The sequence below is a fragment of the Crotalus tigris genome, unplaced genomic scaffold, assembly GCF_016545835.1.
Source record: "Crotalus tigris isolate CLP2741 ecotype Arizona unplaced genomic scaffold, ASM1654583v1 scf7180000017551.9496454, whole genome shotgun sequence".
NCBI classification, from domain to species: Eukaryota; Metazoa; Chordata; class Lepidosauria; order Squamata; family Viperidae; genus Crotalus; species Crotalus tigris.
This window is the reverse complement of record NW_024096469.1, coordinates 3,170,973-3,315,151: the sequence shown is the minus strand read 5'-3', so window position 1 is coordinate 3,315,151 and position 144,179 is coordinate 3,170,973.

Sequence of the window (144,179 nt, the reverse complement as noted above, 5' to 3'; positions counted from 1 at the left end):
TAGAAGACCTCCAAGGTCCCTTCCAACTCTATTATTCTATTCTACATTAAGACGATTTTTAAGAAATCTAAAATACTTCTTCCAAACCATTTTCAAGTGTGTGTAACCCACTACATATACAGATACTGAGAACCCTCTTATGGAGTTCCTGTAATGGCCATGATGAGCTGATATTCTGCTGGCTAGCATTACAAAGACGATGAGGAAAGTCACACTTGGCTGCTGGATATTGGACCAGTCAACCTTCCAGAAGAAATAGAGATTGCTAAGATTATCCACAGGACTCTGATCTGCTACTTCTCATGAGTAAAGCACGCAAACTGCCATTTTACAGTTGGCTTATGAGTGGAGTGGCTGGGAGTTGAAATTTCATCAAGTTCATACTCCCAAAGCAGCCTTTTATGTACACTAAACCTCAGGCCCCATTTCTTAATCAATTTTTGCCTTTTTTGGGGGGGAGGGGCATATTAGAAAGAATAAGACATTTCAGACTGATAATGTACTGTTTTCATTGGTGAGTTCCGTCCTCATTAGAAAACGATGGCATAAATTTGATTCTAAAAATTTTGAAAAGACATGATTTCTTGGACTATGGAGCTTAGTGTATAGATTTCAGAAAGTTAAAAATGATTAAGGGGCCAGAGGGATTTGGAATTATAACCTTGAATTAATTAAGACATTTTCTTGTGAGAAAATAGTGATTGCCTTTGTATTTTTATGATAAGGAGACCCTGAAGATAGAATGCTAGAGGGAATTAGAGGATAAAGAAAGTGGAGCAGAAATCTTTATTACTTTTTTATTCTTTCACCAAGCTTCTTAACAAAATGGATGAATGTATTGACAAAATGAACAGAGCATGTTGTAGTATAGAAGAACAAATTGCATTGGATCCTGCTCTGAAGGAGGATTTAAACATAACACAAATGGAACTGATGGATCACTTACCAGATAGTCCTTGACTTATGACAACAACTGAGCCCAACATTTCTGTTGCTAAGCAAGACAGTTGTTAAGTCAGTTTTGCTCCATTTTATGACCTTTCTTGCCATATCTGTTAGTTGTTAAATTAATAACACAATTGTTAAGTGAATCTGGCTTCCCCATTGACTTTGCTTGTCAGAAGGTCACAAAAAGTGATAATGTCATAAATACATGCCAATTGCCAACCATCTGAATTTTGATCACATGATCATGAGGATACTGTAATGGTCATAAGTGTGAAAACCAGTCATAAACCAGTCACTAAATATAGATGATTTGAAAAGTGTTCTTTATTGAATGTGCAAAAGAACTCTGTTAAGGTTTTGAAAAACTGCATGAGAAGTGATATATGAAGGATTATTGGTCTTACAAAATATTTTCTTTTAAATATGAAGGACTTTTGTTTTGAAACCGATGAGCAGCAGCAAGCCACCTCTAGGGCAGGGGTGTCAAACTGCCGGCCCACAGGCCGGACACGTCATATGGAAGCTGCGCCCACCTCCTTGCCGGCAATGGCAAAACTCTCCCGATATGTTGTCGTGAGTTTGACATGTCTGATCTAGGATTTTTTGTTTGTTTGTTCTTTGAAGCAGTTAATCACTATCTTTAAAAATTCAGGGAAGACTTATAAATGTGGCTTATTTTATCAGATCTAAATGATATATTGGAGAGAGAGAGACAGGAGGGAGGGAGGGAGGGAGAGAGAGAGAGAGAGAGAGAGAGAGAGAGAGAGAACAACCTGCTATAATCATGCTGGAATGAAAGATTATGACAGCTCAGATTAGATTGCAGGATACTCTCCTCCTTGTGAGTCCTTTGGCTTTCAGAGGGTGATGAAGTGGGTTAGAGATGCCAAGAGAGTGACTGGAGGAAAATGATCAAGCACAATTAAAGTTCTTAAACTTTTCTTTGTAATATTGATAAAGGTGGTGAAACGTTTTTATGTCCATGTTAAATTCATGAAGAGCTGGCTGGCAGCCTGGTTTAAGGTGGTTCAAATCCCTCCTGGGTAAGGAGGGTCCAGAGAAATATTTATTCTGGTAAGGAATCTTTTCCAACTGTTAGGTTAATTTCAAACCTGTTGGCCCTGATAAAGTGGACAGAGTTCCTGAATTAGGCCATCTATGCTTTTAGATCCATGTCTCTCCTGAGTGGTCAAAGCATCCCAGGATGTGACATGTGGTTGGATCCCTCAGGAGAATAATGCTTCTTTGTGGGGCAGGTGTAGCCACCTTTTTAAAACAGGAAGTTGGCCACTTGTTTCTAAAGGATCTATTGAATAACCAAGTGAAAATAGACAGGTTAGCTACCTGCTAGCTAGCTTACAAAAGTGTACTCTGCATGGAGCTGTCCTTCCTATTAAACAGATGATGGGGTGACATTTCACTCAAGATCTGTTGGGAGAGCTTTCATAGACATCTCATTGACCACATTGGTGATATAGACTTCAACTGATCTTGTGAGTGTATTCTACTGTTCTTATGGCCTAAACACTTATCTCCCACCAAGCCTCATTTCAAAACTACTATGCTGATTTCAGCTTCTCTTGGGCATCTATTCTGGCTGCAGGATCATTAATTTTCTTTTCTTTTCTTCTTACATACCTACAACTTTGACATAGCTGATAGCAATGTGAATCCATTGTTTAGTGAACTGCATAACTATCCCAGCCCTGCTGGCTTCTTAATATAGCTTTTTCTCTTAGTTTCCTAGGAAAGTTGAATTGCAAGGGTCGTTATGTTCAACCAATAAACTTAACCTCCTTCTTTTAATTAATTTTGTTACAGTTTTCAAGGTAACAACATGTTCACTAGGTCCTTACCTTTCCTCATCTTGGAAAGAATACACTGCACACAATGGCACATTCCACACAATGAAGACAATAAATCCCACTGCTTGCCTTATTGAGACAAGGCCCATCTTCCTCTAATGGATCTCCCCTGAAAGGAATTGGCTTCTGTGGTCTTGATTTCAAGCTTCAGTAGAGGAACAGAAGCCTCCTTCAATATTCGGTACATCCCTACAGGGACAGTTGAGTTATCTGGGAACTGCCAAAACAAACTGAGCAGAAATTTTCTCCCAGTTCTTTTCCAGTAGGCAAAATGCCCACTGTAAGATTAAGAACGGAGCTTTGCAATTATTTCATTTTTTACATCAGTAATAAATACATCAATCCTATATTTAATTATTTATTAAATAGCTCAGCCACATTAGTGCCTCTTGCTTTTAATTAGATATTGAATCCAGAAAGAATGTTGTGCTGTTTGATTTAATAAAGCATAGCTAATCATCATATATGCTTATTTATGTTACCAGAATCTGTTATTGACCCAAGGCCAGTTTACATGGACATGAACTCAGGAATAATTTTGCCAAAAGTATATGAAGTATATGAATATGAAAGGTAAGGAAATTTTCCCATTTCAGAAATTTGGAAGAACAGGCAAATATAGTGCTAGCTGACCTAAAAAGAAATAAATACATTTTTAAAAAGTCATTAATATTAGTATAAGGAGTGAACATTCATTCTCTATTTCCAAGGATCAACAGAAATCCATTAAAATCATTGAAACTCAGTGTATACTGGAATGTTAATGCAAATATATTAAAGTCACTGATGCAAAGCATATGAATCCATAATTGTGATATAATGCAGATATAATGCATAAAATCTATGATGACATAGATATAGGAAAGCTGGAAGCATTAATTGCCTTTAAATTGTTATTGTTTAGAGAAAAAGAACTTTTTTGTTTTGTTGGTTTTTAAAGTTAGAAATCAAAGTAAAGGTCTTTTTAAGCTGATCAGACTATTGATGTACCCATCCTTGTACTTTTCTTGGCAGTGAAAATGAAGTGGATTGCCATTGTTTTCTTCTAGACTATTTAGTCAGTTTCCTAATCTAGCCTGCAGCCCTGGAATTCTCTAGAGGTCTCCCATCCAAATACCAAACAAGCCTCAGCCTGTTTAGCTTCTGAGCCCACTCAAGGTAAACCAACTGCTGCCTCCTGCAGAGATAAGTTGGGTACTAAGAATGTGTAAAGCATTTCAATGTAAACTTACTCTGCCCTTGGAAGAGTCATTCCAAATCTTCCCAGTTTGAAACAAAATATTTGTTCTGAGCTTTGTTTTGAGGTCAAAACAAAACGTGAAGAAATTTCATACTAGCTCCTCATTTAGTAATGATTATTATTTAATAATAATAGTAATACGTTAGTCATTATTGCTGACTAAAATCACACATTTAAATAAATCTAAGTGTCTAAACAGAGTCCTGCTTCTTTTTGAGTTTATATTTTAAAAATATTATCTTTACAAAAGGAAATCTAACCCAGAAGATAAAATCTTCTTTGCTGATATGAGTTGATGACAAGGATATTATTCTATGCCAATGCGACTTTAGTTTGACCTTTTAAAATGCTTGCAAATGGGTAATGAGCCCTTACTCTCAACTGCTGCACAACCTGATGATAACATTGTCTGACAGGTACCATGCAGCATAGATTTCCACTCCATGAGCATTTCTTCTACTGTCATTCCCAAAATTGATTTTTGTTTTAAATCACTGGTGGGTTTTTGCCAGTTTATATGAAGTAACGATCCATACTGAAACACTTAAAACAGTTTTCAAAGCTCACATACATACAAATTAGAATTCTGTGTGAAAGAATTTCTAGAAACATTAGAATGATAAAAAGAAAATCCACTGTGCATGTCACTAGTGGTAGGGATCCCATCAGCACCATAAAGTTGGTAGTATTAATCAAATCCCTCTCCTCTCCTCTCCTCTCCTCTCTTCAAACAATATTTGCTTTAATTTTAAACAACCTTTCAGTAATAATCTGGTAAAAGACCTTACTTGTAAATATCTTCCATGTAGCCTTGAGAAAGGATTAGTGAGAAGGCTGTGCATATGAGTGCACAACCTGTGTTCATTTCTCTCTGATTATGCTCAGTGAAAATGAAAATTCACATTTTATTCATCAATCATACCCATGACTCACTGTGTGTTACAGTGATGCGATTGATTTTTGGTCCCTATATCTACAGTCTGATCCCAGGAGGACATTCTAACAAAATAAGTACAAGTATGGCCCAAGGTGCAATTACTGGGAACAGTGTGACCATCCTGGTTGTCCGTGATCTCTCAGTTGCTTTCTGGATGGACTTTGGGGATTGATGTAAGAGACAAGATGGTGGGGTTGTTTGCATCCTCTCTCTCTGAATGGCTTCAGAAATAGAGTTTGAGCCAGAAGTTTGCCTTCTCTGCCTGCCCTTTGTATAGCCTTGAGATTTGGATAGCCAATCTTTTAGGCCTTCTATAAGACTTTAAAAACTTTTTTTCTCCCGGTATTAGAGAAGGATCTTGGAATGGCTTGCCTGGAAAATTGGTTGTGAATTTTGAATATGTTATGTTTGGCCTCTACGTGGGTTGTTTATATTGTGTTGTTTGGTTCTTTTAAGTTTATTTCTTACCTTTTTAAAAATCCTATGTTAGCTACCCAAAGTCAATTTTGCAAATTAGGGAACTATACAAAATCAATCAGTCAATCAATCAGTCACTGGCATAAATAAATAAACAGTTGCATTGTTTAAGGTTTACAAAGATAGTTGACCTGCTTCTTTTTCCAATTATTATTTTTTACTTTTGCTATCTTTTTTTTTAATTGAAAATTTTTAAAAGTTTTACAAATAAACAACAAAAGAAAACAAAACAACCCTCGCCCAATCCCTCCCAAGCCCACCCCTCCCTCCCCCTTCCCCGAGCTTCCCAGAACTGAATATAGGCCAATTTAAAAAATTTTTTTAAAAAACCTAAACAATTTTTCACAACTTATAAAATAATTAATAATAAAGTATTTATGATATAAGCATTAAAAAAAAGAGAGGAAAGAAAACAAAAGACGGAAAAAGAAAAAAATATAAAATATCAAAAAAAATTAATAAAAGTTATAAAAAAGCTAAATGGTATTTTTCCATATCCAAATTATATTGTATAAAATTTATCCATTTTTCCCATACAACAAAAAATTTCTCTTGAGATTGCTCCTTTAAAAAAGCCGAAATCTTTACCATTTCCGCCAAATAAGAAACTTTATAAAACCACTCTTGTAAGGTAGGCAGAGATTCCTTCTTCCAATATTGTCCTACTAACAGCCTTGCGGCTGTAATCAAATTTAACATCAATACAACTTCCTTAGCATCACAATCAATAACAATACCTAATAAAAATAATTGTGGGGGAGCTTCCGGTACGAGGCGACGGCGATGGCGGCTATCTTTTAGCCGTCCAGCTGGGGAAGTGTCAGAGCCGCGGAGCACAGCGTGCATCAGCTGGCCCACGGCTCGGAATTCCCTTCCCGGGCAAAGGGAAGGGACAGAGAACGCAGGAATAGAGGTAGAACCCCTAAACCCCCTCTGGATTTATTTCTAGAGGGGGTGAAAGGAGTGTTCCCTCGGAGCTCCTGCTGATCTCCGCCTCCCAGCTGTTTTTGCTTCCTAGGAAGCAAAAGAAACCGCCGCTTCTATCTCCGTGTTTATAGTATTTTGGTGAGTAATTTTTAAACGGACGGAGCAGTTTAAAGGATTTTTGTTATATACTTTAGGTGTTTATTTTTTTATTATTTGATTTTTACTATTTTTCCTCCTTTTCTTTGTTATATTAGTGAAAGGATTTAAGATGGCGTTTTGAAAGTGTCGGAGTTTTTTTTTCCTTTCCCTTTTGTTTTACTTTCCCTTTTTAAGGACTGGCTTTTGCTTTTGCTTTTGGCTTAGAATTTTTTCTTTTGAATTGTTTGCTCTTTTATCTTTTATTCTTTGGATTTTCTCTGGATTTTCAAGGACTATAGTTTGTCTCTTTTTAAATTCTTTTTCTTTTTCTTTCCTCCTCCCTTCTTGTGTGGAGGGGAAAGGGAAGTGAGAACTGCGCTTTTTAAAATGGCTTCAAAGAGACAGCAGCCTGCTTCAATACCTAAGGTTGTTTCTTCTCCTATAACTTCCACTGCACAATTACAACAACAATCTAAACATGTACCACCGGCTCAGCCACCACCCTCCCCCCCTCTGCCTGGACTTTCAGCACAAGAGGTCAGAGGCATAATGGGAGAGATTGTAGTTCAAATGAGAGAGGAAATGAAGCAATTTGCCTCACAGATTAAATCAGAAATTAAATCTGATCTTAAAGAAGAGATAACGGGGATAAAGACTAAATTGCAAGAAAATAATAATGATTTACGACAAGATATACTTGCAGCAGTTTCAGGCTTGGCTACTGTGGTGGTTAAGCTCGATGCAAGGCTTGAGGAAGTGGAAAACAAAGTTGATTCCTTTGATGATAAAATTCAAGATGTGGAAAGGAAGGTGGAGTCCTCACAAGAAGATATTTTGATGTTTCAGTACAGACAGATGGAGTATGCCCTGAGGATTAGAGGCCTCAAGGAAGATATGAATCAAGATTTGGTGGAGGTGGTCCTTACTGATCTGGCAGTGGCCTTGGATATGGATAAAGGAGAATTACATAGAGAAGTGGAAAAAATTTATAGACTTAACTCCTGGATTGCTAAGCAGAAGAATTTGCCTAGAGATGTGGTGATTTATTTTACAAAGAAGTCCCTGCGGAATGAGATTATACAAGCCTTTTACAACAAAAGATTTCAGATTGCTGCCCAAGATGTTATCATTCTAAAGGAAATCCCATCCAAAATTTTAAGAAGCAGGAAAGACTTCGCTTTTTTAACCAATGAGCTCAAAGCTAGATTGATGCCATTTAGATGGGAAATTCCGATGGGTATTGTTTTGAGCCATGCGGGGACACGCTACAGATTGAATACAGTTGACAAAGCTAGAGAGTTTTATACTTCGGTCCTGGGTGCAGGCTCAACTCCATCTGGTCAGAAATCTCCGAGTGGCAAGGAAGTCGAGCAGCAATCTGAGGCATTAGGTTTGGTTTCCGCTGGGATGATACAAGCTGAAAGGCAACGCCAGATGGAGGTTAAAGAGCAGAGAATGACTCGTGCAGCTTATAAGCGTAAAGAGAAGGAGCAACGTAAAAAAGAGCCTAAAGAGAATTCTTCTGGAAGTGCATCACCGCCGGTGGGAGGAGCAAGACCCAAGAGTTATGCAACACATGCAGCTCTTTCAGATCTTGATGGTGTCTTCTCCAGGCTGCGTGCCAAGGGAGATGGCAAAGTTTTTGACCTGGAATGTTAATGGATTGAATTCTCCTCAGAAACGGAAAAAAATCTTTTATTATTTGAAGCAACATACCAATGATGTTATTTGCTTACAGGAAACTCATATTTTACTTAAAGATCAGAAATATTTAGTCAATGCTCGTTTGGGATCTCATTTTATATCTTCTGCTCCTGGGAAGAAAGGGGGAGTTGTTATATATGTTAAACAAAACCTACCAGCTTGTCTGGTAGAATCAGATCCCCAGGGGAGATATGTGATGATTGAACTTGGTATATATGGTAAGAAAGTACTTATAGTGGGACTTTATGCTCCAAATCAACAACAGGAACAATTTTATAAGCAGTTACATCAAAAAATAACATTGCTTGACTATAGATCAGTGGTATTAATGGGTGATTGGAATGGTGTCTTAGATATACAAAGGGACAAGAAAGGTTCCTCTCCTTTTCTTAAACAAGCAAGGTTACCTAAAGCTTTTTTTGATATGAAGGAAGACTGGGAATTAAGGGATTATTGGCGGGAATGTAATCAAGAGGAGAGAGATTTTACTTTTTTTTCTGATAGACACCAATCTTTTTCAAGAATTGACTTTTTTTTGATTACTACGGATTTGTATAATAAAGTAAAGAATGTAAAGATTTTTCCTAGATCACTGACGGATCATAGCCCAGTTTGGATGGAGCTGACTCAAGAGAAAGAGGAAAGGAGATCCTGGAGAGTTAATGAAAATTTGTTCAGACAAGAGAAGAATGTTCAAAAGTTAAAGGAGTGTTTAAAGGACTATTTTGCTTTGAACATGTATAAGGGGACTTCAATGTCAATGGTATGGGATGCAGGTAAAGCATTTATGCGTGGTGTTTTGATAAAAATGAATAATTGTCATAAGCGGAAGCAGATTCAGAAACGTAGAGAACTTGAAGATGAAATCAAATCAAAAGAAAGGGCCTTGATTCTAAATCCTTCTGATGAAAGTATCAAAGAATCTGTAAAGTTACTAAGGTCACAATTTAATATGTTGATAGCAGATCAAGCGGCAACCAATTTATTGTTTATGAAACAAAATACATTTTGTAATGCTAATAAGCCTGGGAGATGGTTGGCTTATCAATTAAGAAAGAAACAGAGACAGAGAATAATTGAGAAAATAAATTACAAGGGTAAATTAGTTTCTCAGAAGGAATTGATTAAAAAATCTTTTTTGGATTATTATCAAAAGTTATACAAATCTACTAATGTGCAACTGCTAGATATAAATAAATATCTAGCTGAGGCAAGTTTTCCTAAATTGACTGAGGATCAGAAACATGAAATTAATGGCTTAATTACTAAGGAGGAAATTGCCTCAGCAATTCAACAATTGAAACTAGGGAAAGCACCGGGTACGGATGGGTTAACAGCTGTTTATTATAAAGCTTTAATGGAGGAGATGATCCAACCATTAAATGATCTTTTTAATGGTATCTTACAGGGTTTAGAGATTCCTCCTTCATGGCGTAGTGCTTTTATATCATTGATTCCAAAGGAGGATCAAGATCTTACTTTACCAAAAAATTATAGGCCTATATCTCTTTTAAATGTGGATTATAAGATATTTGTAAAAATCTTGGTAAATAGGCTTATGAGGGTGGCGCATCATCTTGTGCATAAAGATCAATCAGGGTTTATAACAGGAAGGTATATGAAAAATAATGTTAGAGAAATTATTAATCTATTAGAATATTTAGACAAGAACAACCAAGTTCCTGCAGGGCTCATATTTTTAGATGCTGAAAAAGCATTTGATCAATTGAATTGGCATTTTATGCTAAGAGTAATGGAAGAAATGAATTTTGGCGAAAAGATATTACAAGCTCTTACGGTAATATATCAAAAACAAATGGCACAACTTATTGTTAATGGAGGTTTGTCGGAGGTTTTTACAATAGAGAAAGGTACTAGACAGGGGTGTCCTTTATCGCCATTGTTGTTTGTTTTAACACTGGAAATATTATTGATCAAAATTCGAGAGTCTCAGGAAATTAAAGGAATAGAAGTTAACAAAAAAGAATATAAGTTGAGAGCTTTTGCGGATGACTTGGTTGTTACTTTGTCGCAACCTGATTATTCTGCAGTAAACTTATTACAGTTGATTCATCATTATGGTTTGGTTTCGGGTTTCAAGATTAATGTAAATAAGACTAAAATCTTACCTAAAAATATGTCTAGTCAGGAGAAGCAGATTTTGGCTAACTTGACGGGTTTTGAGATTGTTAATAAGGTAAAATATTTGGGGGTGATGTTGTCTGTTTCTAATGTAAAATTATTTAAAAATAATTATGAAAGGTTGTGGGTCAGGGTACAGAAGGACTTGAAGAATTGGGAGAAGTTGCAATTATCCCTCATGGGAAGAATTGCAGTGATAAAAATGAATATTCTACCCAAGTTTCTTTTTTTGTTTCAAATGTTACCGATTTTGAAAAATGAGATTAATTTAAGTGAGTGGCAGAAGGGTCTTAATAAATTTATTTGGGCAGGGAAAAAGCCAAGGGTTAAGTTTAAAATTATGCAAGACTTCCGTGAGAGGGGTGGACTTAAGGTACCAAATTTGAAATTATATTACGATGCGGTGGTCTTAACACTAATCAGTGATTGGGTAAATTTGACAAATCCTGAGATACTTCATTTAGAGGGATGGGATTTACTTTATGGGTGGCATGCCTATTTAATATTTAATAAAAAAATGGACTGGGTCTTTAAATCTCATATTTTAAGAATTTCTTTACTTAGGATTTGGAGAAAATATTATAAAAGTGATTTTAAAGTTCCATTATGGGCTATACCTTGGCATGCGATAGAAGGAATAAAAAGAGGAGTAAAAATGGACATGGTGTCTTATAGTCAGTTACTTAGATGGGATGGGCAAAACTGGCAGTTAAGATTACGGGAAGATTTAGCGCAAGAAAATATTATTTATTCTTGGTTTCAATATAGGCAACTAGTAGATAAATGGAAGGTGGATTGTAAATTGGGTTTTCTTAGAGAAGATGGAAATCTTATTAAGCAAGTCAAGGATCAAAGACAAACCCATATCAAGAGAATTTATGGGGTATTAGTTGAAATGGACTCAGAAACGGAATTAATTAAAGATTGTATGATTAGATGGGCGCAGAATTTTGGTGTCCCAGTCTCATTGGACATTTGGGAAACCATTTGGGTGAGAAATGTCAAATTTACACAAGCACAGAACCTTAGGGAGAATTTTTATAAAATGTTTTATAGATGGCACCTTGATCCACAAAAAATGTCTCTTATGTACCCTGACGTGCAACCCAAATGTTGGAGATGTGGTTATAAGGATGCTTCCTATTATCATATTTGGTGGTCATGCAGAGAGATAAAAGCATTTTGGATCAAAATATGGTGGAATATCCAGAGAATTTTTAGAAGGAGGGTAAAATTTACTCCGCAATTATTTTTGTTAGGCATTGTTACAGATTGTGATACAAAGGAGGTTGTATTGATGTTAAATTTGATTACAGCCGCTAGGCTGTTAGTAGGACAATATTGGAAGAAGGAATCTTTGCCTACATTGCAGGAATGGTTTCTTAAAGTAGCTTATCTGGCGGAAATGGCAAAGATTTCGGCTTTCTTAAAGCAACAAACGCAAGAGAAGTTGCTTGCTGTTTGGGACAAATGGATAAAATTTATACAATTTAGATTGGGTATACAAAAATATCACATAGCTTTTTTATAAGTTTTATTTTTATATATATATATATATAGATATTTTTTTTATATATATACATAAATATAGATTTTTTAATTTAATTTTTTATTTTTATTTCTTAATTTTTAATTAAGCCTATATTCTGCTCTGGGAAGCTCAGGGGGGGGAAGGGAGGGTTTTTGTGAGGGGTGGGGGATGGGTTTTTTTTTTATATATATATGTAATGTTTAGTTTCTTTTTTGTATATGTTGTCTTTTGTTTTGTCTTGTTTTTGTCTTTTTGTAAAATTTATAAAACTTTCAATAAAAAAAAAAAATAATAATAATTGTGGGGTAAATTTTACCCTCTTTCTAAAGATTCTTTGAATATTCCACCATATCTTAATCCAGAAAGCTTTTATATTTTTACACGATCACCAAATATGATAATAGGTAGCATCCAAACATCCACATCTCCAACATTTAGGCTGTAGATCAGGGTATACTTTTGGTATCTTTTGAAGCCTCCAGAAACTAAATCTATTGACTCATAGGGCTTTTTAAAGCACTAGTAGTGATCATTAGTATGCCGGGTTATAAACATTGCTGCAGGAAAGAAAGGTCACATTTAGGATTCCAGTCACTTAATTCTGTTCTACCTTAATTTCACTCTTCTGTCCCCAGAAAAAGGCACTTTGATTCCATGCTTGTTCAGTACCTTCAGCTCGTTTGGCTTCTTTAGATAGGATTATCTCTCTCCCTCCCTGCAAGAGTTTTCTTTCTTTCCAGACTGCTGATAGGTTTTATTCATGAGTCTGAAGGATATTCTTGAAGCTTCATAAGAACCTCCACTAAGTAAATGGAGGTCATTGTTATTGCATATTAATAATGATGAAGATAACAACCAATGTTCTTAGTTCTTACATGCCCACTTAGGTAAAATATTTCCCCCTCTGCCCAAAAAAGACAGGAAGGAGGTAGTCAAAATTAAAAAAATGAAAACATAGCAGTAGCCACTTATATGTTAATGGCAAGAAATACATTATAAATAAGCAAAGTAGTCCCTAATAATCTTTTTATCTATCACAATGTTTGTGTTGTTGTGTAATCTTTATTGCTGTGATAAAGGAGCTTACCCAGATAACATATTTAGGATTAATCTCTCAGTTTAATTTATCTTTTTTCTGTTTGTTAAAAGAAAGCAACTTTCCCTTTATTAAATCAAATAAAAAAAGCATTAGTGTGAATAAGCAGTTGCCTACATCTCCTGTTCCCCTTTCCAGCAGAAAATAGGCTTAAAGCATTTTCAAGTAGTTAAATGGGGATAAGTTTGTGATTAGCTGGTGGTGCAGGCAAAGCTACAGAGTGCAGGTTTAGCAATCAGTCTAACCAGTTTGCACAGGAAAAATAGGAATGAGGTTCTACCTATAGTCTTTCTATAGCCTACTGCATTAAACCTACAAGCTCCCTCTACAAAAGGACAGACAGCTTCCTTTTTTGCCTGCAATAGTCTGCTGGATTGCAGAGACAAAAAGGAAGTGAGTTGAGTTATGACAGATAACTGTCACAAAATTTGCAGGAAGGTTGTTTAGAAGATGTGAATCTTCAGGTTGCAGATTCACAGGGACCCTGAAGAAACATTATCTCAGCCTTTTAAATCAGGGTTCAGGTTGGGATACAATACAGAGATAATATTGGTATTTGTTGATGACCTCTGGGTGAATAGGATGGGACAATGTCACTGTTCTGGTTCTGTTTGACCTCTAGTGGCTTTTGATTCCATTCATCATGGTATCTTTGTGGAATGATTGGGAATGAGAGAGGCCTGTTGTTCTTTTTTCTCTGTGGTTAGCTGATGGGGGAAGTTAAGTCTGACTAGTTAGTTGACTTGACATTCTCCCCCCTCCCATTTAAGATCTAACTGAAGCAATTGATAAGATCATCTATCAACACAGGGTCAGATATCAAGAGTATGTTAATCATACCCATCTGTACATCTCAACTCTAGGTTAACCAAGTGATGGTCTCAAGGTATTTTCTTGGTTCCTGAAGGCTTTTATGATTTAGATGGGAAGAAGAGTTCTTGTGTTTTGTTAATAGCTTCTTTAAGGATAGAAGCTCTGATCCAATCTTCTAAATACTCACAGAAACATGGAATCACGAAATAATCCAGTTGTTACTTACTCTCAGATCACTCTTCTTCCCATGTCTACATCTGGGATCTTATTATTCAAGTGAAATGTAGATAAACTCAGATAGGAGATTTTATTCCCTCAGAATTACTGAGGGATTTCTGGAACTAATGCTGGTTGTTTACCAATGTAACAGTTATAAACCCATATAAGTGTTCAGCACATTTCTCCACTAACTAGGTATGCTCCCCACCTTAATCTCTGTTTATGAAAACAAAGATTAGACCTACCAATTATAGAACCATAAACCTGTTTAATATGATCAACAAACTATTTGCTAAATACTCTTATCTCAAATTACTAGATTGGATTGGAAGTGAAAACATTCCCATTAAGGAAAAGGTCAAATTCAAAGGAGATTAAGAAACTCTGGACTTATGATTGCTTCTTCCCATTCAGCCAATTAACATTTCTCTTCACCCAGGCATTTTGTTTTTGTAGCCTTCATTTCAAAACAGCTTTTGATTTGATCCCAAGGGAGTGTCTGTGAAGAAAAATGAAGAGGTTGCTCAATAAGCAAAAGTTTGCTTCTTGTTTCTTCTCAGTTCTCAGTTCTTCTAACACAGTGGTTCTCAACCTGTGGGTCGGGACCCCATTTGGGGTAGAACAACCATTTCATGGAGGTCGCCAAACTATGCACTCTGCCATTTTCTTCCCCCTTTTCCTTAACTGTGTTACTCCTTTTTATTCTATTGGCTTTTGAAAGCCAATAGAATTAGACTCTCTTGAATAGAGTCTAATTCTATTGGCTTTCAAAAGCCAATAGGAATTGTCCAGGCTGTCCCTGCCCTGCTGAGCCTGCCAAAAGTCCCATTCTGCAAATGGTGCTGCACCAGTTGAGTAGTCCTCAACTTACGACTGGTTGGGGGTCGCGGCATTAAAAAGGTTGAGAATTGGCATTCTTCCAGTAAGCCTATTGACATGGTTTCTGCATGAAGAGGAAATATGTAAATCTTTTATGGAAAGAACCCCAGGGAGCTTATTGTATATCTCTATTGATAGTTTCCAGCTCTTCTTCTTATCAAAAGGCTAATGCATTCTTCTTTATCATAGCACTTTTTAAAGTGCTTGGATCTGACCTGCTTAAGGGTACGTCTTGAAGTGCAAAACTTCAACATTTGGGAATGCTGAAATTATTTGCAAAAGTCTTAAGTTATCTAAAATGTTTTGCAGAGTTCATCAACCCAAGGGCACATCAGTTCAGTTCTTTGCTTGTGATTTTCACTGGTCAGCGCTTTCCTAGATGCCTTAGCCTGAAGATGGTGAGGACGGTAGCCTTTCTTCAATCAAAGTATAAAGAGAATTACCCATGGATAAATCTTTGATAAAGGGCATAGAATAAAGTAGCTGCTTTAATTTCTAGATTTTTCATAGTTTTAATAGGCATGTTTCAAAGCAGGATGAAAATACCCACAATCACATGCCTTTTTCCAACACTAACCTTTTCATTTTTAAAAACTAGGGTTTAAAACTCATGCAAGATTTTCTAGTGGCTGGAATGGGATTATTACTAAAGCTATATGTCAGCCAGAAGCAGTGTCTAGATTCAAGCAAAGCCTGCAGGGAAGGGGTGGTTGGGGTTACTACATCATATCAATACAACTAATCATTACTGAATTACAGGTACTGGATGAAGTCCACTCACATTAAATATCATACTGTGTAACATAGATATTCACTTTTAAATCTTCACAGCATATATATTACTCCAGAAGCAGTAAATGCTCCAACACTGGAAGTTTTTAAGAAGAGACTGGACAGCCATTTGTCCGAAATGGTGTAGGGTTTCCTGCCTGAGCAGGGGGTTGGAGTAGATGACCTCCAAAGTCACTTCCAACTTTACTACTATTACTATCTTTTAAAGTACTTACATAGGGAATGTTGAACTTAATTTTATATCCTTCGTCAATGTTGAAAATATTCAGACCAGTGAGAAAAAACATCAAGCAGTAAATGATACATTTTGATCCCTGCTGATCATATATTGTATATAGCTCATATATATCTATTCAGAAATATTTCCCATATTCATAGACATATAATATAATTTTAAGTATTCACTTATGCTACAATATACCATTTCACTGTTCTACTAACCTTCTTCTTCTTTACAAGCCTGCAATTGGCTGAGAGTGAGTGACTGGCCCAACATCACTCAGCCAGCTTTTGTGCCTAAAGTGAGATTAGAATTTAGAATCCCCTAGATTAATTTGGTGTCTTAACTACTAGACCAAACTGACTTTTACTGTTCTTCTAACAATAGTCTTCTCTAAACAAAGCAATAATTGAAAAGCAACAATGAGAGTTATGATAGCAATGTCTTTATTGGTCACAACAGAAAGAACAATACAATTTACACCAGGATTATACTATATATCAGTGGTTCTCAACCTTTTTAATGCTGCGACCTGCAACCAGTCGTAAGTCGAGGACTAAACCAGTCGTAAGTCAAGGACTACCCAACCGGTCGTAAGTCGAGGACTTTCCCTGCCTGGGAGCACTGCGCATGTGTGGTGCCGCCCCCTGCGCCGGCTGAGGCGTAGCTGGCAAGCGGCAGAGACAGAGCAGGCCGACCACCGGAAAAGGGGAAAAAATGGCGGACAGCCTTGCTTGGTGACCCCCGTGAAATGGTCAATCGACCCCAAATGGGGTCGCGGACCTATAGGTTGAGAACCACTGCTATATATTATATCAGGGCTTTTCAACCTTTTCACTGACTGTACCATTTTTAGGATATGGCAATATTCGAGTACCACCTAGCAAGGTGTCAAAAACTTGACCAAAAAAAAAAAACCTGTTCAAAGTTGCAATTGATTAGGCAAAGTTACACATACAGATTAGGCAAAACCTGGCTCAAAAACAGAGAGGGACCTTGGAATTCTATTGGACGATCCCTTAAATATGAGCCAGCAATGTGTGGCAGCAGCCGAAAAAACTAATACAATCCTTGGTTGTTTAAACAGAGGCATACAATCAAAATCACACCACTTTATAAAGCTTTAGTAAGGAATTTTCGTCACCACATTACAAAAAAATTGTTGAGACTTTGGAAAAAGTGCAAAGAAGAGCAACTAAGACGATTAAAGTCATGGAGACTAAAACATATGAAGAACAGTTTCAGGATTTGCGTTTGGCTAGTCTACAGAAAAGAAGGACTAGGGGTGACATGATAGCAGTATTCCAGTATTTGAGAGGAGGAGGTCAACTTATTTTCCAAAGCATCAGAGGGCAAGACAAGAAACAATGGATGGAAACTAATCAAGGAGAAAAACCAACTTGGAATGAAGGAGAAACTTCCTAATAGTGAGGACAATTAGCCAGTGGAACAGCTTGCCTTCAGAAATTGTGGGTGCTTCATCACTGGAGGTTTTTAAGAAGAGACTGTACATTCACTTATCTGAAATGGTATAGGGTCTCCTGCTTGAGCAGGTGGTTGGACTAGAAGATCTCCAAGGCCCCTTCCATCTCTATTCTAATTGATTGATAAATAGAGCCACAAGGAAACAAAAATAGACAAATAGAAATTTTTGAATACCTTAAAGTACCCTGATGTACTTTATTGGAAATGTAAAGCAAAATATTTAGTGCAAAATAGTCTTTGATGGAGAATTATGTAAAAATGTCCATAAATTAAAATATCTTGCAGGAGAAAAAATAAAATTAACTACAATTGTTTTATTCAGCCCACAAGATCAATATGTTTAGTAGATATCTCAAAGACCTTTGGTACCCCTGTTGACTACACAGTTTGAAACCAGAAAAGGGGATTCACTTAGAATGTGTAGCAGGGGCACCCATCTTTACTTTTTTGATCCTTTCTGATTGATGACTCTGCTATGTAGCATCACTGTTCAGATTGAGTCACAAATATGATAACCAAAAAGAGCTCTACAAATTCAGAATCAGATTCAAGCATCAGAGCAAGTAGAATGTTAACACAGATAATCCTTGATTTACGATCATTTATTTAATCATGATTCAAAGTTACAATGGCCTCGGAAAAAGGGACTTACAACCCCTATTCACACTTATGATCATTGCACCACCCACGTAATCATTTGATTGTAATTTGGGCACTTGGCAACCTCCATGCATTTATGACCATTTCAAGTGTCCTGTACATCATGACACCAGAGAACCTTCTCTCATATTTTTAGTTCCCTGAAGAATCGTCCTTTGGAGCTCAGTGTTCTGCAGGAGGTTGCTTAAAAGCATTGCTTCTGAAGGTTCATTCCATGCCACAATAGTGTGGCATGGAAGACTGCTTTCGAGAATGCCAAGATACCAAAGAAAGGCATACAGTCTGAGATCCCAGCCTCACCCCTGAAAGCACCTTTTTCTCATGATACTGTCATACATCAGAGAAATACAAGATTTAGATGAATCTCAGCTGTGGCTCAAAAATCAAAATATTGTCTATACCTGTCTTTCCCAGATGGATGTGTTTCAGCTGATCTGTGATTTTGTGCTAGCTAGCATTTTGGGAAGCTGCAACCCTGATACATCAATTTATGACAATCACCCCCAAAACCTCAATTTACAATATTTTCTTGTCATCTAAACCAACTATTATGCAAATAACAATATGGGAAATTGGCATTCTTAATGAACAGGAAGTGGGATCACCTAGTTTCTCACAGGCCTGAAGTAGATTTCAATTCAGGAAAATAACAACAACAACAACAACAACAACAACAACAACAATAATAATAATAATAATAATAATAATAATAATAATAATAATAATAATAATAGCAGCAGCACCTTGGGTGCAATTCCAAAACAATTGGAGCACCACTTGAACACCATTGGCATTGACAAATTTTCCATTTCCCCCCAGTGAGGCACTACCTTGACGTGGTTGTGGGGCTTGTGTACTCTGAGGAAGATGAGAGCTATGCCAGAGGTTCAACCATACTGGACAGGTCTCATCAGAGGAGTCAGACAAAGAGTGTCTCTCCCATAAAAAATATGGTGAGACGTAAATTTCAGAATGCCATACCGGCTCGGACGTCGCCCGGGTTAACAAGGTCCGCGCTAGATATTGGAGTTCCTGGATATCTGGTGAAAAATGGGTTACAGGACTCAGGACTGTTGGCTGAGCAACCAGGGCCAGCAGCTGCAGAACTACTGGAAGAAAAGGTGTTTACCCGTCGCAGATACACAGTGATGGAAAACAAAGAAATAATGATCTGTTACTACAGATCAAGTCCAACAAGAAGAGGATATCTAAAACGAATGCACCAGTTCTGGAAAGAACAACATCCAGAATCAGAAATAACAGAACAGAGACTAGCAGATCAACGCCGATTTATAACACGAAATAAAGTATTTACAGAAACAGAATTGGACGAACTGCAAAGGTTTACCCAGGGCAAAGAAATCAAAGCCTTACAAGAAGTAATTCAGAATGTAGAGGCAAACCAGGGGGAGTTGGCAGTGAAAGAATCCAGTAGAGATATACAACTGTTCTCATTTGGAAACCAGGCGCCTATTCCTCAGGAAGAACAAAACCTTCTAACTAAAGAAATAAAAGAATTGAAACAAAGAATAACTGAGCATCTAGAACAGCACAAAAACAACAGAATAAGGCTGCCTGCATTGAAGCTTGTTCCAAAGAAACAGCTAGCACAAGCATTAAAAGATGCAAATACTGCAATAGCAAGTATAAGCACCAATTCACTGCAAGAAACAAACCAACTAATGTACAGCACAGCTGCAGTTATAACTGAATACCTGGGATGCAAAATCAACAAAGAAGAAAAACAAACAAACAGTGCACCAGAAAAATGGAAGGTTAGACTAGAAAATAAGATCAGCAAGTTAAGATCACATGCAAGCAAGCTAGAAAAGATGAAAGAAAAGAAGCTGAAGAACAAGAAGACCAAAGAATACCTAATCAAGAAATACCAATTAGAAACAAGGAAGATCAAGGAAGCATTGGAAATAATAAAGCAACAAATAACAGCTATAGCCAGGAAAATCAGTAGATATGAAGCTCGAATTGCAAACTATAGGCAAAACCTCCAATTTCAATCCAATCAGAAATGTTTCTACCAATCCATCAATGGAGAAACTGCAAGGAATCAGTCAGTACCTGACAAGGAAGAAACAGTGCAGTTCTGGAAGCAGATATGGGATAACCCAAAGAAATACAACAAGGATGCGGCTTGGTTAAAAGAGGTGGATGCAAATAAAACAGAAGTTGAAATGAAAGAACTAGTAATAACAACAAAAATGGTAGAAAAAAGAGCAAAGAAAATCAAAAATTGGTCAGCACCAGGTGAAGATGAACTGCATGGGTTTTGGTTGAAACATCTAACTGTTATACACCCACTCATTGCCAAGCAGTTCAACAATATACTACAGGAGGAGAAATTGAAAAGTGGCTAACAACTGGGAAAACCTACCTAATAATGAAAAATCCAGCAAAAGGGGCAACACCAGGTAACTACAGGCCAATTACCTGCTTACCAACAACTTTCAAATTACTAACTGGTGTGGTAGCTGATGCAGTACAACAGCATCTAGTTGAAAACAATCTCTTTCCACCTGAGCAGAAAGGAAACCGCCCCAATAGCAGAGGAACAAAAGATCAACTCCTAATAGACAAAATGATCTTGGAAAACTGCAAGAGAAGGAAGACCAACCTGAATGTGGCATGGATTGACTACAAAAAGGCATTTGACTCTCTGCCACATGATTGGATAATAAAGTGCCTAGAAATAACAGGAGTCAGTAGAAACATCAGAAAATTTGTGCAAAGATCGATGGCACAATGGAAGACACAGTTGCAGATCAATGGTGAGAGGCTGGGAGAGGTTAATATCAAGAGAGGAATATTTCAAGGAGATTCATTATCACCATTACTATTTGTTATTGCACTGTTTCCTCTGTCAACAATACTGAATAACTCAGGACATGGCTATCAAACATCAAAAACATCTGCCAGACTATCCCACCTCCTTTACATGGATGATCTGAAGCTGTATGGAAAAACATCATCTGAAATAGAATCGCTGCTCAACACTGTCCGTATATATAGCCAAGATATTGTAATGGAGTTTGGCTTGGACAAATGTGCCACACTTACTATCAAACAAGGAAAAATAGTGAAAACTGAAGGAATCAAGATGCCCCACGAAAATAACATTAAGAGTCTGGATGAGGAAGAGTACTACAAATACTTGGGTATCCTTCAAGCTGACAACATCAATCACACTGAAGTCAAGAAAAAGATTAGAGGTGAATACATCAAGAGAGTGAAGAAGATCTTAAAGTCCAAACTCAATGGAGGAAATACCATAAAGGCAATCAACACCTGGGCAATCCCAGTCATTAGGTACACAGCTGGAATAGTGGACTGGACTCAAGCAGAACTAAAAGCAATGGATAGGCAGACCAGAAAAATAATGACAATGAATCATGCCCTTCATCCACGCAGTGACATTGATAGACTTTATCTACCAAGGCAAATAGGTGGGCGTGGAATGCTACAAGTACATCAGATGGTTGAAGAAGAAAAAATGGCTCTGGAAGAATATCTGAAGAACAATGATGAAGATGCACTGAAATTAGTATATCAGGAAGGCTTACTAACTACTGGAGAGACCAAACTGGCCTACAAGAAAGACCAAATGAAGAACAGAATAGAGGCATGGGAAGACAAAGCACTACATGGCCAATACATGAAAAAAATAGCTGGGAAAGCAGATAATAATAAAACCTGGCAATGGCTAAGAGCAGGAAAATTGAAGAAAGAGACCGAGGGACTAATTCTGGCTGCACAAGACCAAGCCTTAAGGACAAATGCATACAAAGTCAAAATTGAGAAGACAGCAACAGACAGTAAGTGCCGCCTATGCAAAGAAGCTGAAGAAACAGTGGACCACTTGGTAAGCTGTTGAAAGAAGATTGCACAGACTGATTACAAGCAGCGGCATGACAAAGTAGCAACAATGGTGCATTGGAAGATCTGCAAAAAATATCATTTGCCTGTAAGCAAAAACTGGTGGGATCATAAAATAGAGAAAGTCATAGAAAATGATAAAATTAAACTGCTCTGGGACTTCAGAATTCAAACAGACAAGCACCTGCAACATAACACCCCAGACTTAACAATTGTCGATAAGAAAGACAAAAAAGTCTGGATAGTGGACGTGGCAGTGCCTGGAGACAGCAGAATAGAGAGAAAGAACTGGAGAAGATAACAAAATACAAAGACCTACAAATAGAAATAGAAAGACTGTGGCAAAAGCAAGCAAGGGTAGTACCAATAGTCATAGGCTCCTTGGGTGCAATCCCAAAACAACTGGAGCACCACTTGAACACCATTGGCATTGACAAATTCGCTATTAGTCAATTGCAAAAGGCGGCCTTGCTAGGAACTGCTTCCATCCTGCGACGATATCTGTAATACCATCAAACATCCACATCTGCCTATCCCAGGTCCTGGGTAAGGACTCGATAGGTAGACAAAATGCCAAATCCAGTCTGAACATCTGGCTGACTGTGCGATGATCCATAATAATAATAATAGCAGCAGCACCTTGGGTGCAATTCCAAAACAATTGGAGCACCACTTGAACACCATTGGCATTGACAAATTTGCCATTAGTCAATTGCAAAAGGCGGCCTTACTAGGAACTGCTTCCATCCTGCGACGATATCTGTAATACCATCAAACATCCACATCTGCCTATCCCAGGTCCTTGGGAAGGACTTTGATAGGTAGACAAAAATGCCAAATCCAGTCTGAACATCTGGCTGACTGTGCAATGATTAATAATAATAATAATAATAATAATATAATAATAATAATAATATATTGGAATGGAGTTTGGCTTGGACAAATGTGCCACACTTACTATCAAACAAGGAAAAATAGTGAAAACTGAAGGAATCAAGATGCCCCACGAAAATAACATTAAGAGTCTGGATGAGGAAGATACTACAAATACTTGGGTATCCTTCAAGCTGACAACATCAAGCACACTGAAGTCAAGAAAAAGATTAGAGGTGAATACATCAAGAGAGTGAAGAAGATCTTAAAATCCAAACTCAATGGAGGAAATACCATAAAGGCAATCAACACCTGGGCAATCCCAGTCATTAGGTACACAGCTGGAATAGTGGACTGGACTCAAGCAGAACTAAAAGCAATGGATAGGCAGACCAGAAAAATAATGACAATGAATCATGCCCTTCATCCACGCAGTGACATTGATAGACTTTATCTACCAAGGCAAATAGGTGGGCGTGGAATGCTACAAGTACATCAGATGGTTGAAGAAGAAAAAATGGCTTTGGAAGAATATCTGAAGAACAATGATGAAGATGCACTGAAATTAGTATATCAGGAAGGCTTACTAACTACTGGAGAGACCAAACTGGCCTACAAGAAAGACCAAATGAAGAACAGAATAGAGGCATGGGAAGACAAAGCACTACATGGCCAATACATGAAAAAAATAGCTGGGAAAGCAGATAATAATAAAACCTGGCAATGGCTAAGAGCAGGAAAATTGAAGAAAGAGACCGAGGGACTAATTCTGGCTGCACAAGACCAAGCCTTAAGGACAAATGCATACAAAGTCAAAATTGAGAAGACAGCAACAGACAGTAAGTGCCGCCTATGCAAAGAAGCTGAAGAAACAGTGGACCACTTGGTAAGCTGTTGCAAGAAGATTGCACAGACTGATTACAAGCAGCGGCATGACAAAGTAGCAACAATGGTGCATTGGAAGATCTGCAAAAAATATCATTTGCCTGTAAGCAAAAACTGGTGGGATCATAAAATAGAGAAAGTCATAGAAAATGATAAAATTAAACTGCTCTGGGACTTCAGAATTCAAACAGACAAGCACCTGCAACATAACACCCCAGACTTAACAATTGTCGATAAGAAAGACAAAAAAGTCTGGATAGTGGACGTGGCAGTGCCTGGAGACAGCAGAATAGAAGAGAAAGAACTGGAGAAGATAACAAAATACAAAGACCTACAAATAGAAATAGAAAGACTGTGGCAAAAGCAAGCAAGGGTAGTACCAATAGTCATAGGCTCCTTGGGTGCAATCCCAAAACAACTGGAGCACCACTTGAACACCATTGGCATTGACAAATTTGCTATTAGTCAATTGCAAAAGGCGGCCTTATTAGGAACTGCTTCCATCCTGCGACGATACCTGTAATACCATCAAACATCCTACATCTGCCTATCCCAGGTCCTGGGTAAGGACTCGATAGGTAGACAAAATGCCAAATCCAGTCTGAACATCTGGCTGACTGTGCGATGATTGATATAATAATAAAAAGTTGGAAGGGACCTTGGAGGTCATCTAGTCCAACCCCTGCTCCGGAAGGAAACTCTATACCATTTCAGACAAATGGCTCTCCAATCTCTTTTTAAAGACTTCCAGTGTTGGCGTATTCACAGCTTCTGGAGGAAGATTGTTCCACTGATTAATTGTTCTGTCAGGAAGTTTCTCCTTAGTTCTAGGTTGCTTCTCTCTTTGGTTAGTTTCCATCCATTGCTTCTTGTCCTGTCTTCAGGTGCCTTGGAGAATAGCTTGACTCTCTCTTCTTTGTGGCAGTCCCTGAGATATTGGAACACTGCTATCATGTCCCCCCTCCTCCTTCTCTTCGTTAAACTAGACATTCCCAATTCCAGCAACCGTTCCTTGTAAATTTTAGCCTCCAGTCCCCTAATCATCTTTGTTGCTCTTCTCTGTACTCTTTCTAGAGTCTCAGCATCTTTTTTACATCGTGGTGACCAAAACTGGATGCAGTATTCCAAGTGTGGCCTTACCAAAGCATTGTAAAGTGATATTAACACTTCATGTGATCTTGATTCTAACCCTCTATTAATGAGCACACTGCTGGCTCATATTTAAGTGATTGTCCACTAGACTCTGAGATCCCTCTCACAGTTACTACTATTGAGCAAGGTATCTTCTAAACTATACCTGTGCATTTGGTTTTTCTTGCCTAAATGTAGAACCTTACTTTTTTCACCATTGAATTTCATTTTGTTAGATAGTGTCCAATGTTCAAGTCTGTGAAAATCCTCTTTTGAAATTGGGTGAATAGGGGAAATATTTTTTTCCAGTTCCAATTTCCTTTGCGGCTCTTGAAAATCAGTTTCATGTAATCTTGAAAAGATTATTGAGGTAAGGAAAAGTGTAGTTGGTAAAAATAGCTTCTCCTCTTTCTCAATCTGATATCTACTGAATGACAAAATGTTACAGTAGATTCCGTAGCTATGGTTTTACAACTTTAAAAATCATTTTAGGTTTACATTTGTGTTTCTATAAAACATATTGGTAATTTTAGTAGTACATGATGTCGATTCTGTAACAGGGTTTGGTAGCATAACAAGGAATAATATTGCTAAATATTTTCTATTGCCTCCATGCTCTTGTGTTTTTGAATGGTGTCTTTAGTGGTAGCTATCTACAAATGCCAAGTGAAAATGTGAGGGTGTCTGATCATGCACAAGTAGACACCAAGTGTGAGAGACATAAACAACGGAGGAATATCTTTCTTCCAACTCTTTCCCACTTCCTTTGAATATAAGCAAATGATCTCCAGAAGCCATTTTTTTTACACAGTTCTTAATAGTAGCAAAGTCCTATGATGTGTGCCTTTTTTCAGAGTGTCAATTGGACTTACATCTTCACAGTGATGGGATTCAGCCAGTTCGTACCAGTTTCATAGAACTGGTAACTAATTTTTTGTTGCCCAGGCCCAGAATAGAATTCTGGAAGCGGCATCCACACAGAGAACCAGTTGTTCACATATTTGAATCCCACCATGGTGTCTTCAGCAGTAAAAGGTTCCATTCCCCTTTGCTTTGGTTTATTTGTTCTAGGCTACTGTTCCATTGGCTGGTTTATTTGTTTGTTTTTTTGCACTTTCATTATTCTCTTCTTTATTTCCATTCATGGTATAGGACAAAGAGTTTAGGAAGAGATACTGCTTTTTTGTAGGCACAAATATTTTCAGGTTCTTTTCTAGCCCTTGCATTTGGCCAAGAGTGCATTGAAATGGCATAGCACACACTGCAATCACAGTTGGGTAACTCCTGTTTCTTTGCTTCTGTGTATTGAGATGGGGTGGGGAACAGGACAGTATGAGATATAATATAGTATGAAAAAACATACACGATGTGATATCATGTTGTTATCCTTCTCTGTCTCCATATTTGCATGAGTTTGTTTCTGCAGAAGGGTGAGATGTATTAATAGAACACATAATTAAGTTATTCTATTGCGTTCTATAGTATTAAAAATATTTCTCTGTCATCTGGATGTTACACTTAACACAGGAGAAAAAAACAGTAGGACCCGCTATAAAGGGATTAGCTAATGTTACTGCAACTCTATATGCCACTGGCAAGCAATACAGTATCTTCTATGGTTTGGACTATAGCTGCTACTGAAAATGGTAGATAGTTGAAGGCATCAGGTTACTTATTCCTATTGTAATTGTTTGCAAGTTTACCTCATTAAATACAGAGAGGCTTATTTCTAACTAAAAAAAAAAAGTCTAATGCAAGAAATTCAGTATAATGGGATTATGTAGCATATATTGAAGGTGGTGACCCTTTGAGAGCTGAATGCAACGACATTTCATTTTAATGTATGCTAATTAGTGTACATTCAAAGTGACAATAAAGTTATTATTCTATTATTCTATTCTATTCATTGCAGTCTAAGATGTTACATTCCTATATATAAACCTTTTTAATTCATTTAGTTGTCATAACTTTTTGCCTATAAAAATTCGGTAGTTAAAAGAAGATAAAAGTGTGAAAGCCAGAATTAAGAAGAGAGCAACAGACAGCAAATGCCGCCTCTGCAAAGAAACTGAGAAACAGAGGATTATCTAGTTATCTGCTGCAAGAAGGCTGCACAGACTGATTATAAATAATGGCGTGATAAAATACCAACCATGGTATTTTATGGAATATCTGCAAGAAATACCATTTCAGTGAAAGCAAGAAGTGATGGGACCACAAAGTAGACAAAGTGAAAGAAAATAAGGAAACTAAAGTGCTCTAGGACTTTAGAATTCGAACAGACAAGCATCTGCCACATAACACTCTAGACTTACCCATTGTTGATAAGAAAGATAAAAAAAGTCTAGAGAGACGATGCAGTACCTGGAGTCAGTAGAATAGAACTGGATTAGAAAATAGTGCTGGGACTGAGTACGATAAGGTTGAAAGTAGCACACAAACATTGGTCTGTGAAACAGATTCATTGAATTTCATCTTTCTCTCATACTGGAAATTAGAAATTAAAAATCTCTTTTTAACAATTCCAGTTTTTTAAAAAATCCTAACCCCCCCCCTCTCTCTTATTAAAGATAGGCTACATTTGAAAGCAGAGGCATCATTTCTACATTTCAAAGGGATAGGGTGAAGCCCCTTCTATACTGAATTTCAGATAAGGCATTTCCCATGCAAAACAATGGAATGTAGGTAGGCTTTTGCAATCCCTGTTGGTGGCTGGCTGTATTGATTTACTGTGATGTTTAAACTATTCCACTCACCCTTGTTAGCCTTTGTAAAATTGTGGATATTGCTTGAAGGGGGAGTCATAGAAATAGTCACTAATTAATATCAGTATTGCTTTGAACTTTCTATTTAAATGAAATTCAAAGATGGAAGCACATGGCTGATCTTGAATCTTGGAAATTTTGTTGGATATAGCCTTGTTAATATTCAGTTGAGAATAAATTATACCTGTAAATTCCAGGTTATTGACCAGACTGAGGTTGAAAAAGGTTGACTGCAGTTGAAAATAAAAATCCTAAATGAAGTTGTGGCAAGCCATCTTTAGTATACTGCCAAGGAAACAGCATGGATGCAGATGTCAGAAACTGAACTTGATTCAATGATATTGTTATCTTTAAGTAACCCAAAAGGAAATAATAGATTGAATGTTAGCTTTACTATGTGCTATTTTATACTATTCTTGCTTCAATATAATGAACTGGAAAGAAGAAGCATGAATTGGAATGAGAATTGTCATTCCAAGTTTGAACACCTTACATCCTGCAGATCTGGTTACCTCAGTAAAGCTCTTTATTTACAGTAATTAATTTCTCACTGATTGAAGCTGAATAAATTACATTAAACATGAATGTTAAATAATGTTTTTATTTTTTCCCCTATCAACTCCAGGAAGAAGGAAAAAGATCTAATTTTCTTCTATCTGATTGATTCTTTAAAAATGATTTCCCATCCAGGAATGAGAATTCAGTTTTGTTTTATTTTAAGTCACTAAATCACACAGTTGGAAGTTGTTTTTTTCACAATACTCCCTTTTTAAAAATAGTACATTCTCACATTCTCATTTTAAAGATTGAGACCGTCAAGGAGAGAAGGTGAGTAGTTTCTCTCTTCTTCTTCTTCACACTATTTCAAAGAAACATCCTACAGTGTGAACATTGCAAACAAGAATGGGCAAAGGATCTAATTACATTGCAGGATGAAACAACCTCCTTAACTTTCTGCTTTCCTGATGTGTTAGGATTAAAAATCTGAGAACTGTAAGACAATTGTTCTGATATTCTGAAAATTGTATATTCCCAATCATTTGAATACCAGACTGAGTCAATTTAAGCTATACATTAGCAAGATCATAAAGAGAATTGGACTGGGGTTTTTTTTAGGATAAAGGCAGAGATTGTATTCTGTTTAGGACAAGGCTCTACAACCCCCAGGCCTGCCACAAGCACAAATTCACTGCTTGCATAAGGGTTGTGTGCATGCCTGCATGGGCTCACCACTTGCACATTTCTCCCCTCCCAGCCAGGCCATCAAGCCACAAAGGTTGGGGACCACTGGTTTAGGATAAAGGCAAGATGGGGGAGGCACATTCAGATTTGCAAGTTTGTTGTCAGTCCTTCAGATTAGACCAGACCTGGAAACCAAAGTGACGAATAGTAAAACCTATTTTATTATAGGGTTACAGTAACATAATTTTGCCAGTCTAAAAAGAACTAAAGAAGGATCAAATCTGAGATCTTTTCTCAATTTGCATCCTTGCTTTGGACTCAGAATTCTCTTATCCAACAATTGTCTTGGCTGTGGCTATTTCTCCCATTCCTCAAAGTTATTATTACAATATATTACAGATCTTGTGATAAAAAATAAAGGATTGTATGATTAGTAATCAATGAAGGAGAATATTTTTGATTGGTAATCAAAAATTCCTGGATGGCATGATTTGCCTAGCTTCTGTCTAAATACGAGGGCAATTAAGAAATAAACCTCCATTTGGTTATCAATGACAGACACTCGCAGATACAGAACTTTTATTATACACATTAGAAAATGCTTCAAAAGTTATCCTCATTATTGTGAACCAACACCATACCAGAAGTCAGCATGCCCAGATGCTTGTTATGGATGGCTCATGTAAGTTTTCATAATGTTTCACAGTAGACTTCTGAATTGATGGTTGAACCATGCTCCCTGAACTTCACTACCAATAATCCTTTGGGATCTTCACATTTGGTGGGATTTACTATGGCACCACTTCTGATGTGTTGGTTCATGATAATGCTCACCTGCACACCACTAGATGCACCCTAGAACTTTTGAAGCAGTTCCATTGGGATGTTTTTGATCACTCCCCCATTGCCCAGATTTGACGCCAATCAACTACTACTAAGGAATTTCAAACCTTGTAAGACGTTATGACAAGTGCCTCAATTTGAATGGCAATTATGTCAAAAAGTAATGTAATGTTGTAGTTTTCTAATGTGTATAATAAAAGTTCTGTATCTGCGAGTGTCTGCCATTGATAAACAAACTGAGGTTTATCTCTGAATTGCCCTCGTAATAATTGAAATGAACAATTGGGCCCAAAATGTATGCTTGTTCTCTTTAGTAAATAGTTGTGCCAGTATGTACAAACCATGGTTAGCTCAGATTAATTGTTATTGGAAGAAGGAATTTGTAAGATTCCTATATTTGCTATAGCAACAGGGAGATGACAATAGAGTTTTGTGGTTTTGTGGTTCCAGTTTGTAGCGGTTGCTTGGAAACAGCAACAGATGAACTGATGGGAAGAGAGCATCGTAGAATTGATTCAAAACAGAGTCAAGATGTTCAAAGCTATTAAAAAAAGGCCAGCAAGACTACAGTAGAAAAATAATGTGTACAAAGGAGTGATGGGCAAATGGATTGAATAAATGTATTTCTGCATAATGGATAATTAGTCCCTGTGACTGAGTTCACACAAAATGCTAAGATAGGGTTGAGTAATTTGTAATTCAATGTATTGTGAGAACTCATTTGAACTGTATAAATCATCAATCATATTTAGTTAATTGGGGATTACAGACTGTCAGGAAATGGAATTTAGGTTAAATGGCATGCATAGAAGAAATGGAGTGATCAGAGATGGGATCACATCACCACTTGGAATATTACAAGGGTAGACACCAGAATGGTTGAGTGAAGGGCAACAATTAAACTCTGTTAATTGAAGTTAGGCATAAATAATGATGATTTACCCAGATCCAGATTCTTGCTTTTACCATTGGTTCATTTAGTCTTTAAATTTAAATGATTGAATTATATTGTTTTATGAGTTTTCCTAAGTAGTAAATTATTATTATATTATTGAAAGGAATGTTTCATTTGCAGGAAATTCCATCATATTTAGAAGATGGCACTATCATGCACTGCGACCCCTACTTTCTTTTAAGGAATTCTTATCTATCTGTTTGTCTCAAATTTGGTATAAGTGGGTCCGTTATCTGAACTTACAGTTGATCCCAGAAGTTGCTTGTAGTCATAATGAATAATAGTTGTGATAAATTGCTGATATTTATTTATTAAATTTATTTGATGTCCATCTCATTTCGAAGAAACTGTGGGTGGTTTATGGTATTAAAAGCATAAAACCATGATATAAATATTTCTAAATCAATAAAGATGGAGTTACAATCAAAGATAAAGTTATAGTTAAAAGATGGGGAGGGAGGGAACTGGGTGCGGGGCAGGGGAATGGGATTCCCTCTTAATTCATCAACTACTTCCAGTGTGATGCTCTCATTGGGGCCCCAAGCCATCTAGCAGAGCCAGGTCTTCAGGACCTTACAGACAGTCAGAAGGGTGGGAGCCAATCTCACTTCAGGTGGTAAAAAGGACAGAAGTCATAGTCCTTCTCCTGGACCCTGCCAACCAAAGATCCATGACTGATGGGGCCTGCAGCATGCATTCTCTGCTGGTGCAGGATGGGCAGGCCATGTTATATCATGATTGTATGTAGCACCTTTAAGCCAGAAGTGCAAAAACTGAAGGTTGGGGCATGAAGCCACCAACATTTTTGTTGAAGTCCCTTGACCACCCTAACATGGATAGAATAGAAAAAAAAAGGGGGGGGGGAAGAGAACTTGCTCTGCACTTTGAAGAATTGAGCATTGCTAACAAAATGCACTGAACATGCTTATGCCGTGTTGAACTATCAACTCCATCTCAGAAGTCAGGAGTTTGGGCTGTCCTGTTTCCAAGACATTTTCAACATGCTGCATGAAGTCTAATCTCTCTCAAGCTACTAGGGTTGGGACGCTCCCCACTTTAGTAATCTAAGCTGCTGACTGTCACCAAAATAGGGGTCTGGAAATGTCACAATTTAGCTCTGCATACACATATGTCAAAATAGAAGATACAGTGTCACAATTATTATTATTAGGTCTTGAAGAAAAGTTATAAGGATTTTACTTTATAATTATTAAGGTGCAGGAATGCATTGCAATGAGTGTGTATAAATGAAAATTGTATATCTGCAAAAACCTTTGTGTTTCCAAGGCAAATATTATAGCAGAGTTAATAATTATCCAAACTTATGAATTCATAAAATGATCCCATGAATCCCATTTTCCATTAAATCTGATTAAGTTATTTGCTACAAGTTTAGAATGGCTTTTATAATATTTACAATATACTGCATTATTTTTTTCAGATCAATAATTAGGATATGAAACATTCAATTGTCTAAAAGGCATTACTGCCTTTTAGAGTGTGTTTGCCAGAGAGTGTTTGCAAGAGTGTGTTTATTGGATGTAGGGTGGGGCCATGTCTCCACTTACTGCCAAATGAGGAATATATTGGGCAAATTAAATACTTCAATTAATCAAAAATGGGCATTCTTGCTAATTAAGATATTTATTTTAAAAGGAATAATGTCCTCAATACAATCATTACTTAATTTGTTTGTATTATTTTTCTAATATAAGCTGTTTAATTGCTCACATCAAATGATGGACTTTATCTCAAATAAATGGTTAATCAGTTTTATCCTTGTATGTATTCCCAGTGTAAAAGCATCATTCTTTAACAAGACAAAACTATTGGTTAAATCCTATCTGAGTCAATGAAAAATCTAGGCTGCATTAACAGAGGGATAGAATCAAGATCACGTGAAGTATTAATACCACTTTACAATGCCTTGGTAAGGCCACACTTGGAATATTGCATCCAGTTTTGGTCACCTCGATGTAAAAAAAATGTTGAGACTTTAGAAAGAGTATAGAGAAGAGCAACAAAGATGATTAGGGGACTGGAGGCTAAAGCCTATAAGGAATGGCTGCTGGAATTGGGTATGTCTAATTTAATGAAGAGAAGGATGAGGGGGGACATGATAGCAGTGTTCCAATATCTCAGGGGCTGCCACAAAGAAGAGGGAGTCAAGCTATTTTCCAAAGTGGCTGAAGGCAGGACAAGAAGCAACGGATGGAAACTAATCAAGGAGAGAAGCAACCTAGAACTAAGAAGAAACTTCCTGACAGTTAGAACAATTAATCAGTGGAACAACCTGCCTCCATAAGCGGTGAATGCTCCAACACTGGAAGTTTTTAAGAAGAGACTGGACAGCCATTTGTCTGAAATGGTATAGGGTTTCCTGCTGAGCAGGGGGTTGGACTAGATGACCTCCAAGGTCCCTTCCAACTTTATTATTATTATTATTATTAATCATTGCACAGTCAGCCAGATGTTCAGACTGGATTTGGCATTTTGTCTACCTATCGAGTCCTTACCTAGGACCTGGGATAGGCAGATGTGGATGTTTGATGGTATTACAGGTATCGTCGCAGGATGGAAGCAGTTCCTAGTAAGGCTGCCTTTTGCAATTGATTAATAGCGAATTTGTCAATGCCAATGGTGTTCAAGTGGTGTTCCAGTTGTTTTGGGATTGCACCCAAGGCGCCTATTACTATTGGTATTACCCTTGCTTGCTTTTGCCACAGTCTTTCTATTTCTATTTGTAGGTCTTTGTATTTTGTTATCTTCTCCAGTTCTTTCTCAGCTATTCTGCTGTCTCCAGTCACTGCCATGTCCACTATCCAGACTTTTTTGTCTTTCTTATCGACAATTGTTAAGTCCGGGGTGTTATGTTGCAGGTGCTTGTCTGTTTGAATTCTGAAGTCCCAGAGCAGTTTAATTTTATCATTGTCTATTATTATTATTATTATTATTGTTGTTATTATTGTTGTTGTTGTTAAACAGCTTTCATTGCAAAGATCAGTCTAGGAAATAATAACAATTTGCCTCACACAATGGAAAGACTAAGACAAGACTGTGATTTTCTCAATCCATCTAGTTGTCAGGAATTTGTTTCATCACATGCTGCAATTTCAAGGGGAGGAGATTTGCTGTAAAAATTTTTTCCTGTTGTTCATGTGCCAGCTAGTGTAGCTTGTCTAATTTATATTTAGTCAGCTTTAATAAAACACGGAATACAACAAACAGCTACAATGAAAATTCATTCTCTTTATCAATCATTTTTATTTTAAACTTGCTTTTGTGCTGTGGAGCTACAGACCTTCCTCCTGTATAATATGCTCCCTATAAGTAATGAAAGCTGTTTCTTAAAGTGATCCTAGAGTCCTTTGTTAAAGTCAAGGATAATTTAGGCTGACTGATTTGATTGCTGCTCTTTTCCTGTAAAGAGGACTCAATAAGTGAGGCGGCTTGCATGGATAATTTAGATGTAGATGATTGCTAGTGAACTAATGATGCAAACACAGCTGAAATAAAAATTTCCACTTTATGGAGAAATTAAGTGGGTTGAAAAAGCTCATGCAGCTTCATGAGACAGAAGGGAAACAGAAAAAAAGCTTTTTAGCACCTGTTGCCTGGACTACTGTATAGCAGAGCAGGACTGACATCAGTGAAGATTTTTACCCATAGGATTTTTGCCAAAGAACCCTTTAATGAAAGGTATCATGGATAGTTCATGAGGAAAAAAAAAACACTCCAAGGAAATTAATCAGTGCAGAATAGCTGCACTGTGTACTACTGATATCAAAGAAGATCAACTTTTTGGAGAGCTTAACTGGCATGGTGGCCACAAGAAGGGAGTAATATGAAGCTGCCATGGAACAAGAAAATATCTTGACGAACAGCTTTAAAAATGCAGTGGAATCCTCTATAGGTAGACTTACAACAGTTCATTTAGTGACCATTCAAAGTTACAATGGCACTGAAAAAAGTGACTTATGCCCATTTTATACACTTATGATCTTGTAGCATCCCCATGATCATGTGCTCAAAATTAAGATGCTTGGCAACTGGTCCATACTTACGACCGTTGCTGTGTCCCAAGGTTGCGTGATCACCTTTTACAACCTTTTAACAATCAAGATTAATGGGGAAGACAGATGCACTTAACAGACATGTTACCAATTTATCAACTGCTGTGATTCACTTAACACAACTGTGACAAGAAACATTGTAAAATGGGGCAAAAATTAACTTAACAAATTGGTGCATTGTACCCGATTCTGCTGATAATGAACTCATCTATATCTTTGATTTTGGATTTTTTATGAGGCTTCAACTCTACTCTTTATTTCTTATCTTTGCTTTTTAAATCTGCTTCAAGCAGTCTCTCTCTTTTTTTCCCCTCTATAAGCAAGCAATCCTGAAATTGGTCCCTTCATGACAACACTTTGGTTGATGGTTAATGTTTCAGAATGCAAATGATTCTTATTTTCCCTTACCTGTGATGGGGTTTTCTTCTTACAGTTTCAGTCTCAGGTATTTTATACCTCTGAAAAGGTATAAAATACCTGAGGCTTATCCCAGAAGTGGGACAACGGAGTCTTTTGCTTCTACAATCGAATGGTTGTTGAGTTATAGCAGTGCAACATAAATATTGGCTTTCTTATATGTACATTAACTAAAGCTTTTTTCATTAAGGAATGAAAAACTATGTCCCTTTTCCCCATACCCAAATTGCCATGGATTTCGAAGGAGGAGGTACTTTGAAAATTATATACACGTAATCCTTGACTTATGATCACGACTGAGCCCCAAATTTCCAAAACTAAGTTAGACAATTCTTAAGTGAATTCTGCCCCATTTTACCCTTTCTTGCCTTAGCTGTTAACTGAATCACTGCAACTGTTAAATTAGTAATACTATTGTTAAGTGAATTTGGGTTCCCCATTGACTTTGCTTATCAGAAGGTCACAAAAGGGGATCACATGCCCCAGGGACACTGAGCCAGTTGCCAAGCCTCTGCATTCTGATCATGTGGAGATGCTACAACAGTTGTTAAGTGTGAAAAACGGTTATAAATCACTTTTTTTCAGTTGTAACTTTGAACAGTCACTAAATAAATGATTCCAAATCAAGCAGTACCTGTATTTTAAGTAATTACAAAAGCAAAATCAGCTATCCAAGAGTTTTCTTGATTTGCATATTTCTTTGTTCCACCAATACCCTGACAGACCACTTCTACTATGATCAATTTGCTCTTCAGCTTTAAGACACAATGACTTCTTTCCCTTTGTTTGTTTGGCTATCCTTTTTGATCTCTCTTTACATTAATCCCTCAGAGAAATTGCTCAATAAGCAGATTCTCATTTGTAGAAGAATGAAGCATCATAATATTCCATTTTCCATGTAAAAGGCTCTCTAGTTTTTCAGTTATTTCTGACTGAGAGAAATGGATACATTGCACTAGAAATGGAACATCACATGAAAGTCTGTGAAAAGAATAATCTCAATATTTAGTTATTTTAAGCTCCCCCTTTTTGTTGTTTGTTTTTCCAATTTTGCCATGGTTCTTCTATCCTATTATCCTTAGTGAGCAAAAATCCTGCATTCTTGCTATTGCAAAGAAATAAATAAAATCCAAGCATAATTTTTGAATAACTCCATTGGTAACATTTTAAATACTTTCTTTATTAGCAAATCTAATGTTCAGCCCTCCAAGCTGAAAAAGCAGATTATGACATCTCTAGAGTTGTGAAAGCCTGGGAAATATTTAGGGAAGAGAAACTTACATTTTTCACAGTTTTGCTTGTGCTTCTGAGCTCTGAAGATTGTCTTAGGACTTAATAATATTAATTGTTGTACTTTTTATATGTTTTTAGAATTGCTTGTTATGATCTGTCTGTATGATATCCAGAGTCACATCATATGAGTTGGGCAGTCATATAAACATGATAAACAAACAAGCAAACTTTTCATCAGCTATAGTAAGTGCTAGTCTTTTTTTTTTTTTTTTTTAAAAAAAAGAATTCTAACAATGAAAAATGGTGTCTCTATGCTACTTTGATCCAAACAGACATGAAATCTCTCACCTCCCTGGCAGTGTGTGGCTAGTACAAGTCCAGATGTGCAAGTTAACCTCTGGGGCCAGTAACTTTACAAATATACCTAATTAGAAGTGAGGCCAAATGTGCAGCAGTCTGGGGAAATAGTTTCTGGAGCTTTTCCATTTAATGAGATCCCTTGTGATAGGCAATGTGTGCTAAATATCCCCACTATATAGCAATAATCTAAACTACTTAGAGTGACTCACTTTGCAGAAAGTAGGATAACTTACATTTCCCACATGAGCAAACAGCAGCTCAGCCATTAGCACAGCAATGCTTCTGAAAGTGATCTGCTTCCAGGTAAGGAATGCAGAATCCTCTGTACAGATGATGTGTAACAGAATCATTTGTAACTTTTCACGATTGCAAATATGAATTGTAACTGCTGCCGTGTCAATGGCCTCTCACAGACATTCTCAGCCGTCAGAACTGTAATGTTTCTCACTGCATTCCACTCATATTTAAATGCTGCTCTTCATCGTGATTATGCAAGAGAAAAATGAGGGATGACCATGCTTCCCGGAGCCAAGCCTCAGGCCATTTCCACAAAAGCAAAATGAAATTCCATTACAAAGTTGCTGGCAGTGTCACCACTTGTCAGGAAAGACACTGCACTTTCCATCACATTCAGCACCTGAATGTCTTGAGGGGAGCAGGTTAATCATACTTGGATGCCAAATGCTTGACACAATCAGCCTGCAACCTATTACAAGTTTTCTTATCCATTACTGCAAATGAGAAAGAGACCTTGGGCAACATCCAAATCATTGAGTTTTAATACATTTTATATGCAATAGCTCAAGTGGGCATTATTGTCTAATGTTTGCATTTGAATGCAAATCTTCTGTCCATAGAATCTATCTCCTAGTATAACAACAGTATTAACAGAAGACTATGACTCAAATTTTAGCTCAACAATGCCTCACTGGCAATGCTGGGGAAATGCTGACAGTTAAAAAAGATGTCAGGGGATAAAGGGAGGGGAAGAGAATTCTTGTATAATGGAACAACATACATACAGATACTTTCATGCATTACTTTGATACCTCTCTCTTTATAGGCCAAATAGACTACAGATGTGCCACAATAATCTTTATTTATAGTATAATTTGCATTCCACAATATGTTCTCTCAATTGATATCTTAAGAGAGCTAACAAAGCAACCAAAATATTGCAACCTGTTTAAAATAACAAACAAAATCATCATATGCTACAATAACAGCATGACAATTTGAACAAGTAAACAATAATATCACAAAGCCATATTCTAATGAGCTCCAAAAATCCAGTGAGAAAGATGTATTTTCCAATGGCTGCGGATAACTGAAGGTCCGTAGAAACTTCAAAAGGGGAAAGAGGTCTGTATATAGAGTGTAGCCCCCCCCCCCAAAAAAAAAGAAAAAAAAAGACCTCCTCTACTTGGGCATAAACCATTTAAGATCAACGGAACTTACAAAGCAGGCAGATTCACCGAAAAAAAAACAATCATTCAAGCAGCTTCATTCAAAAGTATTCAGGAGCCAAAGATAATGGCTAGTGGCTTGTATAGTGCCTAGACAACATTACACTACTAGTAAGAAATGTTGTATTACTGGCACCTAATTGTTGTCCAGGTTTTTGCAACCTAGATCTGATATTCATAAGGCTGATTCTCATGTTCCATTGCAGCATGAATTTTATTTCTATGCCACATGCTCATAATGTTGCCTTCCTCTTATCCTCAGTACTCAGTTAAGGTATTTGAAAGTTAGCTTAATATCTAATCCAAAAGGAACAACCAGTGGGGATGAGCAAAACATATGTACTATCATATCTTCATTGCATATACAGCACAGGAACGATAATAATCAACCTTTATAGGAATTTAGTATGTTTTGTTTGTTTACAAACTATAAGAGATATACTTGGCATCTACCATCAGTTTTGTAATATAGGATACTCCAATTGACTATGGGAGAGTTATTTATATAATTCATATTTATTTTTGAATAATTTTTAAATTGTTGATAATATTGGATTATTGATGTAGCCCCATAAAACTCTTCTCAATGCACTCAGTGCTACTAGACCTCAGAGACTGCTAAGGCATCTGAACTAAATAAAAAATACAACAGATGTAATTGAATATATTTTCATGTAGCTGGGTGATGTTGTTTTTGTTATAATAAATTATATTTTTGTAATCTTCCAAAAATCTTAAAATACTATTAGTAATTAACTGATTAATTGTAACTACTCCAATTTCCAGTTTTTAATCTCCCCCTTGTTAAATAAGAGATATTCCAAATAGTTAATTTCTCATGAAAACAGAGATCCAATTTTAACTGCTTAACCAATAATGTCAAATATACCTAGCTAATATTGTATATTTGACATTATTGGTTAAGCAGTTAAAATTGGATCTCTGTTTTCATGAGAAATTAACTATTTGGAATATCTCTTATTTAACAAGGGGGAGATTAAAAACTGGAAAATGGAGTAGTTACTCCATGGTTACTCCTATGGTAATTAGAATCAAGTACAATCAGAATTGCAAGGCTGCCAAACAATTCTTCAAATTGGATCCATACGTGTATATATTTCACATAATTTCTTGTATACAATTTGGATAGGATCATAAAGTTGGAAGGGACCTTGGATGTCTTCTAGTTGCGTAAGTCCTCATACCATTCCAAATGGCTATCCAATCTTTTCACGAAAACCTTCAGTGATAGACCACCTACAGCCTCTCTGTTATCAAACACAATAGCTTGTGGCTGTTTTTCCTTCCACCAGTAGAAAGAGAAAAGAAGTCAGAGGAATTTGTCATTCACTTTCCTTGATTGTCCTACCATCAAACAGCAAGGGAAGACCATTCATTGGGAATAACAGAATTGGTTTATGACCATATAGTTTTCTATTCCAAAAATGCTGTATGCTGGTTTTACAGCCAGAAAACCATCCTTTAAAAAAGGCAAACAACTGCAAAAAGATATTATCAGTTAATACTTAATTCTAATTTGGCAGGGACACATACAATTTTATTTGATTCATCAAATTGGACTAAAAACCTAAATTCTAATTCTAAGCAAGTATATTACTGATAATGAAAGCAGATTTCTTCACTACTTTATTTTCTATGAACTGATACCAATGGACAGACCCATCATGAATATTCATCACTATTACCAACAGTTGTTTGAAACTGCATGTTCCCAAATGGAGAGAAAGAGTTTCTGGACCACCATGTTAATGACCAAGGTAATTTCTTCATTCCAAAGATCAGCCAAGTCCTCTATTGAACCATAAGCTATTTTGGCAAGAGACTCTGTAAAAACCATTAGAAAGCTATAAGGATCCTTAAGTATGTTATCATATCTCATTCAGGCAATTTCTAATAGAAAACCTATGGCCTCCACATATTGTTTCATGTTGCTTTACTAGCTAGCAGGGACAATTTTCAGGGATCGCGGGAATTATAATCACCAGTGTCTGAAGGGTCATAGGTTGCCTACCTCACTTTAGAAGTCAGACTTCCATTATTTCAGCACTTGGACTGCTGTTTTAATCAGGAAGTTCTTTACTATATCTACAAAATTCGTTTCCAAGGGCTAGCTTGTAATAAGAATCAAATAGTGCTCTTATACAACATTTAATAGACTATTATAGTATCCAGCAGTGCCTTCTGAACCTAAAAGACTTTTGTAATATACTAGACAACTGTGTGACCCATTGGGTCATTCTTTGAGAGAAGTGTAATGCAGTCTGGTGTGACCAGAATGAACATCAGATTTCAGGCTGACCATATCTTTTTTACCACAGTCCCCTTGGGGTAATCAGAAAAGCAGAATAACCCAGGTTGGCAAAAAAAAGTAGTGGGAACAGGAGTGACTTCTGATTTTCTGTTGACTTCCTCATTTTGTTTGTGTGAGGCTGGCAGAGAACATTGGAAATCACAATCACATGCCCACAGGAACCCTGGAACAGTCACAGTTTTAGCAATAAACCTGGCTTGAACATCATGTAAATTCCAATTCCATGGGACTAATTGGTCCTGAATTTTTTATGCATTCTTTAAGTTAGCAGATTTAAGAACCTTGATTCAAAAATTTCAGTATAGTATATTGCTTGGGCTAACTTGAGGATACAAACAGAAAAAGAGGTGAACACAATTAGAGTTTTTAGTGGTACAGTAGATAAAGGTAAAATGCCCTTAAATTAAGCTTGACTCTCAGTGCATACATGGCTACAATTGTGTAGCCTTCTTGGTAGCAGTAACAAAATCAGGTTGCCATTATCTTCTACCACATACCTAAACCCATTTTGGCCTCTGTTCAACTCTAACCTTATTTAACTTTTGAGCCCAGATTAGATAACCCTAAAACTCAGCAGTTACTGAGTTTTGATAATGTATACTCAAGTAAATTCCATTTAGCAAAGGTTTTAATCCCATTTGAAAACTCCATTTACAGCTTCCAACTGTAGCATTCTTTATTGAATTTAGCAATTCAGAACTTTTGAGTTGCCCCTTGAAGGAAATCAAGGGTAACATGTGCACATACATAAGAAACCTAAAATTGCTCCAATGACAAATGTTCTTCTTATCTCTGTGCATGAGTCAACTTTCAATCACGTTTTGTTTAATATTCTTTTTTCCCCAATGGTAAAATAGCATATTTAAAGCAATATTTCACCATTATATGTGAAAAAAATAAGTATAAAATTTATTTTATGCTACAAAGAAAACCTGACATTAGGGCAAAGAATATTCAAAGACCTTTTTCTCTCTTCTCTTTCTCTGTTCAAAATCAAGAGTAAGATATCACCTAGCTGCTTGCTAGGACTGAATAAACAACAAATGGCAGTCTCCAAAACAAGGCCAGGCCCCTGTGCCATAATACTAAAAGCTGATGGAAAGCTTCTTCGGAGGCTTACAAGAAAAAGCTGGACACAGAGGCATCTACTGACAGTGTGTCACGCTTGCAAAGCCCTGGGGATCATAATTTGCATAAGCTAAATCATGTGTTTAAGTGCTTAATTGCAAGTCACGATTTCTCAGCAGTCCCAATCAATCTAGAGTATGCTTGCTGATTTGTTAGTGATGTCTTAGCCTTGTAGGAATCATTTATTGGGTCAATATGGCAAGTGGAGGAGAATGTGTGATAGCTTTGAGAAGGCATTGATGCAAGGAAATTCAGTAATGAAATGTAAACCATCCATCCCTGATTTAAAAGTGCTTCAAATGGGTTGGGAAGAGACAGTATGGCTCTCTACTACTATTACTACTACTACTACTACTACTACTACTACTACTACTACTACTTCCTCCTCCTCCTCCTCCTCCTCCTCCTCCTCCTCCTCCTCCTCCTCCTCATCCTCCTCCTCCTCCTCCTCCTCTTCTTCTTCTTCTTCTTCTTCTTCTTCTTCTTCTTCTTCTTCTTCTTCTTCTTCCTTCTTCTTCTTCTTCTTCTTCTTCTTCTTCTTCTTCTTCTTCTTCTTCTTCTTCTTCTTCTTCTTCTTCTTCTTCTTCTTCTTCTTCTTCTTCTTCTTCTTCTTCTTCTTCTTCTTCTTCTTCTTCTTCTTCTATACCATTAGAACACCAGTTTGCAGGCTTTACTTTAGCTAAAACATATCCAGGAATTATTTGCAAGATTTATGAAAAACTGTTATTCAAGTCACTTCATCTCAGGGAAGGCATCAGAGATTAGCCTTGTTGGGTGTTTATATCAAAAACCCGTGTTTCAACTAAATATTAAGAGAAGTCATCTCATGCATTAGTCTGCATCATAAAGAAGGGCTTATCCAGCAGACATCATAAGCAATTTTCAGGAACTCCATGGCTGTAGTTGCAATGAAGCTGCAGAAAAAGTATAAAGTAAATTTCTAAAATATGTTTGATCTTTTCATTCCACTTATTATTCTAGATCCTTTGTTCTAGCCCTGGACTTCAAATGTTCTCTTCCTTCTTTTTGCTATCTCTGTTGGCAACTTTAGAATAACAATAAACAGACCTTTCTTGATCACTCTCCATCTCAGTAGTATAGCAAATAGGATCCAGAGGTTAATGCAAGTAAATGGACAGAAGTAACAACAGTGAGGAGATGGACTTGCTCAGAGAAAAGGTGTCTCCTATATATTCTTGGCATCCCTCCCCCTCCCCCCATTTTCAGTTGTCTTCCATGTTGTTTTGTCAAAGACACAGAACTGGCTAAAACACACCCTCATCTGTTAATTTATGTTTATTGTATATTTAAGGCACTAAAAAGGTTTGGAAGCTCATGTCCTGGGGGGGGGGGGAGCAGGGGGAGAGATTGTGGTGGATTCTACCACAATCAACAGCTTCTCTCAAGAGCTTCTTGAGAGCAGCTTGTCGTCTTCTCAGAAAGATTGGAAGAATGCCCACTATGGGATAATTTATAGAGTGGCAGATTAGCTGGCATAGCTAGTTAAGAAATATAACCTTTCCTATAAGATCTTCCTAATCATTAACAGAACTTACCAAGGATTGTGGCTTATAGTGAGAGTCGGTGTTTGTTAGGAGATGCAGCAAGAATACATTGGCATAATGAGATACAGTAACTATACAAACTGATGGGGTACAGAATAAGTGGTATTTGTTGCCACCATACTTCAGCAACAATGCAGGTTTAAGTTGATTCTTGTAAATGTTAGTCTGATACCAATTTCACTCAGTTCTCAGGTACTTTCTCTGCAACTGGGCTGTAAGGTCCTACTTCAGCTAGTCCTCCTAAGAAAGCAGAACTCTTGAAACAGTTATTGTTTCAAAAGGAACTTTTATTGAGAGCCAGTGATAGCAGAAAAGCAAAGCAAGATCTAATGTTTTCCTGTGCAAAATGTTACATTAAAGCATTCCTTTCAAAACCTTACCCCAATGGCCAAATGTCCAGTTTGATTTCATCCAATCCTCAGATGCAAAGTTGTTATGGGAACCGAGGTGATAAGCGCAGATCCAGGCACTGTTCTCAGGGTTTTGTTTCCTCCTGGCCTCCTCCCATTGGAGTAGAGATAAGAGAGATGGCCCAGGGCACATTCCTCTCCCGTTCACACCCAGAGGCAGAAAAAACATTGACCAACCTCCCCCCCTCCCAACAGCATGGCCTAACAGCCTCCCCCCAGCAAAATGGCAGAACCCAAAAGAAAAAAGGAATAGAAAAGTTGAGGATCTGACATGGACAGATTTAAGAAAAAATATGTTTCTAACCTTGAGTCCTATTGACTTCTGTATCTTGACTCCATATGTAGAGTGCTGAAAACATAACTAATTCCCATTTATACTGAAAGCAGTAGTACAAAAATATTAGAGGGTTAACCTTATCTACATCACAGACATAACTTTTTCTATCTGTCTGTCTGCTTCTCTCTCTTCCTCCTTCTCCCTCTCTCTCACTGCAGAAATATTTTTACAAAGTTAAAAGTTATATATAAAACAAAAGAAAAATAGATAAAAATGTGGAAGAAAAAAAGTGAGCAACAATATGGATCAAGAAAAGAGATGAGACTGAAAAATGAGAATGTTGGTGAGGAATGGCAAATTAATATTCTACATTTTTCTGCTTTGCAGGGCATATCACATTACAGCCAGAAGGCAGATAGATGGATGTGAGATCTGCACTGCCAAAATTTTCTCTGGAACAAAAAGAGATCTTGAGATTAACCATACTACTCCCTACAGCTGTTTTTTTTTTTTTTTTTTTTTTTTAAGTAGATGGCTGAAATCAATGTTTTTGTAGCTGCTTTTGATCAGGTGGGAGTCACAGCTTCCATCATGTTCTGAGCTGTAAATGCAGCCTTTCATGGACTTAAAGTCTGACTAAATCACATTATTTAAATCATCTTGGAGCTTTATTTTATTTTACTTTATTTTTACTTCATTTTATTGTTTATTTAAGACTGAATAACATTTGGAATCAGGTTTATGAATCACTTTAATCCATTTAAAAAGAAAGAAAATGGCATGTTTTCATCTTTTTAAGATCCATATTTTTTGCATTTTTTTTTGCAATATATAGCTAAGCAATGTTTATAATTTTTTTGAAGGTTCTTAAATATTAAGGCTTTGGATGAGATTGATTTAAAGAAAGACTTTGAAGTTAATTAGAAAGATTCTCTTGTGTGGAGAAAAAATGCTCATGTTTATATTTCAAACTGATAATAAGACTTTGAAAGCCAATTACTAAAGGGCACCAGATGACTACTTTAAGGAAATGTTAATTTGTGGGTGCAAGAAATGTGTGAGTTTTTTAAACTCTATACAGGAACCAAAATTTTTTGTAGGGGAACCCTTGAAGATAACTAAAATAGACTTTAAGGTGGACTTAACTTATAGGAAAGAAATGTGAAAATATTGGATTTACAAATGGAATTGGATGATCATTTAAAAATTAAAAAGGACAAAGAAACAATGAATAAAAAGAGCTTTCTATTTTAAATTGGAATATAAGAGATCGATTGGAATTATTACACAGAAATTATAAAGGGATTTGGATAAAGTTGACAAGCATTCTAAAGACAAGAGAAAGATAGTAAAAGAAAACAGAAGTTAGAATTTTATCTATGAGACTTAAGGATGGCTGGAAAGTAGAAAAAAACATACAAAATTGATTTATTTATATAAATAAGCTAATCATTAGATAATGAATTGCTACCGCTGGTTACCTTGACTGGATAGTTCAATATGAAAAAAAATAACTAGGTGTAATTGATTTACAATATCTATATTATTATTCTTTAATATATAAAAAGGGGTAACTATTTCTGATGATGTTTAATATTTTTTTTTGTAATGTTAAATTGTTAATTAGGATTAGATTTTGATTATTAAAGAGGTTTAAGAGGAATTTAGATTAAATGGAAAGAGTGATTATATACTTATATGTTTCTGTTAATTTTTTACTAGACATTTGCTGATTAATAAGTAGACCTGAAGTTTTAGCAATGAGTTTATAGAAAATGTATTGAGGTATGGAATGAAGAGATAATTGGTTGTATTTTAAGAGACAGAGATAAATAATATACTTGCTGGGGATGGAGGTGGTAATTCTTTTTCTTACTACTTATTTTTTGAGGAAGATCTTTTTCTATACTTTTTAATATTTCTTTTTATTTTTAGTATGCTTTTTGCATTAAGTTCCTGTGTTTTATCTCTTTAATTCTTAACAAAATTAGTGAAAAAAGGAAAATATATTTAAAAATTAAAGAAATGACACCTAGTTGTCTTTGCAGCAGTTACAAAGTTAATACTATTTCTATCCCCCAAATTATATAACATAGTTTACTTCTTCCCATATACATTGTTTTTTACTCAATAAATCCAGAGATTATCCATTTTCAGCAAAAAGTCCATAAAGGATTTCCAGTCTTTTATGAAAGTAGTTATTGCTTCTTCCCTTATTCAATATATCAAGTTGATCATTTTGCAAGCTCCGCCATCTTCACAATCTACTCTTCCATTATTAGTATTTCTAAATATTTCCATTTTTGTACATACCGTATAATAGCCTCCCTGCAGTTAACATATTTAAAACCAAACTTCCATGAGTCTTTTCCATTAGGCTATCCATACGTATCAGTAAGAAAAGTTTTAGTTTCAACTGAATATTAATTTTTAAAATTCTCTGCATCATTATATATAAACTCCATTACAGGTTGTTTATATCTGGTATCTTTTTATCCATCTGAAAACTCTCCCTTAGTTGTGCATATGAAAACCACTGAAAATTTAAATCCTTTTGTGTTCATTTTTTTCTTCTTGATTTCATCTTGAGTAGTCCATTTTCCTATATTAACAAAAATGCTGATATGTTAACCATTTTTCTTTGCCTGCTTTTTCTTTTCTATGAAATGGTTCTTGTGCTTATGCCAATAAAAGATCTCCTCTGGCAAACCCTGACAATTAGATAGTTTAATAACATGATAATATTAATTGTCTGCCTCTTCAGATCAATGTTAGAGGGCCCATCATGCCATTCAAATCTCTCAGCTTTTCTGTATATGGGAGCAAAATTGTGACCTTGTATATTTCTGGAATAATCCTAGAAATAGCAGGAAAACCACTGAATCTTTGACCATTTTGAAGAGCTACAAAAGGTTTTGAGGGAACCTGATTTAATTTCCTGCTTCATTCCAAAGGTCCTAATTTGATTCAAAATTTTCCTCAATGAGCTGATTTGAACATAGCTTCTTCCATGGCCATGCTATTCAAGCAAAAAAATGTGTAATTTTATTTGCTACTTTTCAGAAAAGCATGGCAGCATTTCTTCAAGTTCAGTCAAGTCTCCATTTTATTTCCTCAGAGGTGCTATTATTGCAAGTCCCCCAAAACCTTGTGTTAGCCTTACAACCTGGGCTGCCTGTAAAAGAGACAACAGTCTTACTTTTAATAATGGGGAAAAAATAACTTCACTTGTCAAAATGCATTCCATGTCCATACAGAATTGAACTTGCAGAAAATGAGCATATGCACTTGAGACATATGTTGTTTGTTGCATTTTCTCATCATCAGTGAGGCAATACTGAAGGCATGCAATAGTTAGTGTACAAAGACAGCTTAATCATGAACCTAGAAGATAGAATACATTGTTTGCTGCTTGATTAGAAATAGCGAATAGCTGGAGTTTCCCCTTTTCTCTTTATCTCATCACATTCTACAATGTGGCAGGATAAGTTTCCTTGTCACTTTGGAACATAATCTGGGCATGCATAGCAGTTATATCCCAATGTGCAACCTTCCTGATTATAATACCCACACAATCAATGGACACATGTCCTTGGCTAGCTTTTCATATACAAACATTAAAATGTTTTTGTTTAAGTCACACTCTGTAGGGGAAGGAGTGGCAGAACCCGGGGGGGGGGGCAGAGTAAAAGAGGAATCAGCCTAGAATCTCTACATATCCACAAGCAAGCCAAGTTCAACCTGCTTGAATTCTGTTGACCTCTATCTATATCCTAGCAGGTGCTAACACTTAGTTGAAAGTTGATATTCCTGTTGATAGTAGCACTAAATTAATTTAATTGGACTTGATCTTTTGAGCCAATCATACTTCTTTGGTATTTTGGAAACTTTCAAATATCAGGTGAAATCAGGTCTAGTCTCAAAAAAAAACCTTTGTTCTTTCAAGTTTCACATGTTATTTGTTGACTGGGTCTTATTTTTTTGAGGCCATTAAATATTTCTTTCATTAAATAAGAAGTTATGCTCCCTGGTTGTGACATAATCAAAAGGGCAAGCTTTTATATCTTACCAAGGCAGCACTTTGAGGAGCTATAAGCAACTTAAATTTAATTGGAAACATTAAGACACTGGAGTGGATGCATTTAGCTTATTCATTTATTGCAATAAGACTTAGCAGAAGAAAGAACAACGAAGACAGCTCTGCCTTATGAAATTGAAAAGGTTACATGGTAGCCATGCAATCAGACAGATAACATTTTTTTAAAAAATGACAGTTCTCTTGGCAGCCATGAGAAAAACCAACAAAGTGGAACAGGGGAAATGTAAAATGTCGGTAAATCCTATACTAAATTAAGTAAATCCTATACTAGATTGTCCAGTAGCAAAACTTCCTGTGACCATAGATATCAGAATCTATCAGGGAGTGTCCTCATTCCTTGTGTGCTGCATGCTGGGACTTTATAGAACAAGGTCAAATTAATATTCAGAAGAAACCAGAATTTTCTTACTAGGTATTAGTAAATTAGAAAATACTTATATATGATTTTATATGGCTAAGCTGACAATCAAAATAACTTATAGAAGACTGGATACCCTTTATGGAATTTTTTTCCTGATTTGTGGCTTACTGATTAAAAAGGGATGCATGTGAAGAGAAGAGATTATATAAGTCTCTTCTACTTTTCTGTCACTTCTATACCTTCTATTATATTCTTTTCTTTTTTCTATCTTTTTACTTTTTTGTATCTGTTAACTTTGATATAAGTACTAAGATATACATATACATAGCTTATATATCTTATGTATCAAAGTTAAAAGTTACAAAAAAGTAAAAAAGTATAAAAAAGAAAAGAATATAATAGAAGTATATGTCTATGTCTAGCACATGGAATGCTGCAATGCTGTTATCTTTCTACCAAAGTGGTACCTATTAATCTACTCACATTTGCATACTTTCAAAGTGCTAGGTGAGCAGGAGCTGGGACAAGTAATGATATCCTTTTCTTTGAGTTTGGGGTCATTTTATTTACATTTGATGGCAATGACAAGTACATCCACCAAACTATGGCTGGATTGCCATACCATATCAAGCCCTCTGTTTTGGAACTCAACTTTAAAAACTAGAATGGAATGGTGGAGAGGCTGCTTGGAACAGTAGCAATTATAAAAAGTGCAATTTCCATGTAGTATCAAACAATTATCACTTTCCTTATGTATAATATCTCAGAACAAAATTATACTGAAGGCATTGAATACCACAAATGGGTCAGCATGCTATGAGGCTTTTATGTCCATTCATTTCAATGTCAGACATATCTGCATGATCCTGATTGAGATTGTTGTCCCTGGAAAAAAAGGATGAGATAATGGAAACAAGAGCTCTAAAAGTTTAAATGGAGAAGCTCCAGCTTGTCAATATACTATAATTTAATAAATACATATATAATTTAATAAATATAATCATAATGTAATGATTGCAGTGCAGTACAATGCAAGATGGTATATTTTCAGACGAAAAAGCATAAAAGAAAAACGTATTACTGACCTTTGGCACTGAATCATCCATTAGTGCTATTGGAAACCAATAAATAGGTATATTGCTACACAACTGTAGCATTTTCTAAGCCAGATTTAGGCCACTTGGAGATTTATATGTGTCCTCAGGGTCACCTGAGTAGTGCTAATGGGTGTGGAGTCTTCTTGGAACTGCAGAAAGGACTGTATTGCAGACTAGAGATAGATGATGTATCCCACCTCCCCTTGAGAGTGGGCTGTTCAATTTTGACATAAATGGCCTCTTTGACCCCTCTTATAAACAAGCGCTCGTCTCTGTCCAAAATGTGGACTTTGTTGTCTTTGAAAGAGTGCCATTTGTCTTTTAAATGCAGATGGCCTGCTGAATCTTGTCCTGATGGTTTGTCAGTGGTTTTTTTTTTTTGTAAAAAAAAAAAAAAAGTACCAAACTCACACATGTCATACAACCCACCTTGCCTACCCTACAAGGTTACATCCAAAAAAGGTGCCAGAACTCTGTTCTGGGCGTTCTATGACAAAAAAAGCCCTTGTTGTTTCCCAATGTGCAGATCTGCACATAGCTTTGGTTTATTGTTCTCTTCTTTGTCTGTTATGGAGGAGCTCCTGCTCGGTCTTTGGGGGGACTTGAGGAAGACTCACTTGGGATAGCTATATCTGATTCTGATAAATCCAATTTTGTGACAACTATTGGGGCAATCATGACCTGGGTGGCTGAGAATCTGCATAGACAGCTGACCAGTAAGTAATTCTTTGGATCTCTTGTTCTTAGTTTTCCACTGATTATATCCATTCACCTTGCAGCTAAGTTCATTAATAAGATTTCCAAATCAATTTTAATTGCAGGTCAAGAAAGAATATATTAAAACAACAAACTTCCTTGGTTTTATTAGCAATGCAGCAAGAGGCTGTGTATGACTGCATCAATCCTGGAAACGATAGAATTATACAGAAATAGTCATGTGCATCCTAATATTAATACAAGCAGAATACACACACACACACACACACACACACACACATATGTATATGTGTGGGGGGGTGGGGGTGTGTGTGTGGATGTGTGGTCAAGTTACTGGGGAAGTGGTTTTTACTTATACTGGTTATATACGCATACACTGCATTTATTTTTCATAACTAGCAAAGCCTAGTGAAAAAAAAGTAGCTGAACATTCAGAAAGGATGGTCTAGCATTTACCAGTCTGAAGTTCTTGGATGGCATCCATTAACCTCCATCATTACCTGGAGGAATATCAATAACACTTAAATAATGATGCCAAAAAGGAAACCCATAAAACTCTTTTGGGAAAAGGATCAAGATGTGATTTAACTAAAATCCATGACTAAGAATTATGAGAAAGACTATGCTATAGGTCTGGAAAAGAAACGGCAATAATTTTCTGCCTAAGAATTTTAGAAAAGGCAAATTCAGTCAGTGAAGTTGGAATTCACTCAAGATATCCAAGCAAACATTTTTTCTGTGTGTTGTGAAATCTCTGATGAGATGTTTAACAGTACATTGATTTTTATCTCTGCTTTTATAGATTCTTGTTTTTTATAGTTAGGTTCATCATCCAAGCTTTGCAGCTCTCAGCAATATGTGGCAAATACATTTAGGCATAAGAAGTTTTACATTAAAACTTGTGGAGGTACATTACATGTATGTAAATATGAATTAAAGTTCTGTTTGTTTCCAAATATATGCATGTTTTTAGTTTTTCAGAATTACTTGTTTCAGTTATTCATTTTTTTAAAAAAAGAAAGGTGCATATATTTTCATATTGCTATTCAGATAAACAGAATTACTTTTATTCTGTGGAAGAGAGATATTATCAGTTAAGACTTTGGTGGCTGGGCTGTCGGGAAGGATGTGCTATTCATTCTGACAATTTAAGTGTAGGCAATATATCCAACATTGTTTTTATAACTCCTATGTGAGGGAGATAACTTGATCATCCAAACAGCCTTTTGGTCAGCTGTTTGAATCCAGACATATGGATATCATATAGTAAATTACTCATGTGATATAAAGTCCATTTTGAAGGTCTGATCCAGAGTACAATAAATCTCCAGATTGAGACTTGGAAAAAAGTCTCAATTATAATGGATATAACTGTTGTTTCCAATAGAATGGAATGAGATATGTAAAAAAAAAAATCTTACTCTGGGTGGGTGAAGGATATCTTCCAAAATAAAAAGCTACATATTTTGAATCATGTGCTGTTCAAGAAGAGGCATATTGATAAAATAATCTAAAATATTCACTTTCATGTGCCTCCCCCTTTCTACTCTCTTCAATGGAAGAATAAAAATGGGACAGAAAATAGAAACTTGTAAAATGGTCTGAAACTTCAATAATAAATATTTATACTTCAATTTTTACTATCACATAATTCTAACACAAAATAAAACAATGCATCTAAAGAAAAATAGGACAATAACATGTAAATCACTTGTATACATTCATTTCAGTTCATTTATGTTTTGACATAATCTCATTAAAATTACGAATGTTATGTATGCTAAATTTCAAAACTACAAAACATATACAAATGTATGCTATATTTAGTTAAGTTAAACAAATGGTATTATAATTGTTTAATTTTGATTGGATTCTTTTCTGAATATTCATGACTCAAATAGCAGTCAAATGCCGTATAAATATAGAGTGTAAATACAACCTAATATTGTAAAAACCACTGTTCAGAAAAAGTTTTAAAACAGAGTGAAATCCAATTCTCCAGCATGATTGGATGGAGAACCCACGGATGGGTTGTCTTAATCTATCTGCTCCAATTAGACTAAGTCTGAAATGGCAACGCCCCTCTGTGCCAAGTGCACCCCAGTTTTAGATTTAGTCTCTTTGCTCTAAGATGCGTTTTGTCTTCGCTCCTGGAGCAGAAGACTGTTTAATTCTAGTTATTTACTTAGCTCAGGCTATTATTTATTATTTGATTCAGAATTGATTATATATAGAAGAAAGATCAATCATCCCAGTCTGAAGCCTAATCAGGCTGACAGACTCACAATCCTCTCCCTCCTGGGGGGGGGAACTTTCCCCTTGTTTCTTTCCCCTCAGTTAGGGCCATCAAGATCAAACCTCTTCGAAAGGCGCTGCTCCGACGATCTTCCGACTGCCAGCTGATCGTCGGAGGCCGCTGATTCCATACGCTGACGGCCGGCACCTCCGAGAAGCAAGGGTAAGCTGCCGATCGCACTGAGGGCTCCGCAGCGACGACGAGCCTCGTCAGGCCCGGAGGGAGCCTTCCCAGGTCCCTCGGCCCCAGCAGAGGACAGCAGGTGAGAGTTTGGGCGTGGCCCAATTTTCGGAGCCGGGAAGGTCTATCAGGCCTCGGACTATCTCAGCGCTTCCCAGCCGGCCTAATCACATGCCACCAGCTGCATTAGGAGCCCAGGCGATTCACCCGAACGAGGGCTTGTTGCAGCATAGGCCCTAGGCCTCAAGGCCTTCTTCCAACGGCCGTTTTCTTTTGGGCGCGAATTTGGCGGCCGCCATTTTGAATTGCCTCCCGGTGGCCATTTTGTGTGTGGCTGAAGCCCTCAGCGGCCATTTTGTGTGTGGCTGAAGCCCTCGGTGGCCATTTTGTGTGTGGCTGAAGCCCTCGGCGGCCATTTTGTGTGTGGCTGAAAGCCTCAGCAGCCATTTTGTGGGTGGCTGAAGCCCTCGGTGGCCATTTTGTGTGTGGCTGAGGCCCAGACTGCCTGGAGCGTTCTCCTGAAGGCAGTATTCGATCATCGGTGGCAAGCTCTTCGAGAGAGCAGTTTCAACCGGGGAGGGCCTGCTCACTCCCAAGGGACGCGGTGCCCACTAATTCCCCGCCCACCCCCCTCACGGGCTGAAGTATCTCTGTAGACTCCCTTGGTGAAGTACAGCGCCGAGGGGGGGGCGTTTTGCCAAGGTTGAGACCAGAGCAACTCATCATGGCAGAGAAAAACAGCGAGCCGGCCAAGAGGAGACGCCAAACAGAGGCAAGTGGAAAGAGCACCACCAAGCGAGCCCGGCCAAGCAGGGAGCCACAGAGGGAGGAAGAGTGCCAAAGACTGAGAGCGGCCTCCCCAGATCTGACAGGCACGACGGGAAGGTCTATTTTTGAACCCCTTTCTTCACATAGTGCCTCAGCCCCAGGGGCCTGGTCTCCCCCCAGGGGAATTCCCCAGTCAGATTCAAACTTAACAGTGGCTTCAGGGAGGGGTATAACCGGTCAGGACACCTCAGGGCCCCTAGCCAGATTCACCCCTACTGCAGCAGGGCTTCGCCTCCCTGAGAACCAGGCCCTCAACCCGAACCTCCTCCAGTCCATGATAGCCCAGGCTGTGGCTCAATTTATGGCCTCCAACACCCCACAGCCACCCCCCTTGGCCACGCATCATTCACAATCTCTGGATTGGATGGATGATCCCGCATCGGATTTGGAATCTACAGGAGCTGAACAATCTGGCCTGATTTTGTCTGAGGACGAGGGCATCGCCCCATCCGAACCCACCCCTCCTGTCGGTCTCTTTGACCATTCCTTCTTCAATTCCCTGCTTCTCAAGGCCTGCACCACTGCAAACCTCACCCAAGAACAGGAGAACCCACCAACATCCCAGGGTCCCCATGCCATATACACTGAGCCCTCTGTCTCACAGAATCATATTCCCTGCCCTCCCCTTTTTCTAAATATAGTCCAGAAACAATGGGAGAACCTAGGATCCCCCTTAAGCCCTGGTGCGGTAGAGAGAACATTGTTCAATGTTGCTCCTTCCCTGACCTCCCTTTTGGAGATTCCTGAGATTGATGAGCCCTTGAACTCATTGTTTCACAATTCCAACATCCCTGGGGACATAAATGAGGCACTAAGGGCAGAGGACAAAAAGATTGAGTCCGCCCTACGCAGGTCCCACCAGGCATCAGCCTGGGCAACGAGGGCGGCAACCTCCATGGCCTTCTTTGCCAGGGCTTCGGTCCTGTGGTTACGGGAGCTCCAGGACATGATCCCTCTGGACCAGCTTAGAGCCCACCAGAATCTGGGTAAGTTGGTGGCCACGTCCCAGTATCTAGCCGATGCCTCCTTACACACGGCCAGATACACTGCCCGGACCATCGCGGCAGACATTTCAGCACGAAGGCTCCTTTGGCTCAGAAACTGGCGAGCAGACACCAAGGCCAAGTGGCGTCTGGCCTCTAAACCTTACACAGGTGGACATCTCTTTGGTAAGGCGCTAGAGACATACCTAACCGAAGGTAATGATAAACGCAAGACCTTGGTTAATACATCAAGGAAAGGAGATAGACGCTGGGGAAACTTGTCGCAGAGTAACTACAGAAGGCAGTCCTTTCGGCCAGCGCCATCCTGGGACTGGGCCCAGGCTCCTCGCCCCTCCTTTCAGAGACAGGAACGACAACAAGATTGTTCAGCATACAGAGGCAGGTCACAGTTCCAGACCAAGCAGTCCTTTCGAGGCGCAGGGAGCCGTTCCTTTAAGCGAGGCAAGTGAACCTGCAGCCTCACCTCCCATAGGAGGCCGGCTGGCCCTCTATTCCAGCATTTGGGCGGCCACTACTACGGATGCATGGGTGTTAGATACCATCACCCAAGGTCTGAGACTAGAATTTTGTTCCCATCCACCTGACAGATTCCGCTCTTGTCCTATTTCAACGAACAGGACCAGAGCTGAACTTATGTCAGAGGCAATAGCCCACTTATTGCAAATATAAGCAATTGAACTAGTTCCACAAGACCAAGAAGGACGAGGGTTTTACTCAAACCTTTTCATCATTTCCAAGACTTCAGGGGGCTGGAGGGCGATCTTGGACTTAAAAGGTCTAAACCTTTACTTGAGGTATAAAAAATTTAAGATGCAATCACTTCAATCAATCCTGGCTGGCGTCAGGCAAGGTGACTTTCTTACCTCGATAGACCTGACTGAGGCATATTTGCACATCCCCATTTTTCCTGGACACCGCAAATTCCTCAGATTCAGTTATGCCCGACACCACTACCAGTACAGAGCCCTTCCATTTGGCCTCTCATCTGCACCGAGAGTATTTACAAAGGTACTGGCAGTGATTGCAGCCCACCTTAGGCAAATTCCCATCAGAGTTCAATGCTATTTAGATGACATTCTAATTCAGTCATCATCATGGCAAAAGTGCTCAAGCAGACCTCGCCCTAGCCATCAAGGTTTTGCAGGAGCACGGTTTTTCTGTTAATTTCCAGAAAAGTCATACTGTACCAACAACTCGGCTCCTCCATTTGGGCGCAGTTATAGACACAGACAACTGCACGGTCTATCTATCTCAGGACCGACGGAACTCTATTCAGACTCTTGTACGTCGGATCCGAAGGGACAGAGTAGTCACATTGGCATCCCTTTCACAGCTACTAGGGAAGATGGTGTCCTGCGTGCAAATTGTGCCATGGGCACGTCTCCATGCCAGAGAATTACAGTGGCTTCTCCTTCCATTTCAGAGACTTCATACCAGCACATCCCACCTGAAGGTCCGAGTTCCACGGTCGGTGTTGAACATCCTTCATTGGTGGGACTCTCCGGCACTGTCACAGGGAGCAGAATTCAAAGAACCAGACAGGATCACCATCACCACAGACGCAAGCCTATTTGGTGGGGGGCACACCTCCACACACACTGGGCCCAGGGTCAGTGGTCCAGGCAGGATCTAAAGAACAATATAAACTGGCTGGAACTAAGAGCCATACACATGGCCCTAAAGAGATTCAGCAGCTTAGTACAGGGCCAGCACATCCTGGTCTTAACCGACAACATCACAGCCAAGGCCCATATCAACAGACAGGGGGGAACAAGGTCCAAGCCTCTCATGCAGGAGGCCAGATTGCTGGGGCTTGGGCGGAACTGAATCTTGTCTCCATCAGGGCGGAGCACATATCCGGAGTGGCCAACCAGCAGGTGGACTCACTGAGCAGAGCCACCGTGGACCATTCCGAATGGCAGCTGGATCCGAAGATCTTCAGAGAGATCGTGGACAGGTTTGGTTCCCCAACCCTAGACCTGTTTGCCTCCCCAGCCAACTCACAGCTTCCCAGATTCCTTTCCAGGTTCCCGTCTCCATCAGTGGAAGGAACAGATGCACTCCGCAGTCCCTGGCCCAGGGAACTGCTCTATGCCTTTCCTCCCCTACCCCTTCTACCTGCCACGATCAGGAAGATCCTTCGCAAACAAGCAGAGGTCCTCCTGGTCGCCCCGCATTGGCCGAGACGATCTTGGTTCGCCGACCTGATGGAGCTCTCCGCATCCCCTCCATGGAGGATTCCAGCCAATTGGATCTCCCTCATTCAGGGGGAGTTACATCATCCGGACCCTCAATGGCTCCAGTTAACCATCTGGCACTTGAGAGGCAGGCCTTAGGCCTAGACTCATATTCGTCAAGGGTCATAGCCATGATCCAGCAATCCAGGCGACCCTCGATGAATAGAATATACGATGCCACGTGGAAAAGCTTTTGTAATTGGTGTTTAGCTCACAAAATTGAACCCTTACAGACTGCAGTGCCAGTTATCTTGGAGTTCCTGATGGATGGTCTGGACAAAGGGCTTTCCACAAGCACCATCCATAGGCAGGTAGCAGCACTCGCCACAGTTATTTCCTGTAGCAATGAATCCTTAACACAGCACCCTATGATACACTCCTTCCTAAAGGGAGCTAACAATGCCAGACCACCAACGGTACATAGATATCCCTTCTGGGACCTTCATCAGGTTCTACAGGCTCTTGTCTCACCACCCTTTGAGCCTATTGACACTTGTTTGCTCAAACAATTATCAATGAAGGTGGCATTTCTGGTTGCTGTAACTTCAGCCAGAAGAATCTCTGAGCTGGCTGCCCTGTCAGTGAGAAAGGACCTGTGTATTTTCCATAGGGACAGGGTTACTCTCAGGTTAGATCCCTCCTTCATGCCCAAGGTCAACTCCTTGTATCATAGATCCCAGGACATAGTTTTGCCGGACTTCTGTCCGAACCCATCTAATGACATAGAGGTTCAGTGGAACAAATTGGATGTCCTCAGGGCCTTATATTGCTATATACAGAGAACCTCATCCTTCCGCAAGATTGAGGCTCTGTTTGTGTCATTTCACCCTTCGTCGTTAGGACAAAAGGTTTTCTCACCCACTATAGGCAGGTGGATTAGAGCTTGTATTTCTCTGGCATACCAGACTCAGTCACTACAAGCTCCCAGCCATATCACGGCCCATTCCACCAGGGGCGCAGCCACTACAGCAGCCTGGTCTACCCAAGCATCCATAGAGGAAGTTTGTAGGGCAGAAACATGGGCATCGCCCTCCTCCTTTGTCCGTCACTACAAGATGGATATATATGCATCTTCTACGGCTTCATTTGGCCGCAAGGTCCTAGAACACGCATTAACATTGGATGGGACCCAGGCCCAATCTAATTCCCCACCCTAGGGACACAGGGCTTTGGTATGTCCCATCCGTGGGTTCTCCATCCAATCATGCTGGAGAAAGGGGCATTGTCTTACCTGAACGCCTTTTCTCAGCATGATGATGGAGAATCCACTCCCTCCCATTAGTCAGTTGGCCTGGTTCCCATTTGTTCAGACGCGTCGGACTAAAGTCTGGGTATCGCCTTAGCCTAAAACTGGGGTGCACTTGGCACAGAGGGGCGTTGCCAATTTCAGACTTAGTCTAATTGGAGCAGATAGATTAAGACAACCCATCTGTGGATTCTCCATCATCATGCTGAGAAAAGGCGTTCAGGTAAGACAACGCCCCTTTCTAGGGTTCCTGTTAGTTAAAAAAATATATAACAAAGTCAGTTGCCTGCTCAAGAGACAAAGCTAAAATTGGCAATGAAGGTTTGGGGTTTTTTTTTGGGGGGGGGAGAATTTATCCTTACAGCGGTCTTTTACAAAACCCCATAAAGCATTCCACAGGACCCTATGTGACCAATCCTGTGTCAGATGCAAAGAATCAGGACTACCAATTAGGTTGCAGCATAGAAGTTTAATTCAAGCTTATACACAAGAATCTGATCAACTGAAGTTCAACACTAAATTGGTGTCAGATAAGGACCAAAGTAATTCAGGATAGAATAGAATAGAATAGAACAGAACAGAACAGAACAGAACAGAACAGAACAGAACAGAACAGAACAGAACAGAACAGAATAGAATAGAATAGAATAGAATAGAATAGAATAGAATAGAATAGAATAGAATAGAATAGAATAGAGCTGGAAGGACCTTGGAGGTCCCCTGCTCAAGCAGGAGAACCTATAAAGGTGTTGGACTTGGAGCCCAATGACTCTAAGCTGATGATGTATTTAACTCCACCTACCCCCAGTTCTGCCTACTCTTCTCCTACATCCTGTTATTTAGGAAAACTGGCTCACCTTCATTCAGTATAGCTCCCAGAATGAATAAACTAAAATTATTCATTGAAACAGGGATAGGCCTTTCCATTTCTTCAAGATGAAATGGAGTATGGAATCCAGTTGAATCCCCAATGCATTTTGTGCATTAGGTCTGCAAAGTTTTTGAAGCAGCCTTTAATTTCATAAACTCATGGAACAGAAGAACTGAACTGGAAGGAATTCAAAGGCTCTGCAGTTCACCTCTCCGATCCAGGAAGCAGGCTGTTCCATCACCCATGAAATACTTTTAATAAATGAGAATTTAGGACTTTCAGAGGCAGCCAGTTCAGCCGACAAATAACCTATTCTGTTAAGAAGATCTTATTGTTGGCCTAAAAGTCTCCTCGGTTGTGATTTAAACTTTTTGGTGCACATCCCACAAACTTGCTTTACCACTTAAGTAATCATCCTTCAACTACCTGAAAATGGCTATAATTGCAACTCTTAAGAATTTCTTTCATGGCTAAACATACTTTCCATGTATCCTCATTTGACTTGACACCTACAGTTTTTAACTATTTTTACATCTTTCCTCTGGATATGTTGTGCCTTGTCAATATTCTTAAATAATAGATAAGTTACTATAGAGAACCTCTGACGAGAACATAGTGTTACAATTAATCCTTATATCTGTGCATTAAAATTCTACTGACATAGCACCATTACATCACATTGCTGGCTGATGTTTAGCTTTCAGAACACTTGTTTTTATATCTGTTGAAAATCATTTTGTTAGTTAAGAGGCAGTTCTAAGTCACATCAAGATCTTCTTGAATACAATTTTTGTCTTTTAAGGTATTTGCTGTCCCTCCTCATTCCTGTAAGAGATTCATTTTCATTTTTTTTTAAATCAGGCTATTTGAAGTTTGTAGCTACTTCTATATCTATCATCTTTGAAAGTTTGGTAATTTGATCCAGAAAATCTTAGCACTTATAGTTTCGATGGTTTAACAAGATATAACAGACCCTGTGCATAAACTGGGGGTACTCCTAGACATAATAATAATAATAATAATAATAATAATAATAATAATAATAATAATAATAATAATAATAATAATAGCAACAGACAGTAAGTGCCGCCTATGCAAAGAAGCTGAAGAAACAGTGGACCACTTGGTAAGCTGTTGCAAGAAGATTGCACAGACTGATTACAAGCAGCGGCATGACAATGTAGCAACAATGGTGCATTGGAAGATCTGCAAAAAATATCATTTGCCTGTAACAAAAACTGGTGGGATCATAAAATAGAGAAAGTCATAGAAAATGATAAAATTAAACTGCTCTGGGACTTCAGAATTCAAACAGACAAGCACCTGCAACATAACACCCCAGACTTAACATTGTCGATAAGAAAGACAAAAAAGTCTGGATAGTGGACGTGGCAGTGCCTGGAGATAGCAGAATAGAAGAGAAAGAACTGGAGAAGATAACAAAATACAAAGACCTACAAATAGAAATAGAAGACTGTGGCAAAAGCAAGCAAGGGTAGTACCAATAGTCATAGGCTCCTTGGGTGCAATCCCAAAACAACTGGAGCACCACTTGAACACCATTGGCATTGACAAATTCGCTATTAGTCAATTGCAAAAGGCGGCCTTATTAGGAACTGCGTCCATCCTGCGACGATACCTGTAATACCATCAAACATCGACATCTGCCTATCCCAGGTCCTGGGTAAGGACTCGATAGGTAGACAAAATGCCAAATCCAGTCTGAACATCTGGCTGACTGTGCGATGATTGATAATAATAATAATAATAAAGTTGGAAGGGACCTTGAAGGTCATCTAGTCCAACCCCCTGCTCAGGCAGGAAACCCTACACCATTTCGGACAAATGGCTGTCTAGTTTCTTCTTAAAATCTTCCAGTGTTGGAGCATTCACCACTTCTGGAGGCAGATTGTTCCACTGGTTAATTGTTCTAACTGTCAGGAAGTTTCTCTTTAGTTCTAGGTTGCTTCTCTCTTTGGTTAGTTTCCACCCGTTCCTTCTTGTCCTGCCTTCAGGTGCCTTGGAAAATAGCTTGATTCCCTCTTCTTTGTGGCAGCCCCTGAGATATTGGAACACTGCTATCATGTCCCCCCTCATCTTTTTCTTCGTTAAACTAGACATACCAAATTCCAGCAACCGTTCCTTATATGTTTTAGCCTCCACTCCCCTAATCATCTTTGTTGCTCTTCTCTGTACTCTTTCTAGAGTCAACATCTTTTTTACATTGTGGTGACCAAAACTGGATGCAGTATTCCAAGTGTGGCCTTACCAAGGCATTGTAAAGTGATATTAATACTTCATGTGATCTTGATTCTATCCCTCTGTTAATGCAGCCTAGCACTGTGTTAGCTTTTTGGGCAGCTGCAGCACACTGCTGGCTCATATTTAAATGATTGTCCACTAGGACTCCGAGATCCCTCTCCCAGTTACTACTATTGAACAAGATACCCCCTATACTATACCTGTACATTTGGTTTTTCTTGCCTAAATGTAGAACCTTACTTTTTTCACTCTTTACTTTTTTCACTTGAAAAGCAAGTGACAGTCATGGCCAGGAGGCCCTTTGTGCAACTGTGGATTGTGCGCCAATTACACCCTTTCCTGGACCAACAATCCCTACTCATGGTCACTGATGCCTTAGTTGCCTCCAGTCTTGACTGTTGCAACATGCTGTACATGGGGCTGCCCCTGAAGTTTCAGTTGGTACAAAAGATGAACCCATTAAATGGTTAGTTTGAATGTGTGTTGTCACCAGGGTGGGGACATAGGAAGTTATTATTTTATTATTTTTCTTCTTTTATTTTTCTTCTTTTTACAGAGTATTTTTTTATCTGTTTAAGTTGTCTTGATTGCCAGGTGCGAGTAGGCGCCAATATAAATGTTCTAAATAAATAAATAAACTCCCACACTATTTCTTCCTTTCTCCTTACCTTTCAAAATTCTCTTAACAATTGAATGTTCATGCTTAGTTAGATGTATTTCCATATAAAATTCATTTGCACAGGATGCTATTTTCCCTTTCTTTCTATTTGGACTTTTTTTTTCCAAATAGGGTTTATTTCTAAGGCATAATGTTTTTTACGGTCATGAATTTCCTTCCACTCAGTTTCATTAATACTTGCTGAATACTTAGCTAAGTTCCACTGTTCATTTTATATATATAGAAAAATTAAGAGTTGGGATGAGATTTGGATTTCATCTGCTACAATCCCCCAATCAATACAGGGATCTAATGATATAGTATGCATATAAATGACAATCTAGCTTCTGCTTCTTCACCTCCAATGAGGTGATTAGGTCCAATATTGTGAGGTGATTTGGTCCAGTACTGAGCAATTCTTACAAGGAAAGAATTTTCCTGCTGTCCAATCTAAATTTGCTTCCTTGTAATTTAAATCTATTCTTTCTTTTCCTGCATTCTGGAAGAACCCAACAATTGCAAATTGTCTGGATTTGGGATATTTTTTATTGTTTGTGTGCTATCCCGATTTTGGGTGATTTATAATAAGGACACCCAATAACCTTTACATATAAATTCTAAATGGCTGCTTTTACTGTATATACTTGAACAGTTTTTCTCCATAGCTTTTTCTTGTCCAGGAAAATGCCTCAAATCAACATTGTCTGAGCTCTAAGGGGTGGGAGAAGGTTTATTCAAGGGCGATGAGAGTCAGCAAGCAGCACTGCAACCTCATCCTTTTTCTAGAGTGCTGTGGCATTATATGCATGATCCGAAGGGCTGACGTTTATGGTGCAATGCTGTCATGATTCTATTATCATTCCATAAAAGCAGCAATAACCTATGGATGCTGATGACTGCAACTATTCCTTATCTGTTTTTCCTTACAGGCCTCTTATCATCTTGGTTGCTTTCCCCTGAACATGCTCTGTATGTCAATGTGTTTTCTAGAATGTGATGCTCAGAACTGGATGCAGTATTTTAAGGGGAGACTGACAATGCACATTATGAGGGAATGATTACTTCTTTGAATATTGATGGCTGAGCCATCCTTGATTGCTTTTGCTTTTTTTTTTTTGGCTGTATCACACTACTGAATTATTATAAGTTTATGATTTTTCAAAAACCCAGATGCTTTTTTCCAATATTGCTGACCATTATGGTTCTCTTTATTCTATATCTACTATACATCTTTGATTTTGCCAATCCAAAAGAAAGAATCTATTTGAACTTGATGTTGCTGCCCAACTCTTGATGCAGTCCTGTAACATGCTTGCAATACCTCCTTTTTGTGTCATCTGCAAATATAATTATTCTATTTTTGAAACCTGCAACCAACTTATTCATAAATACATTGAACAGCAAAGGGCTTAGAGTGGAACTCCTTAGTATATTACTTGACTTTTTTTCCCAACATGATGCAAAGGTATCGATGTCTACTTTTGGGATATTGTTATTCAATCATCTCTATATACACTTGATACTAACATAGACCAGCCCACATTGTCTATTTTCTTCACTAGGCTCTCAAAAGAGACATCAGCTAATGCTTTGGCATGATTTATTCTTTTTTTTTTATTGAAAATTTTTTAAATTTTACAAAAACAAATCCCCTTCCCATACCCCCCCCCAACCCTACCTCACCCCCCCCTTCCCAACCTCCCAAACCCTCCCCTGGACTTCCCAGAGCTGAGTACAGGCTTAATTAAAAAAAAAAAAAAACCTTAAAACACTTTTAAAACCTAAACAAGTTTAAATACAATCATCATTCTATATAAACTCCCTCCAAAAACACAAATTTAAACATTACTTTCTTTGAATATCTATATCTATAGTGTAAAATCTAATTTCTCCCTCTTTCTTTATCCTAAAACAAAAAAATAAACATATAAACCTTTGTTATACCATTAAAACTAAATACTCTTAAAAAACTTAAAGTAAATACATATTTCCTTCAATCTTCATAATCTTCTCTCCTATCCAAAAAGAAAAAACTTAAAAAACTTATAAGTCCTAAACAAATCTAAGCACATTTAATTAAACAAATTATTTTCTCTTAAAAATATTAATAATAATATTTAAAAACTAGAAACACTTTTAAATCCTAAACAAATCTAAATACAATCATCATTCTGTATAAACTCCCTCCAAGAACACAAATTTAAACATTACTTTCTTTCCTAAACAAGTCTAAACATTTAATTAAACAAATTATTTTCTCTTAAAAATATTAATAATATTTAAAAACCAAATTTAAGCATACTTAAAACTTGAACAAGTTGTACTCCCTTCAAAACACGAATTTAAACATTACTTAAAATTTAAAACATTAGAATCCCCTCACTAAAATGAACAAATTATAATCCCTTCAAAACACAAATTTAAACAATATTATCATTAAAGATTCAAAACTTAAAACAACAAAATTCCCTTATACGCCTATCCATAATAAACACATTAAACATTTCAATCTTCACCAATAACCAATTCCATCCGTAAGAAACTGCATCCTTATCAGTCTCAATTATATTAATATTATTATTAATTATTCACATTCCAGTTTTTTCCATTCTCCATTCTTCCATTCTTCCATTTCCATTCTCCATTCTTGTATCGAATTCGTAAGAAATGCTGCAAGTTCTGCCTTAGGAGACTGCTCCAAAATTCCTGAATCTCCCATCGACTCCGAAGCCAATACAGGTAAGGGTTCCTTAAATTCCTCCTTATGTTGATCTTTACAATTGTAAGTTGTACAAGTTATCCTCTGCCCGTTCCTCTCTTGTTGATGCCCCTCAAACTGAGATTTCCCAATTTCCATTTCAGGCAGCAATTCCACCCTTACAGATTGATCCAAAGACTTTGTAGGTCTAACATCTCCCAGAGATTCAGAGACCACTGAATATGAAACTTCCTTAACCTTCTTCTGTTGCTGCTTTTCTTTGGAATTGTATGCTACACAAGTTGTCTTCTGCTCCTCAATCTGGACTTGTTGAGACCTAATAGATGGCGATGCACATACCCCCAGGACCGAAGTATAAAAATCTTTTGCTTGAGAAACAGTATTAAGTCTATGACATGTCCCCAGGTAGTTCACCACCATTCCAGTCGGAACATCCCATCTGAATAGAATTTTTCTCTTTTTAAGTTCATTTGCTAGAAAAGCAAACTCCTTTCTTCTTCTTAAAATTTTAGATGGGATCTCCTTAAAAATTATAACATCTTGTGAAGCAATTTGAAATCTTTTCTTATAATAGGCTTGCACAATTTCATTGCGTAAAGATCTTTTACCAAAGTAAATTACCACATCTCTTGGCAGATTCTTCTGTGCTGCCACCACAGAGTTAACCCTAAATAATTTTTCAATTTCACTAAGTATTCCCTCTTTTTCTTTATTCAAAATCAATGCAAAGTCCTTTGCAACCATCTCTTTCAGATCTCCTTGCAAAGACTCTCCCAGGCCTCTAATTCTTAAGGCATATTCCATTTGTCCATATTGAAGCATAAGAATCTCATTTTCCATTTCTTTTTCCATACTTTCAATTTTCCCCTCCATTATGTCCACTTTTTCATCTACCTCTTCCACATGGGAGTTCACCTTTTCAAGAACAGAAGCAACTCCTTCTAAAGCCAGAACAAAATCTTGTCTCAAGATCTTATTATTTTCCTCTAAAATCTTTTTCATTTCTGCCCTAATTTGAATTATAACATCTCCCATCATGTCTTGCAAATCCTTCATAGTTATTAGCTGACCCCCGGAAGAGGATGAAACTGTTGATTTAGAAGCTGTAGAAATCCCTGGACGCTTTGGAGCCATCTTAAAGAAAAACCTTTAGTCCTTCTTAAAAAATTATAAAAATTCCTTCAAAAATCATAACTCCCTCCAAAGAAGGTCATTATAATAAAAAGAAAAAAGGGAAAAAAAAGGAAGAGAAAAAGAATTAAAAAAAAGCTTTACTCCTTCTTAAAAATTGCAAAAAATTAAACAGAAAAAAGTCCTTCAAAAAAGGGTCATTACAATAAAAAGAAGGGAGTTCAAAAAAAAAAGGGGGGGGGAATTAAATAGAAAAAGTCCGTTCCAAAAAAAAATACTTAGAGATACCAAAAACAACCATTCCAATCATAAGAAAATAAAAAGGGAAAGGGAGAGGAAAGAAAGAGAAACACCAAAAAGCCTGCCGGTCAGCATTCTAACTTCAGAAAAAAAAACACCGAGAGATTTGCCGATCGCCATTTTACTTTCCCTTTCAACAAAGAAAGAAAAATAAAAAAAGAGAATAAAAATAGAAGCAAGTCTTAAAACTTAAAATCCAAATAAATCAAAGAAAGCAAAAACTAAATCCTCTACTCAGCTCTGTCCGTTTATAAAAAAACTCACCAGTTCTCTTTAAGCACGGAGGTGTTTGCAGCGGCTCGTTTTGTCCCTGAGGACAAAAACAGCTGGGAAGCGGAGACAAGTCTGAACTCCGTGGGAGCACTCCTTTCACCCCCCCCAAAAAAACTTGGGGGGTGCAAAAGAGGCTCTACCACTATTCAGACACTCTCTACCCCCTCCCTTTGCCCGGGAGGGGGATTTTGAACCGCTGAACAGCTGATGTCTGCTGTTCATAGCGGTTCTTACACTTACCCAGGAGAGACGGCTACAAAGTAGCCGCCATCGCGCGCGCAAAATCCACCGGAAGTTCGGCATGATTTATTCTTGATAATCCTATGCTGGCATCTGCCAAGCAATGAATTCTTTGTTTACAACCAGCTGCTCAATAAGCTGTTTCAGAACTTTTCCTCGTGAAAATGTCACATTGACCTGTCTATAGTTGCCTTGGCTGTCCTTCTCGAATTCTCCAGTAAATCTCTTGTCCTGCATGATTTTTTGAAGTTTATGAAAAGAGCTCTGAGATGACATCCACAAGTTTCTTCCAGCTTCCTGGATACAACTGGGATGGTTAGTTGGAAAGTTAAACTGATTCACTATAGCCAGGTGCTCCTTAACTATGCCTTTACATACAGATAATCTTATTGTTAGGCCCTCCTTTTGTCCATTTTTCTGCTTAGTTTTTTTTAAATGCAGTTTCCTTTTTGAAGAATAGGTATTGAGAAATTCTACTTTCTCGCTTTTATATCTTCCCTAATGGCCAGCCATTCCCTCCCTTACTACTTACATAGTCAGAAAAGCACTTCTCATTGCTTTTATTTTTCCTTGTGAGCCTAAGGTTTTGTTTTATTATTATTATTATTATTATTATTATTATTATTATTATCATTATTATTATTCTCAATCTTTCTGGTTTTCTTTATAGAAATAATAGTGACATGCTGGTATAGCTCCTGGTTGAATTCAACAAGACTTATTTTCTTGCATATCTATGAGGTAGTATGAGAAAAATGAGATCCTCCAGCATGGTCAACAGTGAGATATATTAGATGTACTTTTGCAATATCTGAAGTTCTAAAAATTCCCTATCTGTGGTGCATAAATGGAGTGTAAAACATTTCAAGTTTCAAATGGGTTGTTCCAAACTTTCTGGAAACATTTCACCAGGTTCAAACTGGTGATTAACCTCAAAGTAGAAGTGTTTAGCATAGGGAAGATTTCTGGAATCTTCAATAGAATGGCAGAACACTTTCAGTAGAGTTGGACTAGAAACTCTCAATCTTAAAACATTGTAAGTTTGAAGTACTTTGCATACAACTGGATGTACAGCTGAATGAATCAACCTTGATCCAATTCTGGTTTTTTTTTTTTCATCATCAGTTTGATTTGAAAAATGAAAATGGCCACATGTGCAAAATCTTAGGCCATCCATACTGAAATGATTTGGATGTGCTTGGCTTTGATTCAAACTGGCAACCCAGTTCAGAAAATTCAGTTTAGAGATTCGGTCAAATCACTCTCAAACTGGATCATTGTACTACCCTAAGTACTGCATCTATGAAATACAGTCTCATGCAGAGCTAAAATCTGAAAGTATATTATAAGGTGTTTTTTTTTTTTTTTTTTAAAAAAAAATAAACAGACTCAAATCTGAAAAAGATCTAGATCATTAACTTCTTGGGTAAATATATTTCTTGACATCAAGGTGGAACATTATTATAGCTAATAAACACTTCCTAATATTGCCTCATTATATTCTGCAGAATTAACTCTGTTGTCAGTATTGCATCAAATCCTTAGCTATATTTACATGCTTCATATACTACTGTGGAATAATTACCAATAATTATGCTGCTTTCCTTCTCAGTCAGAATTGATGTAATCCTCATTCTACCTGATAAATAATATGAACATTATTTCTTTGTTCTGCTTAGATAAGTTAATCACTCAGAAAAAGGTTATCTACCCCCCAAAACCCCCAGTCTATAACATTTCCCCTTTCTTTTGTAACAACCATACTAGTCTGCTGTAATGTATTTTTAATAAGAGTGCCTCATTTTAAGCAATAGGTCTTTGTATAAAGAAATTCACTTCAGGAGCAATAAAGCCAGCCAGGCTCTGAGGCAACTGAATAGAGTGCTTAATCAATAAAACATCTGTATTTCCATGGAAGTTTCCAGGGTTGTGGTTATCCCTTCTCTTCTATATGGATATGTGTCCTGGATTCTGTACTAAAAACACATCAAACAGTTAGAGAAATTTCACATGCATGCCCTCCTTAGCATTTTTTGCATTTGTTGGCAAGACTGTCTCAAATATGGATGTCTTGGATACTGTGGGGTCCACCAGCATTGAATCCCTGATTGTCAGGGTTAATGACCACCACATGCCTTGCTAATTGGTCTATGGTGAACTGAGGACTGGAAAGAGACCTCAAGATCATTCATGCAAGTACTACATAAACACTGTGCAGGGAAACCCTATGTCACTGTGACTTCCATCCATGGAAAGCTGAGGTTGCTGACCAGGCAAGCCCTGTGTTATGTAGTCTGCAACACAGATGCCACCAAAAATTAATAGAAAATTTGTGAGCAGCAGGGCTTTTTTTCTCATAGAACGCCCAGAACAGAGTTCCGGCACCTTTTTTGGATGGAACCTTATAGGGTAGGCAAGGTGGGTTGTATGACATGTGTGAGTTCCGGGACGGTTTTTTTTTTTTTTTTTTTTTAGAAAAAAAGCACTGATGAGCGGTATCACAGAATAACAACCACAGTTATTGCAACAATGGACTTCCAGTACCCCCATTGTGCTGGACTCTGTTTTCAGACTGCAACTGCAGACCATCTCTTTGTTCACAGATGCTCTACACACTTCCATGTCTTCTTTGAACCAGAAAATCTACCTATATAAAAAGAGTGCAACCAAATTGAACTGGCTGAATAACATCTTGGTCACAAGCCAAAAGGAGAGCTGTTTCTTTAAGGATAAAAGACTCTAAGGCTACTTTTACGTCTTGGGGTTCGTGGCATTGAAGCGACACACACTCACGTTGTAACCAAGTTCTTCTTTATTTATTCCACGTTACCACTCAGTAACCAAGAGGCTCACAGGTCTTTTATAGTTTTCCAAACAGCCTATCATAATTCTCCTTTGTTCGCACCTTGCGCCTGCAAGTCTGGTCCCGAGCAGCTTTTGGGTTGCATGGGATCGTTTGCAACACTTCTGGGCCTGTTGAGCTGCCTCATCAGGCCCAGGACACAACACCCCTCCCCCCTAGATGAAACACATTTGGTTCCTAACAAACAACAACAGCAAAAGAATTTCCCTGCCCAGCACACAGGCAGAATATTTTAATAAAGTAATAAAGTTAGCTTAAACAACCGCTCTCCAAAATTATAATTAGTGTGCTTATGCTCTACCAAGTATAGATCTCCATCACCTCGTCATAGACCAGCAAAGTTCCTTTGTGATGATAGAAACCTCACATAGTCTCCCAGATGCTTGGGAGGGGCCTTAGCCCTTTGAGACCTACGCAAAGTCAGGGAGGGTGCCTGGCCTGTAAGCTCATCTGCCCGGCTAGGCAGACCAGGACTTTTATTTAATGATGCCTGGCCTACCGGCCCGTCTGGTGGGCTCAATAGACCAGGACTTTGATGCTCATAATTTACAGGTGATCCCCGTTGTGGCAGGCTGGCTGAGTCTTTTAGACTCCATCCAGGTTCCCTTGGAGAGGAGAAAATCCCCAAACCTGGTGGTGGAGCGGAGGTCTCCCCATCCATGATGGACTGCTCCTGGGAAATTAGTCCCTCGAGCCCATGACCAGACTTGGACGTGACCTGTGTTGCAGCAGTGTCCCAATAGTTCCAGTTCCCCGTGTAGGTGGCTGAGGTGCCAGAGTCAGGAGCCACCTCTATGGCAACCCCCTTCTCTGGAGAATTCCTGTTTGGCGCTCTTTTGGATGCGCAGGCCACCCCCCAGGATGACTTCCTGTTCAGAGCAATTGCTGATGTGCAGGACTCCCTGTTTGGAGTAAAAGCTGAATTGTGAGGATGCCTTTGGTCCCCCACTGGGGAATCACTAACAACCTGCGGCAAACTCCAGGAACAGTGAGGCTGGTTCCCAGGATTTTGACCTGAAGTGTGACCATGTTCCTGGTTCCCAAAATTTTGACCTGAAGTGTGACCATGTTCCTGGGCCCCCTCCCCCCAAGAGAAGAGTACAGGGCAGAAACATTGTGGGACAACCACCATCGCAGTTGGTCGATGTGACGCTGAAGGACGCGGCCGTCTCCCAAGGTCACTTCGTATAATAGTGGCCCTGAGATCTTGCAGATGACAGCAGGACCCAGAGATGACCAGGGCCATAGTTCCTTGCTCAGACCTGATCGCCCACCTGAAGTCTCCTAGGTGCCCACGGCTGTGACACCTGTGAAGCCACCCGGTCTGGGTGCAGTCTATCCAACTTCGTGATGAGGCGGCAACCCCAGGGGAGTTCAGATGGGCTCTTTCCAGTGGCAGTGCATGGTGTGGTGTGGTATGCAAGAAGGAAATCTGCTAACCTGTGATGCCAGCTACCATGCGTGATTCTTTTGAGTGCGTCTTTGGTGTTGCGCACCATCCGGTTCAGCTTGCCCATTGGTGGAAGGGTGGAAAGGAGCTGACATTGCGTGCTGATCAAGTTGACCCATTACTTCAGCTGCAACCTCATGCAAGACATCTTGGAAAGTGACTTCAGCTTTCACAAATATTTTCTGTTGCAGCTCTCTACTTTTGAGGTTGCAGACAAAACGGTCTTGCAAGCATTCTTCCAGGTCCTTGAACTCACAAGGCCTGGCTGCTTGCTGTAAGGCAGCAATGAATTCCACAGCAGATTCACCAGGCTTCTGATTCCTCTGCTCAAAAACGTGCCTCCACGCGATCACCGATAGCTTTGGATGAAAATGGTCCTTTAACGTATTCTTCAAGTCTGTGTACATTACAGACTCAAGCAGCGCAGGAGCTACTAAGTTTTCAGCTACGTCGAAAGTGTCCTGGCTGCAGACGCACAGCAAGGTTGCTGCCTTCAAGCCGTCTTCTTGAACCTGGTTAACTCGCAGGTAGTTTTCCACCCGGGCCACATAACAGTTCCAACGCTCTGGGTGAGACACGTCGTATTCGGACAGCCGGCTGATTTTCAACATTTCTAGCTTCTTTAGCCTCACTGCAACTTCTGCAGGGAAGAGGCCCATTTGCCAAGCCCCCCTCCAGCATTTGCGTACTGGCAGGTAAGTGCAGATTTGGACGCCGACTTCCCAGCCTCCAGCTCTTTTTAGAGGCTAGCTTCTTCGATTGTCTTCTTCCTTGCAGCAATCCCAACTTCGTCACCACTTTTATGTCTTGGGGTTCACGGCATTGAAGTGACACACACTCACGTTGTAACCATGTTCTTCTTTACTTATTCCACGTTACCACTCAGTAACCAACAGGCTCGCAGGCCTTTTATAGTTTTCCAAACAGCCTATCATAAATCTCCTTTGTTCGCACCTTGTGCCTGCACGCAAGGCCGGCACCAACAAGTCTGGTCCCGGGCAGCTTTTGGGTTGTCCGGGACCATTTACAACACTTCTGGGCCTGCTGAGCTGCCTCATCAGGCCCAGGATACAACAGCTACTGAGTCTAAAAGTTCTATTTCATAAATAACTGAGTCCACCATCTCTAGTTTGAAGGCTCAAGCTGGGTCACAATACCAGGCCTGGACTGCTTTTGGTACTTCTGATACTCAGTATGTACTATGGATACAACTGTGTTTCCTTTGAATCGACCTGTGAACTTCAATAACTGCTCTGGATGACAACTGTGTGTGCATGAAAGTCTCATCCTTTTTCACTCCTACTGTTCTTTTAGATTTTCTTTCAAATCTTGCCATTCTTTGTAAGTTTACTCCCTGTTTAACTCTCAATTCAGTTAAATGAAGCTTCGCTTGGCTGTTAAGCTTTTGTGAGTTCACTTTAATGCTAATATATTTCTTCTTTCTCTCTAATGATGTCTGTGTCCTGATGTATTTTTAGAGTAACTGTTCCTATCTTTATAGTTTGGAGAAATACATATCTCTTTTAACTTTTTTAAAGACTGAGATTCTATGCTTGGAAGTCTATCATTAAGAAAGCTTTTGAGTTTTTCTGTTTGAATTCAAAGTTAGTCTATATTCTGCAAAATAATATACTAATTAACTAGTTTTGTTAAGATAATAAAATTATTCTTACAACTTTTAAATTATTTATGAAAACCATTTGCAACATAGCAGGCTACGCTGTTTTTGCTACCATCTACATTTGTAATTAAAAACAGATAAGTGAAAAAGACAAGGCTTTTGTCATCTGGATTTTTAAAGCATTCCTAGATGTGTATAAGTCCTGAAATCTAAAGCTTTTAAAGATTGTTGAGATGTCCAATGAAAATTTGTAAATTAAACCCATTGGTTTTTAATTTACATTGGAACAACGTGGAAGAAGATTACTTAGATGATTGAACTTCAGACACTTGAAAATAACTAGCATTTCTTTCTGCAGTCTTCTCTAAGTTAAACAGACCCAATACCTTCAACTTTTAGAGTTTTCTTCATAAGTTATTGTTCCCCTTCAGGCTCATTATCAGGTTAATTTCCCCACTTTGAGCATGCTCTAGATTGTCAGTGTCCTTCCTAAAATATCATACCTAGAACTGAATGCAATATTAAAATGCAAAATAGTGAGGAAAGATAATTTATTTCCATAATGGAATTTGCTTAGTGATTGCTTATTATCTTTTGTGAATGGTGGCTATTAAGTTATGTTTAATGGCAGGTTTTGATGGCCAAGGGCTAAACTTCTCCAATCTGGAATAAGAAGACTGTAGTGAGTGGTGCATCTACTGTATGCAATATATGGTGAGGATTCATTTTGGGTTTTTTTTTTTTGGCATTATTTTGCAAAGCTATGTCATTTTATTAGTACTCTGTTCATTTTTTGCAACTGTTATTTTTCACATGAGCTCCCTAATGAGTTTTATTTGATCTCTTGTTTAAGAGCAATCCAAGTTATTCTGCTGATCCCATTTGATGAATGGGGCTTATCCAAGTGCTTTGAGGTACAGATCCCAGTGTATTTTAGTTTATCATAAGGACTGCAAGGTTATCTTGGTAGTTATGGAAAATAAAATTCCAGCTTCTCCTAGGTTTCCTCACTCTGGAGGGAACTGCAGTGACCAGAAACAGAGCCAGTAGCAACAGAATAGGGATCACTAATAAGAATGGAAGTTGGTGGAAAACACTTAAGCTCAACAATGTTAAAAGATCTATAGCTTAAGGCATGCTTTTCAATTATAGTGCAAACCTGCAGAAACCCCCACTATCTAAGAAAAAAGATTCTGCCTTAATCTTCTCAGAAATATATTGGTTCTAATAGAAAAGAAATTCACTTGCAGAAATGCTTGTATCACTGTTACTTTCCTCTTAATGAATCTTGCTAAAGAGTGTGAGAATTATCAGGAGAAAGCTCATTTTCAGTGTAGGCAGCTATGAAAAGCTTGATAACAGTTCTGTTTGGATGTGTATTCAAGTAAGATAGAATAAATGACTAGTGAAGAAATCCAGCATAGAACTTGTTGGTAGAGACTCTGTACCCAGTGTGAGCCTTGTGTTTTTAAATGACTAAAGTGCTTATATGACCATTATTATAAGTTATTATTTAGCTGCATATAAGAGACAGCAATGAATTGTACATACTGTGTCAAGCCATAATATGGTCTTTAGTTTTTGGCTGAGCCTAGCCAGTGATAGCTTATTGAACAATGACTGAGCTCACATGCTCATTCAAAACTATGCAAGCAGATAGCCACCCATGACTTCCTCCTAAACATGGAATCCCTTTTTAGATGAAACCCTAACTTATGTGTAAGAAATGATGAGGCTGAGTCCAAGGGAGGTGTCAAACACATCATCAATCATAAATCTCTTCACACACATGAGATCTAAGTTTAGGCCACTTTGAATTCCTTCTGCCTTTACCTACCACCAATTTCCTTTGGCCATTCGTAGTTCAGATTCTTGTAAAGAGCATAAGCTTGCAATAAATCTTTATACCCATTTCAAATGCTTGGATCTCCTGATTTCCCTGGACCCATGTTCACAAACATCTGGGAAAGCAAAGGAAAGTCACAGGGATTTGAGAGGAGGGAACTATCTTTAAAAGGAAAAAGCAGATACAAGTAGACCAATCTATGCAGGAGGAAGCCAATGAGTTTATCATAGATGAAAAGGGCAAGAAGAAACTTTAGTCTATTGATGACTATAGTGCAGACTGACCACCAATCTGGTGCCTGTGCCAATACATCGCAATCCACAGTAAAATTTCTAAAGCTGGTTTAAGAAAAGATGGAATCATTTAACAAATTTAGGTTGCCCCATAGACTTGCCCTTAGGGTAAGCAAGCCTTTTTGAGAAGAATGTTGTTTGGCCTGTATGTTAAAACCTATCTAACAGCAATCTAAATCTTTCTGATACGTAATATTCCTGATGATCTCATCTTTCAAATTATAGGCAAATTATATTTTCAGATCAGGAAAGTGTTACAAGGAATGTTAACTTGGGTTGCAAAAGCTGCATCACGAGAACTATAGACCATAGGAAATCCTATATATATATATATATATATATATATATATATATATATATATATATATATATATATATATATATATATCAGAAAAAGAAATCTGGATTTGTAAATGTTTTGCAGTAGGGACTTGAGCCTGCTTAATGCCCCTAGTTGGGGGGAGGCAAGGCAAAAGAGATTGTAAAAAGTAGAATTGCAGTATAGCAATTAAAATGCCAAGGTGTAATCAATCAGACCGGTCTGTCTGAAAAACTTTCTGTATATATATATATCTTCCCCTCTCCAATGTCCTCCCCGTAATCTGCTGACCTGCCTGTTGTTCAACCATTTCTGTCCATCCTCTCTTTCCTAGCATTCCTCCTCCTCTAACCTGCTGTCCTACATGCTGTTCCCACATGCCAACATCCATTCCTATTAAACCCTCCTTCTCAAGCTTTCCTCCCCCCCCAATCTGCCGTCCTGCCTGTTATTCTTATCTGCCCTTCTCCTTTCCTGTCAGTCCCACCCTCTCCTGTTTCCTCCCCCCCTCTCCAATCCACTGCTCTGTTTGCTGTTCCTTCCAACATTCTTCCTCCCCTTACCTGCTGTCCTACGTACTGTTCCCACCTACCGACATGTGTTCCTGTTGGACTCTCCTTCCCAAACTTCCCCCCCCAAAACTGCCATCCTGCCTGTTATTCTTGCCTGCCCTTCTCCATTCCTATCAACCCCACCCTCTTGTGTTTCCTCCCCCCTCTAATCCACAGCTCTGCCTGCTGTTCCTGACTATTCTCCTCCATTCTTACTCCCTTCTCAAACGTCCCCTCTCCCCCCGTGAATATGCCTCATCTTTTCTGTTCTTTTCTCTCTCCCCTTCCCTTTTGATCAGTCCCCTGGGGGTGGGCATACCCCTCCCCCGTGTTCTGGGTCATATGATCAATTCCGCTGTTCCCAAGACTCTTCCTTGGTCTCCTTCTCCTTGCAGTCCCTCATCATATCCACCTCCTCTTCCTTTACTACCCTTACCTGTCTGTGACCCTAATATTTCCTCATCTGTCTCTACCTTTAGCGTGTCTATGGGATCCTCCCTATGCCTGGTCATGTAGTAAATACCCCCCCCCCCAGTCCTGGTTTCACCTCTGACAATCGGCATCTGTCTCTTGACATGCTCTTCCTGCACTCTTAGGGCCTGATACGCCGAGGGCAGTTCTATACATCGGTTGATGGAGCCTGTGTTGGAGAACCAGGCCTCCTTTAGTAAGCGTCCTCCTTTGGAGGCATCCTGGGCAATGGCTTCTGCCTCCTTGAAATCAAAAGAATGTCCGGTATTAATCATGTGCGTCCATATTTGAGAGTATTGCTCCTGCCTTCTGACAGCCAATTTATGTTCATGTATCCTAGTTTTTATTTGTTTGGCTGTCTCTCCCGTATAATCACATTGGCAGTCTTTGCAATGCACTCTGTATACGACCGCTGATCTTTCTTCCTTCGGCAATGGCTCTTTAGGGCGCATGACTTTCATCCGGAGTGTTTGATCAGGCCGGTGAGCAACTTTAATATTATAAGGTGCCAATATGCACGCTGTTGCTTCTGATATTCCCTGGACATATGGTATCGTTGTCCGGGCCATTGCCCCTGGATCATTCAGTGCCCTGCAGGGTTCTTGACACTTGCTGTACCTCCGAATGAAGCTAGTTGGGTAACCATTCCACTTGCACAATTGATAAAGATGCACACACTCCCTCTGCTTAGCCTTCCTGGTATTGCAGTGCGGGTCTATACGTGCAAATAATGTTCTTACGCATGAGATCTTATGGGCTGCTGAACAAATTAATTGCACGCTGATGGGATCTCCTATTTTGTGGGTCATTGCGGAGGTGGTCCTACAGTGTTTGGAAAGCAGGGCCATGGCAGACTACCAACCGGAGTTTTGGGCCAGGTATGTGGATGATACTTTTGTCATCGTCAAACGGGCGAGGAAAACTGCCTTTATGGAGAAACTTAACTCAATATTCCCGGATATTGGCCTTCCTAGACGTTTTGATTACACGTCAAATTAATGGTGCCCTCTATACGATGGTGTATAGAAAAGCCACTCACACTGACAGGATGTTGCACTATATGAGCAATCACCCAGCAGCCCATAAGATCTCATGTGTAAGGACATTATTTGCACGTATAGACACGCACTGCAGTACCAGAAAGGCTAAGCAGAGGGAGCGTGTGCATCTTTATCAAGTGTGTAAGTGGAATGGCTACCCATGGCTACCCCAAATGGCTAGCTTCATTCAGAGGTACAGCAAACATCAAGAACCCCACAGGGCACCGAATGATCCAGGGGCAATGGCCCGGACAACAATACCGTATGTCCAGGGAGTATCGAAAGCAACAGCGTGCATATTGGCACCTTATAATATTAAAGTTGCTCACCGGCCTGATCAAACACTCCGGATGAAAGTCATGTGCCCTAAAGAGCCATTGTCGAAGGAAGAAAGATCAGCGGTCGTATACAGAGTGCATTGCAAAGACTGCCAATGTAATTATATGGGGGAGACAGCCAAACAAATAAAAACTAGGATACATGAACATAAATTGGCTGTCAGAAGGCAGGAGCAATACTCTCAAATATGGATGCACATGATTAATACCGGACATTCTTTTGATTTCAAGGAGGCAGAAGCCATTGCCCAGGATGCCTCCAAAGGAGGACGCTTACTAAAGGAGGTCTGGTTCTCCAACACAGACTCCATCAACCGATGTATAGAACTGCCCTCGGCGTATCAGGCACTAAGAGTGCAGGAAGAGCATGTCAAGAGACGGATGCCGATTGTCAGAGGCGAAACCAGGACTGGGGGGGTATTTACTACATGACCAGGCATAGGGAGGATCCCATAGACATGCTAAAGGTAGAGACAGATGAGGAAATATTAAGGTCACAGACAGATAAGGGTAGTAAAGAAAGAGGAGGTGGATATGATGAGGGACTGCAAGGAGAAGGAGACCAAGGAAGAGTCTTGGGAACAGCGGAATTGATCGTACAACCCAGAACACGGGGGAGGGGTATGCCCAACCCCAGGGGACTGATCAAAAGGGAAGGGGAGAGAGAAAAGAACATTAATTTGATAGACTACTGCTGACATTTCACCTGCAGCTAGGGTTCTTTGGGATGCATTATTCGTGTGAGAAGGATCTGATTGGGTCTGTGTGCCAATCTGATGTTATATGCTGATAATATTCGTGCTGCTGTTTCCGAAACACCATGGATGTAGGGGAGTGTGGCCCAGGTGATGGAAGTTGTTCTGTCATCTGCCACCTGTGCTGCTCGTATATATATTTCCATGAAAATAGACTTAATTTTTTTGTGCCCATTTCTCTCAGTAGCTGCATTTGTAGGCAGGATTCCTATTGTAGAATGAACATTTGTGTTTTTAAGTTGTGTCTTAGAAATAGATGCATTTCCAAATATATAAATCTTATATATTCCAGGGATTTCATCATATTACAGTATGGACCTGTGTGTATTGAATATTGATGGTACAACAGATGCCAAAACAGCAAAGTATACTTTACATTCAAGTAGTCAGTATGTATGTTGCATTTTTTTTTTTTGGTACAGCAATACATAGTTTTGAAATCAGCAGACTCATCACCACAAAGAAGCTGCATTCTGTGGCGAGTCCTTTGGCAGTCAAAAATTTAATCACAGTGAATTGCTTAAAGTGCACCAGAGGCTTCCATTTTATGAACAATAATGACACACACAACCTTTTATGAATAATAATGACATAAACAACCTTTCCTCAAAGCAAATTGTCATCAACTGAAGTGAAAGAAGAGATGCCAAAGAATACGTCAGAGCTTTTATCATGTCAATATTGTCATCTGTTGGAGTCTTATAATGTTATAGGCATTGCTTTTCATTCAACCCTTGCAGTAAAGGAAGGCTTCAAGATAATGGGTTATAGAAGAAATTTGTCAGTATATCTTGCTTTAAGAATATATTTTGATCTCTGCATTGGTTGTTATTCCTGGTCTGCATGAAATAATTTTCTGCTAGAACATTCCATCTACTATCAGAATTCATCATGCATGTAAGTACGTTAACTGTCTGCATACTTGTTAAAGTTTCACTGCATCTTGGAATCTATAATGTTTTAGTAGTGTATGTATGTGTTTCTAAAAGGAAATCACACATTAATGATGAAGTAATTTAGTGTTTATATGGAAAATTGCCAAATGCCAACTTTTCCCTGGTATTTTATCATATACCAGCAAGTGAAAGTAATGTTGGCATAGCTGTATCAGATAATTTTATCTGGATGAGACAGCAGCAGGCATTGCTCTTCATAGCATTTCTCTGACTCTCTCAGTCATTTGTTCAATCATTTCACTTAATGACTTGATCGTAGGAATGGAACTTGGTCATTAAACGGTGGATGTATAACTTTTCAAAAGACAATATGAGTTGATAGCGGCCAAGAAAAGATGGCTTTGCAGAACTTTCTCAACAGGCATCTCCAGGTGCTAATTTAGATAACCCTTCCTCATCTATGAAAAACATATTTAGCCAAGGGAAACTTGTATGAGATTGGTAACTTCATGGTAGACCATATCAAGAATCTGCTATGTTGCAGGTGTCACAAGGAAGGAATCCATCTGCAATCTCCCTTGGAGTTCCTGTCTGCATAAGGGATAGTTAGATATATCTTATCTTGTCATTACTTTAATAAACTTTTGAGCTTAGCATGTTCATTGTCAGGAACCCTAAAAGAATATACTGGCACCCAACAGGCCATTGGGTGGTAGAACAATTTGCAAAGAAATGGCATGAACGAGGCTTTAAAAAGCAATAAATTATGGAACAGATACTGCTGAATTGAAAGAAAAAACACCTCTGAAACTAGAATGAAAAAAAACAGAGATGATTTGATAAAAGTATTTCAGATTTCCATGCTCTGCATTGTTAAAGCTTTTTCAAAATTAGAGAAGAATCAAGATTTGTTCTAAGAGCTCAAGAAGGTTACATTTAGATTATTTCTACCTAATACAGTGTAAATCTTTGTGATACTAATTATGTATGGAGTTTTTGTTCCTCTTTGCATCCTCCAACTTCTTTTTTTGACTTGTCACTGAGGACATGAGGAGAAAGCAAAGGAATGAGGAAAATAAAATTTTGCAGTTACCTAAGGTGGCACATGCTTGCAAGGTAAATGTCTGTTTCAAAGTTGTTTAGGCCATTTTGAAATTCTAGATTAATTTGAATTGGAAAGGGCTATTTAGTCCATTAAGTCCAATCCCTTATTAAATTCAGGAATCCATCTTAAAGCGAGTGCTTGGTGCTCCATAAATTTGATTGTTTTCTTGCAGATGTTTCATTATCAAGCAAAGTTACTACATCATCATCATCATCAATATCATCATCATCTTAACAACAACAACAACAACAACAACAACAACAATAATAATAAAGTTGGAAGGGAACTTGGAAGTCACTAGTCCAACCCCCTGCTCAGGCAGGAAACTCTATACCATTTCAGACAAATAACTGTCCAGTCTCTTCTTAAAAACTTCCAGTGTTGGAGCATTCACAGCTTCTGGAGGCAGGTTGTTCCACTGGTTAATTGTTCTAGCTGTCAGGAAGTTTCTCCTTAATTCTAGGTTGCTTCTCTCCTTGATTAGTTTCCATCTGTTGCTTCTTGTCCTGCCCTCAGGCACTTTGAAAAATAGCTTGACTTTGTGGCAGCCCTGAGATATTGGAACACTGTTATCATGTCACCCCTGAGATATTGGAACACTGTTATCATGTCACCCCTCATACTTCTCTTCGTTAAACTAGACATACCCAATTCCAGCAACTGTTCCTTATATGTTTTTAGTTTCCAGTCCTCTAATCAACTTTGTTGCTCTTCTTTGTACTCTTTCTAGAGTCTCAATATCTTTTTTACATTGTGGTGACCAAAACTGGATGCAGTATTCCAAGTGTGGCCTTACCAAGGCATTGCAAAATGGTATTAACACTTCATGTGATCTTGATTCTATCCCTCTGTTAATGAGGCCTAGCACTGTGTTGCCTTTTTTGGCAGCTGCAGCACACTGCTGGCTCATATTTAAGTGATTGTCCACTAGGACTCCAAGATCCCTCTGACAGTTGCTTCTGTTGAGCAAGGTACCACCTATACTATATCTGTACATTTGGTTTTTCTTGCCTAAAGTAGAAACTTTTTTCACCATTGAATTCCATTTTGTTAGATAACGCCCAAGTTCAAGTCTGTCAAGATCCTCCTGTATCTTAAGCCTATCTTCTGGAGTGTTGGCTATTTCTGCCATCTTGGTGTCATCTGCAAATCTGAAGAGTTGCCCATCTGTCCCCTCATCCAGATCATTGATGAAGATCTTGAATAGCATCATCAGTGAGAGTCAATTAAACTTCTCTAGTATTTGGTTTCATTATTCAACCTCTTAGATTAACGAAAACATCAGTCAATTGTTTTTCTGTAATTTAAAACCATTATTCTACATTCTTCATAAAAATAATGAGGAGGCCTTTACCTCCTTCAACACAATTTCCTTTTAGATATTGGAAGAATGTTATCATATCCCCCTGAATAATCATTTTTCAAAATGGTCAGGTCCTTCAATCTCTGTTCAGAGCACTTTGTGTCTGGTCCCCTGATCAATTTTTCCTTCTTCTGTCATTAGATGAATGTATTCCGAATTTGAAGTGTGACTAAAGCAGAGAGGAATGGTTGCTTCTTGTGAAATTATGGAAAGTATGCTTATGTTGATGCATCCTGTAATTCCATTTGCATACTTGGCAAGCATATCGTATCTGATTCATATTCCGTTTGTAATCAACTATTCAGTTTGTAATCAACTACTATTCCAAGATATTTTTCATGATACTGTTATCAAACCAAGTGTTCTGTTTGCAATTTTATGCCATCTACTCACTTAACACTACAAAACCCTAGACAATATAAGGAGGAGAGCCATTATTTGTCATGGTGACAAAAAAAAAAAAACAACAACAGGAATCCACTAGCAGCTTTTCCAACTAGCAAATGTTATTAAAAACTATAAAATAGTCCCCCTGCATCTGTATATTTGTAAAAAGGAATATAAGTCAGCCTGGTTCTAGAAAGTGAGTTTACTGAGAGATCAAACATGGAACACTAACAGGAGTTGTCTGGGGCAATTTAAGGAGAATCTCTTTAGTCAAGAGTTTGTAGTTGGCTAATATAACTGCTAAAGAAAAGAACAACAAGAAGGGGAGGAAAAAAAAACATTTTCTAGAGTTCTATTTCACAAAGAAAAAGTGAGATTAATGGACAAGTATCCGCAACTGTGACCTGCAAAGTTTATGGTATATTTGTCTTCCTGCTGAAGAACAACCTGGGATATAAAGCTCATAATAGTTCTCAAAGGAAAAGATAAAGGGATAGCACAGTAAGTGGCCACACTTCAGCTTTTGAGAAAGGACGTAGATTAATCAGTTCCAAGAAAACGGTTCAACAAAAATAGACAGGTCTCATTTTAAAAAAAAAGAACAACAGTTTTTTTCTTAAATGATAGTCAATTTGATGAATAAGGTACCAGGCAAGAAACTGGGAGGCCATGAGTTCTAATCCCACTTTAGGGTTGAAGTCAAATGGATGACCTTGGGCCAGTCCTTTTCTTTCAGCTCTAAGAAGTGGACAATGGCAAATCACTTCCAAAATCTTGCTAAGAATACTGAAAGGACTTGTCCAGACAGTTACCAGGAATCAACACTGACTCAAAAGCATCCTCACATAACAAAACCCTTTCCTTAATAGATTTTAGAAATGTGGTAGATATAGTAAATAGTAACTTCAAAAAAGCATTCCAAAATATCTCAAGATATGCTGAGAGCAAACTACATAAGTGTAGCAGAATAATTTATCGGTGACTGTACTCAAAGAATGTCCATGAATGCTGTCTAGCAAACTGGGGAGAGTTATTTAGCAGAGTATCATAAGAATTATTAATGTCATAAATGATTTTGATAAAAGGTGTGGGGAATGCAGATTACAGCAAGAGATATAGGTAAGATACAGAGTGAAGATAGGAATTAGTTCAAATGATCCTGATAGTTTGGAGAAATAAGCCAAAAATAATAAAATGAAATTTAACAAGAGACAAATGCAAAGTCTTCACCTAGGAAAGAAAAATAACATATATTTGTAGAAAATGGGTCTATATAGCTTGATTCCAATACTTGTGAGGAGGATGAGGATGAGGAGAAGAAAAAGAAAAAGAAAAAGAAAAAGAAAAGAAAAAGGAGGAGGAAGAGGAGGAGGAGGAGGAGGAGGAGGAGGGGGAGCTGGCAACTTCAGTGTAGCTAATGGAGGTCACTTGGATCATCACTGACAATGATGACTCTAAGAATACCTGAAATTGCATTCACCAAATCCAGGATGATAAAGGTCTGGTGGCTAAATCATATGATGAATGGCTAAGAAAGAGAAGGCTTAGGAGAGACACAATAACAGTCAACCTAAGAAAGAGAAGGCTTAGGGGAGACACAATAACAGTTTTCCACTAGTTAAAGGGCCATCACAGGGAAGAGAGTGTCAATTTACTCTCCATAGCAGTTGAGAAAACGATAAGAAGCAATGGGTGAAAACTCATCAGAGGGAGATCCAACCTTGAAATGAGGAGGAATTTTCTGACAGTGAGTGATTGATCAGAGGAACAGATTGTCTTCCAGAGTTGTAGGTGCTCCATTGCTGGAGATTTTCAAGAAAAGATTGGACATACTACAAGCCAGAATTTCTTTGGTAATGCTGGTGTCTCTGGAATGGCTAACATGAATATGTTGCCAACAGCAAACATGCCATCTTATAGCCCTTTGAACACTACATCTCCAGTTGTGCAGCAAAGCAGGACATCTGATATGTCTGCTTTAGATAGCCTATTTGGGACTCAAAAACCCAAAGTTAGTATGAATCAGTTGTCACAACAGAAAACAAACCAATGGCTTAATCAATTTGCACCTCCTCAGGCTACTACCAACAGTTGTCCTTTGGGAACACAGATGAATGTAATGGGACAAACTGGCTTTGGCTTACAGGGAAATCCTTTCTTTAATCCTCAGAACTTTACACAACCCACAAACAGCATGATAAACAGCAGCTCGGCTAGCAAGGATTTAAATGACCTCTTTGGATAATAGTTATAATTGTGAGCAAGATGATTAACATTGTTTTATGCCTGTTAAAAAGCTGATTTGGATAAATTTGATATAATGAAATGAACATGAGAAAGAAATATTTCCACAGTGACTAATATATTTCATTTGTCTATCTTTTACTTTTCTTAAGTAATTACAAGCCTCTGCCCTAAATTTCATTGTTTTCAAATCAGGTTGTATCAATCTGAGCACCCAGAGTAATGATTAATAAATAAAGATTGCATATCTACCAATTTTAGGCATTTACATGCTGATTGGTCTTGCTAACTTCTACTGATAAACATGGTCAGATAATTTACTACCAGTTGCAAACTGGGGAGTTCCAAGTGCACAAGACCTGAAAATTTGTGCATTAAGTGATTAGGTGGTAATGTGGGATTTCTGTCTTCTGGAGTTGCATGGAAATTGTTACATAAGCTAGAAGTATTTTAGTACTGCTAGTTTCACTGGAATTACCAACAAATATATCATCCAATAATCCTATAAATACTACATCACCTATTGTATAGCAGAGGCCAATTGTTATGTTTCCTTTAGATATCCTAATTATTGTATATTTCTACAAATACAATCAAATGATTTATCAGCAACCCAGGGTCCAGCATATGCATCTGAAGTATGTGCTAAACCTTGGTTTTTGAATTTTCCTCTGATATATCTAGTTATAAATAAAGATGACTTGTGGTCGAATGTATTAATGTGGCATTTTCTGGGAAAATATGAGAGCTAAAATTGGTGGACAAAACCACAATTATTTACCTTAAAACATTCTTCCCCAACAGAGAGTGTTTTGAAAATAGTTGTAGAATAGAGGTTTTTTACATTGAAAAATACTGCAAACTGAATGCTCTGATTTACCTCTTAATATTTAAATGTCTGCCCAACCAGAGCACTTACATTTTTGGCATAAACTTTAAAAATGTTATCTAAAAGGCTTAGTTAATTTTATCATGCTTATTATATTTGATATCCAACCATTAAAATAGTACAGTTGCATATTGATGGAACAGATATCAGTTGAGCAGCAAAGCTGGTAACTTTTCTGGATACTTACATCTTCATATAAATATTTGTTAGGGAATCAGATTTTATTGCCATTGGCAGAAGCCTTTTTGTTTCTTCAGATTTAAGTAGATGAGCTTTAAATAAGACAATGTTATTTACTGAAAGGTGTTTTTTTCCTCATTGAGGCACTGTCGGAATATATAGAAGAATAAACCTTTTACATCAATTTGGAGAAAACAATCAACTTGCATCTGAATATAGTTTTTAGTGTAAAAGCTTTCTTTAAGTAAAAGCCAATAGTAAATACTGCTTTATAGAGGAGAAGGGAAGTTTTTCCCCTTTATTTCTTTCCCAGAACATTGGTGATCTCAAACTCAAAATTTACGAGAAAATTTTTACAAAATGTTTTATAGATGGCACCTTGATCCACAAAAGATGTCTCATATGTATCCAAATGTGCAGCCCAAATGTTGGAGATGTGGTTGTTTGGATGCAACGTATTATTATATTTGGTGGTCATGTAGAAATATAAAGGCTTTTTGGATCAAGATTTGGTGGAATATTCAGAAGATTTTTAATAGAAGGATAAAATTTACACCACAATTGTTTTTGTTAGGTATTATTGATGACTATGATGGTAAAGAGATTATTTTAATGCTGAATTTAATTACAGCAGAAAGGTTGCTGATTGGGCAATACTGGAAGAAGGATTTTTTGCCTACTTTAGAAGAATGGCTTCTTAAAGTTTCTTATTTATCTGAAATGGCAACAATTTTGGCTTATCTGAAAGACCAGTCGCAAGAGAGATATATTTTGGTGTGGAAAGGATGGGTGAATTTTATACAGAATAAATATGATATTAGAAAGTATTATTTAGCTTTTGAATGATGTATATTTAAGGGTAAGCTTTTGAATAATTTATGTTTAAGGATGGTAATTTCTGTTTTTATGTACTGGAGTTAAAGAGTTTAAAATTTTGTTTTTTGGATGTATGTATAATTGTTTGATGTTCATTTAAATTCTATGTTTTTTGTTGTTTTTAACACTGTATTTAGCTCTGGGAAGTAGGGGTGAGGGGGTTGGGGGGTTGGAAAGGGGTTGGAATTTTATTGTAAAATTTTATAAACTTTCAATAAAAAAAAGAAAAGAAAAGATTGGACAACCATTTGTCTGGGATGGTATAAGGGATTCCCCCCTTGGAAAGGGGGTTGATCTAAAAGATCTTCAATGTCCCTTCCAGCCCTATGATTCTATGATTCTTTCTAAGGAAATGCTACCTCATTTAGAACACATAAGATTTCCAGATCTTGTATCTAAGAATCACCCACCCTCAGTCCCTCTATTTTGTCATGATTCCATCTGTTTATTGGCCCTCATCCATGCAGCACTGCAATATTATTCCAGAATAGTCACAATATATCCTGGTCCAGTAACTGTAGTGAAATAAATCTGAGTGTCATATGCATATTTGTGAAACTTCCTTCAAACCCCTTGATTACTGCCTCCATACTTTCATATAGATTTTGAATAGAACTGGGACAAAATCTGGCAGCAATAGAGCTCCCTCATCATAACTATCCAGCACACGGGCATGAGAAGACCAAAAGTCAAGATCACTGGGATCTTCCAAGAAATCCTGCAGCAGCAGCACCACCATTCTTTCAAGCACTTTGTCCAGAACGGGTATTTATATCTCAACAATAATTAGCAATATCCTGGATCTAAGAAGATTTCCTTCAGGAATGGATGATCCATTGCCTCTTTCAATGCTAGCAGCACAAATGCTGTCCTCAAAGTTCTATTCATCAGTCCTTGAATCCTGGCTCATTTACTTTCCTATTGAATGATAGTCAAGTTATTTTGATAGGAGCATTATCAACAATTCTAAACTTTCACAAACCCCCCTAAAATAGAAGTTGATTGAATACATTTGGATAATTCCTACATATCACTCTAAAGATTACATAGTTTTTTTGTTACTCTTTTGGAAATAGATATAGCTTTTTTCAGGCTATATTTGGAAATGTTCTCAATAGCATTAGTAAGACAGTATCAAAACTCCCCTTTTAAGAAACAGAACTGGATGCTTACTTTTGACAGTTCATCAGCTTAAAATGTGAAACTAAAAAAAAAATACTCATCAGGGACTTGCTTTAAAATCATCGATTGAAATGCCAAACATTGGTTGGTTAAAAAAACAAAAAACAAAACAAAACAAAAAACAAATCAACAAATTGCAGGACAATTAGAGCTTTTTATCAAGTTTGACAAGTACAGGAAGTGACAGAAAGGATGATTTTATAAACACTTGCTGCTCATGTATTATAAAACATCTGCATTATCATCTCTTATCGGATTTTTTTCTCCTCTTGGAGTATATAAATATTACTTCAAAACTAATCTGGGAAACTGAATTTCAAAGTAAATTCAAAGATTTGCATATCATTTTCAACTTCTGGTGTTTGAAGTTCACACATTGGGAAGGAGAGCAACTTAGAACAAGATGATCTATCTATCTATCTATCTATCTATCTATCTATCTATCTATCTATCTATCTATCTATCTAGTGCCTTCAATTTCAGAACATTACTCATGTAATCTTTACACACTAGTGATGATGTAAAACACTGGGCACCTGCTTCCCATATTGAAATGTAGGATTAAAACAATTGTGATGATGAATGAGGAAATGCAACCTCTGATAAGGGACGTTGGACTGACTTAATTTCATATAGTAGTTGGGGAAGAGCAAGTGTTTCCACTTACCTGACTGAGTTACTCAGATTGTAAGGGTATATAAGTGACATTAATTTGTTTGATTCTTTGGTGGAGCTCCAGGGAAGGCAAAACAGACGGTTTCTAGTAAATTAGAAGGTACAGTCAGAAATTCTGTAAAATAGAACACCAAATAGAATGAATAGAAATGAAATGTTATCTTCACGTTATAAGAAGTAAATGGTCAGGATTAAGAATATCTCTCTTAGTATTTCTTAAGTTTTCTATTACATGCACTAATATCTGCCTAATATGCCTTTTTATTTGAAAATAAATGTATACATTTCCATAAATTACTCTTGCTGTTCTCCTTATAGCACAACAGAAAAATAAGGGGATACTTGTGTCATTTTATCATTAAACCATAATGTGGTATTTAGAATTATATTCAAGCATACTTAAAGTAGACTCAGTGAAAGTGTTGGATTTTGATAGGTCTTATCTAAATAAACTTGTATCTGGATAGAACCTCTAATTGTTCTGTTCATATTTGCTGTAGTAAGTGGCCCTTTCCAGGTCATAATGCATGATTATATTACAGCTAATTTTATTACCAAGCATGTCCTGTACACATAGGCTTAACAACATCCAAGATATATGTGCATGTTGTCATGTAAGTATACAGTAAATCAAAAGAAGATATAATTTTGCTGTCATCCTGGTGATTACAAAGATAACTTCTAAATCTCTCCCATATTATGAGAGACAGAAACTTGAAATATTGAAATACTACTTGGATTCTATCCACTGTCAAAGAACCGCAAGAACATATTTTGCTTGTCTGGAAATATGTTAATCCTTTAGGACTTTCAACGATCTAACCATTTTAAGCTATCCATGACTAGCTATTAAAATATTGGGATCCTGTTATTTTGCTTTGCTTTAACATTTAGGTACTAAGATAAGAAAGAAAGATGCCTCTGAGATTTGTGGTGAGGCTGAATTAAGGTTTTCCAGGCAAGCCTTGTTTATCACTGCTCTCCCATCTGAGCTGTAGGAAGTTTTTGCTACAAGCAAGTATATAATGCTTTTCAGAGTATTCATACGGACTTCTCTGATCAGGGCTAAAAAGCCTGATGAAAGGAAACAAACCTTCAGCAGAAGCTACAAGCTACGAAAGAATGGAGGGAGGAAGACTATTTATTTTCATATATATATATATATATATATATATATATATATATATATATATATATATATATATATATATATATATATATATATATATATATATATATATATATATATATATTGAGTTTTATAAAGGTAATAAGGGGATAGGGTCAAAAAGGATAAGACAACGGGAAACATACAAAAAGGTTAGACCAGGAAAAAGGGATAACACAAAAATGGGATTAATCCCACAAAATAACATAGCTTCAGCAAGTCTATCAATCTGGGTTTACATATTAAATCTTAATAATTACTCTATTATTAAACAACTTTCCATATAATAAGACTGTTATTTTCTCATCTTTATGCTTTGGGGTATAATTACAGAGAATACTTGCAGGTCTGTATAATTCTGCTGTTTCTTTGTAATTGTCATTTAATGCATGCTTCCACAGCTAGCAGACAATCATCAGAAAGAGTAACTACTGATGGCTCAATTCTCTACAAATGTGTTCTTTTACAATCATCTGAACTAGTGAACTATATCTGATCGCATTAAATTCTGGCCTCAGTTATTATGGCTCTCACATCTGAGCAGCAAAAAGCTTGGTGATTGCTAAATGATGGCAAAGTCTTAGAATTTCTACCATCTAGAGACCATCCAGATTTTTGCATTCCTGATCCCATACCTCAATAGCTCTGCATTGAAATATTGTATGAACTTTTATCTATTTCATGAGACTATAAGCAGGTCCTAGATCCATCCAGTCCAACAATCTCTTCTTCCAGGGGCCAACAAACTATACTAGGAAGTTCATTAATCTCCTTACAGATGGCCTTCAGATGCCGTCGCAAAAAGACAGCAACTTGGAGTAAGTAGTAGTTACTACCATTTTCATAGTATTTCTCTAAATATTTGCTATCTGCCTGAATCAATATTTCTGTCTTTTTCTGTGGAAAAATTTGAACTTACTCTGTTTGTAAATCATCCAAAAATAGAAAAATATTTTGTTTTGCTCTGATGGTAGAATGTTAATGCAATTGTATTTGCCAGCTTTCCTAGAACAAAACTAGTTATTTGGTGATGGATTAATCTGTCAAGTTGTCTGAAGAAGCCAAGATGCTACTATGAATTAATTTTATTAGAAAAACAGAATTCTTGTAGAAACAGTACTGTATGTTTGTGTTTATTGTTCATGCTTTCCAGTTATTGTTATACTATAATTTATCTTTGTCTGTTTGAAAAGAACTTTCTTTCCTGTTGATTTTTTTTTTAGAATGATTAAAATTAGGATAAAAGTCAATGATGCCATGCAAATAGGAGCTGCATTATATGAATTGGAGTCCTGATTTGATTATTTGAGCATGCATATTTCCACTCTTATTAATCTACAATTTGAATTTAGCATGTTTTATGAACTATAATTTTGGAAAACCTGAAGAGCAAGGACAAATAATTCTGAAGACATTTTGAAATTTCTCTTGTCTAATATAAATATACACTCCAAAGTATTGGAGAAATTCAAGAATGCATTTTCAAGACAGATTGCTCATAGTTTCTACACTGATTGAAGGAAGTAATGCCACATCCTCTTAATGCCTCACTCAATTCCATTCATTTACTAAAATGAAGAAAAATGCCACATTATACACATATCCAATTACTAGGAAATTTCATTCAAATATGAACAATAACAATGTGGCTCTTATGTAGTGCACTGTTTTTGCACAATTGCTTATAAACTATTTTCTAAGTTAGGGAAAGGATGACTTTTTTTTGTTTGTATAACAACATAAAAATGACTTACTATGTGCACAAAACAATGTCCTGAAGCACCTTTAAGAAAGTTGACCAAACTGAAACATCCAACTTTCACTTCAACTGTATATAAAAACATTTCAGCAAAAAGTAAGAAAGGAAGCTGTTACTTTCCGGAGATAACAATAACTTTTTAAAACAAATTTCATTTTGAAGAGAGTAACACCTGCTTTTTTTTAACTGAATAAGTTCTCCAACTTAAGAGGCCATAGTGGATATTAGGTACCAAACCTTAGGGAGAAACAGGATATTTGACGTTGTTATCTTGCCTTGCTTATAAAGTTCCAGAATTAGCTAGTCATCTCTGGAAATATAGCACTAAGTTGGTTTAGGAATACATTTTGTGGACTTGAGAATGCCTACCCTGAATAATAGAAACAAATTGAGACTAAAAACAATTTGACTTGAAATAGAATTGACTTATACCCCATAATATTAATTTATCTACCTTGGTAACAGCATGTCAAGATGAAAGACCAAAATCTTTCCTAGCATTGTGGTCTTACATTCTTTTAATTTCCACACGATGATGATGGTGGTGGTGATGATGATGATGATGTCTTAACATGGGCTTTTTATGTGCAAGGCAAGTTCTCTATAGCTGAGAATATAAGCTAGCCTTCAGTTTACTCAGGATTTCTGTTTTGGCTTGCCTTAGATTATTATGATTCAAATAATAGAATATAAAATGTTTTTATGCCATAAGGATTTAATTAACACACATGATCTGATATGCAATTACTGGTTTTTATATTATATAATAGCTAAGCTAATAGGGATGTTACAATAAAAATGTGTCACTAAAAGTGTATGCAGAATAACACTTCAAGCAATAGAAAAAGAAATGCAATAAATAAATGGTGTAAACAGTCTTTGAATATAATAAGGCTAGTTTATTCCATGCTGTATTAGTGGATAAAACTGAGGATTCTTAGTAAGCAAGTGATAGATGGATTGATTTTTCTTTCTGAGCAGGTTCCAACTTTTCTGATGCTAGAATAAGAATTAGTTCCATTCCCAATAGTCGTTGCTATGGCAATGCTCAGCTCTGGTTAAAAAAAAAGAGAGAGAGAAAACACCAGGCTTTACTTTATAAAGATGGGGGGAAAGGTGATGAGCAGAGGAGAAGGTTTGGATTTTAAAGCAATAAATAAATCGCTACACGTTATTTATCTGAAAACAAGGATTGTTTGGAACAAGGTCACCCCCACAGTATAAAACTTGATGAATAATTCCAGCAGAAAATAATGACACATTGGGTCATTTTTCTATAGTGATTCAGATGTTTATTCAAAGAACAGTGAAACATATAAGGTGACCTTTGACTCAAAATCATTTTTAAAATGTCAAGAGTTGGTTTTGGTTTTGTTAAGATTTTAGAATATAGGCATAAATGGAAGAAAGTGGAAAATTTTCCTACAGAAGACCAATGTAACTGAATATAAACATGGGAAGACAATTCCTAGTCAGGCCCAATAATGAATTCAGGAATTTTTCATGACTGTGAACTTTGGAAAACTTCTATATGAAATTCTACAACCTCCCCAAAAGTGATGCTGGTCATTATTCTGATTCCAGAACACACTATAGTCAAATGTTAAAAAAAGTTTTATTTCCAACTTCAGATGGGTAGCAGAAATTAAATAATAATGGTGCTTCTCACAATTCCAAGTAATTGGATGACATCATTCAGTATGGGAGTTAACTGTGATTTCAATAACTTTATTTATAACAAACTGTTGGATATGGAAAGACTTGTGGTTGAAGAGTCATTCTTTGCATTATATGTAGGAAGAATTAAATTCTCAATACAAGGGACTCAGAGCCAAATTTGTTTCCTTATCCATTTTCCCATGCTCAACAAACATACACAGGCACTATGATGTATGTATATGCAGGATTGGCAAGTTAGAGATAGAGGAGAATTGGAGGAAGAAGGATTGATGGGAATGAACAATGGAAAGCAGGAATGGCAGGCAGATCGGCAGGCAGGGGGGGGAGAGAAATATTGGGCAAGGAAAGAGGGACAGGAATGGACCATGTAAGACATGAACAGCAGGGAGATCGGCAGACCGAGGGGGGAAACAAACTACCGGAAAGAGGAGGATTGATAGGAAGGCATGATGGGAAACAGGAACAGCAGGTAGACCAGCAGAACAAGAGGAGAGAAAATCTGGAGAAGGGAAGAGCGATAGAAGGGGATGATGGCAGGCAGGAATGGTATACAAGTAGGCAGGTTAAGGAAGGGGAAAAAAATTGAGAAGAGAGTGGTGACAGGAATGGATGACAGAAGGCAGAAACGGTGCATGGATCGGCAGGTCAGGAGAGGAGGGGGGCTGGAGGAGGGAGATGGGATAGGAACTGACAATGGAATGCAAAAACAGCAGGCAGACCAGCAGTCTAACAGGGAGAATAAAAAGGAGGAACTCCGTGGCAGGACTCATGTGGTGCCAAATCAGAGGGGGTGGCTTGCATTGAGTAGAGAGGAGGGATTGGAGAGTGTGTTGGTAATAACAGTGCAGAGAGGAGGAAGCGGTACAAGGATGACAGAGCAGAAAAATGCAAATTTGGAGTGCAAGAAAGAGAGGGAGGAACAGTTAAGGCAGTTACAGGCAATCAGGAAGAGTGGCCCCGTCACGCGGGCAATGAGTAGGCAGTTGGATTAGCAAGGGGATAAAAAGAACTTTCCCACCCCCTAGGCCCCACTCTGAGGACGTTGGCAGAGGACCAGTGAAAGCTAAGTTGTTTTAACCTTGTATATAACTGTTTTTATTGTTTTAAATACTGTTTTAACAATAAATAACTAGATTATACTCTTCCCGGAGATCAAAGATTGCATCATTGAACAAATATGCCCAGGATTCGTATTTTTATAACCATTAAGGATATGTATGTGTGTGTGTGTGTATAGATAGATAGATAGATAGATAGATAGATAGATAGATAGATAGATAGATAGATAGATAGATAGATATAGATATGTAGGTCTTTGGTTGTTCGGGTTTTCTCCCACGTAAAATTGGAAGTGTCTTGGTGATGTTTCGACAAAGTCCCATTCGTCATCTTCAGGCTGGTGTTTTCAGCTTCGTGCTTCGAGGAGCAATGTGTGGTCTTAGCTGTTTCTTCCTTTTAACTGCCAGTGGGGGTATGAACTGATTGGGTGGGAGCTTGGCTGTGTTCTGATTGGGTGGAGGTATGTTCTGATTGGTTAGGGGCTTGGCTGTGCTCTGATTGGCTGGGGGCTTGGCTGTGCTCTGATTGGCTGGGGGAGTGTTCTGTTTGGTTGTGCTCAGGTTAGTCTGAGTTGCAGGGGGGTTTAAGATTTTGGGCTGCCTTGCTATTTTTTGGCTTCGCGTTAACACACATTGAAGAACATAAGAACTCAGTCAAAAAAGAGAAACCAACATCTTCCCTGATCCAACACCTTAAAGCCACAGGACATGAAATTGACTTTAAAAATACCAGAACCATTGCCAAAAGTGAACATTTTAATAACAGAATAATCAGAGAAGCCATCGAGATAGAAAAACGCCCACACAGCATGAACAAGCGAGATGATACCTCCCGCCTACCAGCCATTTGGAAACCCGCCCTTATTGACAAACGACTCCCTAACACAAAAAATGATACCAGACCCACACTCACAAAAACCACACAGGATGTCACCACCACACATCCACGCAAAAAACAAACCCAAAGCCACACCGATGACGAGGCACGACCACAAACCAGAAGCCAGACCACAGCTGCATCATTAGCCACTTTAAACCCCTCCAATCCATACATGAAGCAAACTGACACCCTCCATGAAGAGGAGGCACGACCACGAACGCGAAGCCAAAAAATAGCAAGGCAGCCCAAAATCTCAAACCCCCCTGCAACTCAGACTAACCTGAGCACAACCAAACAGAACACTCGCCCAGCCAATCAGAGCACAGCCAACCCCCCAGCCAATCAGAGCACAGCCAACCCCCAACCAATCAGAACATACCTCCACCCAATCAGAACACAGCCAAGCTCCCACCCAATCAGTTCATACCCCCACTGGCAGTTAAAAGGAAGAAACAGCTAAGACCACACATTGCTGCTCGAAGCACGAAGCTGAAAACACCAGCCTGAAGATGACGAATGGGACTTCGTCGAAACGTCGCCAAGACACCTCCAATTTTACGTGGGAGAAAACCCGAACAACCAAAGACCTACATACAAATACCCGCGAAAACCTCAGAAAACATATATATATATATATATATATATATATATATATATATATATATATATATATATATATATATATACTACCTCAAATATTGGTTGCTCAAAGTATACAGCAGTGCAAAGACAATTTTTCTCTTCAGTGAAAGTTATTTCAAATAAATAAATGAATACATGATTCCAAATCTACAAAAATATCAGAAATCTTATCTTTGCTACTTTTTGAATAGCAAATCTGATTGTAACAGGAATTGCTTCATCATGACTCTGTGTTGAGAATTCAAATGTGAACTTCTGTGAATAGGAATGGTCCATTTTCCCAGGATAAAGTGGTCTCTGTCAATTCATTCCCTCAAACCCAAGTCTTGCTTTGCTTTGTTTAATCATGGCACTGACCCCTAATTATGTATGTTTTTTTCTGCTCTTCTGAAGCAAATAAGCTGTGATAATATATAGCCCTTAATAATAAGAGATAGTAAAAAAGTAATGTATGTTCTTCAACAAGAATATCTTTTTCTTAAATTCCTCCACACGATCCCCCAGACCCAAATCTCATATACACCAATATTTCATTGATACAAACTGCATTTCCCCCCCCCTGTGATTCATTTATAATGTTAATTTATTTTTAATTGAAAATGCTTTATTAGGTTGCAGTGTAAATGAATGGAGAGTCCCAGGTTTATTTGTGATCAGGATTGAGACACCATGAGAATTGCTGGTGTCTTCATATTGTTATCTATCCATTGGGTATGGCAGCATTAAAACATGTCCCTGAGCCAAGCAGCAGTAATCTGGATAATTTAGTGACATTGCTTGACAAAGGAAAAGGAGGCCTTGCAGTTCTCCAAGGAGTGAATATACTTTGAAACATGCAGCACGTTACTTTAATTTGTATTTTGTGACTTTCTTACTCTTTCTACTCTCAGTGTAATATTTCTAGATAATCTTGTAAGCCAAGTTCTTTGTTGACTCTTTGCTAATGACATTTTTCATATATTCCCATCATTTTTACCTTTGCAGAATTCTCTTACATCATCACAAATTCATTTTTTATCCTTAATCATCTTTACTGATCATCATATGGGAAAGCGAAACTGCAGAAGAGTTCCCTTTAATTAACCCTCCCTCTGCAAATTGGCAGCATCAAGGCCAACCTCAAAGCAAACAAAGAACAACCACAGTTCTTTTAAAACACCCTCAAGTTTGTTGATATATTTCTCAGAGATTTAATAGCCAACATGAAGCACACAAATATATAAAAAATTAAAATAGATGTAATAGTTTAAAGCTTATGTGCTTTTCAATCATGAAAGTAGGATAAACGTATTTCAGTTAAGGTAGGTAGGTAGGTAGGTAAGTAGATAGATAGATAGATTAGAGAAAGAGAGAGAAAGAGAAGATTTAAGGTAGCACTGTTTACAAAAGGAGCCAATTATCTCCTGCTACCTAAACCAATTGTAGCTATTTAGGACTCATTCATTATAATGGGCTTTTCTTCTGCCCTTGAGATGGGGAAAATAGCATGGCCATAGAAAAACTGCTACCACTGTAGCCTATCTTTTACCATGCTTCACCAACACCCATTGGAAATACCATAGCTTACTTTCAAAAGTGTGACTGGGTATCCTCTTCAAAGGAAAAGGTTTATTTTTGTAGGCTGGAAAATAAAAGTTGTTTGTGTGCAGAGTTCTCTTTCTACAGCCAATTCACTATCATAAGGTTCTAGGTTTTCCTTTTTCCCAGAGCTAAAATTCGTATCATGTTTTTTTTAAGGGTTCTATTCAAAGGAATGTTGATGAGAACAGCCTTGGGATATCTCCACTGCATTCTTCTGGCTGTCAACAGTGCCAAATGTATTTTTTTAATCATGAAGTTGATATTCCCAAGTCCAAACAACCACAAAGAAAAATGGAAAGAAACAGAGGGTTCCAATGAGACAGCAATTGGTGTTTGAACTGTGGCTCTTTGAGTTGTGAAACCGTTCTGGGTGGAGAATCAACAATACAGTCCTTTTTCTATCCTTGGGCTATCATAGCTGTGATTGTACAAACTATATTAATGAATGCTGCATAGTATACTTCTTTTTTTAATGTTATTGTGTACAACTCATTAATAGATAGTTTTGCAAAAATGATTTGTAACTAGAAAGGAGGCTATTTCTGATTTTTTTCTTAAAACAAAATAAATCCATAGGTTAATATTTGTTTGTATAGACAGCTACTTAACTTTAATGAATTCAGTGGAGTTAAGTATATAACTTTCAAATAAAGCATGGAAATTTTTCTGCATTTGCATTCCATTCTTGGAGCTTCCTTTCAAACCTGCTTTTCTTTAGTTTTCTGTTGTGTCTTGGGAGCAACAGAAACACATTTTTGGCTACAAATCTGGAGAAGATTTCCAAGACTGGGAAGGAGTAGTAGATGTTTTTTCCTTATGTTGCCTCATCCACCTGGGAAACCTGTACATCAGTGTGACAGACTAGGCAAATTGTAATTGCTTTAATTTAATTTAATTTAATTAATTTACAATTTAATTTTTAAAGGAATCCCTCTACTTTTAAAGAAATCTCATTCACACTTCTTTATCCAAGATTAAATTACAGCCAGATATTGTGACTTCTTTGTTCTTCGAGAAGCAAGGTCAACTCTTTAGCTTCCTTTCTTGTGAGGGACCGGGCTGGATTGAGCTCATGCCCTGTGCCAATTTCAGTTGCTATACCAATGGTGCTATTTTACCTCAAATTCTCCTATTATAATTCTCCTGGGACAAGAATAGAAAATCAGCCTGAACTGGCAGGGTTTGACTAACCAAGTAAGTGAAAAAGAAAAGATAGAATAAGTTGATATTGCCAAACAATTGCCATAATAGAGCTCATATAATATAGAAGTGATTCAAAAGGAAGGAAATACAATAATTCAGCATTTGGCAGAAGTGCAAAAATCCCTGAAAGTCAGTTTTAAGATCCTCTTAAACAAATAACTGGTTATGGGATTTGGTTTTTATGGAGATTGGGGAGAAAATGTCAAAGTATCTTGATCTGAACAAAGCTGTAGATAGGCTTTCCTCTCATATAACAAACGTATCTTTCTCAGCAGATAAGGAAAATAAAATAAAAGCACCTTACAGCTGCACATTTAGTTAGTTAGATCCCATTGAATCAAATCTGACAAATATTAATTCTACAGACAAATGTTCATCATCTCAACTTATTTTTAGCAAATAGTAGCAACAGCAGCAGCACTTAGATTATAGCTCTCTTCATAGTGCTTTACAGCCCTCTCTAAGTGGTTTACAGAGGTAGCATATTACCCCAACAATCTGGGTCCTGATTTTACAGATCTTGGAAGGATGGAGGGTTGAGTCAACTTTGAGCTGTGAGGATCAAACTCCTGGCACTGAGCTGAATTAGCCTGCAGTATTGCATTCTAACTAATGCACCACCATGGCTCTTGTTGATAATTCATTGCTCAGCCAAGGATATTCCAGTAATCTCTTTGATCTCATTCATCTACCTTATCTATTATCTTTTTCTTCTGTTTTCTTCAGCCTTGCCACATAATCGTCATCCACTCCCATCACCCACTACCAAAAATGTCTAAAAAATTATTGCTCAGCTAATCATGTTCCAGTGCTTTGTGTTCCAAAATTAATAAATTGTTGCCACTGCTTTCCTCTTCTTTCAGAGTCTTCCTTTCCCTCTACTCCCTAATTCCCTCTTTATCATCAGATTTATGCACAATTTTAGGACTAAAATGCTGTCTTGTTTAATTCAATTTGAAAAGCTGCCAGATTAAATTGAATATATTTATTTCATTTTGGTTCTGTTAGGAATGAACAAAAATGATATGGAATAAAAAAACAACTTTATTCAAAATATGTATTTATTTGGTTTGGAAGAAATGTGCATCAGTTGTGCAGAATTGTCCATCTACATATTTGTGTGCATCTAACTCTGTGGGCTTTAGGGCATGCAAGAAATGAATTTGCAAAATAAAGCTTGCAATCATTATTTCTACTTGGTTCTTTCCCTAGTTTATTTGTAAAAAGAGAACATAACCTTTATGCGCAACAGGCATAACATAACTTCACATTTTCCAATCAGTCAGGAAAAACCTATTAAACCCTTTCTTTTTTGACAGCAGCAAACATTCTTTCTTCTTCAGATGAACATGATTCTTCACTGTTTCACTGGTAGGTTTTTTTTTTTTAAGCCAAGAAATGTCACTCCAGCAACAGCCTTAAACAAGACATTAAGGATAGTGAAAATATTGGTTCTCCCCATGTCTACAACATAACAACATTCTTCCTTTAAGCAAGTTGGGAGTTACATTTTTCTATAGAAAATAATACTGTATTGGAGCTACATTCTTGGACTGAACTAACCAACTACAGTATAACTTGAAGGAGATACATGTGCATCTATAACAGTGGTTCTCAACCTGTGGGTCAGGACCCCATTTGGGGTCGAACGACCATTTCATGGGGGTCGCCAAACAAGGCTGTCTGCCATTTTTCCCTCCTTTTCTTTGGCCACGCCCCTGGCACCCAGTGATGTATAAGTGATTGGGGGTCACCACAACATAGGGAACTGTATTATGGGGTCACGGCATTAGAAAGTTTGAGAACCATTGATCTATAAGCAGGGCTTTTTTTGTCATAGAACGCCCAGAACAGAGTTCTGGCACCTTTTTTTGGATGGAACCTTGTAGGGTAGGCAAGGCGGGTTGTATGACATGTGTAAGTTCCAGCACCTTTTTTTTTCTTCAAAAAAAGCATTGTCTATAAGGCAAAAAAAGAGAGGGGAGGTAGAGAGGTGGTATCAATCATCAAATAGTGAACATATGTACATGTACTCTTCATGGACACACTCTTCTCCTAATCAAGAGGAAATCAGAGGAAGGAAAAGACAAATTAAGTATGCAGGATGAAGTTATTCCAACAGCTTCTGTGAGGGTGAAGGTTTGTTCGCCAAGCTTGTGGGTTGGTTTCTTAGTGTTTTGTTACCAGGCTAGGTAACATCTTCAGTGGTGTTTAGGGGATGTCTATTTCAGTGCTTTTCTGTTTATAAGGGCTTCAGGTGTGTGTGTGTGTCAAGTGAGGGTCTTGTGATGGGTCAGGTGTGAGTCATCAGAGAGAGGCTGTGATGGGTCTTGTGATGGGGAGGTTACATCAGGTCAGGGTCATTGGAAGGTGAACTGCTGAGGGGGGAAAGGGGGCTTGTGTGGGTTGATCATGGGTTGGTGCTGTCTCCTGTTGGTTGTGTGATTGATTCGGATTATGAAGGGTTCATAGGCTGTTTGTACATCAATGTGTCTGTTGATGGAATTGCTTGTGGAGTGCCAGGCTTCGAAGAACTCATGAGCATGGTGGATGATAGTGTGGCCAATGATTTTAGTGTTGCTCCAACTGAACTGTTTCTATGCTGTAGTATTGAAGTAGACTGCAAAGTGCAAAACATAAATATGTAGTGATGGCTGACCTGCAAGTAGTAAACATTGCACTAGTTTAGACTCAGAAGTGTAGTATAATGTAGAAAAAAGATGCTGAGATGCTTCTGTTCACTCTAGATTCTAGAAAGAGTGAAGAGAAGAGCAACAAAGATGATTAGGAGGCTGGAGGCTAAAACATACGGTGAACAGTTGCAAGAATTGGGTACGTCTAGTCTAATGAAGAAAGGACTAGGGGTGACATGATAGTAGTCTTCCAATATTTGAGAGGCTGTCATAAAGAAGAGAGGAAAACCTATCCTCCAAAGTAGCTGAGGGCAGGGCAAGAAGTAGTAGATGGAAACTTATCAAGGAGCAATATAATCTAGAACTAAGGAGAAATTTGACAGAACAATTAACCAGTGGAATGGCTAGTCTCCAGAAGTTGTGGATGCTCCATCACTGGAAAATTTTAAGAAGAGATTGGACAGTCATTTGTTCAGAATGATATAGGATCTCCTGCTTGAGCAGGAAATTGGACTATAAGACCTCCAAGGTCTCTTCCAGCTCTGTTATTATATATTCTGTATATATTCCTCAGATATTTATGGCTATAAATTCTTGCACTGTATGTAATGGATATACGAACCTAGCAATTAATAATCCATTATGAAAATGTTATTCTTGTTTGCATTCTGTTCTCTTTCTTTGACTCAGCTTGGATACCTCTTGATTAATTTTCTCTTCCTCTTCTGGGTACACTGCTTGATATGTACTTTAAATGTTTTAAATAATTCACTGCATCTTCAATTTGTGTTTACTTTGAGCCTAAACATGGATGCCTACTTTCTCTACAACTTTGATACCATTTTCATGGTTTAATCTAAGCGTGCAAACACATTATCTTTGAATATCTGCAAGCCCAAGCATATACATAAATAAACATGCTAACATTGTACATTTATATGTATACATAATTCAATAATGAGAGAGGAAAACACAAAGCTGGCAAATTCCTGATATGTAAATTATCAAAAACTACTGACTTATTCCACAGGTAGTTTGTGAACATTCAAAACCAGAAAGTTCATTTTTTATTGGTGGAATTTTCTGGTACTCCTGAAATTTAAGGACTTGGTAATACAAAGGTTGAAAAATAAGCAGAAAGTGAAGATTCTCAGTGACTAATTCACAGTCCATAAGCCTCTCCAGCTACTGGTTCTATCCCCAGTCTGCAACCTATCTAAGATAATTTTGAATGTCACAGTTTTGTTTATTATTCCACTTCTCCAATTGTATCTGGATAGTTAGTATTACAAGGAGAATTGACTTATGCTCTAGAATCTTTCATTCCACCCCAGGCAGAAGATCAAATTGAAGAGCCTAATCTCCATGCTCAGATTCTATTCCTGAAAACTTTAGGGGCTCATATGATTATTTTTAACAACAGGAATCAGCCTATTTGTGTAAAGCAAGTTCCCTTCCTCAGTCATTCTTCCTGTGGTTGGGCTTAGAGGAGAGGGAGTGCAGGGGCCACAGGGCAATAATTCCCTGGCACAGAATTTCAGAATGTGCATAAATCCTCTATGATACAGCATTTGTCCTACATTGGTTCACTTGCCCTCATTTTCTTTTTTTAACATTAAAGTTTATTTTAAAATAGCCCTGGTAATTTCAATGATTAGATTGCAGTATTGCAGGCAAACTCTGTCCACAGCCTCAAGTTTGATCAGGATGAGACTCAAGGTTGACTCAACCTCCCATCCTTCCAAAGTCAGTAAAATAAGAAACCAGATTTTGGCAGCAATATGCTGACTGTATAAACTTCTTAGGGAGTGTTATAAAGTACTAAGCAGCACTAATATAATTTCAACTACATTTCTGTCATATTTGTCAGAGAGCTGACATGCACTTTTTCCAGTATTAGTTGCAACACATGAAGATGTCTTCCTGTCAACATTTGCACAATAGTGAATGCAGATGATAAAAATAGCCATAAATCTGGTTTTGCCCCATAAAAACAAACATTTTATAAGGCCTTAGCAGAGAAATATATTAAAGCTTATTTTACATGACAGAATTTCATGTAGTGAATTTCATATAGTTAATCCATCAGTCTTGTTCATATTTTTCCTGAGATTTATATAGAGACATTCTCAATATGTAAGCCCACTTCTCTGCCACAAATACAACTTAAACTGACAGGTAGGTCTTCCATGTAAAACTTGATGGAGTAAATTATTTCCTACCTCAAAAAGGTAAAGAAAACAAAACTTCAGAATTGGATGGGGCTCTTTAAGTCTCAGAGTCCAAGCCTGACAGCCTGAAATATCATTAAATTTAATTAAACATTCTGTAATAATGGCTGGCTAATCTTGGCTCGAATATATCTAGTAACAAAAAGTGTAGTATCTGCCTAAGCCAAAAACTCTGTGGCTGAATGTCTCTCCTTTATACGTTTTCCTGATACTTCAATAGAGACCAATGTAAGTAACATTCTTGGCTCCTATCCAGTCCATTATGCAACAGAAGCAGGCTGATATTATCTTTTATCTATTACCATTTTAGGTACTTGAAGAATATTTATCACACTCCTCTGAGTCAGTTCCAATTTATCTCAAGGCTTCTTAAAAGGTGATAATCAAAACTGGCCACAGTAGTCAAGGTGGCATCTGATCTATGAAGAGTTCAATATAAACATTACATTCAGCTCTTGTAACTCTGCAGCAGAACTACAGGTATATTACTCTAACCTAAAATTGCATTGGCCTCTTTTTCAGTTACATTATGCTGCTGATTCGTGCTCTGCTTTTGCTCAAAAGTACATTTCTAACATCTTTTTTTTCCCCAGATATGAACTAATGTGTCCCCTTGTCAACCAAACTGGCTTGTTAACAGTGTAAGCCATCATTTGGCAATGATTTCCAAGACTTTATAAGAGAGAGAGAGAGAGAGAGAGAGCTCTCCCCCCCCCCAAAAAAAAAAATAGAAAAGAATGCTGATGTTCCCAAATTGGCTAGATTGCAGCACCAAAACTGGGACATTTCTGTCCTGCTACATAGGAAAAGAAAGATCCGTTGCTCCACTTTGTTGTGACCTTGAAATCTGAGTAGTAGATTTAAATAATTTAGCTATTCATAGCCACCAAATTGCTGTATAACCGTGTTACAGTTTTGAAATGCTGCAGTCCTGTAAATGCTGATGAGATTTCAAACTAAGCAAATCCTATCTCCTATACTTCTAGATGCTAATCTGTTGACAGAAGTTGCTCAGACCTCTACATTTATAGCTACCATGTTAGCGCTGCTAAAAATTCAAATATATGCATATGAATATATTTTTCACACAAGGTGTCATGCCAAATATGTCCCTTTTATATAAGCTCGAGATTTTAAACATTTGTGGCAGAAACCAATTACATTGCCAAATGATAACAGAACACTCTCCTATTGCATTGCTTACAAAACATTTAATAGAGAAGAAAGGATGCGCAGTGTGTGAAACTTTAGCCACAACAGTGGATGCAACTTAAGAAGCTTCTAACTCCTTTAACTCCAGACTTCTACTTGGCCCTGATATTAACAGCATACCAAAATCCATCTGCTAATTTCTCAAAAGTTTTCTTCCTCTGAGATTTCTTATTTTCCACACCATGGTGACACTTAGCTTAATTTATTGCTGGGAGGTGATGGTGACCTCTGTCCTCTTTTTCAATCCATCCCTCCTTCCAGCAGCCTCTCTCCTTTTGACTGCTTGCTCTAAAAAAAGGAATTATTTGGGAAAATAGAATGGGAGAAAATCAAGAACATTGTAGACTTTACAGTGAAACAAAATGAAAGTATGGTTGCTCATATACATAGTGTGTAATCACTTTCTAATGAAGATAAAGGCAAGAACGCGGTATCTGATTTATTGGTTTTCTTCTCTTGGGGGATATAAATAAATTAAGGTCCTTTATTTTCCTTGGAATTGAGTGAAAATAATTCAGAAGTGTTTTTGGGAGGCCAGGGATTAACTTAAATGTTGTCAGGGAGCAATTTAGAGAATAAATCTGACTCTAGATTTATTAAAAATGTTTTAATAAAGCTTCTGGTGATTTATCATATTGGTTTGTTTGTATATTCTTATTGATGACATCTTTTTTCTTTGTTAAAGTTTGCATTCACATTCGGGAATAAAGTCATGGATATCACAAAAAAGAAATTTACCATGCAACATAATTATTAAATTCATATACCTGAAGGCAAAGGATATAAAATTGGAACCAAAACAGCATGATACTCCCTTAAAACCTGGCAAAAAAGTAATTGAGGTTTTACCAGCTATTCCTTTGGTAGAAAAAGAAGAGATTTGAGATTTTTGAAGCAAAACCTAACAGGCTAAAAAAGATTTACAAAAAAAGAAAAAGAAAAAGAAAAAAAGGATCATGTAGCTGCTCTTTCTTCATAAACTAACCTAATAACTTTAATTTGTGGGTCAAATCAAAATACTTAATATTATTAAATGCCAAGCATTCAGACATATTTGATAGCACCTTTTCTATATAGGACTATGATGTAAATTAAAGAAAAATATCACAAAAATTAAAAAGGAGAAACACATTATTTAAATCAACATGGTTCTCTGCTCTAACAATTCTGGGAGGTATTGTGAAATGTGATTTCTCTTGTATAATAATGTGTCTGCACATTTGTTTTAAATATGTAAGTACATTCATGACTTTCTGAAATATATTGCTGCTATGGAAATATATATATTTTCCCTAGGCTACTAGGAATTTAGTACTCTGTTATTTTAGTAGGATGGGGAGGCCTTAGATTTTTTTCTAATGCAGTTTCATGTCCCAAGCCTATGAATCTTTCCCAAAGGATTTTCTAGAAATCTAGAAATCTACATGTTTACCAGGAGTTGTTATCTTGATACTTAGCACATCCTTCAGAGCACATAGGACCAACTAATGAAAGTGACCATATATCCTCATGCAACTAAAACTATTTCTTCAATATAGAAATAAAATGCCTATAGAAATGTCAATGAAAAATAAACTGTCTACAAGAAAACATATTTCAGCATTTTTAAAGTATTTGCAGGGGGGTTTTTTTGCAAGAGAGAAATATTATAGTTTGCAAACTTTTTATTACATTCTGATCAATCTAAGTAACTCATTCAAAATCAGATTAGTTCTTTTGTGCACTACTGTCAAAGTAATCTTTCAAGACCAAAGTTGGTATACCTAGAAAGATTATCTTACATGAAATTTAAATAGCATTATTCTATCTGTTCAAAGTAACATATACATGGGACATACAAAACCTCAGATCAATCACAAAGCTGCATATCTTCTGATGTAGAACCACCTACGCCTTTATAGTTTTCTGCCATTTCACTTTAATAATCCTAGAATAATTTTTGAAGAGAAACAATCCATTTACTGCAGCATGAGCACCCTGCATCAAACCAGAACACACTGACTCTTATTTCTTTGAGAAGTAGTTGAGAACATTTCCTGTTATCTATGACACATACATGTCAGCTGTTGAATTCACATTTGGTTCTTGTTAAGTTTAGATAACATAAAAGTTAGGCTTTTCCTTCCTTCCTTCCTTCCTTCCTTCCTTCCTTCCTTCCTTCCTTCCTTCCTTCCTTCCTTCCTTCCTTTCTTTCTTTCTTTCTTTCTTTCTTTCTTTCTTTCCTATCATTTCTATGTACCTTATCAATTTCTTTGAAAATGAATCTGAAAAGGAAAAAAAGAAGAGTTGGTCAGACATAGCAATAACTGAAATGGAACACTCTTCATCTAGAAATGTGGCTGAGGCCAATCAGTGCATTCACCTGTTTATTGATGGATCTTATCTTTTATGGCTGAAAATTGGGTAGATAACAATTCACACACACACACACACACACACACACATGTGCATACAAATAAAAGTGTGATACATTTTTGGCCAGTAGGATCCTTCTCTATAAAATGTCTGCTTATGGCTTGTATAAAGTTTCATCTCACCAGAAATTCACCAGAATTTGCTGAACAGAAAAGAGCAGGACAAAGTCACCACAAGCCCAAATCCTGAAATCACAACTGCATGCTTCTTAACTGAGATTTTTATACTATTTAAAATTAATGTTTTTCTTTTTCTCCTTTGTTTATCTTGATTTAGTAATGATATTGGTCAATGTTTGCTTGAGAAAAAAAATGCTTAGAAAGAAAAAAAAAAGGAGAGAAAGCATGCATTATATTAAGAATCAACAGAGCTGTCCTCAAACCAGAATGGATCATTTTCTCTTTTATTTAAAGCCTATAATTTTTCAGTTGAGCTAGCTTTTATTTACTTTCCCCTCTTTATTAATTTAATAAATTAAATAAAGTAATCATTAGTCTTTTTTCTCTATAAAAGTTGAGGATATTGTAACTTTCTTCTTCCTGTACTTCAATCTTGTAGGCCATTGATAAACTTCATTAGCTCTCAATGCTCATTGTGTCTGTATATCATTTCCAATGTTAGATAATGAGAAGACACAACTTCTTTTTTCTCTATGAATATGCTGGAATTGTGAATGTGTTAGCAAGGATACCTCTAGAATGATGCAAGATCGAGACAGCGATTTTTCAGAACTGAGGTACTCACTACAAACCAAAGCAGATAGGTGGTCCAACTGTATCTATCAAGTTAGAATATGACCTCTCATGGAGTTAAACCCTTACCTGCTTACTGACTGGGCTTTTCCATCTTCAGTGCCTGGAAAGCTGTATGAGAAAACAGCAAGCAAGCAAGGAGATAGACAGGCAGATAGACAGACAGATAGACGTGGTAGATACATAGACAGACAAACAGACAGACAGACAGACAGACAGACAGACAGAACAAATGCCTATTATATCCTTCAGAATGCTTACCTATTAGTAATAATACCCAGAGGTCTGGAGTATCATATGAGATCTTTGGGTGCTAGATCTGAAAATTCTGAAACAGAAATTCACAAGGACACATTGGTGTTGCTTCTACAGCCTGGCTTCCTTGGCATATTTGAATTCTCAATCATTTCATGCCTAACTTTAAGAATTTGAGAAAGCCAGTTAAGATCAATGGAGCTAATCACGCACTATAATTAAAGGAGAAAGTGGTGGGGCAGAATCAGCATTCTGTGCATTTAAGCCTTTAATGATTAATAGATTAGTTCTGTTTCTAAGATTCTATTGCATAGTTGTTTGGTTTAAGAAAAAATATAGTTGCTTAAGTCTTGCCATTAAAACCAAAATATCTTCATTTCCTCCAATATAAAACCTATTTATCCCCACTGAGGTGGAATTACAGCTTAGTTCATTGTCAGTACTTTCTATTTTAAACCAAGTGCTATCCAAGGAAAAAAGTCTATATGCCTGTATTCAGTTCTTAGCAAGCAATCTTTAACATTCCACTCTGTTTCTTGACTTCATTTGGTTAGATTACAAATTGCATTGCACTACATTCTGTTTTATCCATGTCCTCTCTCTCTCTCTCTCTCTCTCTCTCTCTCTCTCTCTCTCTCTCTCTCTCTCTCTCTCACACACACACACACACACACACACACACACTCATTCTCTCACTCTTTTTTCTTTCTTTAATCATTTGATAAAAGCTGTTACTGAAATAAATTACAAAGCAATCTTATGTCACCTCAATACCCATTCTAAGAGGATTAGAATGAAACAAGGAACTTTTAAGAACATCCTAGAAACTTCCAATATGCCTGCATATATCATCCCATGTTGGATTTCAAAGCAGAGTTTTCTGGGAACGGGACTTTTCTTCCTTGACAAACACCCAAATTTTCCCTTTTATAGATCTTCCAGAATCTGAGAAGTCCAAATGTAATCTCCACTAAAATGCTTTCTTCACAATAAGGAAACCAGGAAGACATGGAAAATAAAAAGCATCTTCCACCTCAATACCTCCCTTGGTCTGTGTCAGTTGGCAGGGCTTGGGAATATGTCAGTTTCGTTTTTAATATTTTACTTGTACACCACCCAGAGTTTCTTTGGGAGGGAAATGGGTGGTCCCTAATTAGGTAGGCAGGCAGGTAGATGTATGTGTGTGTATGATAGAGACAGAGATAATCAACTTGAAAATGTAATTATGGCTTTTCTTCTGATCTATCAGCTGAATTCATGGAAGAGTCAGAGTTGTCAGGTGTTTAAGCCAGGACTGGGGACGATCAGATTTACATCTGTTTATGGTTTTGGTCCAGTCACTTTTATCTCAGCTCAACCCATGCCACAGAGTTGTTGTGCTATGCATAAAATTAAAGTATATCCCCATTTAAACCACTTCTTGGATGAAAGGCAAGATAGAAATCTGCTAAATAATTAATGGATTCAAAAGGGCTAGTATGAACATGTTACAAAACATAGGGTCTGGGAAAGCAGTTATAGCCCCATCTTCTATCTGAGTTTGAAGCTTTGACTTGTTTATACAAATCCCTGACAGAGCTGGATTATTTTTCAGATCCATAAAATATGAATGCTTGGGAAACTAATCGAGCTAAACCTTCACTGTGTTCTGCCCGGGGAGAATATTTGAATTCTCATACAAGTAGGACTCAAACACACCACCTTTAACTTTAACCTTTCTTGCGTTCAAGTCAATGAGAATGTAAGATGAGTTGCACTAGGATATTTTCAACTGGGAGGTCACATTTAAAAAAAAAATATTATTAGAAAGTGAGAAGTAGAAAATGTTAACAGCTTCTTTCAAATTATTTTTGTATCAATTAAGGCACAACTTTTAAATGAGATGAAGGGTTTAACTGCAGTTTGGAAAAGGCCAGTATCTTCCTCATTTAGTTCCTATTCTCAGGGAGTCACTTTTCAGGTGAGTTCTTCCCATTATCTTCAGATGATTAGTAGCCACTTCCGTTGTTATAGCTTAAGTATCAAATGATGACACTAAGATTATACACAATCCTGTCTTGGATGTGCCTGGAATGACAAATTCTCTCTCTGCTTTAATTAAAGTATAGGAGGAGGAGATGTGTCAGAAAGAGGAATTTTAACAGAAAAGCTTTTCTTTTTTTTTTAAAGCAGCATGCCAATTATCGAGCAGGCATAGCTATGCTAAAAAAGACTTGAGGTGATAAGATCATTTTTCAGCTAAGCAAAATTGATGTCTGCAAAAGAGGAATGTGTTAGAAAAGACAATTTCCCCTTTAGGGTGCAAAAACAATGTGTTTTTAAGTTAATGCTGGGTTTAATTAAAAGTGTTTGTTACTGCCCTACTCATTCCAATGTAAAGGTTTAGGGATACGCAGAACTTCGTATTCAAGGGCAAAAAGATGCATTGACATATTGTGACATTCATAGGCAACTCCTTAACTCAAACACATCTCTTTTCAGCTTCAGGTAGCAGCTACGCCATCCCTAGCAATACTGTTGTAATTCTATTGAAGCTACAAACTGCCACATTCTGCACCAACCGCAGGAGGCAAACTTCCACATTTTGTACCAACTATGGTTTCCAGATAGTAGTCTTCAAAGGCAATTCCTAGCAGTGCACAGCAAAATCCAATATAAAGATGGGGCATGAGTAACGGTGGCTAGGGCTCTCAGTTCCAGAAAGGAACACACTTGGTGGATCAGATGACCCTGAGCCAAGACACTTCCTGGTCACGTCCTCCATTTGCTGTTTAGGGAACAGCTATGAACTCCGAAGTTACAGACCTGCTCCTTTGGGGGAAAGTGACCTCATTCAGAGCCAGCATCAGAACTAATATAGCACCAGATTATTTCTAAATAAACATCATCTTCATTTTAGTGGCATTTCATCTTGTGAGCAGTCAGTGGGGTCAGTACTCCCTTCCTATGCAGTATATATATATACAGCTACAATCACACATTGCTCCTAGAACCACAAAGCCGAAAGCACCAGCCTGAAGATGACGAATGAGACTTCGTCGAAACATCGCCAAGACACTTCCAATTTTACGTGGGAGAAAACCTGAATAACCAAAGACCTATATATATAGATAGGTCTTTGGTTATTCGGGTTTTCTCCCACGTAAAATTGGAAGTGTCTTGGCGATGTTTCGACGAAGTCTCATTCGTCGAAACATCGCCAAGACACTTCCAATTTTACTGCTGCTCAAAGCACGAAGCTGAAAGCATCAGCCTGAAGATGACGAATGGGACTTCGTCGAAACGTCGCCAAGACACTTCCAATTTTACGTGGGAGAAAACCCGAACAACCAAAGACCTACATATGTATATATGTATATATGTATATATGTATATATGTATGTTTAACTAGCAAAAATGCAAGAACACCAGGAAATACAAAACTATAAAAAGTTTTAATAAGTTAAAATACCAAGCTTTTGCCGGCAACTGCCAGCATCGTCAGGGTAGCTTCCAGTCGAAGAAGCATTCTTAAGAATATATATATATTCTTCCCTCCCTAACACAGCTGGCAAAAGTGAGACAGAGCCTGTGGCCTAGAGGTTAATACAGCTGCCTAACATGCAGACAGCCCTGGTTCGAATCTCAGAAGGGTATGCCTGGTTGAAAAGAGCTAAAGAGTTCGAAATAGCTATTCCAGTTCTCCCTTAATTCTTTGCTAACAATCCAAATTTTAGAAATATATGTGTGTGTGTGTGTGTGTTGTGTGTGTGTGTGTTTGTGTCAGTCTCTCTCTCTCTGTGTGTGTGTGTTTGTGTGTGTATGTATGTTTGTATGTATGTATGTATATATATATATCCCTAATGGTTGTAAAAATGCAAATCCTGGGCATATTTGTACAATAATGCAATCTTTGATCTCCGGGAAGAGTATAATCTAGTTATTTATTGTTAAAACAATATTTAAAACCATAAAAACAGTTATATACAAAGTTAAAAACAACTTAGCTTTCACTGGTCCTCTGCCAGCGTCCTCACAGTGAGTCTAAGGGGGTGGGGAAGTTCTTTTTATCCCCTTGCCGATCTAACTGCTTACTCATTGCTCGTGTGACAGGGCCACTCTTCCTGATTGCTTGTAACTGCCTTAGTTGCCCTGCCCTCTCTTTATTGCACTCCAATTTTGCATTTTTCTGCTCTGTCATCCTTGTCCAGCCTCCTCCTCCCTGTACTGTTGTTATTGATATACTCTCCAATCGCTCTTTCCTACTCATTGCGGGGTACACCTTCCGATCCAGTATTACAAGAATCCTGCTATGGGGTTTTCCCTTTTTATTCTCCTTTTTGTTCTGTTGGTCTGCCTGCCATTTTTGCATTCCATTATCTATTCCTATCCCATCTCCCTCCTCCAATTTTTCCCCTCCCCTGACCTGCCTACCTATATATAATTCCTGCCTATCATCATTTATTCCTATCGATCCTCCCTTCTCCAGTGTTTCTCTCCTCCTGGTCTGCTGGTCTACCTGCTGTTCCTGTTTCCCATCATGCCTTCTTATCAATCCTCCTCTCTCTGGTTCCCCCCCTCTGGTCTGCCGATCTCCCTGCTATTCCTGTCTTCCGTCATCCATTCCTGTCCATCTTTCCTTCCCCAATTTTTCTCCCTCCCCAGCCTGCTGATCTACCTGCCATTCCTGCCTTCCATCATCCATTCCCATTGATCTTTCTTTCTCCAGTTTTCTTCTATCCCTACCCTGCCAGTCCTGCCTTCGTCATCCATTCCTATCAATCCTCCCTTCTCCAATCCTCTAACTTGCTGATCTACATACTGCTCCTGCCTTCCATCATCCATTCTTATCGATGTTCCCCTCCTCAGTTTTCTTCCCCTCCTAATCTGCTGCTCTACCTGCTGTTCCTGCTTACCATCATCCATTGCTATCCATCTTCCCTTCTCCAATTCCCCCCCTCAAATTTCTGATCTGCCTGCTGTTCATCCATTCCTGTCCATCTTATCTTCTCCAGTATTCCTCCTTCCTTAACCTGCTGGCCTACATGCTGTTCCCACATTCCGGCATCCGTTCCTGTTGGACTTTCCTTCCCAGGTTTTTCTCCCTCTAGTCTGCCATCCTGCATATTGTTCTTGCCTGCCCTCCTCCATTCCTGTCAGTCTTTCCTTCTCTTGTTTCCCCCCCTCCCGATCTGCTGCTCTGCATACTATTCCTGACTTTCATCCTCCATTCTTATCAGTCTTCCCCTCTCAGATGTCCTTCCTCCCCCCATAGGTATGCCCCCATTTCTATGTGCCTCATCTTTTTTTCTTTTTCCTTTTCTCCCTCCACTTCCCTTTTGATCAGTCCCGTGGGTTTGGGCATTCCTCTCCCCCATGTTCTGAGTCATACGGCCAGATCTGATACTCCCAAGACCCTTCCCTGGTCCCCTCCTCCTTGCAGTCCCTCATCATATCCACCTCCTCCCTCCTTGGTGCCCTTACTTGTCTGTGACTCTAATGCTTCCTCATCCATCCCTACCTTTTCCATGTCTTTGAGATCCTCCCTTTGCTTAGCCATATAGTAAGTATCCCCCCAGTCTTGATTCCGTCTCTGACAACTGGCATCTGCCTCTTGACATGCTCTTCATATATTCTTAGTGCCTGGTACGCTGGTGGCAATTGATGGAGTCCATGTTGGAAAACTAGGCCTCCTTTAGTAGGTGTCCTCCCTTGGAGGCATCCTGGGTGATGGCTTCTGCCCCCTTAAAATCAAATTATATATTAAACCACTTGAAGAGGTGCTCTATTGGTTTGTCTTCAGTTATAACCAGTTTCATATACACCTAACTATATATTTCTGTCTCAGGTCAAGCAGAATGTGGAGGATTAGATGGGATGAAATATTGTTCTCTCATATTCCTTGTTATGCTTCTCAGATAAAATCTAAACAAGCCCATTCAATTTTTCATATAGTCTGACTGAAAGTTAAATACATAGGATATCTAAACTAAAGTCTTTCCTTTATACAAAACATTTGTTTGTTTGTTTGTTTAGAAAATTTATTGACTACCCATCTTACTTCAGGGTAATTCTGGGTGGCTTGCAGTGATAAAAAATAAAAATTCTATAAAGATAAAAGCATGAATAAAATACTACACACCGACAAATAAAGTGCCACAGTTAAAAGATGGGCAGGGTGGGAGCAGGATGGGACAGGGAAGGGAGGATCTGTTGTTAATCAATTAAGTACCTCCACTGTGATTTTCCCACATTAGAGTCCCAAGCCAACTGGCAGAACCAAGTCTTTAGGCTCTTACAGAAAATTGGGAGGGTTGACACCAATCTCACTCCAGAGAGCAAGATGTTCCAGAGGGGAGGGGAGAGGGCAGGGAAAGCCCTTATCCTGAATCCCACCAGCTGGAATATTCAGCCCGATGAGGCCTGCTGGGTGCCTCCTCTACTGGCATGGGTGGGATGGGCCAGTCCCTGTAGGATGAGATGGTCCCTCAAATAGCTTGGACCCCTGCCATGAAGGACTTTAAAGGTGATTACCAACACCTTGAATTGCACCTGGAAGCAAATGGGCAGCCAATGCAATCTGCGGAGCAGTGTTGTTATATGGGCCATCCTTGGTAAACATATTCATTTTGTTTTATTGGTAAAACTTCATGCTACATATGGGACATTTTGAAGTACGCATTTTAAAAGGTATGAGCATAATTTTTCTAGATATTTCCTCTTTGTCAAAATATTATTTTTATTTCTAGTTGTGTTGCACTATAGTGTGGCAGAGCTCAGTAACAAAAAAGTTAATGTATATCAAATAAAAGAACAATAGTACTTTACATTTATATTGTATACTGCCCCATATACAGCATTTACAGTACAGCAGTTTACAATTTCAGCACATTGCCCCCAACAACCTGGGCCCTCCTCATTTTATTGACCTTGAAAGGATGGAAGCATAAAAAATGCTACCACATACATAAAGGTGATTTGGTGAAAAGAATTTAATTACGTGGGTAGTCTTATGGTTTCAAAAGCTTCCATGTTTTTGTGTTTTGTTTTGTTTTTTAATACAAAAACCTAGCTTCTCATCAAAAGCATAATCCACAAAGAAAGAAGTTTTCTTGTTGCTATTTTAATATGTCCTCTATTATAAAATCTTTACTAGGTATAATAATAACATAACATTAATTAACTGACAATTGCTTTTTGTGAGTTAGCTATAGCAGATTTTTCAAACAAACAAATGAAGAAGAGGATTTTCCTAAATGAGAATAGATAATTGGCAACTGTACTTGGCAACTATCAGTAACATCTTCTTTTCCCTAGCAAAGCAATGGCCTGTAGTGTAGAATGAAAGATAAAGCTTCTGAAAGTAGTTAACCTGATGTGAATACATGTAATGAGATAGATTTGAAAGTATATGCTTTCATGATTTCCTATGCTTGAATTCAAGGCACACAAAGCTCTATACAGCTTAGGGTCTGGATAACTCTGAAACTGCCTTCTCCAATTTAATCTGCTCATCAAATTGTTTTAGTAGACCGCATGCTCATAGTATCATAGAGCTGGAAAGAACCTTGGACTCTTGTAGTCCAAACCCTGTCCAAGTTTTATTGCATCCCAGACAAATGGCTATTCAATCTTTTATTGAAAACCTCCAACAATGGAGCACCTAGGAGCAACTCCAGGAGGTAAGCTGTTCCATTAATTAATTGTTCTTACAGGAAGGAAGTTTCTTTGTTTAACAATTTTCTACCCATTGCTTCTTGTCCTGCCTTCAGATACTGTGGAGAATAGGTTGACCTCCCCCCTCCTTACTGTGACAGCTCCTCAAGTACTGGAAGCCAGCTATCATATCACTCCAATCCTTCTTTTCTGTTCATTAGGCTTCACACCTAGTTCCCTTAATTGTTCATCAAACTGTTTAGCCTCTAGACCCTTATCATCAATGTTGCTATTCTCTGTAATCTTTCTAGGGCCTCATCATCTTTTTTTGTATTGTAGTGACTAAAACTGGGCACATTATTCCAAATGTGGCCTCACATAGAATTGTACTATCAATTCTTGTGCTCTTGAAGTTATCACTCTGTTGATGCAGCCTAGGATTGTGTTGGCTTTTTTGGCAGCTGCAGCACACTGCTGGCTCAGATACTACCGCTGGGCCAGGTACCACATATTCTATACCTATTCATTTAGTTATTTTTCCCTGCCTAAATGCAGGACCACTGAACTCCACCTTGGTGAACAGGGACCAACGCTCAAATCTGTCCAGATCCTTCTGAATCTTTAGTCTATCTTTCAAAGTATTGACAATTTTCCCCAGATTGGTATCATCTGCAAATTTGATGGGTTTCTCCTCTATCCCTTTATCTATATCATTTATTAAGATGTTGAAGAGCACTGGGCTGAAGACAAAACCTTGAGGTACCCCACTGCATGTATGTGCAGAAGGTTTCAAATCTAAAGGAATGTCTTTTGCTGGAACTCTATGCTTAAACCTCAGAGACTGTCTTACCTTTAGACAGTCTCTCTTTCTGTAGATATTTAGACTGCACCATCACTCTTATATTTTCAAACAGCCATAAAAACCTGGCTCCCCAGAGACCATGATGTGCTTCTTAATGTTTAGGTAGAAAGATAAACAAATGGAGCTATCAGAGTATGCATACAAATGCATGCACATATTCACATATCTCATTATTTGAGACTGTTAGAAAATTTATCTTGGAGAGGTAATTGTGTTTCTGTGTTGCAGCAAGCAAAGAATCCTGTTTCAAATTTAAAACTTAATAGGTATATAACAATATAAACTTCAGTAAGCTTCAATTTGCTTCATGATATTTATATAGAAAACAACAATTTAGAAGACAATTTTCCTGGTTTGGACAGTAATTGTTAGATTTGCTCAATAGCATGTGTTATGTAGTTCATTCATAAAACTATATAGATAAAGCAGAAATATGAAGGAAAAATTACTCAGGCAGAAGTAGGATCTATATACATGAGGAAGAAGGCCAAGAAAAGGGCTGAGCTTTTGACAAAGACAACCACCTTCATGTTTGGAGATGTAAGTTCAGAAAGCTTCATGCTGAGATTGTGCAATGCTTTTGATTAAATCTTTGAAAGATGTTTCAGATTTGTGTAAGAGCACAAATGTAGCACCTGCCTCCAACTTTTTAAGGCAGTGTGTGATCCCTGAGAAATGTGTAAAAGTTGTAAAGGGTTGCAGACAATGTTATAATTGTCCTGTTGCACATTCAGAGGCTGTATTGTAAACTATTGCATAGCCCTCCTTCGTATCGACAACATATGCATATATCCATGTACAGATACTAATCCATGCTTTATTTTCTGCCCCAGTGGAGAAAGGTTCTTTTAATTTTATCCTCCCAAATAACTATGGTACACTTTTTAATCTTTGGTTAAAACTAAGGTTGTTCTATCAACTTGGGATTAGCTTGGAGGACTACATTATGCTTATAGCCACTAATGTCTCTTATATGGACATTACATTTGACCTGGGTCATATTTTAATCACTTTGTATTTAATTTAACACTTTTAGGTAGCTTTTCCTTTATTTTTTTTACTCACCACATAATTTTTCAAACTTGTTGCTTAGGAGACCTTGTTTAACTTTAAAATAACTATAAATCCAAAAGTATTTAGAAAGCAAGGTTAGATGAACACAATGTCTGTAAGTGCTCCATTATTGTTGAGGGCTTCTGGAGCTCAGACCTGCTGGTCAACTGCTATCCTACAGTCTCTTCATTAGAAGCAGCCATCTGCTTCATAATAATACTCCTGCTTTTTAGTTTTTAAAGTATACAAATCTTTACCTGAGGGTTTTTATTTTAAACCTTTATATGATTAACTTTAAAAACCCTCCTGATCGTACTCACCATGCTTCAGCTTAATATATTGTCCAGTGCTTAGAAGGTACATGTTAGTAATTCACTAACTGGATAATTAAGCTAAAATGTCTTCTATCAATAGTTTTCTTTTACAAAAATTAACATTCCTTTTCTGTAGATTGAAGGAAGGATAAGAGGATCATCTGAGCAGTAGGTTTTTGAATTTCCTTCATAGCAATCTAGCCATAGGAGAAATCTCTATATTCAAAGATAATGTATTTTTGCATGCAAGTTGCTAGAAATAATCCATAAATTATCTATAGTATGTCCAACCTGTAAAAAATTCTGTAGTCATTTGTATGATCTTGCTGGCCTAAAAGATAAAAATAGATAGTTATTTTGTTATTTATAGTGTATGATAGCCTTCAATGTACCTTCAATACCCAGTATGATAATTTTTGTTTATTATGTATACATGAGCCACATGCCCAAATTAATATACTATATCTACTATGAATTTTGCCAAGAAAAAAAAATAGGACAGATGTAATCCTCATGTCATTCTAAGACTCTTTTAGTAATCTCAGTCATTATATACTACTAGATGGATTGTCTGGATTAGGCATAAGACACTTTTTGTGTGTGTGCATTTAAGTTACAGCAGACAAGACTAGAGTTTTCTTGGCAAGATTTCAAAAATAGTTTGCTTCCTAGGGATGAGAGAGAGAGTGACTGCACACAGCTATGCATAAACTGGGACTAGAATTCATTATCTGTCAGTTTTAGCCTGGCACCTTAACCATTCAATGACTGCTGCCAAAAATTGCACTCAAGCTGCTTGCTTGACTATAGAACCCATTATTCGCAGTGAGGGTTCCCCCCCCCCTAGAAACTGGAAGTAAACATTGGTTTCTGGCAAAAAAAAAATATCATTTAGATTGCTTAGCAAATTTCTGATGCACCTATCTGACAATATGGATTCAAGGTTCCAATGGTTGCTCCTAAACCCTTGTAGTCCCGTGAGTGCACTTTGGATGCTCAGAAACGTGGTCACACGACTACATTTTATAATAGATTTGCTGCAAACCAGCATTTACTTTCATTTTTTCAGCAAAAATGTGATCATAATGAACCATTGGTTTACTTAATAACCGTGGCATTTGCTTAACAACTGCAGTGTTTGCTGAATGACCATGGATTTGCTTAACGAGCATGGTAATTTGCTCACTGACTGACCCAAAAAAGGACTTAAAATTGGGTTGGTCACTTGACCAACCTGCTTTATGATTGAAATAGCACTTAGACTTATATACCGCTTTACAGTGCTTTACAGCCCTGTCTATGCATCTTTACAGAATCAGCATATTGCCCCCAACAATCTGGGTCCTCATTTTACCAAGGATGGAAGGCTGACTCCATCTTGAGCTGATCCGAATCAAACTGCTGTCAGTCAGCAAAATTAGCCTGCAATACTGCATTCTAACCTCTGCAACACCATGGCGCATGGTGATCTTCACAAGTTATGAGTATGATGGGCAGACTCCATCATGATCATAACTCAATGTAGAGAAAAACAAAGTTTTACATTTAGGCAGGAATAAATCAAAGATACAAGTACAGGTTGGGCAAGACCTGGCTTAAAAACAGTAACTGTGAGAGGGACCTTGGAGTCCTAGTGGACAATCACTTAACCATGATCCAGCAGTGTGCAGCAGCAGCCAAAAAAGCTAATACAATCCTGGGTTGTATAAATAGAGGCATAGAATCAAGATCACATGAGGTATTAGTACCACTTTATAAAACTCTAGTAAGACCACACCTGGAATATTGCAGCCAATTTTGGTCACCATATCCCAAAAATGATGTTGAGAGTTTGGAAAAAATTCACAGAAGAGCAAATAAGATGATCAAAGGCCTGGAGACTAAAACATACAAAGAACAGCTGCAGGACTTGGGTTTGGCTACTCTAAAGAAAAGAAGAAATAGGAGAAACATGATAGCAGTATTCCAGTATTTGAGGGGCTGCCACAAAGAAGAGGGGGTCATGTTATTCACCAAAAGCACCAGAGGGCAGGACAAGAAACAATGGTTGGAAACTGATCAAAGAGAGAAACAACCTGGAATTAAGGATAAACTTCCTGGCAGTGAGGACAATTAGCCAATGGCAAAGCTATTGTAGGTGCTCCATCACTGGAAATTTTTAAAAAGAGGCTAGACAGTCACTTGTCTGAGATGGTATAGGTTCTCCTGCTTGAGCAGGAGGCTGGACTAAAAGACCTCCAAGGTCCCTTCCAGCTATTCTATTCTATTCTATTCTATTCTATTCTATTCTATTCTATTCTATTCTATTCTATTCTATTCTATTCTATTCTATTCTATTCTAGAACTATCTGTAAAGTACCAGTAAATGCAGGCTGGTTGATCAAGTGACCACGGAGGCTGTGCTTGGATGTTGGAACTTTGAATTTGGATTGTTAGTAACTTTTTGGGGTTAAGCAAGGATTCCCTATATGTGTGTGAAAAATTGGTAACCTAGAAATTTTATTTGCCATAATAAGTACATGATATACCATGTGATGACTATGACATGATGACCCAAGTTATCACCTAAAAATTGTCTTGTTGATACTTAACCTGCCCTTCTATATTAAATATAGGGCCAATGGATGCCACATCAATAAATGAGAAAAAATCAGCCATCCACATCTTGATTGTGAATCATTCTGTGATGCATCACAGAGAACTGACTGGATCTGTTAAAGAGAAGTGAGACAAATTAAGTAGAAATTGTATGTATGCTTTAATTCTTTATAGCCTATATATTTCTCATCAAATATATGATGTGATTTTCTTAATATGTGTTGTTTCACTTCTTTTAACATTGTATACTACATTATTTTGACATCTTACCAAATTGCTTCTCACAGGATTGCAACATGCTCAAGCATACTGATTAACAATATTCTTCTCACCACTTCTACTATAATCAAATTCAAAATCAACTTATTAAAATAACAAGTAAAGATTTGGAATATTTGCCATCATTTCAAATAATGTGTTTGAAGTGTTTTTCCCCCTAAGGATTATCTCTTTATTCTCTCCTACAAGTTCTAAAACAATTCTTGTTGTACAGTTGAGTATGTTAAGTGTGTGCACATGTTTGATATGTCTTTGATCAATGTTCTATGTAAGAATTATGTGACCTTTCAGTCTTTGCTTTTGGCCCTTCTGGGTTCAAGAGATCAGTAACTCATTGTAACCTCTAGACTGGAAATAGTAAAACAATTATTGGAATTTCTTGGGTGAATTTTCTACTACAAGGTCTGAATTTTATTCTTTTTGGCTCACAAAATTAGAGTCTATCAAGGTATTACCATGGTTTCATACACTTCTGATCATAAATACATTTACATCATTCATGATAAAGGTCTTAGTATATCTTCTGCTGCTTATACATAAAAAAAATTCTTCTAACACAGTTCAATTTGTCCTGCAGTTCTCCCACATTGTAAATGGACTTCTGATTTTTGGGAGGAGAAAAAAATTGACAAAATAGTGAAGTGAGACCTAAATTTTATTTATTGATGCTTCATTTTATAATTATAAATCTTTTTAAAGAACATTTTGGCATCCTGACGCTGTGGAAGTTTAGAGATTATCTTTAAATTTCTTTAAAATTCAAAGTATTAGTCAATTGTACAACTTTCATCAAAATGTCAGTGCTCAAAGAGTAAAGGATTTTTAAAAAATCTTGTCTTTCACAATATAATTCTCTATGTTAAAAAAGTGTATTACTTGTTAAATTTAATTTAAGTCCAGTTAACAGCCTTCATGCTGGAATTCCATAAATAGGGAAATCAGCAATTCACAATAGGACACCAGTTAATATTCATTTACAGTTCAAATAACAAATAGAATTGTCCTTCACTAAGCTTTAAAGCAAAAAAAGAAAATCTTCACATTATCCTATTGATAAGCCCAGCGCTCACCGAGATAGATTCTTCCACATGACTCCTTTGTTGTATTTCAAGCTCTAATACATGGGTGATGATGCCAGGAATACAAAGTGAGTGGTTATCTTATTAAGTAAAACTCTCAAGCTGCTTTTTTGTTTTGCCAGAACTAAAGAAACAAATGTACTGTAAATGCCGGCGTACAAGGCAACCCGGCGTATAAGATGACCCCCATCTTTATAGCCGGGCCATATTCCTAGAATGTCGTCTTATACGCCGGAAACTACCAGTATTTCCGGCGTATAAGATGACTTAGCGTATAAGACGACCCCGTCTTTGGCGCCGATTTCAGCGCTCGCGGAAGTCGCCTTATACGCCGGCATTTACGGTAAGCATCCAATGCTTGGTAAAAAGCAACTCTCTGTAATGCTTAATATTTTAATGGAGGTGAAGGAAGGTGGACAATGAAAGAGTCAAGTAGCAGTTAAAATATTAAGAATTGTAGCAAGTAGGAGCATACAAAAATTTAGCCCATAATCAGATTTACTTATGGAAGATAATGGTATAGACATTGACTAATCATACAAGTTATATATAACCTCAGAGTGGAAGTAGAGACAGGAGGCCTCTGAATAGCAATAGCAAGAACTACACAGAGATTTCCATGATCTACCAATGACAAACAGGATGCTGAATTCAATCAGGGGTGAGGAACAACCTACTACTAAGAGAGGGGGTATACTTGAGATAGTGGTAGTGATACCACCTTATTGATTTATATTTTTTTCTGGGAGCTCAACATAAAACTCTCTCTTCATTTCAATTCCATGCTAACCTTGTACAGTATATTGACCAAACATGAAAAGATACTAATATAACTACACTTCATCTTTCAGATAAATGTCATAACATCACTTCATAATTAAACATTAATTAAGCTAGACCAGAATGTGTCACCAAGGACACTGATGAGCTGCCTTGGCATGATTATGTGCTATCCTTGCCTTATGAACCTGACTGGTTGCTACTTTGTTTCTGGATAAAATTCAAGGTGCTGATTATGAACTATAAAGTTCAATCTGGCATAGGATTTGGCTAGTTGACAGAGTGTCCAATCTCTGGCTGGCTGGCAAATTTGATCCAACAGGTTTGGTAGACTATGGGTTCTTTTGATTTAGCATTGCCATCTTCCAGGACAATGAAACCATGCTTTCTCTGGTGGTGGAGTTGCCATCTGGAATGACTTCCTCTGAAATCCAGGTGGCTCCCACCTTGATGGCATTCTGTAGGGTCTTAAAGACCTGGATCATCTTCCAGGCTATGTGCTAGGCTAGTTGCATCCCCTTATGGCAAGGAGGTAAAGGAGTTTATTCTGCTAGTCATTGCCAGCTCTAGGGTGCAATGCTCATATCCCTTTCAAGGCCAGCATTGTCTGAAGATATTTCTAGGGTCATGTGGCCAGCATGATATCACAAAGCACAATTACCTTCCCACCAAAATAATACCTGTTTATCTACTTACATTTGCATGCTTTTGAACTGCTAAGTTGGTAGGACCTGGGATGAGGATGGGGGCTTGTGGTGGTCTCCCATGGAGAATGAGACACGCACGCAGCAGGTATCTCAGGATGGGAGCACAGAGCTGACTCCAGCACCCTATTTTATTGTTACTAAGGTTTTTACATCACACAGCGTAAGCAAAAGACGTATATAGGGGTGGTTACAATATATCAAATAACAGACACTTTGCAGATGCAAGGCTACAGCAGGTGTTCTTATCAGAGTCTGTCCAAATGGTTGATGAATGCATCCTGTGTCTAGAGCCGGTCTGTTTGTTATCTCTGGGGCCCTTGTGGGAGATGCCCATGGACATTTTTGTGCAATTAATCCCACATCTCCTGCTTTTCAGTTTTTTCAATGTTACTCACTTCCAGTTCCAGAAGGGATCTTGATTCACTGATTAAGGCGTCCTTCCTAGTGGAGGGCATAACATTTTTGCACAGTTGCAGGAGGGAGGGAATACATTGAATGCAACAACATAGCAATACAAATAATATCAAAATGGTTACTATAATAGAAATCAAAGATTGTAGCCAGGATCCATCCGGTAGCCAGGACCAAAGGGCACCCCAAATATCCACGGTGCCTGATCCATCGCTGCGTAAGGGATTATTTTGGAGCAAAGATTCCATTTTCCTAGCTGTAACAAAAATATTAGGTTGAAAATCATGTATATACATACAACAATGAGAATGAATTAAGGCACATACACCGCCTTTTGCTGCTAAAATAATATCTAAAACATACCAATTTTGCAAAACTACTTCCCTTATTTCCCCCATTTCTTGATTAAACATTTTAATGCTGTTGATTGTTTCATTAAACATATGAACAGTCCAATTGTTAAGCAAATGAAGGTCTCTATAGTTCATGGCAACTCCTAGATTGGGTAGAATCCCTCTGCTGATTTGAGTCTCTAAACTACCACCCAATGTTAGGGGTGGATCCGAGGAACCAGTATCGCGTTTGTTCCCCAGGCGTCGATCAGGGAGATAAGGCAAGGCATATACAGCAGGGGTCAAAAGGCCCAGTGTACAGGTGCCTTTCCAATCCTTAGGCACCTGGCGATAGGCTCTACGGCCACATAGTAGCCACATATCGGGTAACTCATAATAACCCTGGTGAGACTCATTAGCAAATGTTATTATGGATTCCATGTCAAGGCAAGCCATGTAGGTACTGATGTTTGTCCATTGATTGCTTCGATAAGTGTCATTTATCTTAGTAAGGTTGCTTTTGATGGATTTGCATTTCTTTGCTGAATTCCATATAATAACTTGTTGACAATTACTATAAGTTCCCAAATAAATGGCAGTACGGAATAGTCCTGTGCTATAAAAACAAAATCTGGCAGGTTCCATTATACGAGCGCCCACAGCATATGTCATATTCAATGTCTCTGTAGTTATGCTCCACAGCTGCTTCCATCCTGTTTCATTGAACGGGATGGCATGGAAAATAAGGCCACCACGACTGTCACCAGGAATTTGCATGCAGATCCAACAGTTCGTGATGTTAAGTGTAAGAGCAGTGCGCCTGGCATCCCGTACAAAAGCATTAAAAGCCCACAGTCCCTGATCCTCATATGCCTGGCTGAGGTGGTGTACGTTGAGCCATATAAGGACGAACACAACGAGCTGGAGTCCAAATGATCTCGCCATGGTCGTCTATTGCAGCATAGCCTCGACCCCAAGTAATGAGGGAGGCAGGCCCTTTCCAGGTGGGATCAGGCAAACGTCGATAGTATACCTGGGGGCGTGAAGAATCTGTGGGAGAAGCAGAAAAATGCCTGCTTGCGGCAGTTGAGCCAGGGGTGCCAGAAACATTCAAAAAGTTTAAGGTAAAAAGTACAAGATTAAGAGTGTTTTGTATCCCAGGCAAGCCGGGGGTATTTTCCCCTTTCTTTTTTGCATGCATGTCTAGAGCCCTTTTTACGGTCTGATTGGCTCGTTCCACGATCGCTTGACCAGTGGAGTTATATGGAATGCCATTGATTAAAAAAGGCATCACCAGTTTTTGGGGAGTAATTTGCTTTGTTAGTGGCAATAAATCAAAGGAAGAATTCCCAGAGTGAGGTGCATATGCAGCCTCTGGAATGGGTGGTGCTGGACGTGATAATAAAACCAAGCATGCCACCGTATCCCCCCGGTTCATTGTGACAGGGAGATTGGTATAAAATTGGACTTTTAGGGTGTCTCTATACATGGGATCTATCAAACCTGGAAGCACAAACACTCCTTGTTCCCGAGCAACAGGTGTGGGAAGGATTATTGCCTCCGTTTCCGGAGGCAAGGGTCCAGAATAAAGAATTTCAGCAACCGTGAGTAGGTTAGGAAAAGTAACAGAAAGAGCAGAAGCCAATTTTAAATCTATGCCAGAAAAACATTGCGAAGCAGAAGAAGTAAGGTCTGAAAAGGATGCAGCCTTTAGAGAGGGGTTAGCTGCAGACTCCTTTGTTAGTTTAACAGGGAACAACTCTGTCTCGGATAGTTCAGGTGTTCTTATCAGAGTCTGTCCAAATGGTTGATGAATGCATCCTGTGTCTAGAGCCGGTCTGTTTGTTATCTCTGGGGCCCTTGTGGGAGATGCCCATGGACATTTTTGTGCAATTAATCCCACAGGGGCTCACCCCATCGCATGGAACTTGGGTCTCAAACCTGGGCTGCCAGCATTCCAACTGACAAGCCTAGCATCTTATTTGATGACCAATCATGCAGCCCCCTATGGGGTGTATTATATATATCTTATATGCCAGTGTACAAGGCGACCCGGTGTATTAGACGACCCCCATCTTTGTCGCTGAGTCGCATTCCTAGAATGTTATCTTATACGCCGGAAACTACCAGTATTTCCGGCATATAAGACGACTCAGCGTATAAGACGACCCCGTCTTTGGCGCCGATTTTAACGCTTGCGGAAGTCGCCTTATATGCCAGCATTTACGGTATGTTGTTGCTGCTGGCCAGATTCATCAGCTTGTTAGCATTAAATATTTTCCTATTTATTAGTTTATTTTTATGTTATGAGCTATTCAGAGTCAGTTTGGATTTGGCCAAAGACTAAATCAAATAGCAATCAAACAAATAAATAACTTTTTCACTGGACTACTCAACTTCTTGGCAAGAGGATTTGTCTAGCTAGTACCTCCATCTGACAATGAAGAAAAGAGTGTACTCTACTGTCTTCATAAAAAAAAAGACAAACTGTGCAGATGTTGGGAAGCAATTACCTATCATGACAAAAATAGCATGTTCCATCACTTAAGAATTTTTTTACACCCCATTAATTTCTATTATGTTGAATAAGAGAAAGATAAATTTGCTGATTCAGTTATAAAATATAGCCCATATATTCACAGCATTCCCCAATTATGTCATAAAATATAAGAGGCTCTTAAATTCAATGCATGTTAAGTTTCAGCTTCTTTGCTATTATCTACTGAGATTTTCATATTTTTGTAAAGTTATCCTCAATCACTGAAAGTTCTATAGATTTTAATGATAGCCTACACAGCTCAGATACAGTTTAGATTTCATATGGAAATAAGCCTTTCAATATTTTTGATGACAATGTTGTGCTAGAAATATAAATGAGATCATTATAAATAGCTCCTCTAGTTTGTAGATAAAGCTGAAGCCTGGTGAAGGGCAACAAACAAAGATTTTGGAAATTATTACCATAAGGAGGGTAGCTCATGTTACATGTAATAGTGATAACTAAATGATAGTGATAACTAAATAGGTGAGTAAAAAAAATACATAATCACAGAGTAAGTAATTGAGTTTACCAAGAAAATTAACTGATCTGTCTAAGCAGTATGTGTCAATTATTCAAAGGAAAAAGTGACAGAGCAATAATCACACAAATGCTCAGAAGACCTAATGAGTAGGCTGTAATTTGTCTCTCATCAGTAAATATTGAATTGCAGCTTCACTTGGTGAATAGCAGAGCTATGTAACTTGAGTCCCCTGAGCCCATGTGGTCCATTGACTGGTATATGTGTATGGCCTTGTAGTGCCCCTCATTCACAATTACCAGTCATCAGTAACATTGTGTCTCACCACTGTGAAGGAAAGAGATACTTGAACACTTATAAAAACAGTCATTTAAAATCAATTCCTGGTTGTTTAATGGACAGGGGTATTTTCCTAGGAATAATATGGAAGTGATTTATCATTGCTGTGTTTCAGCAATGATTCTTGTTTCCCAGTCAAGCATATAGGATATTTTGATGATCTCCTACACAGGTAATAACAGCTCCCATCCTGAATACCTTTGGGGGGTTCATCCACATATTGTCACACATCTGGAAGAAAGCTGATAAATAGACTTGTTCAAATGAACCTTCCCCAAGCTTTTTTACCTACAAGCTCATGCCAAAAACAAAAACAGAAAACCCCTGTGGAAGATATGGATCTCACTCCTTCCTGATGCAGCTTTTAACCTTCCCAAAATACTAGTGTGGCTTCAGGAAGATTTTCTTCTCTGACATTATGTTCTTATCTATGAAAGATTTCTCAACTGACATGTTAAATTGGCATCTCAGGGATCAACATAGGTTTAATGTGCCTAAGGAGAAAATATGATTTATATGTATTGACAAACTACTCACTGATTGAGTAAACTGGGAGGTCTAATAGGCATGGAAGATTATATGAAGAAATATGAGAGAGAGAGAGAGAGAGAGAGAAGAAAAAGAATGCAGAAAGTATAGTGAACTTTCTGTTGGGAATATTATACTAAAGTTTCCTTCATTGGATTGAGATCAGACTAGATATGGTTCCTTCCAACCCCTGTATCATAATTAATATCCTATAGTATGATATGATGCTATAAGTCAACATATCTACATGCTATTTACTTATTTTCAAATGAAAACAAATAGTTATCCAAATTGTATTATTCAAAAGTATATTTATCACAAATTTTAGACTCTTACAAAATGTAATATTTTTAATGTCCAAATCAGATCTGAGATAAAACTAAATTAGGAAAACTCTTTGGAACTGTTTTTAAACCCTTAATAATAGCTTTATTTTGGGCTTCATGTCCAAAATAAAAGGGGACTTAGAATGGATGACTTGGCAATATTTCAAGTCCTTGCCCAACTGGGATATTTTGGGGTATTTTCCCCCCTGAAATTTATTTCTCTACAACAGGGGTGTCAAACTCAATTTCATTGAGGGCCGCATCAGCATTGTGGTTGCCCTCGGGGGGGGTGGCCAGGGTGGGTGTAGCCTACTGGGTGGGTGTGGATGGAGTGGGTGTGGCCTATTGGGTGGGCATGCCCAGCTCTACATCATTCACATCAAGGGTGCCTGTGGGGGCAGGAGTAGGACAGATCTGAGGGTCTCTGGCAGAAGACAGTGGGACTGGGGCAAGTGCCAAGGCATGGTCCATTGGAGGAGCCGCACTGCCTGCTAAAACCCCTCCGCCAGAGCCCATCAAGCTGGATATGTGAAGTAGGCGAGGGCCATTTGCTGGCCACTTCCAGGCAATGGTGCATTTCTTCAATCCTCACAAAGGGTGACACCTCCCCAGCATGCACCCATGGGGAGGGACTGACACGGCAGGTTCCAGACGGCCTTGTGGGAGCTAACACTGAATGTGTTTCAGCATAGATGGCCACCACAAAATTGTACATTGGCTCCCGGCCAGCCTGGGCCAGGGCCAAGACAGTGGGGGCCGTTCCTTCACTGTTTCCAGGATGGCTTCACAGGCCACATGAAACCACTTTGGGGACCGCATCTGGCCCCCAGGCCTTGTGTTTGACATGTCTGCTCTACAATCCTTGGCAAGACCAATCTAATTTCAAGCTTAGTTTTTACTTCGTCATCTTTGAAGTTTATTCCAATTTGGTTCATTTTTGGAAGATGTTCCATATATCACTAGAATAGACAGAATTCTGAACCCCTTTACACAATTTTTTTATCACATCAGAGAGTTGGAAATAATTCTTAAAAATACCTTCACTTTTAGATGTCAATAAATGAGTGTATCCTCATTTTAAAACTATTTTTTGTTTGTTTCCCAATTTCTCTTCCCACTCCCAGCTCCAAATTTGATTCAGTTCTGTTCGGTTTTCAGAAATGGACACACAGAGTCGCAAAATACATTGCATATTTTTTTTTATTTTTTGTTAATTAGGCCATAAAAATAAACTGTCTGTTTGTTGTTTATTCTACTTTCCAACTTTCTGTTCTGGTGACCATTGAAGGCAGGTAACAAAACAGAAAATTAGAAATGCAAATTAGAATTAAATATAAACTCAGTGCTGGAATCATCTGCAATTAAAAGCCTGATGCAAGATCTATACATTACCATTTTGTTAAGGTTTAAAATAGTGAGGGTGGGGGTGGGGCACAAATGCAACTTTCTAGGAAATGCTGGTCACAGCTAAAGTGCTGTAAAGAAGATCTTCTTCTCCATGCTGCAAGAAGCAGCCTCTAATTCTGGGGGTTTCTTAAGAGGGTCTCTATTGCCACTCTTAACAGTCCAATGAATTCATATATGAAATGCTGTCCTTCAGTTTGTCTTAACTCATTTAGGTCAATTCCAAAACCTTTTACCTAGTAAGCAGTTGGGAACTGATTGTCAGCTTCTGAAACGAGCCTGGCTGAAGCCATCTTTGTCATTCTAAGATGCCACATAGATTGAGGGGAGAAGGGGGGGGGGAAGGAAAACTAAAGTATTGCTAGACAAAACACAAAGCAGTCCTGTGGGAACCAAGGTCATTCCTGCAGGAGCTGGAAGGAGGAACAAAGATAAATCTTTAATTGGGTCATATGATTTATAGCACAGTAGAAGTTACATTGAATCTCTAGAGAAATTTCAGAGTTGGATTCACTTTTGACCATGCCAATATTATGTATCCAATAAACATGTGCTTTGAGGAAACTTCAAGCCTCGGAGTTCTGATTTATTTGGTTTCATTAGTCAGAACTATGACATTGATACTGATCTTCCAAAATAGGTTTCAAATGATCCTTGAACTGTACAACAGACAGCAGCCTGATAGCCACATTTTTCATAAATTAAAACTTCTGGATACCATTTCTATGTAAAGATGTATTGAAGTTACCCAATCAGAGGCTCAGTAAAATATGCTTGTGAATATATGACTCTGTATATCAGAAATAATGTTTCTCTGGATTGCAGTCTTCAATCTAACACTTAATTATTAAATTATGTTGAAACATAAAACATAATTTACATAAAACATAATAAGGATGAAGGGGTGACATGATAGCAGTGTTCCAATATCTCAGGGGCTGCCACAAAGAAGAGGGAGTCAAGCTATTCTCCAAAGCACCTGAAGACAGGACAAGAAGCAATGGATGGAAACTAGCCAAAGAGAGAAGTAACCTATATCATTGTGTATATAATCCAGGTTTTACACCTTCATTCAGTTTTATGTATTGTACAGTACAAGAAAGCATTGGTGTTTTATGGCTTTGTCGAAAAGTTGGAGAGAATTCACAATTCTTCTCATGGGATAAATGGTCTGTCCCAGCTTACAAACTGACTGGAATGCAATGACAGAAGCTATGCCCAGTTGTGATCCTGGTAAATTGTTTTACCCTTCTCTGCAGCTAAAATTTCAAAAGACAGACTATGCAGAACTATATATTCTTCTCTAAGAAATATAGACAATGTATCATAAATAACATATGGAGAGATAAGTTATATGTCTATTGTTCCCAGTCATTTTAAAAGCTGCCTTCAAAATAATATGTCCTACAATAAATTTCAAGGACAAAGTAAAGCTTCTGTTTCCTTGGCCAAGAGCAGAATGTTATACTTGACCAGTACCAGTCAATTTGCCATGTAAAGCAGAGTTACTCCTAGGTTTAAATACTATATTGTTCTTGAATCTTTAATCTCGTTAGATAATTGTTATATGTGTGCACTTCAATTTTTCTTACATGGAAATTTAACTTTTAAATGAAACCTCCTGAGCATCTTGTTTGGACTCCAATTATAAATAGCATACTCATAGGAGAAAAAAAAGCCTTTGAATATTCATGGAATCAAATACCAAAAATGCATATCATATTCATTCCTGAATACAAATCAGCACAGAGCAAATATAAATCTTGATGGTATGCTTCCATTTCTTTATTCGCTGTTTGAGAATAACAGAAGTTGATATGATGTTGGAACTATTTTGACACTTAAATATCTAGTATTGGTTTCAATCTTATCAGTATGGTTATTAATTAAATACCTTGACAGTTTATCAGTAAACAGGGATAACAAAAATAAGAAATGTTATTGGTATTTGCAATAATATTTTGGAGCTCCTTAACAAATTGCTATAATATAATTTTACATACATTGGACCTGAGATCATTTATAATTAAAAACAACAACCCAAAAAAGGGTGAGCTGAGAAATACTTCGAAAAACTCTCATAGGAAGGCAATTCCATTAGTCCATGAAGGCCTAAAGTCTTAAAGATTCAGGAAGCAGATTTTAAGATTAAAAAATTTATTATCAGGCATAGGTTTTTCTGAACTACAGCTCACTGCATCAAATGTATGGAATAGCTTCACTGATATTAACACTTTCTGACTTTTCAAAGGTGATGAATACAAGTTATAAGTAACTTTTGTTATAAGTAACAAAAAAGGTAGATTGTGGAAATCAAAGGATTCAAACAGTATATGCATGAAAAAAGGGAAATAGTCTTGATAGGCTTATTTGTATATTAATTTTATCCCTGTGTTTGGGATAAAATACAAACACATGAATTCCTACCCTTACATCTTATTTATGAAATTTATAAACTAAGAGACTCTAGGCAGCATATAAAAACAATAGTGACATTGCCAGTGCAGCATTAATATTAGCCTGGTGGGATTTATTGAACAGTAGCATTATTATTTTTGGTTGCATAGTCAGCCAGATATTTAGACTAGTTCTGGCATTTTTATCCACCAATCAAGTCCTTGGGTCTTATTGCATTGTTATTATTTTAAATTTATTATAACCACCCACTCTGATAGATTCTACTAGATCACTTAAAGTCAGTTAACAGGAGCTTTTAAAGGCAATTAAGATGTATAGTTGAATCAACTATCGAGAAACAGAGATATCACTGAAATATGAAATTCCAATAGGTTTCTTCTTCATTTCCTCTGAATCAGGAAATAGAACAAGTCCTAGTGGAATAATTCAATTACAAGCTCCACCTCTTCCCTCTTATCTGTGTGGCCTTATAGACAGTTTGAGTGGAAAGTTAGAAATCTAAAACTTCAAACTAGCAAGAGAGGAAGAATTGCACTCTGTGCTAAAAATATCCATTTCTGTCCATAAAGTCACATGTTGCTGGGAGTTGTGGGTTTTTATACCTTCTTGGGCTTTTGTGTTTGGAGTTCCTGTTCCTGTGGCATGAACTTTGACCTGAGGTTCTTTTGAGTGTGTCCTTTTTGGTATTGGTGGGTTAATTCTATTATGTCCTAAAGGTCATGTTTCCTGTCCTTAGAGTTTGGGTGGGGGATGTAGATTTCAGAGGTCTGTGTCTTTGTAATCTCATCAGCTCCAAGCTTTCTAGCTCCAATCTTTCTGAAAGGATTATCAAAGCTGCATTTTTACAGACCTGGTTTCTGCTTGGGGGAGGGAGACTTAGGAGGAGGGTTCTGCCTTTAAGATCCTTTGAAGAAATATAATATTCTCCTTTTTAATATTCCCCCAAATATTTCTTTCTCTGGGGGGGGGCTGACTTCCCACAATACATTAATAAATTACACTGTTCAAACCCAAACCCAAAGTTGACTTTATAGCAAGCATTAAAAAAATCTGATTGGGTCTCTGTAAAACAACCTCTCTTATGGTCTCAGCAGGATTTAGATTTAGCACCAACTCAATCAAATTCACAGATGCCCACCAGGCCTTCACCGGTATGGCTACTGGGGACAGAGCAGCATCTATGCTCCCTTCCTGGAAGAACTCCCATACCACTGGATCAAATTTCCAGAAGACTGCATGTGGCAAGAGAAACTGATCAATTCCCTTAACATTTGTTTTACTGTCAGAAGAACACAATTTGATGCCATTATATTGTCATAAAAATATATCAGCGAGAAATCCTCTGAGTCTCTTAGCCAGTACTATTTTTCCCCCTAAAAATTCTCATTATGCCTGATGACAGGAAAATTGTTTTTTTTTAATTCTCTTTATCATTCCCCCCCCCCCAAAGAGAATTGCCATTTATACTTTTTCAAGTGAGCAAATGACTTTTACCATACAAACATGTTTTCAGAGGTGTGCTAATTCTGTGGCTTTACACATTTCAATTAAATCTAGGGGAAGATATTAGATGGGTGCTCCTTTGACAAGACTTTTGCAGAATGGGATGTGTGGGCAGCCAGGAACATTTAAGTTCAAATTCTGAGAATATGAAAGTAAAAACAGACACCTCATTCACAGGGACAGTTTGATATCTTATTGCTGCTATCTGCAGTACACACAGCTTTAACTATTATTAAAGAATCTGTAAATATTGTCTACTGATACAAGAAGCAAAATGGTTATTAGTCATCAAACACATTTATCTTTCAGTTTCAGCTGAAAACTGCTTACATTCAATAACATTTCATTTCAATATTGCTAAATGATTTATTGGAAAACCCGCTTAGTATTAAATGTAAATGTCAGGTAAAGGTTAATTTGATAAATACAGTATAAAGTGATGTAAAATGCTTTAGTGTGGCATGACGATTATTGAAGTGATTATTCTAGGGAAGCAAATTGAATCAGTTATAATTTAGCATGTTAAATATAAAAGTTGATCTCAACTATATTCATGTTATAATGTGATTAAAAAGAAATTGACTTTGTACATTTCTTTACTTGAGAGGGAAAACATACAACATGTATATATAATTTGTACAAGTAAAGACTATATTGTAGAAAACAAGTCTGGACTTGTTCAGAATAAATTTAGTTATGAATTGTTGAAAAACATTTGCAAAGTGAACTCTTTTTTTCTCTGACTGATCCAAAACCAAAGAATAATTGTATAATAAATATAATCAGTACAGCAAAAAGACCAGGGAATGCAAAAAAGAACATATTTAAGCAGGCATTTTTTGTCACAGAACACCCAGAATGGAGTTCCAGCATCTTTTTTGGATGGAACCTTGTAGGGTAGGCAAGGCAGGTTGTATGATGTGTGTGAGTTCCAGCACTGTATTTAAGCATATACAGTAGAACAGTGGTGGCAAACCTATGGCACATGTGCCAGAGGCGGCACTCTCTATGGGCACATGTACCGTTGCCCCAACCTCACCTCCTCCCACGACCTCCTCCTCACCAGCAGCCCCCCTGGAGGAGAGCAGTGCAGCCAAGTACATGGAGCTAGGCAGCATAGACAAGACTCTGCCCTCACGCCCCATCCTGCAGTTGATGCTGCAGGGCGCGGGCAGAGGATGTGGCTGCCATGGCACTGCTGGGCTGCCTGAGCGATCTGCGGTGGGCCCTGCAGGTGGTGAGTGGCTCTGCAGGCAGGTGAGATGGGGGATGGGGTGGGGGATGGGTGGAGGTGGGGGTGGGGCAGGGGTTGGAGCAGGGGTGGGGCCAGTTTTGGGCACTCAGTCTCTAAAAGGTTCACCATCACTGCAGTAGAAACTACCAAAGCACATTAGAAAGAACATGAGAATTCTAAAAACACTAAGTTGCTAGAAAATATATCTGTATCTATACACACAAAGACAGAGACAGACACACACATGTACACATATACATACACATCCATACAATTTAAACGGGACAATTTTATTTCATAATTCCCCCAAAGATCATTGGAGAGTGGGCCAAATATCACAACTGTGCTAGTTAGAAGGGCATTTGAATACCACTTAAAGTATTGGTTTTTAAGTTTGAAATTTGGAGTGAGGAGACAGTGGTTTTCTTAGCCAGGATTTTCAATTTCATATATGCTGCAACAAATACTCCTATAGAAATTAGAAGTCACTCCTTCCTAATTTCAAGTTTGCAAAATAAGCATGACACTCAGAATTGAACATTGGACTCAGAAAACACCAATAGTTTATGGGAACTAACTTTTCCTGAGTGTTTAGTTCTCAGTTTCCTATGGATGCATCAATATTCCTATACATTTCATAAACATATAACTAAGAAAATGGATCTATACAGTATAAAACCATAAGAACTTGCATTCCAACATAAAATGATGAGGATATGGTCAGAATGGAATGAATATATTTGCTCCTACAATTTATATTTCACTGTATATTTCCCTTCCTGAAGATAATCATTGATACAAGTGAAAAGGATATAGCTGATCTAAAAACCTAAATGGTTTAACCCCACCTACAATTAGTCTACAGACTCCCCTTCTAAAAAAGCCCATTCTAAATATAATTGGCATCCAAATAAAGATCTTTGATGCTGATCATAGAAAAATAGATAAATCAAGGCAGTGTAATTTTTTTCTTTAAAAAATGTATGACTTGTGATTTTGAGCTGATTGCTGATTAGTAGATTGGTCAGATCTTTCAAGATAAGCCTTTGCATAAAAGGAAATGTCCAAATTGGACAATTTCCACTCAGCTGCACTGTTCACAGGTGGTTGATCTGATGAACTTCATCTCTTTATTTCTTCTAACTGAACTGTGAACATGAGCAATAATGGCACAATATATTATTATTAGTTTTAAATAGAAGCAATATATAGATTTCATTCTTTCCAGAGCAACGATCTGTGTAATGTCCTATGCTATGAAACTAAAACTTTATAATAATGTAAATGAACTATGTATTGCCAGATCATGATGACTTGAGAATAGGAATTGATAACAGGAATAGTCTGGAACTTATTATTTTACTAATAGCTCATTAGAGGAGCAGTGGCTCAGTGGTTTAAAGATGCTGGAGAAGATCTGTGCTCCAGCAGTTCAAATCCTAGTACTGAATGATAGGGTGAGCTCTGTAACCCCCTCCCCCCATCATTCAGTGCTAGGATTTGAAGCTAGCCTTGGCTTCTGCTATCCTAGCAGTTCAAAAGCATGTTACATGCAAGTAGATAAATAACTACTACTTTGGTGGGAAAAGTAATGGGGCTTCATGTAGAGTACAAATCCAACCAGTGCTAGATCTGCCTGAATGTGATGCCAAAATGCATGGTACACTTCTTGACTAGCACTTTTAGGCAGCCAAACAACTACTTATTAACATGTAGTCTCCTGACTAATGTACCATTTCTATAGGCTAAACAAAAAAACAAACAAAACAAACAAACAAACAAATAAATAACATCCCGTTCATACTTTGCTTTTCCTCTTAAGGAAGTCATCCTAGAACACTAAGAAATGAAGAAGAAAACAGCACCCACCATATTAAAACTATTGGTAAATACTGTAGACTTAGGATTAAACTGCATCATAGATACACAGTTTTTCATTCTGCAGTAGCATCTCATTTTATTGTGGCCAATGTAGATTAAAAAAAATTTAGTATTTAGTCTGTAGAACATGTAACATGTAGAAAAAAATAATAATTCCTCTCCAGAAGAATTTTCTTGGTTTTTTTTCTCTTTTTTCTTTTGAACAAAGAGGAGAGAGGGGTATTACATTTCCTCCCTCTTTCTCTTTCTGTGCCTGATGGTCTTAGTTCAGACTGGGCAACCGCATTAAGGAAGTAAAACATACTTTAAAATATGCAATAGCTAAGACATAGTAATGAGACACAATACTTTAAGAAAGCCAATTTGATTTAGTGGTTAGAATGTAAGTTCTAGACCCACCTTAAGCATGAAAGCCAACTGGGTGATTTGGGCCAGTCACTCTCTTTCAACCCAACCCACCACACCCAATGGTTGTTGTCAGGAAAATATGAGGAAGAATGAGTATGTTTGCTGCTTTGAATTACTTAAGCAATAAAGGAGAGACAAAAAAAAAATCAAATAAATAAGAACATTTAAAATTATTGGAGACATTTTACTAGAAAATGTTTTGGGTATTTGCATGTGGGTTCAGTGTTAAAATGCTAAGAAGGATTTGGCTGGGGGGTTGGCTGTGCTCTGATTGGCTGGGGGGTTGAGCACAGCCAACCCCCCAACCAATCAGAGCACAGCCAAGCCCCTAACCAATCAGAACACACCTCCACCCAATCAGAACACAGCCAAGCTCCCACCCAATCAGTTTATACCCCCACTGGCAGTTAAAAGGAAGAAACAGCTAAGACCACACATTGCTCCTTGAAGCACGAAGCTGAAAACACCAGTCTGAAGATGACGAATGGGACTTCGTCGAAATGTCGCCAAGACACTTCCAGTTTTACGCAGGAGAAAACCCGAATAACTAAAGATCTACATACAAATACCCTTGAAAACCTCAGAATATATATATATAATATTGCACCTCTCAACAGGCATTTTGAGTGGTTGTCAATAATTATAATATCATAAACACATCTAACCACATATTAGATCTGCCTTCTATGGTCCTTTTGAATAAGATATTGTATGTTACTCTTGTTTCTGCTGCAGTAGTTTCAACTGTTTAAATTTCACAGGCATTATTAATTGTCCTGGAAATTACTTCCTGCTTGGCAAGTGCCAGAGAAATATGCTTTCTCCCTGGCAGTCAGGCTCTGGTACCTCTAGCTGTTTGGATCTAGGGGGAGAGGCGGGGGAAACATTCTTCACCCAGACAGAAGTCAATGTACAGCATCTGTCTCTTGCTTCAGCATTGACAGCAGTACTAAATTCTACTGGAATCATATTCCAAATATAACATTTGAAATTCCCTTTGCAAAGATCTAACAAGATGACGATTTTTGAACAGCTGCAAAGGAAAGATGAATATTTGCAGAAAAAACATTTGCAATTACAATATTCTGTACTTACATTTGCATAAACTACCATTCACATGCTGAGTTTCCCAACCAGAAACCACTTTGATTTGATTTTAATTAGCTTGGAGCCAAAATGAACTTGTAGCATGTAAATGTGGATTACTGCTCATTGTGCTTTTAATACTTTGGGGGGAGGGTATAATAGGAAGTCTTTTTTTTTCAAACAAAACAAAAATGCAAAAGTGGTAGGAAATTGTTTGAATTAAAAAAAGGGGTTTGGTAAATGTTCCGCCATCTATTGCTTTTCTACTAGTCCTTCCAGATCATTTTAAAGGGTAGGACGTTTGAAGATAAAAACTGCATATATTTTTATATCACGTGAAAACAAATGAGAGCAGCTGGCCAACCATGCCTGTGCCTAGAATTTAAGCAAGATTTTTGCTTAGTTAATACATGTATGGGAAACATGGGAGACATCCAAACTTGTAAGCTTGAAAGTGAGAAGCCGTTCCTCTGTTCTTGCAAAAAAAAAATATCTTCAGGGACATGTCCATGGAAAGCTCAATTGCTGGTGACTTTACTTGTTAATTTCTTTAGTCCACTTAAGTGTACCATTTTTTAATTCAGCTCTTTCTATTATGTGTCTCTCTTTACTACTTGAGTTTGCTGATCCGAATAAGCCAACAGAAGAAACTGTGGCTGTAGCTGAATATGGGAGGGCAGAAAAGCTGCTTCTTCTTTTTCTTGAATTCACTACCTTTGATTTCTTTTCCCCCCTAGCGCATGAAATGAGTCTAGACAAAAAATGCAGAAGAAAGTCATAATGCAGCATTTATTATTTGTATTCAATTTTTGGGATCAAAAGAAAAATACCAGGAAAATTCACACTAATTAAAGAGAAGGGTTTTTTTTTGTTTCTTTGTTTTTTAAAAAGTAAAAACAGCATTAAATGCACAGCAAACCACTCTGTGCATAGACCCTCAACATCTTTCACAACATTTATAATGTGACAAGCTTGGTTTATCCAGAACATGATTTAATCTATTATAAAATTATTTTGCACAGGGTCCTTAGAATTTGGTCATTTTGAGAAATGAGTCTTAAATAACATTTGTTCACTGGATATGTTTAAGCAGGAACCAATTATTATGTAAAAGTTATTTCCAACAGAATAGTTCTTACTTCAGCCTGTTTTCAGCAGATAATACTATTGAATAATAGGTGAAATGAAGCTAGATAAAAATTAAGATGTGTAACCAGACTGTTTATAAAAATGGGTAACACAGATAAAATATCAGGAGAAGAAAGAAGTTCAGTAAGGCAGCTGCTGCTGTTACCATTTTAATTTACAATTGAAATAACAGGGATTTGTGTGTGTGTGTGTGTGTGTGTATGTGTGTGTGTGTGTGTGTGTGTGTGTGTGTGTGTGTGAGAGAGAGAGAGAGAGAGAGAGAGAGAGAGAGAGAGAGAGAGAGAGAAAGAAGGGGTAAAATAGAAAGATACAGGATAATAAATTTATGTTAAGAATATACAAACTAAAAGACTAAATAATTGCTCAGTGCAACTCAAGAGTGGATATACAACAAAAAATGTTAATATTTTTATAAATTAATATAATAAAGTTAAAATGTCCTGACAGTGAAAAAAATTAATGAGTGATGTGGCTTGCTTCCAGAAGTTGTGGGTGCTCCATCACTGGAGTTTTTTAAAGAAGAGCTTGGACAGCCATTTGTTTGGAATGGTATAGGGTCTCCTGCTTGAACTCTGTTATTCTGTTATTAATATATAGTTAATATTCACCGAACTTCTGGTTTTGATGTCATGGTAAGATGGATGCAGGGAAGCAGAGCTCTGCCTCCCGAGCCCGATTTCTTCCTGCTGGGCCCCTGGAAAGGGCCTGAAGTCACCCCAGAGAAGCAACAAAACAAGAGGGAACCCTTGTAGATCATGGGGAGATGACAGTTCACCCACCTGATTCAAGGAATCCTCAGAACTAACAGGAGAAAGACTGGCTGTACTCATGCAGCCAGTCGGAAGCTGCTGATTTCCAGAAGAAAAAAAAAACCAGTATTTAACAAGCGTGAGCAAAATGTTTGAATCTGGGTGAGATTATTTTCCTTCCTCTACAATTTTAAAACCTGTTCTTGGAAAAAAAATGATCTGAAAGCAAGGAAACTCCCAGAACTAAACGGAGGGTATTTTTTCCTTTTTCACCCACTTTTTCAGAATAAAAGTGGCAGCTTATGCTTTCTTGGGGAAAAATAGAGAGACTATAAAATTAATTTGGACACAATAAAAATAAAAAAAAGTTTGGGGAGTTATAATTTATTTATTTATTTATTTTACCTTTCTTGGAGAGTATCAGAGCAAAACTGTTTTGGTTGGAAATTACAAAACAGATACTTAATGACATCTAGTGGTGAAAAAAGAACTACACCAAGTTCTATTTATATTTTGTCTGGAGTGAGGGAACTTGGCTTGAAGCCCAGACATAGATAACAGACTAAACCCTTTGATGTTTCTGATAACTTCATAACTTTGTAGATTGCAGCTGGAAAAAGATAAAAACTTTTTAAGCTGTCTTTTCTGCAGCATAGATTACAACTAAAACTACAAATTATTTTGAAACCATCTGGTTTCCTCAGATTACAAATATTGTTTGACCTGTAATTTTATAAACTATTTAGAGACAGACTGAATGGCAAGGAACTATCTACAGTAAGATATTTGGGATTATAATTTTGGCAGATTGGCAATTTTGGATTTTGGAACAATTGGTTAGAGCTGGAGTCAGAAGATAAAAGTGGATTATAAACTTTTTTCTCTCTCCCCCATTTTTTCTTTTTTCTTTTCTTTTCCCTTTCCCTTTTGTTTTTGTTTTCTCTTTTTCTTCTTGTTGTCTGGGGATCCTATTGAATTATAAACTTTTAGTCTCAGAACTACTTAAGGATAGTGGAAGCTTAACTTTGATTTTCTTTAGAGAAGGCCCTATGGACTATTAATTTTTAATAGTAGGACCTTACAGATTATAAATTTTGACTGAGTGATAATCTTAGATTTTGGACAACTGCTCTGGAAGTGAGCCTCACAAACAGAATTGGATTACAATTTTCTTCTTCTTCTTTGTTCTCCCTTCTTTTTCAGGGAGTTTATTGGATTATAGAGATTATAGATAAGAACTATAAGAGTTATTTAAGACAAAATTAAATGATATATTGTGATATTGAATATAAAATTAATGGCTGGTATAAGGTGGACATCTGGGAAAAGTATTAGAGTTGATACAAATTTTGGGGGGTGGAATTAAAAATGAGTGTTCTGAATTTAGCTAAAACTAACAAGAAAACACCCTTAGCCTTATCCTCCACCTCTGCAAGCCCTGTGTATCAGACATCAATCGAAACAATGCTTCAACAAGAAAAAATTTTCAGAAGGACATGCAAGCGGCATTACAAGCAATCCAAGAGGCAATCTCCTCCCACAAAGAAGATACAAGGAAAAAACCATGAGGAGACAAATGACAACTTTGATAAACTGTATTAAGAAATTCATAACATAAACTGTCAACTAGAAAGCTTCCGACAGATTGTTATAAAAAAATGAATAAAGAATTCAGAAAATAGAAGACAAGTCAGTAAAGACTGATCAGAAGATGGAAGAAATAAAAGATGAAAATCAGAGACTGATGCAGGCAAATAGAGAATTGGAAGATTCAATGGCTGTTTTGGAAATGGAAAAGGCATTTTATTTTTTAAGATTTCAAAATGTAATGGAGGACAAAGAAGATGATCTGGTGGATTTGATGACAGAGCTATTGGCTGAAGCACTGGAAATTGGGAAACAGGAAATGGAAAGAGAGCTAGACCAGATATTTTGAGTCAATTCAAGCTATGCGAGGAGAAATAAAGTCCCTAGAGAAGTACACGTTAGATTTATCAGAAGATCTATAAGAGATGAGATATTGAGAAGAGCGAGAGATGATCCTCTGTCTTATAAAGAAAAGGAAATTGTAGTGCTGAAGCAGATCCCCAGGAGGATAAGAGATTCAAGAAGAGAACACCAGTTCCTGACCAGAAAATTAATTGAAAAAGGATTGAACTTCAGATGGCTGATTCTGGAAGGGATTTTAATTAATTGGGACATGAAGAGATACAGATTCGACACTGCACTCAAGGCAATGGAACTTTATGAGAGATACAAAGCTTTTTGGGAAGGGGAAAGTCTGGAATTTCATGCAGAGAGAGAAGCAAAAAAGAGGAAGAGATAGCAATAGGAGCAGCCAAACCAAGGGAAGGAAGAAGAAACAGAAAACACAAACACAGAAGAAGGAGAAAAAGCAAGAGAACAAAGACAGATAAGAACAACTAGGAGAATAAAACCTAAATACAATTGAAGAAGATGGAGAAGAAAAATGGGATTATTTCAATAAATATAAATGGACTGAACTCCCCCGCAAAAAGAAAAATTTTTTTTTACATGATTACAAAAATTAAAAATGGATATAGTTTGTATCCAAGAAACACATATTAAAAGACAACATTAGAAACTGTTGGATCAACCAAAAATCAGGAAGCTTCACTTCACACTAGCACAATAAAAGAAAAGAGAAATAGCTTTATATATCAAATAGACAATGAACCCTAAACAAATCTATGCAGATGAAGAGGGAAGAATATTAATGGTGGAAATAATGATAAATCAAAAACAGATATTGATGGTAGCAATATATGTTCCCAATAACAAACAAGAAAGATTTTATCAAAAATTACACAAAAAATAGTGGAATTGGAATATCAATACATAGTTAATATTCACAATATGTCAGTGATATATTTTTTGCCCAACTGAATTTTGAAAAAAATAAATAAGGTAGATATTATTCAACTGGACTAAATAATGGGTGTCTACTTCTTCATAATACATGTGTTTTGCATAAAAGTTAAATCTATCAAGTAACTTTGGACACTGGCAGATTTTTCTAACTCTGAGTTGCTAAAGAATTGCCAACTCTACATAGAGCAACTAACTCTTCTGCTACAATGAGCTGTTGTAACATTTTTATCTTGCTTAAGGCTAATGAAGAGAAGTGAATAAATCTTAGGCATTACTTTATAGGACATTTAGAGCTCATTTAAGAATACTTTAAGGGGATGGCAATGAAGTTAACTGCCTTCCGTGTTGCTTAAATGTCTGCAATTTAAAATGATGCATTTCTGGTGAATTTTTAATGGACAAGCCAACAACACAATAAATTCACTGAATATAATGCCATGTACAAAAGATAAATAATATTTCATTTTTAATTTGTCATAAACAGCTTATTTCAAATATCCTCCTCTTCCAAGCAATGACAATTTCTTTCTGAATTATTGGATGCTGCCTCGAATGTTTAAATGACATTATATGTTCTTGGCTAATTCAGAATCCAATTTAAAATGTATTCCTGTAGAAAAATAGTCCAGGAGCTGCATGACAGATTGGAGTTTATCCTCTAATTTTAGAAGGAGCTCTCCAACCTCATAGGATAAATGCAACATCTCTTTTTCATTTCTGCCTTTTCTTCCTCCTAACTCCTGGTTCAACCTCAGGTGTTCCCTGATATCAGATGGGTTTGGAAGAAAATAGGAACCACAATATGTAGTTAATATCTTAAACTGCATTTCTTTGCATTGCTTGTAATGGGAAGGATATCTTCCCCACCACAATCACCACGCCAAAAAAGCAGGTAGTACAACAAATATGATCAGCTGAATTCTGTCCATCCGAAACATCCTGATTCTGGATGATAGGAAGGTACAACTGGGTCAAGCCTGGTTACAATTTAGATGGGAGACTCTAATGGCTAATATTTTTTTGAGATAGATTCATTCTTGAGAGACACTTCAGTTACAAGCTCCAATGTTACCAGGGAAGAATCCTGCCACTGTCAGCTCACAAAAAGGCTGATGAGGAACACCATGGCCAGGGTTATTGCATATCATCATTGATTTTTAAACGGGTAAGATTTTATTTCCAGGAATTCTTGCAACCCCTTCCCAGAGGGAGAGTCCTGCTTCAGTGTCATTACTGGTTCTGTCAGATGTTAAAGAGCCTTGCAAAGTCTCTCAAGGAATATCAGGTCTTGGAAGTTGAAAAAAAAAAAAGAAGGAAGGAAATGGCAAATCACTTTTGTACCCTTGCCAATATTTAGCTGAATAAATTTGCATAGTTGCTTGTTAGCTTCAAGGAGATGTTACCTTACTTTTTTGGCTTGTACTCAAGAATCACGGCTATATAATGTGTTTAATTATGAACCCTTGTGAAACTCCACATGATGTACTGAATTGCATATGCATTCTCAAAATTCTTCCTCACCACTCAAATAAGAAGCTTTAGGGACTGATGAGTAAGGATTTAAGCTTACAAAAGACTTTTCTCATTTACAACTTATCAAGAAACTGCTTTATTAGAGAAACATAGCCATCGGAGAGAAGTATGCAAGATTGTAATTAACATCACATCAAATATAGTTTTCTGGCAGGGACTGGGTTTTTATTTTTAGTTTTTAGAGTAGCAGAAAGCTAAATGTATCCTTTAAAACTATTGAGTTCTGAATTTTGTCTTACAGTTTGTTATCTTTTTTAAAAAGATGTATTAAGGAAATGTTTCTAAAATGATGTATAAACGTGTATTAAATAAGGGAAATGTAAAAATGGGTATGTTCAGAGAAATATGTAAATGAATACAAAAGTGCCATTTGGTGTAGTGATGAAAAACTAGGAGACTGTGAATTCTAGTCCCACCTTAGACATGAAAGCTAGCTGGGTGACTTTGGGCCAGTCAATCAGGCCAACCTAT